General features: G+C 62.6%; 4 protein-coding genes and 1 long non-coding RNA gene across 5 annotated transcripts; 3 read left to right on the top strand and 2 right to left on the bottom strand.

Annotated features, from left to right (window-relative positions):
• The first annotated feature begins 14,950 nt into the window (after positions 1 to 14,950).
• ASCL5 (achaete-scute family bHLH transcription factor 5) lies at positions 14,951 to 15,493 on the top strand. The gene has a single exon (XM_055583689.1). It carries the CDS (start codon positions 14,951 to 14,953, stop codon positions 15,491 to 15,493), a length of 543 nt encoding a protein of 180 aa, XP_055439664.1.
• A 1,292-nt stretch (positions 15,494 to 16,785) lies between these two features.
• On the top strand, positions 16,786 to 75,098 carry CACNA1S (calcium voltage-gated channel subunit alpha1 S). Its single transcript, XM_055583180.1, has 44 exons — positions 16,786 to 17,055; positions 18,445 to 18,550; positions 32,841 to 32,980; positions 35,079 to 35,221; positions 35,355 to 35,507; positions 35,896 to 36,101; positions 37,281 to 37,384; positions 39,635 to 39,780; positions 40,209 to 40,290; positions 42,024 to 42,184; positions 43,877 to 44,102; positions 44,993 to 45,200; positions 45,376 to 45,496; positions 45,804 to 45,918; positions 46,286 to 46,379; positions 46,944 to 47,013; positions 47,543 to 47,675; positions 48,250 to 48,379; positions 49,103 to 49,162; positions 50,575 to 50,681; positions 51,052 to 51,139; positions 51,387 to 51,494; positions 53,317 to 53,369; positions 53,551 to 53,697; positions 54,092 to 54,293; positions 54,621 to 54,779; positions 56,193 to 56,303; positions 56,808 to 56,891; positions 61,912 to 61,968; positions 62,780 to 62,908; positions 63,340 to 63,405; positions 64,031 to 64,122; positions 64,673 to 64,832; positions 66,386 to 66,513; positions 67,477 to 67,573; positions 68,165 to 68,267; positions 69,026 to 69,127; positions 69,332 to 69,456; positions 71,112 to 71,240; positions 71,856 to 72,106; positions 73,286 to 73,371; positions 74,057 to 74,148; positions 74,322 to 74,462; positions 74,567 to 75,098. Exons 1-44 carry the CDS (start codon positions 16,904 to 16,906, stop codon positions 74,816 to 74,818), a joined length of 5,619 nt encoding a protein of 1,872 aa, XP_055439155.1. The 5' UTR covers positions 16,786 to 16,903; the 3' UTR covers positions 74,819 to 75,098.
• LOC129653464 (uncharacterized) lies at positions 59,374 to 62,868 on the bottom strand. Its single transcript, XR_008715145.1, has 3 exons — positions 62,760 to 62,868; positions 60,662 to 60,841; positions 59,374 to 59,507 (listed from the first exon to the last, which is right to left on the bottom strand). It is a non-coding gene; the product is annotated as an uncharacterized LOC129653464 (long non-coding RNA).
• Positions 75,099 to 85,650: 10,552 nt separating the features above from the next.
• On the top strand, positions 85,651 to 125,593 carry KIF21B (kinesin family member 21B). The gene is made up of 34 exons (XM_055583822.1): positions 85,651 to 85,923; positions 98,046 to 98,268; positions 98,498 to 98,680; positions 101,244 to 101,393; positions 101,487 to 101,621; positions 101,872 to 102,039; positions 102,275 to 102,390; positions 102,835 to 103,030; positions 104,253 to 104,442; positions 104,896 to 104,959; positions 105,032 to 105,232; positions 105,558 to 105,639; positions 105,931 to 106,048; positions 106,751 to 106,942; positions 108,367 to 108,566; positions 111,140 to 111,247; positions 111,681 to 111,749; positions 112,092 to 112,324; positions 112,453 to 112,600; positions 112,681 to 112,875; positions 112,955 to 113,056; positions 115,093 to 115,258; positions 115,437 to 115,488; positions 115,639 to 115,696; positions 116,359 to 116,564; positions 116,641 to 116,715; positions 118,247 to 118,360; positions 122,308 to 122,444; positions 123,021 to 123,201; positions 123,302 to 123,466; positions 123,640 to 123,757; positions 124,263 to 124,433; positions 124,837 to 125,036; positions 125,494 to 125,593. Exons 1-34 carry the CDS (start codon positions 85,883 to 85,885, stop codon positions 125,591 to 125,593), a joined length of 4,857 nt encoding a protein of 1,618 aa, XP_055439797.1. The 5' UTR covers positions 85,651 to 85,882.
• An 8,062-nt stretch (positions 125,594 to 133,655) lies between these two features.
• LOC129654332 (translation initiation factor IF-2-like) lies at positions 133,656 to 135,444 on the bottom strand. The gene is made up of 3 exons (XM_055583821.1): positions 135,012 to 135,444; positions 134,469 to 134,528; positions 133,656 to 133,920 (listed from the first exon to the last, which is right to left on the bottom strand). The coding sequence occupies exons 1-3, from the start codon at positions 135,442 to 135,444 to the stop codon at positions 133,772 to 133,774; spliced, it is 642 nt and encodes a 213-aa protein (XP_055439796.1). The 3' UTR covers positions 133,656 to 133,771.
• Positions 135,445 to 135,485: the final 41 nt, after the last annotated feature.

Raw genomic sequence — 135,485 nt, 5'->3', positions numbered from 1 at the left:
TGCTCGGGAGCGGGGCCTGCAGGGGAGGCTGCCAGCGCCCCCAGGGCTGAGGCACCACCGTGTGTCTGGGACGTGCCATGAGGGGCATGTCCAGCAGAAACAGGACCTGGAGGCCCATGGGATCTGTTTGAATTCCCCCCCGTGGGGTCTGCCTGGGTCAGCATGTTGAGCCTGGTGTAGAGCCCTGAGCCGGGGTCTCGGTGAGGTGTCTGCCTGGGTCAGCGTGTTGAGCCTGGTGTGGAGCCCTGAGCCGGGGTCTTGGTGAGGTGGGCATTCCCGTTGGCAGCGATTTGCCCAAGTTCAGAGCCAAGTGCAGGTACCGGGGGGTGGGGGTGGGGTGACCTGTCGATGAGGCTGGCACTGGAAGCCAGTGAGGGATGTTCAGAGGGGCGGGTTTGACCAGGATCCTGGGCCAGCAGGAGGCTCGTGGTGGGTGAGTGGGAGGCATGCGCCCACAGGTGGCCGGCAGAGGGCCTTGTCCTCAGTTGGCCTGGCACATGCTTGGCGTCGGCCAGGTCACGTGCTGCTTTGCGGGCCTCAGTGAGCCTGAGAATTCTTCCACGACGGGGACACTTTCCACAGGTTGGCAGACGGATGGGTCAGCTTATCAAGAATAACCTGTCCAGAAACTGGCGTCTCAGATTCCCAGATACCCTGTAACCCACCGTGGGGGCGCCTGGGTCCCGTGTGTCCCTGAGTCTCGGTGGAGTCCTGCAAGCGCTCTGACCTGCCTTTGATGGTCTTACAGGTTTGGTCTGTGGCAGGCAGCCACTGTTGACTGTCAGGAAGCCCGATACGTGAAAAAATACGTAAATGTTTAGGAGTGCCTCTTCACTTCCCCTGAGGATTCGGCCAGCAGCCCAGCCCCTCCACGCACTTAGACTAAACACGCAAACTGCTGTCAGACGCCCTCCCCGATGCGCCTCGGTGGCCTGTGCGTGACCCCAGAGCAGGGTCCCCGCAGCCAGCCTGCAGACGCCAGGTGGAACTCTTCAGTTCGTCTGAGATGAGTTCTGGGGTTGTGTGCAGAAATCCTGTTTGTGTCCCATCAGACCCGCAGCCACACTGACCTGCGAGCAGTTGTTGCCACTTGGGGTAGACAGACGGGTTGGGTTTGGCCCTGGGGACCGAGCCTCGTGTGTGTGTGTGTGTGTGTGTGTGCGTGCGCGAGCGCTCAGTCGTGTCCGACTCTTTGTGACCCCATGGACTGTAGTCAGCCAGGCCCCTCTGTCCATGAGATTCTCCAAGCCAGAATACTGGAGTGAGTTGCCATGCCCTTATCCAGGGGATCTTCCCGACCTAGGGACCAAACCCAGGTCTCCTGCATTGCAGGTGGATTCTTAACCTTCTGAGCCACCAGGGAAGCCCTTGAACACTGGAGAGGGTGGCCTGTCCCTTCTAAGGCAGATTCTTAGCCAGTACTACTGGTCAGTCATCCCATACGGGAGGGGGCGGGCCCAGCCCGCTCCGGGGCCCCTACCTCCGCTCCTCACCCAGGTCAGCCCCAGCACCTTGGTTCTCTTGCTTCCTTGCATCCATTCTTACCCTGAAGCCCCCACTGTGGGTGTTCAGCCTGGCCTGTGGCCCCGGGCAGCGCAGTGCTTCTCACAAGACTGAGCAGGGCCCTCAGGTTCACGGTCCGCACCGCGTCTCCCAGCCCTCCAGGGTGCTCTTAGCCCTTGGCATTAATCCTGGGCCACCTTCCTGCTTCTTGCCCCCTCTCCCCGCCCCGGCAAATCCTCCCCGACTGCTACCCCCACCTGCAAATTCTCCTTCCTGCTTCTTGACTCCTTTGCTTTGATCCTGGAGATGGCATGTCCCTCCTGTTCAAAGCCAGCCCAGCTGTCCCCTCTCCCTGGGACTTCCATCACCTCTACACTAGTCCTGCTTCCCGTCCCTTCCAGACTATCAACACGCACACGTCTCCTGCCTGAAAGACCCATCCGCGGGCTCCATGCTCACCTCTGACTCCAGGGGGTCCCCTCCCCATCCCCACTCACTCCCGACCCGAGCCCTCTGCAGGCCAGTGTGCTGGTGACCGTCCCTGCGGGACCCGGCACGTCCCCGGCTCAGTGCTCTGGCCCCCCACTACTCTGTGAGGGGTCTTTCTCGCCAATACTGCAGTTTTCCGGGTGGTCCTGCTCAGGCTGCTCAGCTCCATCTACAGTTTAACGTCTGAGTTCTCTCCCTGACACTGTTCTCGCCTGTGGTTTTGTGGTCTGAATTCTAGAATGCCCATCTCTAGCCCAGACTAGACCCCCAGGGCCAGACCATCTGCCTGGCTTTCAGCTGGACCCTCCCTTCGGGGACCACAGAGACTGTCAAAGTTGGCACATCCGAAAAGTAAATTCATCCTCTCCCAGAAACGGGATGCTCTTTAGTCCCTTCGTCTGGGCGGGTGGCGCTCCCACTGGCTGAGATGCTCAGGTCGGAAACCCGCTACACTTCGCAGCCCGTGGGATCCCAGTTCCCCGATAGGCCTTCAGGGAGCCTTCCTGGGGCCTGAATTCTTCACTGAGGCCCTTGTCTGCCTACCTCTCTGGCCTTTAACCCCAGGTGGATTGGTGGGAGTTGCTGGTGGGGCCCCTGAGACCCTGGGAGGGGTGTTGATGGCCCCCAGACATGGGCTCATGGTGGACCCATGGTGGGGGTGCTGCTGTAGGTGCCCAGATGGCCCTGTGCCCAAGCAGGCGGTGCTGGTAGGAGCTAGCTCCTTCCCCAGGCTCCTGAGGGCCACTGCCCTGTCTGGGGGGCTGAAGAGTGCGCAGAGAGGGATGCCGGGATCTGGCTTCTCTGCCCATCCCTGAGGGCCTTTTCTCCAGTGCCAGGCAACTCCCGCGGGCCAGGGAGCTGGCAGGGTGGGCGGGCGGAGCCGGCCTGGAAGCAGGATGGACCTGGCTTCCTGACCCCGCTCAGCCCTTCCAATCCCTCACGTCTGAGCCCGTCTCCTCCATAGTATCCAGCAGCCTGCAGCCTCATCAGATGAGGGGCAAGGATGAAAACCCCCAGAAGGCTAGGCCTCCATCTAGCAACGTGGGCAGGGCGTTAGAAGTGGGTGCAGACCCCAGCTCTGCCTCTCTCTACATGGCTGTGTAAGGAATACTGTGTGTGTAAGATGCCTGGAACCACCCTGCACTCACGGCGTCCCTAAGACAGCATGCCCCCCCACCCAGCCAGGCAGGGCCTGTGCCTGCCAGAGGGCCGTCCTCGCCAAGAGATCGGGGCCTAGGGCTCCAGAGACCCTGGCCCGTTGCTGGCCCACCTGTGGGCGCTCTGAACTTCCCGGGGGGCGGGGGCGCTGCAGCCCTCCCCCCGGGTGTGGAGTGAGTGTCTGCAGGCGGGCTGACCCGAGGGACTCCTGCATCCGGGCGGCACCTTGGGTGAGGCTCCCCCAGGCGTCAGGACCCCGGCCCGGCCCGCCGCCCCTTGCGTGTGACCGGCGCAGACGCACCCTCCAGACAGACGGGAGGACCCGGAGCCAGCCCCTGGTTCCCCGAGTGCCGCTGCTCGTGCAAGGCAACTCCAGGTCGTGCCCGGGAGTCTAACGGTTATATGGTCATGTTAATAAATTAAGTCAAAACGTCGTCAGCACAAACTGCATGACTTTGTGAATGTCAATGTGAAGGGTGTGTGAAAGGGGGCAGGTGGGCACGTGTAAGGGGAGTACCAGGTGCTCAGAAATTCCGGAAGGAGCAACGTGCAGCCCCGCCGGCTCGGGACCCCCGCACCAGTTGGCTTCCGGGCCGCCGTCGGCTCTGACACCTCTCGACTGCTGTCTCCCCGTTGGCCTAGTGGGTGACAGAGTACCGGGAGGACGTCTCGTCCAGCTCTGTTGGCTGGACGCGGCAGCGGGGCTCAGACCAGTCTCCGCACAGACCCTGACGCGGAAACCCCAGACTTCCTCCAGAGAGGATTTGTCGTGTAGCGGCCAGGTCTGGCGGCACTGGGCCAGACTGCCTGGATCCGGGCCCAGCGCTGACCCTCCCAGCTGCGTGGCCTGGTGAAGATCTGAGTCTGTTTCCCCAGCTGGAAGAACGGGAAGAGGAACTCGTGTCACGGGTGAGTGTGTAAGTGCCTGGTGGGTGTGATTTGTGTCTACATCAAATGTGAGATGTGTCTGCCCACTGTGGCTTCAGGGGTGCTGCAAGCCTGTCCACATGGAAGCAGCTTGGCGCTCAGCCTGGGGTGAGTGACAAGGAGGGGCCGGAACACGGGGCTCCCCCCAGGGCAGTGGGCTTCGTGTCAGGGCTGGGCTCTCAGGCCCAAAGCCACACCAGCCTGGCCTAGGCCACGTCTGTCCACTCTGGGTGCCAGCTTCCTCCACTGACCACCAAGGAGGGCGGCCTGGGCGGCCTCCAAGAACCCTGCCAGCTTGGTGCCCGGGAGTCCTGGCGGGGTTCTAGGCGGTCCCCAGCCCTGGAGCTGCATCCCTGGAGGGGCCACTGTCCTAGCTCTCGGTCAGCCCCGGGGATGCCCAGTGACCGCCCACCCAAACTGGTCTCGCTGCAGTCCCCCTGGAGACAGGGCTCTCCTCCCCTAAGCACGAGGACTTCCTCACAGGAGGCCCTGCGTCCTCCCGGGTCCCCGGCCAGGCGCTCCCTGAGCCCCGGTCCACGGCCTCCTGCTGCACAGGTGCCCGGTTGAGAGGCTCTCCAGCCACGGGCCGGCTGCGTTGTCCCTCCCTCGGCCCCGGGCGGGCAGCCCTGGAGGACAGCGTCTCCACAGCCCTGGGCTCGGGCTGGGGCTGTGTGTGTGTCCCTGGGACGCGGGAGCCAATCGTTGAAGGCGGGGCGGCCCTCTCTCCCCCAACCCGGGGCCCATCCCAGATCAGAGGCGCCCCCAGCCCGCCCCCCGCCCTCCCCTTCTGGGTGTGTCGCCGTTTGAAGCTTAGTCGAGTAGAGTGTACCTGGCTCCTGAGCCGGGCTGGGAGCCAGCCAGAGGCGGCCGAGGACGCAGCAGGGGCTGGCAGGCCCTTCCGGAGAACCAGTCCCCGTCCCGCAGCGGAGCCACTGAGCGGGGAGCAGCCCAGAAGGAACGGCCTCCTGGCACCCGGCCGGGCACGCTCAGCCACCTGCGGGGGGGGCAGGCGCCCACGCCGAGGGCAACAGACGGGCCAGCTGTGCAGCCGGGGGCATCACTGCCAGTGGGGTCCGTCTGTGGATTTACCCTGCGGGCCACTGCCTGCCGCCCGCCAGTCCCCCGAGACTGACGTGTGGGCCTTCTGGGTGGAGATCATCCCGGGAGGCGTCCTGGAAAGGAGCTGCAGGTGAGGGGTGAGGGCCGGGGGAGGCTGGGCCCAGGGCTGCAGACGGCGGTGCAGCAGGCTGGCGCCCTGTCTCTTAGGGGCTGAGGGACCACAGGCCACCGGCTGGGCTGGCCTCCCCCATCACCTGTTAAATGGTACCTGCCTGGTCGCACTGCGGTGAGGGTCAGACGAGCCAAGAGGCCACGCGTGTCCAGCACAGAACAAGGACGAGAGCAGTGCTCCTGTCGCGCTCCCCGTCCTGGCCTTCGTGCAAGCGCAGGCTTGCTTAACCTCACGCGAGCTCTCCAAGCCTCGGTTTCCCCATCTGCAAAATGGGGATGAAAAGTCACCTCCAGGGGGTTGAATAGTTCCAAGCACATGGCAGGTGCCCTGTGAGGGCCCCCCCGTCAAGTCAGCTGAGGTCTGTCCCCATTCAACCCCCACGTTCCCTGCATGCAGGGCCTAGGCTTTTCACCCCGCTGCCGAAGGAAGCCTTTGCACAGAAAAGTTTCACATTTTCGGCCCAGGGCCTCTGCAGAGCTGCTCTGCGCGGACATTAGACGGTAGATGTGGCCTGTGAGAGCACCTGCTTTGATCAGCCTGGGGCACTCGTGTGACCACACGCGCAGACACCCCTGGGGACCCGGAGAGGGGCCCGCCCTGTAGGAGGCGGCTGGGACGCGGCAGGCACGGGCCTTTTAGGGGAGCGAGGCACACAGGCGGTACAGGAACAGCAGGCCGGAGCTCCCCAGGGAGAGTGTCCCCAGAGGCACAGGCCTGAGGATTCAGGGAGAAGGAGAAAGCAGAGGGCAGGAGAGGGCGGGGGCATTGTGGACACGGAGAGACCCAGACTGTCTGCAGGGGGGATGGGTGACCGGAGGTCGGGGGTGCCCCAGGAGGGGAGCTGCCCAGCTGAGGGGAGATGGGGAGGAGAGGGGAGACGGGGAGGAGAGGGGGGCCGCGGGGCAGCAGACGCAAGGGCGGCCGGTCCGAGGGAGCAGTGGTTAAAGCGACCTCTGGAAGAGGGAGCTGAGTGCAGAGGAGTCTGTCCGGGTGGGTGTGCGGGCAGGCGGCAAGATGCTTCCTCACAGGGTCCCCCAGGGTGGTGCCACCCCACAGCAGAGGGCCGGGTGGGCTCCAGGTCCTAGCTGGAAGGGACCGTAGAGGCCGTGGTTGTAATCACGTTTCAACCAGACACAGAGAGCTCCGATACTCTCTAAACCGTGGAAACCTCCTGAGACAGACGGGAGGGTCCTGGGGCATCTTGAGCCCACAGGAGAGGGACCCGGGGGTGCTGCCAGCCCACGTCCTCCCAGGGACTCGGGGTGAGGACCCTTCCTCATAGGGACGTGTGGATGGCCCGGCAGGGGGTGCACGTGTGTGAGCAAGGGGAGTGTGCTTCTCCCTGCAGACCCAGGTCACCCGGGGGGCACGCGTGTGAGCAAGGGGAGTGAGCTCCCTGCAGACCCAGGCCACCCGGGGGCCGCGTGTGATCCAGGGGAGTGCACTTCTCCCTGCAGACCCAGGCCATGGCGTTGTGTTCCCAAAGGCCTGCAGCCTGGTGTCACCTCCCACTGACAAATACCCCGGATCCACGCGGCGTGGGGGGACTTGGGAAATCTTGAACTTCTGTGGCCCCCGAAGGTTTTTTCCCACGTGACCCCAGCCACCTAGAAGGGAGGCTCCCTTGTGCGGTGAAGGGAGCGGAACTTCCTTCTCCGAGTCTGCAACGGCCGGGGCCTTGGGCACCTGGGTTGGCGCAGGGCCGGGGCAGCAGCCCTGGAGGGAGATGGGCATGCTGCTGGCCTGGCAGGAAGCCCGCGGGGCTGGAGGCTTCCGTGCTGCCCCGCAGCTCGGGGCGACTGGTTGCTGGGTCAGACAGCAGCCCCCGCAGAATCTCCTGGTTTAGGCTTACAGAGCCTTTATGGCCCCTGGAGGGAGATTTCCCTTCCTCTTTCTTCTCGCTGGTATCAGCCCTGACTAATCCCACGTGCCCTGAGCCCCCTGGAGGGCAAGCCCTGTGCCAGCAGTGACCGGAGGGCCTCACGGGATGTGCAGTGGGCAGCAGTGTGCATCCCTCTGGCCGGCTGGACCCCGGGCGCCCACTGACCTTGTAGCCAGGGTCCCGCCTTTGCTTCCCTCTCCCAGCCCCCCGCCTGCACCCCCAGCCCCATCCACTCCCACGAGGCTTTGGGCGTCTCTGCGCTCTTGCTACACACACCCTCTCTGGCGTCTGCTGAGGGACTGCTTTATCCTGGTGAGGCTTGTCACATTAGCACTTAGGAGGCTCCAGGCTACGCGTCCAGACGTCCTGGCTCCTGAGCTGCAGCCCCTCCCCACCCCCGCTGTGTGTGCAACTTACAGCCGGGGGCAAGGCTGGGGGTGGGGTGGGGCTGCAGCACAGCCTCCTGAGCCCCTTCCTTCTGCCTCTCAGGCTTCTCCTCTCCTCGGGCTGTTAAGAAACACTCATTCCTGGCAGCCTGAGGACGCCGGGCCAGCCCCAAGGTGTACTCCAGTTTCTCTCGGATGCCACGTTCAACATCTGTCAGCTGTGTGACCCTGGGAGAGTTACGTTACCTCTCCATGCCTTAGCTTTCCTATCGGTAAAGCAAGGGTGATGATCGTCCCTGCTTGGAGGATTCAGTGACTGTGCATGCGTGTGCACGCGTGTGCATGCGTGTGCCAGCATGTTCACGCACAGGCGTCACTGAGGAGAGCGCCTCACACGGAGGACACCGCCTTGTGTCTTTACTTGCTCCTCACCTCCTTCGGCTCTTACCTCTCAGATGCCTGTAGTGAGCAGTGTCTACTCAGGAGCCCCAGGCCTGGGGGTGGATCTCCGCTCTGCCCTGAGCCAGCTGTGTGAGCTTGGGCAGCCGTGCAACCCTGGACAGCCGTGTGATCCTGGGCAGCCGTGTGACCTTCTTGGGCCTCCACGTCCTCATCGGTAATGAGGGCCACGGGCCCCCCAGGGCTGTAGGGAGCACGCTCAGAGCAGAAGTGAAATGCAAGGCACAGCCCTGCCCCGTCCACCCGCCCCCCCGGGCACAGCAGTCCAGGTGGTCACCTGTGAGTGTCCCAGAAGGGGGTCAGGGGAGTTTGGCGGGTGGACCCCCCTGGTGGGAGGTGCACACCGACTGTGTTCACCTTCTTCAGAGACGTAAGTGAACGCAGTTACCCTAGTCCTTCCGAGACCTGAGACAAGGGCCGGGCCCTCGTGTACAGTTTCCCCTCTGGACGATCCCCAGGACAGACGTGGCTCTGGGAGCCGCTGGACGCGGTGCTGGGCGGGGATGGCACCTGCTGCCTCAGGCCCATCAGAGCCACATCCCAGGATCTTAGTGCTCCGGGGGTCCTCCCAGGGCCGGGCCGGCCGTGCTAGCAGTACCAGCTGCCAGGGATCCCTGGCACGGGACTCACGCACGGCTGAGGCGTCAGTGCCCCCATTCTGCAGGCGTGCAAACTGAGGCCTGTGCGGTGGCTGCCTCACCAGTCAGGCAGAGCCAGGACCCAGTCTGGGAGGTCCAGCCTGCGGCCTCGCCTTCCCCTTGTGGGGCTGCCACTCACCTGGGGCTCCTGGGCCGTGAGCCATTCCCAAGAGCCCGATTCTCCTCCTGGGGGCTGGGGGCAGCTGCCTTCAAAATCAGCCCCTGTGACTCTCCAGCACCATAAATGCTGGGTACAGTCAGGCAATTGGGAAGGATGAGCCCCTCCGCCAATGCTGGCCCTCGCAAAATCCTGTAAAGATGAGGACTCTTCCCCCAAGAGTGGAGCGCCCCTGCGTGGCTAAGAAGGGCCTCAGGTCTCAGCCTCGACAGAGCCTGGTGAGCTGACCCGAGCGCTCCCGCAGCCTCTCTGAGCTGCCAGCTCCTCCTCTGTGACAGGCTGAGGGCTCTGGGCCACAGAGAGCAGGGCGCCCCCCAGGCCAGCCTCGGAAGGGCCCTGCCCACGGCCTTCCTTCTGCGCTCCCCTCCCCCTTCCAGAGTCCCGGCAAGGCGCCCACTCAGGGCTCTGCAAGGCTCCTCTCCAGAAGTGGCTGCAGGCGGCAGCCTGGGGCAAACCCGTGATGAGGAGGATGGTGTGGGGGGCTCTGGGCTGGGGGGCTCACAAAGAGCACTGCCTCGCTTGTTCATCACGCGCCAGCGGGGCACAGGGGCTCAAACCAGGCACCCGAGCTCTGCGGCTGCCCGGGGAACAGGGCGTCACTCTCTAGCAAGGGCACTCCTGGGCTCGTGTTCGCCAGGCCTGTTGCCCCTTCTCCTTGGTCAGATCCAGAGTATCTTGGAGATTCTGAAATGATCATTGTTGAGTTGAGCCTGTTGAATATTGGGCTGAGAAGTGAGGTGATCCTCCTATAAATAATTACCAGCTATCAGACAGACTCCCAAGGGAGACTGTGACTTTTCTTATTTAAGAAAAGAAAAAGCATTTGCTTGTGCTGGAGATTTTAAGGTGAAATTCCCTGAAATGTATTCTACCCAATGTTAGGAAGCTTTAGAGGCCCACTGGGGGTTTCTGAGCTAAATGCAGGCAGCTCTCTGCACTGCGGGTCTTTCTCTGGGACGCGTCTCCAGGACAGGATGAAGGGGCTTGGTTCTCAAAGTGTCTGACCGCGGAGCACGCTGGGGAAAGCTCTCAGCGGACACCTTCCCTGGAGGCAGGGGTGGGTGCAGCCCAGCTTGCTGTCACTCCAAGTCCTTGGCTTCCTTACATTTTCTCCCAGTTCAGGGCCCCAGGTGCAGGGGAGGCTCTGAAAGATGTCTTCTTGAAGGTGCCAACACTCCCCATCAAGCATGATCTGCTGTAGGAACTCCCGAGAAGAAGGAGAGGCAGAGGGGTCAGAGAGCTCGCCCCCCGCCAAAGCCTACTTCCAGGCCCGCTCTGGGTCTGAAGTGACACATTCAGCCCGTTTCTGGCCTCAGTCCCCCACCTCAGGCTCCAGTCCTGGCACAGACCGTGAGAGAGGCTGGAAAGGTGGAATTGTGTTATCTGCCCTGTAGATGGCCCAACCCGCTCAAAGCTCCCAGCCCCTTGGCTAGGTCATGATGGGTCACCCCTCCTCAGGGCTACCCATGACAACCAGCAAACATCTCTGCAGCAGGTACTGTGCGTGTCAAAGATGAAGCGAAGACACAGCCTGGGTCCGGGGGCCTTGTCAGGAGGGGCTCCAAGCAGAGGGCTCTCTAGCGGCCTCCAGGACACCAAGAAGGTCTTCACGTATCACCCTGAACAGAGCCTGGTGAAGGCCCCCTGGGGGTTTGAGAGGCCCACTCGGGGTCTCTGGGTTAAAGGCAAGCAGCTCTCCACTGCCGGCCTTTCTCTGGGACGCATCAACAGGAAAGGATGAAGGGGCTCGTTTCTCAAAGTGTCTGACCGCGGAGCACTCTGGGGAAAGCCCTCAGCAGACACCTTTGCTGGAGGTGAAGCCCACACATGCTGTCTCTCCAAGTCCTTGGCTTCCTTACAGGAAAGGAAGAGCATAGGGCTGGGGGAAGTGGGTGGGGGGCCAGGTGACCATGGACACCTCGGAGGGGAGGACCCGGATGGGCAGGCTGTGCTCTGGAAGCCATCAACAAGGAGCTGAGATGTGCCGTGGGCGGAGGTGGGGGGGTGGGTGGGCAGTGAGAGCCTCTGGCAGGATGCAGACAAGGAGCTAATGGGGGTGGGGGCAAATGCACCTGATGCAGAGTTGCGAGCAGCGAGGACGGGGGAAGGGAGTCCAGGAGACCCCGCTGGCAGCTGCCTGACCAGCGCCCAGGGCAAGGAGCCCTGCCTGCGAGGAGCCAGGTCCCTAGAAGGGTGGAGAGTGCCTCGTGAGTGGCTCCCACGAGGCAGCCACCGGTGCCTCGTGGGTGGGGACAGCCCCACACACACTATTTCAGAAGCACGCTTTTAGCTAGTAAGTTGATTCATACTGACACAATCTGCGGTTTTTTGGTTCAAAATCCAAAATATGTTTAATGATACATCTTTTCTGTATCTGTATGTAATGAACAGTTAACTGATGTGAGCTGACCCACCCCCTCTGGGAGGTTAATGGAAAACCTCATGGCTCTTCTTGGAGATCCTCCCTTACGCTGAATTTTCCAAAAGCCCTGGGGACTCCGGTGGGGGGCGTCCTAGTGGATTCCTGACCTTGAATTTCAGCAAACTGCCACTGCTATTGCTCCTCACCGCCACACGGTGTCGCTGTTGACACTGGTTCTGCCCAGTCAGGGAGCAGAGGCCAAGGATTGGTCCCCCAGCCGCGGGGTCAGATCCCGCTGGGGTTCTGCGGATGGAGGAGGAGCCTGGTTCTGCAGTTCTTAAGCTCAGGCAGGGGCCTCCTCGCCAGGTTCCCGGGGATACGGCTCCAGGTACTTGACTCTGCCTGGCTCTCCCCTCCTACGGCCATCCTCCTTAAAGCATCTTCAAGGGGCATTAACTTCCCAGGACCACCCGGGGACCTCTGGCACCACTCTGACCTGGCAGGAGATCAAACAACACCCTCATCTGAACCTGCAGTAGAACAGCCCCTCCAACAGGAAGCATAGGTTAGTAAGAGCCCCCTGTTAGGTCAGCACCGCCCTTCTGAACTTTTGATTCCAATGGGAAACTCTAAGAGAAATAGAGGGGGAGCCGGGGTGGGGGGAGACGGATAGGGGTGATAGTTCACGAGATCACTGACTGTGGAACCTTGGGTAAGTAACTTCACCTCTATGAGCCTCGGCTTTCTCACCTCTAAACTGGATGAAATGAGCATCCCCGGTGGCTCAGTCAGTAAAGAATCTGCCTGCAATGCAGGAGACCTGAGTTCCATCCCTGGGTGGGGAAGATCCCCTAGAGAAGAGAAAGGCAACCACTCCAGTATTCTTGCCTGGAGAATCCCATGGACAGAGGAGCCTGGAGGGCTACAGTCCACGAGGCCACAAGAGTGGGACGCACAACTTAGCGACTAAACCACCACCACCTCACAAGAATGATGTAGGAATAAATGTGATGTTTCACTTAAAGCACTTGGCGTGAAGCCATGCACATCGAGGGTAATAAATGACAGCTGTTATTGTTACTATTTCACTACGTGTTTTGTGCACGGCTCCATCCCAGTTCCCAGGGCAGTCCCATGAACAGATGCCCTCTTGAGGATAACCTACACCCTAGGTCCTTCTGCTCCTCGCCAGGGTAGAGCATTTCACAGAGGAAAACACAGATCACAGATCTCCTGCAGCCATGGCCTCACCTGAGCTCACTGCCACGTGATCAGTTAGTTGGTCAGTTCAGTCGCTCAGTCGTGTCCAGCTCTTTGCGACCCCATGGACTGCAGCACACCAGGCCTCCCTGTTCATCACCAACTCCCGGAGTTTACCCAAACTCATGTCCATTGAGTCAGTGATGCCATCCAGCCATCTCATCCTCTGTCATCCCCTTCTCCTCCTGCCCTCAATCCCTCCCAGCATCAGGGTCTTTTCCAGTGAGTCAGTTCTTTGCATCAGGTGGCCAAAGTATTGGAGTTTCAGCTTCAACATCAGTCCTTCCAATGAATATTCATGACTGATTTCCTTTACGATGGACTGGTTGGATCTCCTTGCAGTCCAAAGGACTCTCAAGAGTCTTCTCCAACACCACAGTTCAAGAGCATCAATTCTTCGGGGCTCAGCTTTCTTTATAGGTCTTTATAGCCACATTATCAGTCCTTGTCTAACAGGAAAGAGAGACCTGGTTCAAGAAACACATGGTCAAGCTGTGAGGTTTCTTGCTTCAGCGACTATCTTATAAACAATGTAAACAGCATGTAAAGAAAGTGACTAGGTGCTGAACACTGAATCGACACAGACACTCAGTTATATTTATTCAAACTCACTAGATGTAAATAGATTTCTGACCTCTACCAAATTATATTCAAATAAATTGAATAGGCAGGGATTACACGGGAGAGGACAGTCTGGATCAAAACAAGAGGACTGATTGCAAATAATTCTGAGCACCCTTTCCATGCCCAGCACTGGCAAGGGACTGAGGGGCACTGCCGAAGAATGAGAGAAAACCTGCCCTCTGGCAGCTTACTGTCTGGCTGAGATTCAGAGCGCACAGCCTCGAAAGCCCATGTCGGGGGCTGGAGAATTCAGACAGTCAGCACAGGCAGGACTGGGAAGCAGAGGGGCCACTACTGGCTGGGTCTGTGTCAGCTGAGGGGTGAGGTCAGGAGCAGGCAGAGTGTCAGGGGAGACTGGTCCTGATGGAGCGAAGGGGCCGTTTGAAAGAGATTATCTGGAACCATCCCTTGAAGGAAACTTCCCTCCCAAGGGGGTCCCTTGGAGGCCATGGAGCGGGGAAGGGGCGTGTGGTTTTGTCCCCAAGCCTCACACACTCTTTCAAGAGCAGGTGCTTAGGGGACTGTTGACTCCCCAGTGCCCCTCTGCAGAGGGCGGAGCTAGCAGGGCCCAGCCTGGGAGCTGGAGGAGGGAGTGATGAGAAGGTGCAGGGACCTCTCGGGGGTCTGAGCCGTGTCCCCGGCTGGGGACAGAGGCGGCCCTCTGTCACACGGAAGGCCTGGCCCGGCTTCTGGCCCCTGCTGCCCCATAACTGCCCCCGGGGGTGGCAGGACCCTGAGGTCTCCAGTGGGGAAGGCACGATAGCAGAGCATGTGACGGGGCAGAGGGTACCGGTGGGGCACGCAGACACACAGGGAGAGGGCGGGTGACAGAGTGGGATCTGATAACCGCGGGTGAGGGGGCTGGGGAGGGGTTGGTAGCCCCTGAACGCAGCCCAGGCCAATCATTTCTAAAGCAACAGCACCCGGAGTCTGGGAAAGGCTGTGTGTAACAGTCCTGCGACCAGCCCAGCTTCCTGTCTCATCCACCCGGTCAGTTATTTAACAAACACTTACCTGTGCAGACTGCGCCGCCAGGCTCTGCGCACTCAGAGGCAGGAGGGACAAACCCAGGGGGCCGGAGCCCGCACACGCCCCCTCCCCCCAGCTCCCCAACCCTCCCCCAGGCGGGGGCCCCGCAGGTGCGAGTGAGGAGACGTGCCCCTCACTCTCAACGGAGAGGACATCCCCGGGCACTTTTATAAGGCAGGCCCTGGAGGAGGTATCTTCGGGTGTATTTCTTTTCCTACTTGGTCGTCATACCGCGTTATTCTCCTGGGAAGGATGTTTTAAATCTCTCCCTACTGGAAACCGTGGCTCAGAGAGGTCACCCCAGCAAGAAGGGGTGAGCGGGGGTCCAAACCCTGCTCCGCGAGTGTCTTCAGCAGCCCACCGCCTCCGCTCCTGATGCTTACAATCGCCTTGGAGGGTCGCGGGGGTGAGGGGGGACACAAAGGAGCCCCCAAAGAAAGCCCTTTTCTAACTGACATGTTCACTCTCCTCTTTAGAGACGGTTCCCCGGGAGCCTCTGCGGCGCGGCGCACTCCAAGCAGCAGGCCAGGGTCCCCGAAGGCGGCGAGGACCAAGAGCCCAGCGCGGGGCCGCCGGAGCCACAGAGTTGCGCCCCTGGGAAGGCGCGCGCCCGGCCTGGGATCCCGCCTCTGCGCGGCCGCCCAGTCCGCCGCGATGGCGCGCCTTAGGGGGACCTCGGAGCCTCCCCCGAGAGCGGAAATAAGCGCTGAGCAGTCCGTGCGCCCCGAGCCGCTGCCGGCGATGTGACTCGCCCCGCGCGCAGGGCGCGCAGACCCCGAGCCGGGGCGACTCGGGGCTCGCTCGGTCCGGCTCCGCGCGGCACCATGAACGACGACTTCTGCCGGGCGCTGGCGGCCCGCCGGCCCGCGGCGGCCCCCGGGTGCCTGCCGCTGGGCATCGGGCCCCCTCCGCGGCCGGCGCCCCCGGCCGGCGCCGAGCCCCTGGGCGCCGTGCCCTTCCTGCTCTACCCGGGCGCCGCCGGGCCGCCCTACTGCGACGCCTACGCGGCCGCCTTCCCGGGAGCGCCCTTCCCCGGCGCCCTGGGCGCCTGCGACTACCCTTTCGAGCCCGCCTTCATCCAGAAGCGCAATGAACGCGAGCGCCAGCGCGTCCGCTGCGTCAACGAGGGCTACGCGCGCCTCCGCGGCCACCTGCCCGGCGCCCTGGCTGAGAAGCGGCTCAGCAAGGTGGAGACCCTGCGCGCCGCCATCCGCTACATCAAGCACCTGCAGGAGCTGCTGAGCGCCGCCCCCGACGGCGTCGCGCCCCGCGAGCCCCGGGCGGCGCCCTCCCTGGCGCCCGACTCGGCCGAGCCCTCCTGCGGCTCCTCCTCGCCCTTCTTCGAGTCGGAGGAGTGCAGCCACTGAGCAGGCTGGGGCTGCCCAGGCTCGGGGGGCGGGGGGGGGGCTCCGGGTCCCCGGGGTCCCCGCCGTCCAATGCTCCGGGGTCCGCCACATCCTCCCTACGCCAGCGCCACCCCGGCCCCGGCCCTTACAGCCGGCGGACACGGGGCACGAGAGAGGCCACCCCGGGGTCGGGCTCCGGCTTGGCCTCAGCCCCGCGCGGGAACAGGTCTAAGCCCAGGTTCCGGTGTGTACCCGGCCACTGAGGCCCTGATCTGTAACCCCGGGGCCACAGGCGCAGCCCAGAAGGCAAGCCTGCTTTGATGGGCTGGCCTCGCCTGGACTCTCCAGGAGATGGCCTCAGACACCAGCGTCTCTTTGGGAGCTTGCCAGCCCGCCTCCCAGGGACACCCAGAGGGTGAGCTGCAGGCCAGGCAGCTTGCACCCAGCCTGGGGTGAGGGTGGAGGGGGAGGACATGTGGTCCATTCTGCTCCCTGGCTTCCTTTCAGGAGGACCCAAGGCTCCCAGCCCCCAGCCCGCAGTGTGGCCTTTTCCTTTCCCAGTTCAGGAGGGGACCTCTTCCCCTCATCCTGTGCTCTGTGGCATGTGGGCTGCGTGGGTGTATGTGCTGTGTTTGCACCAAGGGGCTAAATAAAGACGCTGGGCTCTGTGGTTCCGGGTCATTGTCCACCTCTTTTCCCTGGCGACCCAGTCTCCTTCCACTCAGAGCACTTGCCTGTGGGGTGTGTGGGGTGTTCTGTTCGCTTATGCATTCAGCTGACATTCACGCAGAGCTCAGTACCTTCCAGGGGCAGAGTCCCAGGGGCAGACACCTGCCCCTTGCACAGTTAGGGGCAGTGGGGTGGGGTGGGGAACAAAGGTGTGCACACCCAGGAGCCCCGGGGTGTGGGGGTGAGATTGGAGGGTCTTGGGGGTGTGGGGGTGAGAGTGGGTCAAGATGGCAGGGAGGGCTGTGGACTCCTACTGAGCCGGGCCACCCAGCATCTTTTCCGGACCGTGTCTTGGGGCGGGGAGGGGGACTAATCTTGAAACCCAGGAGCTGGTGTCGGTGGCCCCTCAGTAGGCTCAGTGATGCTGGGGGCTCCAGATCACTTCCTGAGCTCTCTGTCCGCTACTCCAGCCTGGGCCCGCATGTGACCCTCCCCCTGCCTCCTTGGGGACATACCGGGATGCCGCCGGCTGGGCCGGGGAGAGGTGACAGCTGCCTGGCTGTGGAGCCCGGGGCTGGCCAGTGGGGAGCCAGGGGAGGCTAATTTTACCCCCGGAGCAGGGAGAGTGATCCCGCCCAGCCCAGCTGGCTCAGCAGGGCAGGCGCCCCAGCTCAGCCGCCCAGTCCGGGAGGCGGGGGCGCTGGGACGCGGGGAGGAGAGGACAGCGGTAGGGGAGCAGGACAGGCCGAGGCCGCAGGAGCCATGGAGCCGGCCCCGGCCCAGGACGAGGGCCTGCGGAGGAAGCAGGCCAAGAAGCCCGTCCCGGAGGTCCTGCCCAGGCCGCCCCGGGCCTTGTTCTGCTTGACCCTCCAGAACCCCGTGCGGAAAGCCTGCATCAGCATCGTCGAGTGGAAGTATCCTTCAGGGGCCGCGCGGAGAGGAGGAGGGGGCTCAGCGATCACAGGCTCTGGAGGCCGGGCACCGGGGCCTGGGGGTACAGCCGGCGGCCTTTGGGAAGGCAGCCCTGGTGCAGGCACAGGGGGCTGGGGGCGAGGCACAGGGCCCCGAGGCCGCCTCTGGAAGGTGCTGGAAGGCGTGGAGGCCCTGACATGGGACAGGGTGGCGGAGGCCGGCAGGCTGGCTGGGAGGCTGGTGGGGTGGGCACCGAGCTCTGTGTGGATATCAGGCCCAGCTGGGCCGCATGTCCTGGGCACAGGAATGTGACCCCCTCCACGCTGGCATCAGCTCCGGGAGGAAGAATGATGAAAACACCCAGCTTGCTGGGCCAGGGGGACAGATATGAGGGCAGAGGGAAGGCCGTTGTCATGGGGGTGCTGAGTGCGCTGGCTGGGAATATTTGGAATATTTCTGAGGGGCTTTGGAAGACCGGGCTCCCACCAGCTGTTGCCTAGAAGAAAGAGAGTGAAGGAGCTGCAGGGGCAGGAAACCCAGAGCCAGGGCGCCTGGTGGGACCTGGCCTGCCCCACACTGCTGTGCCCACCCTGGGCCCCCTGCCCACTCCATCTGGGGAGCCGGGGGCCTCTCTTGCCTGTCTCTCAGTGCCTCTCCAGGTCTCTGCCCTGAGGCCACCTCGCGTCAAACCCGAGGAAGGTGGCTGGGAAGGGCACGGGGCCTTCCCGTGAGCTGTGGACACAGGGCGCACCCCCGCCGTCCACTCACGCACAGCTCCGCTCCTCCACCTTCACCCCTCAGTCTCCGCCACCCCCACCTCCCCTGGTGGCCTCCCCCAGGGCCCCTACTGCTCGCCAGCAAGTCCAGGGAGCCTGTGGGTGCCCTCTGGAGACTGGCTGGCTCGCCCCGTGCAGGGACACTGGGACCTGGGTGTGCGGCTGCCTCAGGGCAGTCTCCCCTGCTCAGGCCGCAGAAGCAAGGTTTCAGGGCGCACAGCCGCTCCCCATCCCGCCCTGGGGGCCTCGCCCGGCTCGCGGCAGCCCAGCCTCCCTGGATGCTCCTCCGAGGCCCCGAGGACTGTCTGACTGTAGCACCTTCGAGGGGACAGAGGGGTGGGGGACAGGGCGAGGGGGGAGGTGTAGGGACTGAGATGGGACTCAAGACTCCCTGAGCGTTGGAACTGAGTAGTCCCAGACGGAAGCCAGCGCCTCGAGGTCCCTGAATGTCTCAGTCAAGCCCCTGTTGGAGGAGGGTCCCCGCCCGCACCCCAGCCAGGAGCAGAAGTGTGATGTGGGCCCGTCGCTGGGCCTTGGTGTCCACAGAGACCCCCAGCGCACTCTCTGCTCCACCCGCAAGTCCCGCGCCTCACTCTCTCCTTAACTCCGCCCCAGACCCTTCGAGACCATCATCTTACTCACCATCTTTGCCAACTGCGTGGCCCTGGCCGTGTACCTGCCCATGCCGGAGGACGACAACAACAGACTGAACCTCGGCCTGGTAAGAGGGTGGTCCTTCCCCTGCCGGCCCACTGCCCGGTGGGGGATGCTGGAGCTTCACCCCGCACCCCCCCAGGAGGATAGAGACCCGTCCCCGAGACCTGCAGGGTGGGCTGAGCGGCTCTGAGCTCCGCAGGGAAACCTGGCTGGGCTGGATTCCGTCATAGCAGCAGGCAGCACTGAGAAGTACCCGCCGTGCCAGCTCCGTGCTAAGTGCTGAGGCAGTCCAAGCGCGGGCCGGAAAGGAATGTCCAGACTCGAGAGCATTTCAGAAGGGAATGAGTTTGCTAAGAACAAAGATCAAAGAAAACGGGGGCGCTGCGAGCTCAGCCGGCCGACCTCCTAACAGACCTGAGAGAGGCAGCGCTTTCCTGGTTTAGGAGCCAATTTTTATAGCCTCAAGACAAAGAAAATTCCTGCTGGAAGGTTGCTGTTAGGTGATTGGTTACGGTGGACTTCCCAGGTGGCACTAGGGGTAAAAAAATCCACTGCCAAAGCAAGAGGCGTAAGGGACACGGGTTCATTCCTGGGTTGGGAAGCTCCCCTGGAGGAGGGCATGGCAGCCTGCTCTAGTATCTTGCCTGGAGAATCCCATGGACAGAGGAGCCTGGTGGGCTACAGTCCGTGGGGTCACAAAGAGTCGGATACGACTGAATCAACTTAGCTTGCACGCATGCACGATTGGTTAGGGTGCTACAGGCTGAGCATGGGGCTCAGCGTTTTGGCCTAATTTTGAGTCAGGAAGCTTGTTAGTGATGATCAGGGGGCTTTGGCAAAGGTTACAAAGGGCCTCAGTCAGCTTTGGAGGTGACCTTGGCTCTGGCTCCACTCCTGTGGCTGTTGGGCTTACCGCTGAGCGCCGTGGGAGAGTGGCCGTGTCCTCCACACCACAGCCCCTAAGCCAGGCCCGTTTGACAGATGCAGAAACTGAGGCTTAGTGAGGCCAGGGGCTGAATGCTCATCTCCCTTCCCTGGGTGTGACTCAGAAGAAACGCGCTTCTGCGGAGCTTGCTTTTCCGGGGGAGCTCGTGTCAGCACCACGCTCCCTTCGGCCCAGCACCCACAACACGTCCACGGGCCAGGGAGTGCCGCAGCTGGAGGGGGTTTTCCAGGGTCAGGCTGTCCTGCTCCTCCCGCCTCAGCCTGTTTGTGATGAGAAAACTGAGGCTTGGAGAGGATAAAAGACGGACTTACCTGAAAACCAGATCATAGTCAGATGCCCGACATCGCCCAAGCGCTTATTAGACGCCCAGTTCTGTGCTAAATGCAGAATTTTGCATTATTGTCTCTTTTACTCCCCCGTGAAGGCATTAGACCCATTATGAGGCAAGGAAGCTGAGACTCGGGGGTCTGGGTACTCTGCCCAGGGTCCCCCCACATGTCCGTCTTCCCAGAGTCTCAGACTCAGGCTCTGACTTTCAGACTTGACTGGATCGCTGTGCCGCCAATGCGGCAACAAGCCGGACACCCCGGGAAAGCCCCTGGAGGCCGTGGCCCTGGGCATCTACCACCCAGGCTCCCGGGGGACAGGGCGGTGCACCCCCTCATTTCAGCAGACTTTTTGGGCACTAACTCTGCAGGGAGGGCAGGAGGAAGCTGGCCGCATGCATCCAGGGCCTGGAAGGGCAGCGTTGTTTCTGCCTCTGCATGGCGCTGCTTTCCATGGGATCCATCTATCTTGGGTTGGGGAGAAGCTGGGAATCTAAGAGTGTGCTTGGCTATAACTGGAAAAATGCAGAGAGTGGGATCCGACGTGGTGAAGGCAGGTGTGAGGAGGCGCTTCTCGAAGCCCTGGGTCCTGGGATGGGTCCCTTCTGTATGCCCTGTGTCCACTCCGCCCTTCAGGGGTTCGTGTCTGGGGGTGTCAGTTCCATTTCAACTCCCTAAGAGGTTAACGGCTTTGAAAAGGCGCTCCATCCTCCAGAGAGCGTCAGAGATCTTAGCGGGCACATTGCTTTCCATCTTGAAACAAAGCAGCCCCCCAAGTCTAGAGGGTGCTGTGGGCTGAGTGACAGAGTCTGTAGAGACGAGGAGGACCCCCAGGCAGGACCACGCGGGAAGCCTTCCCAGACAGCCACCGCCACGGCGAGGGTCGGAGCTGGACGGGCTGTCGCTCGTCTGTGAGGGACCCCGGCTGTGATGGCCCGAGAGGGGGGGGACGCTGACGGTCACACGGCCGGCTCACCACTGAGGCCTCCCGCCTCCCCTTGTCTGTTACATGTTCATCATCCCAAAAACCAGCGAGAGGGAAGTGAGGGTGGGCAGAGCAACGGGGAGGCATCGGGGGCCTTTTTCTCTTCTTCCCACAATTGGCTGCCTTACAAGAACCTGAGGAAGGCCTGAGAACTCCCGTCCCGCACCCCCAGCCATCCAGCAGAGCCACGGTTGGGAGAAGGGAGGCGTCCGGACCACCGTTCACTCTGTTGTTCATTTAACAAACATTTGTCAAGTGTGTGTTACGTCCCCAGCACCACGGGGGTTGGCCTTGTGAACCAGAGTTCCCGTCTGCACAGAGATCAGTCCAGTCCATCAAACAAGCATTGAAAGGACAGGAGAGTGCAGGGTCAGGGGGCACGAGCATCTGTCCTTGAGGAAAACCTTTGTGAGCCATGGGGTCAGAGAGGCCCCAGAGGGTGGCAGGTCTGGCCTGGGCCGGGAGGGCAGAGCCGGAGTCCCGGAGTGTGGCCTGCTCGGCGGGACCCGTGCTCGGGACGCCGCTCTGCAGTCATGGTGGCAGTGAATCTTTCACCATCTCGTTTCTGTGTTTTGTAAGCAGGGCCCAGCAGGGGCAGGTGCACGGGCCGGGAACTGGGGGCAGTGGCTTGCTCATGGTCCCGCCTTCTGCCACCTCCCCGCCTTCCCTGCCTTGAAGGACAGACTCTCAGCTCAGGCCCTGCCCGCTGGGGCCCTGGGCCCCTGGCAGGACCTGCCCGAGGTCCTGGGAGGGTCAGGTCTGTGCCCATGCGCCGTGTGGCGTGTCCGGACAGCTGTCCCCAGTCGGGGCTGCCTGTGCCACAGCCCGGTCAGCGGTGCTCTGCACAGTCCCGCCCCCACCCCTCCGGCACTCAGCATACCCCTGGGGGAGGCCTGTCCCCCTCGGGCGGAGGCAGTGGGCCTGTGTGCAGGGCAACACCCAGTTCCACACCCAGCTCAGGCCGGGGCGCAGCTGGGTCATTGGGTAGGGGTGCCTGGGCAGGTCTGCACCCGCCAACATTAAACAGGCCATAGCCCCCGACCAGGAGAGGCTGCCAGGGGGAGCGCAGTGGCAGGAAGGCGTCCCAGCACCTTCAATGGCGCTGGTCCTGGGCCAGGCCTGCACACGCCCCGTCCCTGGGCGTGCCAGTCCCGGAGCGGTCCAGTGGGGCACCAGGGCTGCAAGGACCCCCAGGCCTGCAGGGAGGGGGGCCACGCAGACATAGTGCGGGGGGCACGAGGTGGAGACGTGAGCTGGGGTCAGAGTGGCTCTCAGGCACCTCGGAAAGTGGGGTGGGGGTGGGGCAGCAACGCTGTGTCTGGTGAACAGAGGCCTTGGAGACCGTGCGGGGGTTGGTTAGGAGGTGGGCTCCATGGACCTGGCGCCTGATGCGCGTGGGACGGAGTGTGTGGGGGGGAGGCGGGGGTTTCAGGGAGGGCGATGAGCAGGCGGTAGTTTTGCAGGTGTTCCTGGGGGAGGGGACAGCCAGGTCCACCCCCGGCCCTGCAGGTGCGGCCCGAGCCCTTAGGCCCTTGGACGTGCGGGTTGGAGCCCTGGACCACAGAGGCTCCCCGACTCTGGGTGACTGCAGGCTGGTGGGGGCGGTCCTTGTGCGGCCCCGGGCAGCTGGCCCCTTGCTCAGGAGGGGAGCCCTGACGCCTGCTCTGGGAACAAGCCCCCAACCCCAGGAGGCCGGGGCCCCTCCAGGAGCCACTCCGGCTCCACCCACCAGCTCTCATCCAGGCTGACGGGCTGAGCTGGAGACACCCGTGACAGTTCGTCAGGGGGAAGCCCTGGGTCAGAGCAGCTGGGGAAGCCGAGGCCCAGAGACAGCCAGGAGGCCTGGGGAGACACTATGGCAGAGATCCATGAAGGCGGGATCGGTGCCCATGTCCCGGCCACCATGACGGTGTCCCAGCCAGCAGGGGGGACGTGGGCCCTGCCTCAGCCAGGCTGGAGACGCAGATGGTGGCTCAGAGAGGGGGCCCTGGGGCTGCAGCTGTGTGATCTCAGGTGAGTTGCTTTGCTTCTCTGCACCCTCACCTGTAAAAGGGGTTAGCACCGTAAACTTCCGAGAAGGTTCTGCGTGAGTCAAGCCCTTGTAGGCTGTGCTACCTCGTCTATCGCACAGGAGCCTTTATCGTGCTGAGTCTCAGTACCCCTGTAGGGGCTTCCCAGCCACAAAGCCCTGGTCACAGGGACCCTGGGTTGCTCTGGACTCAAAGGATACAACTCGTAGCAATGACCAAAGGATTATCTCAGACAAAATCTTCCTCTTCACCCCACCCACCATCTGTGTCCAACCTCTTTAACCCTTTTCCTCTCCTTCCAACTGACTTACCTGGACGGCTTTTCTGGCCTCCACCCCCTCCTTCGGCCGAACGCCATGATCAGCATCTTCGTCTTGGTTGTCACCTGTTGGGCACCTGCCCTGTGCCGGGCACTGCTTTGACACACTCAGGGCCTCGTCCCCCTGAATGCCCGCCAGGGCCCCACGGGACAGCACAGTTCTATAGGCGAGTAAACTGAGGCACAGTGCCTGTCCAGGGGGCTCTGCAGGCAAACCTGGACCCTGGACTGGGCACTGCGTGCGGCTCCCTCCTCATCAGAAGGGGACGCAGGTCTCTGCTTCCCCGGGGAGTGGTCCTGGGCGGGGCTGGAGGAGGGGCGTCCAGGGCAGCAGTTCCGGGGCCTCAGGACCCTCTAGCCTGTGGAGTTACTGCCACGCAGGCCAGGGAGGATGCTCAGAGACCCAGCCCCGCATCCACGGCCCCCAGAGGGCGGCAGGCTGCTTCATGTCTTCAGGACTGACCCACACTGACTGTGTCAGGGTTCCCCCAGCCTCGTGCAGGCTGTGGACACCAGCCACACAGGGCCAGCGTGTGTCAGGGAAGCAGGAGGACGGAAAAGACCCTGAGCCACCCTGGGGCCGGTGCAGGGGCGTGGAAGCCCAACAAGGCCGCAGCCCAGGACCCCAGGAGGTCAGCTCTGCCGCTCTAAGGCTCACCTGCTCCGTGAAGCCTGAAGGGGCCCTGCCCCGGGGGGACTCCCGACTGAATTAATGAAAGGAAACCTTTGGGAGCGTCTCCATGCAGCCGGGGCCAGACCGAGGGGACCCACATGGAAAAACAATGGCGGCAGTGGCCAGAGTGACCAGTTCTGGGACAGGCTAGGAACATTGCTTTAGCTGCTTATCTGTCACTGTGCCCGCAAGCAGAGAGTAAAGACATGACTCTGATTAAAACAGAGAAGGAACACAGGTCATAGGTTGATTCAATGCATAGCAACCAACAAGCAGAGTACAGCTGGTTCAAAGTAAATTCGAGAAACAGAAATCTATGATCCTGGAGAAAAAATGACCGACTAGGGTTGCCGGATGAGACACGCAGCAGGCCGGAGTCCTACAGGGCGCGTCCATCAGGGACGGTCTCTATCAGGCAGGAATCTGTGCTCCTACTGGGCAGAATCCTGAGAGTCAGAGGGACAGCCCCAGGCCAGTGGTTTCCAGGGTAGGAAGGGGAGGGGCTCTCGGTAACAGTCTAGAGACTGGCAGGAACGTGTGTCCTGAGCATGTGCAAGCATGCGTCCTGGGCATGTGTCCTGAGTGTGTGTCCCGGGCGTGTGTCCCAGGTGTGTCCTGGGTGTGTGTCCTGGGCGTGTGTAAGCATGTGCCCTAGGCATGTGTCCTGAGCGTGTGTCCCGGGCGTGTATCCCAGGCGTGTGTCCCAGGCGTGTGTCCTCAGCATGTGTAAGCGTGCGTCCTGGGCATAGGTCCTGAGCGTGTGTAAGCGTGCATCCTGGGCATATGTCCTGAGTGTGTGTAAGTGTGCATCCTAGGCATGTGTCCTGAGTGTGTGTCCCGGGCGTGTGTCCCAGGTGTGTCCTGGGCGTGTGTAAGCATGTGTCCTAGGCATGTGTCCTGAGCGTGTGTCCCGGGTGCATATCCCAGGCATGTGTCCCAGGCTTGTGTCCTCAGCATGTGTAAGCGTGCGTCCTGGGCATGTGTCCTGAGCGTGTGTAAGTGTGCATCCTGGGCATGTGTCCTGAGCGTGTGTAAGTGTGCGTCCTGGGCATGTGTCCTGAGCATGTGTAAGCGTGCGTCCTGGGCATGTGTCCTGAGTGTGTGTCCCGGGCGTGTGTCCCGGGTGTGTCCTGGGTGTGTGTAAGCATGTGTCCTAGGCATGTGTCCTGACCGTGTGTCCCGGGCGCATATCCCAGGCGTGTGTCCCAGGCTTGTGTCCTCAGCATGTGTAAGCGTGCGTCCTGGGCATGTGTCCCGAGCGTGTGTAAGCGTGCGCCCTGGGCATGTGTCCCGAGCATGTGTAAGCGTGCGTCCTGGGTGTGTGTCCCGAGCGTGTGTAAGCGTGCGTCCTGGGCATGTGTCCTGAGCGTGTGTAAGCGTGCGTCCTGGGCATGTGTCCTGAGCGTGTGTAAGCGTGTGTCCTGAGTGTGCGTCCTAGGCATGTGTCCTGAGCGTGTGTAAGCGTGTGTCCTGGGCATGTGTCCTGAGCGTGTGTAAGCGTGCGTCCTGGGCATGTGTCCTGAGCGTGTGTAAGTGTGCGTCCTGGGCATGTGTCCTGAGTGTGTGTAAGCGTGTGTCCTGAGTGTGCGTCCTGGGCATGTGTCCTGAGCGTGTGTAAGCGTGTGTCCTGGGCATGTGTCCTGAGCGTGTGTAAGCGTGCGTCCTGGGCATGTGTCCTGAGCGTGTGTAAGTGTGCGTCCTGGGCATGTGTCCTGAGTGTGTGTAAGCGTGTGTCCTGAGTGTGCGTCCTGGGCATGTGTCCTGAGCGTGTGTAAGCGTGTGTCCTGAGCGTGTGTCCCGGGCGTGTGTCCCAAGTGTGTCACAGGCATGTGTCCCAGGCGTGTGTCCTCAGCATGTGTAAGCGTGCGTCCTGGGCATGTGTCCTCAGCATGTGTAAGCGTGCATCCTGGGCATATGTCCTGAGCGTGTGTGAGCGTGCGTCCTGGGCATATGTCCTGAGCGTGTGTAAGCGTGCATTCTGGGCATATGTCCTGAGTGTGTGTAAGTGTGCATCCTAGGCATGTGTCCTGAGTGCGTGTCCTGGGCGTGTGTCCCGGGCGTGTGTCCCAGGTGTGTCCTGGGTGTGTGTCCCGGGCATGTGTCCTGAGCGTGCCGCTCACGTCTACAGGGCAGAGGCCGGGGGTCTGCTCTGCCTCCCCCAGTGCACAGGACTGCCCCCTCCTGCCGACCCAGAGCCGCCCACCCGCAGGAGAGGTGGGGCGGAGGCCCCCGCAGACCCCTCGGCCAGGCCTGCTAGCAGAGGTCCCAGCAAGGGCCTGGTGCTGATTTCCGAGGTCTGGAGGGTTTGCTGACACTGGTCAGGCTGGCTTGGGGCGGCCAGGGGGCTAAGGGGCCGGCCCTCCCCACCCCCGCCACACGCCTGCCGGCCGGCCGGCCCCTAACATTCCTAGGCTCAGGTTGCCGTGTCTTTTTATAGGGTCTGGAATGCGCCCACTGCCGCTCGGCTCGCCCCACCTCCCCAGGAAGTGGCCCACACTGGCCTTGCCTGTCAGAGACCCTGAGCCAGCCAGGCACAGGGGTCCAAGCCCAGGCCACTGCTCAGGGGTCTGGCGAAATGCCTGCCCTCTCCTGCTGGGGGACTCAGAATTCCCCACGCTCCTTTGTGCCCCCGTCAGCCCAGGTGCTGCATGGGCACCGAGAGGGTGGGTGGACAGAGTTGGAGCTGCCCTGCACACCTGGCCCAAGCTGGTCGGCCCCGGGGGGCCCAGCGGAGCCCAGGCCTCAGGCAGCCGCAGAGCCTGCCACCCCTGCCCTGGTCTGGCTCGGACACAGCTCCCTGCAGTCTGTGAGCCCCAGCCGGGGGAGGGGGTCCCCATCCTCCAGAACTATCGGGGGAGCGTGTCTGTGCGGCCACACGGGGGTGGCTGAGGAGGTGGCTGTCGCCTCCCCTCTCTGTCCCTTCCCTGTGTTCCCAGCCCACCGCCAAGCCCTGAGGAACCCAGGCCTGGAGGGCAGAGGATGGGATCTGACGAGCCCCCCGGGGGTCCCCGTGTGAATTTTCTCCCCTCCCAGCATGACGTGGTGGTTGAGGTCACGGGGCCTGGGTTCTCATCACAGCCCTGCCAGTCGGCTGCTGTGTGACCTGGAGAAATTACTTAACCCCTCTGTGCTTTGGTTTCCTCATCTGTTCAGTGGGGGTGGGAGTGCTGCCCTTCCAGGCCCCTGTGAGGATGACGTGTGTGTGTGTGTGTGAGTCTGTGTGCATGTGCGTACATGTGTGTACACATGTGTACATGCGTGCATGCATGTGTTTGTGAGCGTGTCTGTGTGCACGTGTGAGTGTGCGCACGTGTGAGTGTGCGCGTGTGAGTGTGCGCGTGTGTGTGTGTGTGTGTGTGTGACCACACCAGGGCCTGGCGCATGAGCTCAGTGAACCAGTGCGCCTGTCAGCTCGCCAGCCCAGGCCCCGTCTCCTTCCCACAACATGGGTGCCTCGCTTTCTTGCCCCACCAGGTGAACGGGCTCCCCCTGTGGCCCTCAGCCCTGCCACCCTCCTCTGGACACACTCCTGACCCCGCACCCAGCGTGGGCCCCACAGGAGCTGGCTCTCCTCCTGGGAAGGGAAGTGGAGGCCAAGGGGGGGTGGGCTCAGGCCGCGTCCATGCCGGGAGGGCGCGTCAGGATGAATGCAGCCACTGCTCTCCCGCCAGTGGGCCCTCCTCCCAGCCTGGAGGCTGAGGGGTCTTGCAGACACACCCCAGGGCCTGCATTCCCAGGCAGTGGTGCCTCAGTCCGCAGGCCAGCTCCCCGGGAGGCCTGGGGCTGAGCCAGGGCAGGCGGGCCGGGGCCTCGCCCCCTCGCCCCCTCGCCCCCTCGCCCCCATCTCCCTCACGTCTGCGCAGGAAAAGCTGCAGAGTAGGGGTGCCCAAGAGGTGCCCCCTTTGCTCCCAGAAGCTGGCTCTGCCTGGGCCCTATCCCCACCCCTCCGGGATGGGCAGAACTGGACCACGCTTGGTCTCCGCTCACTCACTCCACGGCCTGGCCCCGGTCTTAGGTAGTGCCTGGGAGTGCTGGCCGGCGGCCCTGTCCGCCCTCGCGGCCACAGCGTTCTAGACACGTGGTTCCCCAGGCCGCTGTCTGCTGTCCCAGCGGGCAGTTCAGGAAGCAGGAGTCCTTGGCAGGGCTGCCCCTGCTGTCTTGAGGGTCCCCTGGTGCCCTCAGACCCTGCCGCAGCTCAGGGTGCTGTGAGGAAGCAGGCCCTCGAACCTCCAAACCCTGGGCTGAGGCTCTGTTTTGCTGGGGAGACGGCCCCCCACTTCAAGCCCTCCCATACACCGGGGTGGGGGGCTTTAGGAGACAAACCTCCCGACCTGCCCCCTACGTCTCCCGGGGCAGCGGGCCCAGGGTCTGCTTGGGGAGCAGACCGGGGAGGAGCCGGGGTGGGGAGCATCTTGGAGCGGCAGCACCCGTGGGTCTGCTCTGAGCGCTGCCGTGAGACCCCACTGGCGCCCCCTGCACACAGGCTCCTTCTCTCAGCCAAACCCGCTCCGGCCTGTTGACACAGACGCTCCTAACAGTGAACTGTGACTGGAAAAGTGGAATGCTCCACACCCACCCCAGCAAGATTTGTGTCTGAATGGGTCACAGAGCCTGGGCAGTAAGGCAGGAGCCTCAGGCCTGGGGGTTGGGGAGGACCCGCCGCCTTCGGAACTGTGACTGGAGCTTCCTGGCTCCATCACCCTGTCCCGGACCAGCCTGCAGGGCCTTTCTGTGGGCCCTGTAGGGCCCGGAGCCCTCAAGGGGCCTCTGGTGTCAGGGATGCTGGGGTCCAGGCCTGCTGTCCTGAAGGCCCCAATGTGGTCAGACAGGGGGACTGAGGCCCACAGACCTCCGGAGGGAGGCCTGTCCTGCCCCCATCTCCCCACGGAGCCCAGGGCCTCGGGGCATGGAGAGTCGGGCCAGGATGGCTGACTCTTGGAGACAGAGGCAGGAGCAGGATGGGGTGTGGTCTGAGCCCCGCTGTTCTCAGCCCAGGGCTTCGGAGGGTCTAGCTCCAATGCCACCAGGAGCAGGTGAGTCAGGGTCACAGAGCAGGCCCACCTCCAGCCTACACTGGCCCTGGGACCTCAGTGAGCGGCCTGTCTGTGGAGGGACGTTTGCTAGTTAAGGCCTTCCTTGCAGGGGTTTCTCTGGGGGCTCAGTGGTAAAGAATCTGCCTGTGATACCGGAAAGCCAGGTTAGACCCCTGGGTCAGAAAGATGCCCTGGAGGAGGGCACGGCAGCCTGCTCCAGTGCTCCTGCCTGGAGAATCCCATGAACAGAGGAGCCTTGCGGGCTGCAGTCCACGGGGTCGCACAGAGTCGGACGTGACTGGAGTGACTCAGCACGTGTTGCAGGTAGCTGGTCTCAGCTCCCGGTCAGACAGGCTCGTGGTGCTCACTCGGGCAGTGCCAGGGCTCTGGGGTGGGCACTGTCTCCCTGCGTGGGTGTCAGAGCCTGGGGTCCAGCGTCCCCTGTCAGAAACGGAGATGGCGAGGCCGCTGAGGCGTGTGGCATCAGAGATGGGGTTTTCTGCTCTGTATTCATTCAGCAAATGTTCCTTGAGGCCCTACTGTGTGCCAGGCGGTCCCACGTGCTCCGGCATGGAGCTTTGCGGACGACCTGTGAGGCCAGAGCTGTCTGTGGCTGGCGCGTCCTGTCCTCCGTGATCTGATGGGCGCTTCTCCCCTGCGGACCTCGCCGGCACCGAGCTGCGCGGGCTGGCCCCGGGGCTCACCGCGTGGCTTCCGCGAGCCCGCCGTGGCCTGTGACCCGCCCGCGTGCCTGGGGGTTGCGCATGTTGCTCTGACGGTTCCCAAAGGCCGCTTCTGGGGCTTGCACGGTGCCCACCGCAGGCGGGGACCGATGCCCACAGACACCCACGCGGCCGCCGGTGCCGGACGCAGGGGACGAGGCAGCGGCTCCGGGCTATACAGTGAGGCGGGCGGACAGTCAGGAAGGACGAGACAGGGCGTGGCAAGCGGGGTCGGCTGCTGACAAACACCCCAAGTTTGGGATGAAGACAGCAGGGGGAGGGAAGGAGGGGTCCTGGGCCCTAGTGATAACGCTGGACCTGGGGTCCGAGAGAGAGAAGGGTGCCTTCGTGGGGCTCTCTCGGAAGGACAATCCCGGCAGGGCAACAGCAAGGGCAGAAGCCCTGAGGCCCGGCGCCTTCAGCAGGGTTTCGGGGGAGCCTGAACCTGGTGTGGGGGTGGGGGTGGAGCCCCGCCATGAAACCTCCCCTTACCCCCCACCAGCAGAGACTCAGAGACACCGCCTAAGGTGACCTTTGCCCGTTCCCCAATCCTATTGCTGATGGGGACCACTGCCTCTTCTGTCTGGCGGCAGAGAAACCACAGGCAGCCCCAAGCTTCGGGACCTCTCGTGTGGTCTTGGGGCTGCAGCTGGGGGAGGGGTGCTGAAGAGTGGCCCCGTGTTTGCGGGGATGGCGGGACACACGGGAAGAGCTCGCCCTGGGAGCTCAGAGGGCTGTTGGTGGGTGCGAGGTCTGCTGGGCTGAGGGGCCCGGGGATGCAGGTATAGCGGCGGGGGCGGCGGGAGATCCAGGGGCCTGGATGTCACATGGGGGGTGTCCGGTTGTCATATGGGCCTGGGAGGCATGGGGGCACAGGTTGTGTGAGTTTGGGGGCAGGTGGATCAGAAAACGTTAGGGTGCAGAAAGGTTTGGACGTGGTGGGTACTGGGGCCCAGGGCAGAGCAGTGGGAGGCATCCACAGAGAGCCAGGTGGGAGTCCCACTCAGCACGTTGGTGCCATCGGCTGAGCTGGACCGTGTGGAGGAGCGGGATCTGGGGAGGGGCATTCAGGTCAGAGGCAGAACACATGGAGCCCAGCCCTGGCCACCCCTGGACACGACCATGGGCCACGACTCTGTGAGAACCAGCGGGGCTATGCAGGAGGACACAGGCACGGCCTAAGGGAAGGGGGCGCGGGGGGAGCAGGCAGCCAGGGAGCTCCGGGAAGGCTGGGGAAGCCTTCCCCAGGAAGCCACCGGGGCCTTCAGACGGCCTCCAGGGTGGTGCTTAGTGAGCAGCGGGGAGGGAGCCAGGGCCGGGGGGCTGCGGTGACTCCACGTGACCCCGTTCCTGTGGCAAAGGAAGGGGCCCGGCCCCCTGCATCGGCGGATGCACGTGTACCTGGGGCGCCCACGCAGAGTTCCGTAACTCCACGCGCTTCAGAGTAGCGCCGGAGCTAACAGCCGCGGACCCTGAGTGACCCGTGGCCTCGACAAGCTCCCTGGTGGCCAAGCGGAAGCAGGATGGGCAGGGGCAGGTGCAGGCGCCCCCTCCCCCCCTGCCGCCCCAGTGTGCGGCCGGCTGCCTGGCCTGTGAGCTCTGCAGCTATTCTGGGCCCTGTTTTCCCTCCGCTAAGCCCACTTCTGCCCCTGGGGCAGCAGCCGCTGGAGCGTTTAAATGCTGACTTGACTTCACTCACTGCTTCTCTGCCCCCTCGGGCTGCCAGACTCCCAGCGGCCTGCCCTGCAGGGGACGGGAACCCCATCCCCCTCAGCTCTGCTGTGCCGCCCCCATCCTCGCAGGGAGCCGTGGGATGGCCCCTGGACAGTGACCGCCCCCCAGGGCGATGGCCCCAGTTCCCGGCTGCCTTACTTAGCTCAAGCACAGGCCCTACACAAGCCCTTCAGTAGGATGGTGCAGCCTTGCATTCCAGTCCTACAGTGCCGTTTTCTGGAAGGAGAAAGCTTTGGGCTTACAAGCTGGTGAAAGAAATAAGGGGCCCGTTAAGGAAAGCAGGCTTAGCCCATATGTGCCTCAGTTTCTCCCTCTGGATAGAAGGGGAAACCGTGCTTTTAGGAAAATTCTCTAAATACTAAATGGGGAGGTCTCTGAGACCAGATCCGTGTGAATGAGCTGTTGGGGACCTTGCCTCCCAAGCCTACCCTCTTGGAAGTAAAGTGAATCCCTGTCTGGGTCGCCAGCTGTGTGGCCCTAATGTGGCAATGGTGCTGGCCTGGCGGGGGCGGGTGACCCGTGGGGACACAGCTGTAGGTGCTGGGGCTCAGGCCTCCTTGGGCGTCGGCTCCGGAGGATGAGCTCTGTGCTCCTGCGGCTGGTCGTGCAGGGCCGTCCAGGGGTAGAGCCTGTCTGGGGCGCGGGGCGGGGGCGGGCACAGAGCTCTGAAGCCTGGCTCAGAAGACAGTGGCGTCAGCCTGGAGCCCTGACAGGGTGAGCTGCTACTTTGGAAATAGCTGCCTCCTGGACCGGGGACAGGGAGGGGTGACTGGGGCAGGGTGGGGGTGGGGCGGGGTCTGGAGAGGCCTGGAGGAGCCCCCCTTCAGTCGGGGGCTGGGCGGTGGGGGCTGAGCCAGGAGCCTTAGCCCCTGGACTGCGGGGCCCCCTCCACAGCAGTGAGCCCGCAATGCCCCCACCCTGCATGACGGCGCTTGGGCCCCCAAGTGGTGCCTGTCGGCTTTGGATGTGGGCACGTGGGATGGGCGGAGGGGATCACAGAAAGTGGATGAAAGGGAAGACTCTGACCAGCCCGGAAGGCCCCTGCGGAACCCTAGTGAGTGCTCTCCAACCCTGCTCCCTTGAGTCCTCGGGATGAGGGAGAAGATGCCCACACAGGAGCCACCTGGGGCCTTCATCCGGGGGCTGTCCAGACTGTTCATCCATTCGTCCCGTTCTAGCCTGGAGATGTAGAGTCGTTTTTTGAAAAAAGAGGAACTTCCTGGTGGTCTGGTGGTTGACTCTGCGCTTGCATGCAAAGGTCGTCATTTTGGTCTCTGGTCCTTGAACCAAGATTCCACAAGGCAGCGTGGCCAAAAATAAAAGAGCAAAAAATCAACGCCTCCCCCGCCTCCCCCGGTAGTTTATATTTTAGTGAGTAAGGCAGGAAAGGAACCAGATGGAAACATGTGTGGCTTTTTCAGCTGGGGATACACTCAGAAGACAGAGTGGGAGGAGGAACAGAGGATGTCAGAGGCCGCCCCAGTGCCTGGGGAGGGGCCCTGCAGGAGGGAGGGACCCAGGTGGTAGGGTAGCAGGGGCGGGAGTCCCGAGGCGGCTGAGCCTGGTGTGACCCCCTCACCCCGCAGGAGAAGCTGGAATACTTCTTCCTCATCGTCTTCTCCATCGAGGCCGCCATGAAGATCATCGCCTACGGCTTCCTGTTCCACCAGGATGCCTACCTGCGCAGCGGCTGGAACGTGCTGGACTTCATCATCGTCTTCCTGGGGTGAGTGAGGCTGGGGTGCGGGGCTGAGCCGGGCGGGGACCCCAGGGCCCAGAGGCGGGTGCAGCGGTGAGTGGGGTGGGGCAGTGGGGGTGCCAGCAAGTCACACCCTCCCCAGCCAGGCACCGCCAGCCTGCTTGCTCTCTGCGCACACGGCTGGAAACGTGTGCCTGCTTCCAGGGCCCAGCAGTTTCTGGACGTTCATAAATTTCTCAGCCTTTGGTACCATCTCTCCACGGACCTGTGTGGAGCACATGTCACTGGAGTTCACGAGAACGGACATTTGGTAACCTGTAGGAGTCTGCTTGGGCATCCCAGGTGGCGCTGGTGGTCAAGAACCCGCCTGCCAATGCAGGAGACACGAGACGCGCGTTCGGTCCCTGGGTTGGGAAGATCCCCTGGGGCAGGAGGACGTGACAAGCCGCTCCAGTACTCTTGCTGGAGAGTCTCATGGACAGAGGAGCCTCGTGCACGCCTGGTGGACAGTCCGTGGGGTCACAAAGGGGCAGACATGACTTAAGTGACCGAGCAGGAGGCACGCGAGTCTGCTTGGGCCGCCACGACACGATGCCACAGACCGGGGGCCGATACCCCAAAATTTATGTTCTGATTGTTCTGGAGGCTGGAAGTCCAAGGTCAAGGTGATGCCAGGTTTCTCCTGAGGCCTCCCTTCCTGGCTTGCCGATGGCCACCTTCTTGCTATATCCCCATGTGGTCCTTCCTCTATCCACACACACCCCTGTGGTGCGTGCCCAGGTGGCATGTGCCCACGTTTCCTCTTGTATTAAGGGCACCAGTCAGACAATTAGAGCCCACGCTAACAGCCTCCTTTTCACTTGAGTTGCTTCTTTAGAGTCCTGTCTTCAAATACAGTCATATTCTGAGATCCCAGGAGTTAGGGTTTCAGCATATGAACTGGGAGTGGGGTGGGGGGGAGCATGGCTAAGCCCATGACATAAGATGTAGCAGCCACCGCCTAACTATAACAGGGCTTCCCAGTGGGCACGTACTGTTGTGAGACCTGGACCGTAAAGAAGGCAGAACGCCAAAGAATTGATGCCTTTCAACTGTGGTGTTGGAGAAGACTCCTGAAGGTCTTGCTTGGGCAGCAAGGAGATCAAACCAGTCAATCTTAAAGGAGATCAACCCTGAATATTCACTGGAAGGACTGATGCTGAAGCTGAAGCTCCAGCATTTTGGTCATCTGATGCCAACAAACAACTCACTGGAAAAGTCCCTGATGCTGGGAAAGACCAAGGGTAGAAGGAAAAGAGTTCGTCAGAGGATGAGATGGTGGGACGGCATCACTGACTCGATGGACATGAGTCTGAGTAGGCTCCAGGGGATAGTGAAGGACAGGGAGCCTGGAGTGCTGCCGTCCGTGGGGTCACACAGAGTCAGACACGACTGAGCGACTGAACCAAACACAACTTACTCCAGAGGCTGCTGTCTTAACCACTAAGCTGCCCTTCAAGTCAATAAAAACCATGGTGCTTACTTACCAATTGTACAATACTGCTCTGGGCAGAACACGGAGAGGAGGGGGATTCTATGAGTCAGCCTCTGCCCTGGACGGACTCCTAGCTGGAGGCCGCGCTCCCGTGTGGTGTGGTCCAGGGGCAGCTGTCAACAGGATACAGAAGGGCTTGAGACGGACCTCAGAGTGACCTGAGGGCAGGAAGGAGGGTCCGGACCTTTGTCAGACGGGCAGCAGGAGGAATGCCCGCAGGAGAGCCAGCCCTGGGCTTTCTCCTCCGCATCCCCTAGGTGTGGGCAGCTGGAACTGCCCATCCGCCCCAGGGTGAGCTCAGCCCCCAGGCCTGACACAGATGCTGCAACACCAGCAGTTCCCCCCACAGCTTCAGGGCCAGAGCGGACACCACCGATGGGCCCAGTGCTCGTCTCACTGAGCCTGAACATGGCTGCGGGGGCTTTTCTAAAATTCCCCGGACAGACAGACATCACCAGAGCAGCCCCCGGTGTGGGGCCCCATATCTGCCCCGCCCTGCCTCCCTACAGGTCCCCAGACGGGACAAGGGCCCCGCCCCCAGGCAGAGGCCTAGCTGACCGCGGGCCCCGTCTCCCTCTTTTGTCGCCGCAGGGTCTTCACCGTGATCCTGGAGCAGGTCAACCTCATTCAGAGCAACACGGCCCCGATGAGCAGCAAAGGCGCGGGCCTGGACGTCAAGGCGCTGCGGGCCTTCCGCGTGCTCCGCCCGCTCCGGCTGGTGTCCGGGGTGCCCAGTGGGTGGCGCAGCCCTACCCCTCCCTTGGCCTGCTCCCTGCCCCGGTTCTGGGCCCCTGCAGGCTTGGTGTCCTGGGGAGGGCCTGGAGAGCCAGAGGGAAGCTGAGTCCTGCCCCCCGCCCCGCCCCGCAGGCCTGCAGGTGGTCCTCAACTCCATCTTCAAGGCCATGCTGCCGCTCTTCCACATCGCCCTGCTGGTGCTCTTCATGGTGGTCATCTACGCCATCATCGGCCTCGAGCTCTTCAAGGGCAAGATGCACAAGACCTGCTACTTCATCGGCACTGGTGCGCTGGGGGGCTGGGCCGCAGGGCGGGGGCGGGGGCGGGCTCTGTCTCAGTGTCCCAGAGGGAGCTCTCGAGTCCCGGTGGGAGGCCCTGCCCACACCTCCGCCCCTGCCGCCTCCTTCTGCAAAGTGATCCACGGCGTGCCTCGCAGTCTGGGGTCTCTAGAAGCCTCGCCTCCAGGGAGGTCTGCCTGGAGCTGCTGCCCGAAGGCGCCGCCGTGCCTACCCATATCCGTGGATCCGTGTCTGGATCCTTACCCACGCCCCGGAGCCTCCCTGCGGTCTGCACCGCACGCTCCCGCTGGGCTGTCCCCCCGACTTCACAGTCTTGTTGAGACGCCCCCTCCCGTTCCCGCCTGGGGCTCACTGCTCTCGCCGCCCACCCTCAGACATCGTGGCCACGGTGGAGAACGAGAAGCCGTCCCCCTGCGCCCGGACGGGCTCCGGCCGCCCCTGCACCATCAGCGGCAGCGAGTGCCGTGGCGGGTGGCCCGGCCCCAACCACGGCATCACCCACTTCGACAACTTCGGCTTCTCCATGCTCACCGTGTACCAGTGCATCACCATGGAGGGCTGGACCGACGTCCTCTACTGGGTGGGTCTGGGCCCGAGCCCGCCGGCTATCCCCTGACCCGTGGGCTCGGGCCGTTGGTGGGCCTGCCAGTCCTGGCCCCTGGAGTGCCCGCTGCTCCCCTCCCCTCCAGCATCCTGGGGGGAGGGGTTGGGGTACCACCTGTGTCCGCAGCCCCAGGAGCAGTGAGGGTGGAAACCAGGAGCTTGGTGGCTTCTGTCTCAGCTCCTGCCTTGTCCCCAAGCCTGGCTGTGAGTGATTCACCCCTCATGGCCAGGAATCTCAGATTTCCCGAGGGAGGAAGGGCCCTGCGAGTCTCTCTCCTCACTGCTGGGCAAGGCTGCTCTCCCATAAAAAGGCGATTGGATATCAGGTCCCTCGGCTGTAGAATAAAAATACCGGCTCCACAATCAGGTAGTTAGATGGTTACTGAGTCTGTTAACTGGGTCCCCACAGTGCCAATGCAAACCCAGTGTGTGGTCCTCCTGTTGAGAAGGTTCATTATTTGGTGTTACTCAGAGCTATCTGATCCTCCAGCAATGGAAGGCATGATCCCATTTTCTGGATAAGGAAACTGAGGCTCAGAGAGGTTTGGTGATTTGGCCTCTGGTGGCTAGTGAGCGACACGGACAAGACTGAACTCTAATCCCCCCGGCTCCAACCCCGGAGCCTGGCCACGGGGTGACGCTGCCCATGGGGGACAGTCGTAGAGCTGTCAAATGCTTTGCAAACATGAAGCATTCGTGTGACTGGCTCTCGTGAGCTCAGATCATGGGAACCGGTTATTAAACGTTTCAGAGGACTGTCACACGTGTTGTTTCGCCTGTGACCAGCCTATGAGGGGTGAGCTCACATTGTCAGTCCAGGAGGCGCTGGGACAGGGCTCAGAGATGCCGGGGGACTCATCGCAGCCACAGGCGGTTCCTGAAGGAGCTGGCTGAGTGCAGGCCGAGGCTCAGAGTGTTTCTACTCGGAGAAATCTTGGCTGGAAAGGAGACTGGAGGCGGCCTGCAGGACGGGGTCCAGGCAGGGAGCCAGGCGGTTGGAGGGAGGCAGGGCTCTGTCCCGCCGGCCAGGTAGCCGTCAGCCAGGCCCCAGTGCTGAATCTTCAGGCTGGACCTGGATGGCCAGGTGCCGCGAGTGGGCCAGCTTGCGGAGGGCCTGGACCCACACACCGGGGACTCACACCCGTGTCTGGACCAGGTGAACGATGCCATCGGGAACGAGTGGCCCTGGATCTACTTTGTCACCCTCATCCTGCTGGGCTCCTTCTTCATCCTCAACCTGGTGCTGGGCGTCCTGAGCGGGTGAGGGGCCAGAGGCAGCTGGGGGGGGGGCGGTTGGTGGAGGGGGAGAAGGGGGCAGGGAAGGAGAGAGGGAAGAGGGCAGGGGGTGTGACTTAGAATGCCCACTCCTCCCCGGGTCCCCTTTAGCCGGGAGCAGGCTCCCCGCTAGCAAGGAAGAGCGAAGATGCAGGGAGAGCCCCCCTTTCTCCACCCCCTCCCTCCTCCTTGAGCCTTCTTCCATCCTCGCTTCCTTTGGCCCCTCTCGTGAAGCCCCCAAGATCCCGGCCTGCAGCCCCTGGAGGTGCAAGGTCTGAGGCTCAGCTCCAAGAATGGCCTCCGGGCTGAGCGCGCAGATTGGGGCAGGAGGCCCCAGTTTAAACCCTTGTGCTGCTGCTCGCTGGCTGTGTGACCTTTGCTAATTCCTTAACCCCTCTGTGCTTCAGGGTCCACCTCTGTCACAGAGGAATAACGTCAGGGCCTGCTTCACAGGCTGGTTGGGAGAACGCACGAGTCCATTCCTATAACGGACTTAGAGCAGAGGCCCGCACACCACGGGCGCTGCACGCCCATGGTCATTCCTCTGTGAGGCTCCACCGCAGCCGCAGCGGGCAGCCTGGAAGCGGCCACCACCAGCCCCAGGAGCTGCCCTCCTGGCACTGGGGGGTCTGTGGACTCGGAGAAGAAGGACCTGCTTTCATTTTTATTGACTCTAACTGAAACGACACTTCCTTTCATGAAGTGGTCACAGCGCCGCCCGTGACTCATCCCAGTAGGAAGCCCTTGTCAGATCCCAGTGTTTCAAGTATCACTACCTTGAAATTATGACGGTTTTTAGAACTGAGGCTAGATATTGCCAGTTAATGAATTACTAAAGAAGCATTTGTTCAGCTGCTAAGTCATGTCCGACTCTTTGTGACCCCACGGACTGCAGCAGGCCAGGCTTCCCTGACTTTCACCAACTCCTGGAGTCTTATATGTAATTTCAACACCATTTCTTTATGTCTCAACAACTGCATTTTCATACCACTGGTTCCGTTGTCAGGCTCTGGTTTCCAAATGAAACACTTTACAACACTGCCCGAAATGCTCCTAAATAGAGCATTTTCCCCATGGTTCTGAGGAGGGACCCACAGCTTTCATAGGAGCCCAGAACGGACCGGGACACAAGGTGGCCAAGAACCCCTCTTGGACCCTGCCCGGCAATGTGAGGGCGCAGGTGGTGTGAGCAGACCCTCAGGCTGGCTGCCCCCCGCCCTGCCCGGAGCCTTCCCCGACCCTCGGGTCCCCCATCTGGCTGCTGCCCCCTGGTACCCTCAGGCTGGCTGCCCCCCGCCCCTCAGGCTGGCTGCCCCCCGCCCTGCCCGGAGCCTTCCCCGACCCTCGGGTCCCCCGTCCCACTGCTGCACCCTGGTTTCTTCGAGGCCCAGGAGCCCCCACCCCGCCCCCGAAGCCCTAGGTCTGTAAGCAGAACTAAATCCAGGCGGCCTACAGGGTCAGGGCTGCAGGGAAAACCAGTGATGCGAGGCAGTTCTCGGCCCCCAGGCAGTATAGACTAACTAGGGCCAGACCAGGAAGTCAGGCCAGACTTCACTGGGGCTCCTGCACCAGCTGCAGGAGGCAGCAACAAGCCAGAGCCTCCCTTGCTGGTTCCTGGGGTGGGATGAACGTCCTGGTGTGTCCAGGGGCTGGGCCACAGGCGGTGCCAAGGTGGTGTGCCCAGCCCTTGTGGTGTTGAGTATATGGGGCGTGTGCAGTAACCTGCTGCTCCGGCTCTCCAGAAATGGCAGTAGGGGCGGTTTTTTTTTTATGTCTTTGTATCTTTTGGTCCAGAGTTTGCCCCAGCTACACATGCATGCAGGTATTTTTAGTCCCATGTAGTTTCTTTGTATCTTGTTGCTGGAGGAGAGGTGTGTCCAGGTGCAAGCAGTGTGCAAAGGGTCGCAGGTCCCAGCCTGTCTCGGGAGGGTCCAGGCAGTTCTGTTAGGCAGTGGATGGTCATGCCACTAACCCCTGCCCAAGGTCACCCAAGACGAAGCAGGAGAAATGAGATGGGATGAGAAGGAACAATAGAGGGGGGCCAAGTGTGCCAAATATCCTGGAGGGCGGGGCTGGGGGGAGTGCTGCCCTCGGCCCCAGGAAGGTCCCCAGACACCCGTGATACCCAGACCAGGAGGATGGGCATGTCCAGCCTCAGAAGGGGCTCAGTGACCCAAGAAACTCCATCCCTGCAACTGGTTCCTCCTCCTCCTCCTCCTCCCCGGCCCCCTGCAGGGAATTCACCAAGGAGCGGGAGAAGGCCAAGTCCAGGGGAACCTTCCAGAAGCTGCGGGAGAAGCAGCAGCTGGAGGAGGACCTCCGGGGCTACCTGAGCTGGATCACACAGGGCGAGGTCATGGATGTGGATGACTTGAGAGAAGGTGGGAGCCATGGGCAACAGTCAGCACCCCGTCCCAAGCTGCCCTCGCGCCCTCGCCCCAAGATGGCCCAATAAGGGCATCACCACACCCTGCTCCCCCACAGCCCCAGGGCTTGACGAGCAGGACTGAGGGCCCCACTTTGCAGATGAGGAAGCATGGCCCCTAGAGGGCAAGCCTGGTGCCTGGAGGTGGAGGTGGCCAGGTGGGCCCAGGGCCCGCCCAGAGCACTGACTACCAAAGTACCTCGCTGCCCCCAGGAACCACCCTCCCGACGGTGCAGGCTCTCTGGCTCCTGGGAATCAGGACAGCGCAGAGGGAGGGGTCCAGGCCCACACAGGGCCGCTATCCCAGGTGTCCCTGGTCTGTGCCCTTTCCTGGTGCGTCCAGCCCAGAGGGGAGCCTGGCCACCCGTGCCTCTCTGTCCCCAGGGAAGCTGGCTCTGGATGAAGGCGGCTCCGACACGGAGAGCCTGTACGAAATCGCGGGCTTGAGCAAAGTTATCCAGTTCATGTGAGTGTCTGCCCGGCTCTGGGTCCCCCCAGCCCCAGTCACCCCCCGTGGGTGGCTTCTGGGTCACGTTCCCTGAGTGCGGGAGGAGGGCATTGAGCAGATGACCTATTTCCACATCACGTGAGGGAGACACTGGGAGCCGGTGGGGTAATTAGTCCCGGGAACCTCTGCTCCAGCAGGGGAGGCGGCAGCGTCGCAGGCCTATGGGGCAGGGGGCTGGAGCCCTGGCGACTTTGTCTCAAGAGGACCGTGTGTTTGTTTGATTGGCTGCTTCCAAATTCACACACAATTGTGACTTTGAGAGATCCAACAATAGAGAAAGGCACCAAAGAAAAGATGGAGTCCTTGCTGCCCTTCAAAGAGGTAACCATGGAAACGGATTTGCATCCCTCCAAGGCTGCTTCTACGCATTCATCTCTCTTACACACACATGCACGCGTGTGCGCACACACACATACACACACGAGTTTTTTACATGACAGGGTTTCTCATATTAACCACTGTCACTTCAGAACCAACAAAAGGACCCAACACACAGGAGGGCTTGCTGGATAAATGAATATGATCCACACATAAACTGGAAACTGACATCCTAAATTTAGAATGATCTATTTAGGGCAAATTTATACACATGAAAACTTGTTTTAAAAAAAGACTTTCTTTTCTCGGAGCAGTTTCAGATTCACAGCAAAATTGAGCAGAAGGTGCAGAGACTGCCCACCTGCCCTCCCCTTGACCATGCCCGGGGCCCCTGCCATCCGCACCCCCACCAGATGGGCCGTCTGTCACAGCTCAGGAACCTGCGTGGACGGCATCACCACCCCGAGTCCAGTTGATGCTGGGGCTCAGCCTGTGTGTGATGATGCACACCCACCATTATAACATCATGCGGAGTGTAGCTGCCCTAAAAAGCCTCTGCTTCTGCCTGTTCACACCTCCACCTCCCATCTCTGGCAACCTACCACTGAGCTTACTATCTCCAAAGTCTTGCCTTTCCCAGAATGTCACAGTGTGTGATCTCAGGCGGGCTCTTTTTTCTTAGTAACACGCAGTTAAGGTCCCTCTGCAGCTTTGCAAGGTGTGACAGGTCACACACACACCTTCTGGCGGAAGATCTTGGAACATAAACTATTCCACAGCATGAATATGTCATAGTCTAGTTAATCTGTCCAGTTTGGGGCAGTACAAACTGTGCCGAAGGGAACAGTTGTGTGTAAGAGTGAACGTCTCTGCCCAGTGGATTCCTAGAAAGACTTCCTGGGTCAGAGGGCATGGAGATGCTGAATCCCGGTAAACGCTGCACGAAGGCTGTGCCAGAGATGGAGGTGCCATTTCTGTGAACCCTCCCCAACACCAATATGACCAATTTGCTAAAGAATTGACTTTATGACCAGCGAAACGGGGCATCCCAGTGTGGCTTTACTTAAGATGGAAACGTATGGAGCCCTACTCTGGGCCTGGCACTGCGCTAAACTTGGCACCTGCGTTGTCTCTAGTGACCCCCAAGGTCAGCATCACTGCTGTTCTCCTCTGAAATGTGAAGATATTTGCTCTAGGAGGCAAGATTTGCCACCTGTCTCTGCAGCTCACATTCTTGTCTCCTCTGGTGTAGCTGGAGGAGGGAGTGGGTGGTCAGACTAAGTGTGGCCAGAGCGGCCTGAAGGCAGCCCCGGGGTGGGGGTGGGGGCTCTGGTAACACAACCTTTTCCCCTCCCTCCATGCCTGCTTCTCAGCCGACACTGGAGGCAGTGGAACCGCGTTTTCCGCTGGAAGTGCCACGATGTGGTAAAGTCCAGGGTCTTCTACTGGCTGGTCATCCTGATCGTCGCTCTCAACACACTGTCGATCGCCTCAGAGCACCACCACCAGCCTCTCTGGTTGACCCACCTGCAAGGTGAGACACGTGACTGGCGGCCAAAGCCAATGGTGCCTCAGGTTCTGTGAAGTCAGTTAGATGTTGACATAATTTTCTAGGAACTCTAGTGGTGGTCTTCTCTTCCTCGTGGCATTACCAGGGGAAATATTAATAACAGCAATACACTGGGGACCCGCCAGGTGCTTGCCAGGTGCCTGGGCAAATGATCACAAACACAGCTATTGGATGGACCGGTGAACAGTAACTGAGCGCTTCACACATCCAAGTTCATTCGAGTTCTACTCCAGACACAGCAGCCTCTCACCAAGTGTTTAGAGCATACACGCTCTATGTAAGGCCAAGTAAAGAATACAGGGAACACAGAGAAGGAAGGTACCTCTCCCACCTTCAAGGAGCTTCCTGAGCCAAAGAAGAAGACAGATATTGATGAGTGATGTCAGGTCAAATAGGGAGGGCAACAATGGAGGGAAATGTAAGAGGAGGATTACAGAGGAGGGGAGGCTGGATGGGAGAAAGACACTCTGGTTAAAATGATGAAAAAGATAAAAGAAGGAAAACTGCTAGAACACTATCTTTTTCTGTGGGGAGGAGACAGGAAATAATGTTACAGATCAGATGCATGTATGCATTCATCCATCTATTTGTCTATCCACTCATCCATCAATCAATCCATCTGTTCATCTGTTCATCCATCCATCCATCCATCTAACCATCCACCCATCCACACATCCATCCATCCATCTAACCATCCATCCATCCACTCATTGCAGCCAACATTCTTGAGAACCCCTTAAGTGTGTTAAGCATCGTTAATGCGTTGTCAATAACCAATGTAGACAAAATGTGAACACTATCCACCAAGAGGGGTCAGAGATGAATTTGAGGTCCCTGGTCTATGCAGATAAGTGAATGGCAGTGCCACTTGCTGAGATGGGGAAGACAGTCAGTGACCAGGTATTTTTTTTGGGGTGGGAGAGGACAGGCAGTCCCCATCAGCTTAATCTCGGGCATGTTGAGTTTGAGGTTCCTTTGAGACATCCCAGTGAGACGTTGAGGAGACAGACGCAAAGTAGGTCTGGGAGCCAGTGGAAGGTCTGGGTTGAAAAGTCAGAGTCCGGAGTCACCAGCAGGCATGATAATCGAAGCTTGGCCTTAGAAGACATCACCAGGCCCCCAGAGGACGGTGTGTACTCACGTGCTCAGCTGAAGTGCAGCACTCGGGGGGAGGTGGGGGTGCCTCTGTAGAGGGGTACAGGAGAAGCTGGAGGAATCCTAGGGGGATGTGGTGTCCAGGAGGCAAGGGAAGCGAACATTTTAAAAAGCAAGAGGGGACTTCCCTGGCAGCCCAGTGGTTAGGACTCTGCCCTTCCCCTGCAGGGGACATGGGTTCGACCCCTGGTTGCTGTGTTTCTGGGAGGTCAAGGAAATGGGGTTAAAATGCCTGAGGCTTGATTGCTGGAGTGAGGAGGGCGGGCCTGCCAAACGCGGTACAGTTTACCCTGTTAGAATCCAGGCTGTGTCCCTTCAGTGGGGAGGATTCACCAGGTTTTACTGGATCTGGGGGGCAGGGAGAGGAGGATGTCCTGGAAAGGCCGCGGGTAGGGTGCCGGGTGTGGGGACCTTGTGTCGCTGGAAGTGGGGGGTCGCTGGGGGCCTGGCCCAGGCGGGATGCGCAGGGCAGTGGCGCTGAGCTGCGCGGCCGCCCTGCAGACGTGGCCAACCGGGTGCTGCTGGCCCTGTTCACCGTGGAGATGCTGATGAAGATGTACGGGCTGGGCCTGCGCCAGTACTTCATGTCCATCTTCAACCGCTTCGACTGCTTCGTGGTGTGCAGCGGCCTCTTGGAGATCCTGCTGGTGGAGTCGGGTGCCATGACGCCCCTGGGCATCTCGGTGCTGCGCTGCATCCGTCTGCTGCGGATCTTCAAGATCACCAAGTGAGCGGGGGCGTGGTCCCGGCGCCCCGCCCCTCCCACCGCTCCTCCCTCCTGCCTCCCTGCCCCGCCCCTCTACCCTTCCAGCAGGGGCGTGGTCCCGTCCGCCCCGCGCCTGCCCCGCCCCAACCCTCCCACCGCCCCGCCCCTTCACCCTCCAAGCAGGGGCGTAGCCCCGCCCTCCTTGCCCCGCCCCTCCCACCTTGCCGCGCGTCCCGCCCCTCCACCTTTCCATCAGGGGGCGTGGTCCCACCGCCCCTCCCTCCTGCCTCCCTGCCCCGCCCCTCTACCCTTCCATCAGGGGCGTGGTCCCGCCCACCCCGCGCCTGCCCCGCCTCGCCCCTCCCACCACCCCCACACCTCCTGCCTGCCCCGCCCCTCCCGCCTTGCCCCGTCCCGCCCCTCTACCCTCCCAACTGGGGCGTGGTCCCGCCCATCCGCCTGCCCCGCCCCTCCCTTCCACCTTTCCACCAGGGGGCGTGGTCCCGCCGCCCCTCCCTCCTGCCTCCCTGCCCCGCCCCTCAATCCTTCCCTCTTCTACCTCCATCTCTCCTGTATTCTTACCTCTCATCAGGCCGATTGAGGGGCATGGAAAAGAGAGAGGAAAGGGAAGAGACTGGGAGAGGGAGGAAGGAAAGGAAGGCGGAACGGGAGGAGGAGAAGGGGGTGGTGAGAAAGGATAGCCGAGAAGAGGGCGTGGAGTGGTCGCGGGCCCTGGGTGCAGGGGAGGGGTGGGCCTCACCCCCGTGGGGTTCAGAGTCTAGTGGTGGCCCCGGAAGTCAAACGGCCACCCTACTAAGGAGAATGAAATGACAAACCGGGATGGGAGCTCTGGACCCAGGCAGCCCGAGCCTGCCCGGCCGCCCCACCTCAGCGCCCGTCCCGTCCTCCAGGTACTGGACGTCGCTGAGCAACCTGGTGGCGTCGCTGCTCAACTCCATCCGCTCCATCGCCTCGCTGCTGCTGCTGCTCTTCCTGTTCATCGTCATCTTCGCCCTGCTGGGCATGCAGCTCTTCGGGGGCAGGTACGACTTCGAGGACACCGAGGTGCGGCGTAGCAACTTCGACAGCTTCCCACAGGCCCTCATCAGCGTCTTCCAGGTAGGCCAGAGCCGCTTGCTGCCTGCCCTGCCAGGCGGGGCCTCGCCTCCTCTGACCCGCCCCCCGGCCCCTCCAGCCGTGGACGGTTTGGGGGCGACGTTGGAAGGGGGCTCTTGGACAACGTAGTCCCCAGGGAAGACCCTCACATCCCTCTGTTCCCCCCCCCCAACCCCAGGTGCTGACAGGAGAGGACTGGAACTCCGTGATGTACAACGGGATCATGGCCTATGGCGGCCCATCCTACCCCGGGGTGCTCGTCTGCATTTACTTCATCATCCTGTTTGTCTGCGGCAACTGTATCCCCTGGGGCACAGGGCTCAGAAAAGAGCCCGGAGTGGGGAAGGGCCGGGAGAGGGGCTGGGACTGGGGGTCCAGGTGCCCAGGCCCTCTGCAGGAAGGGGGGAGTGCCCAGGATCCAGGGCGGGGGAGGGGACACAGCAGGTGCCATGTGGGGGCAGCGGTAGGGCAGTTCCTTCCAGCAGGAGGTTAAGGGACCTCAGGGTGACTGGTGACAGCGGGGAGGAGTCAGTCCCAGAAAGCCCGAGCACCAGGGCAGGCAGGTCCTGCCGAGCCCAGCACCCCGGCTCCTTAGCGGCACCTCAGACATCCTGCTCAACGTCTTCCTGGCCATCGCTGTGGACAACCTGGCAGAGGCCGAGAGCCTGACTTCTGCCCAGAAGGCCAAGGCTGAGGAGCGGAGACGCAGGAAGATGTCCAAGTGAGTGGTGACCCAGCAGGAGGGACCTGCGAGAGGGGCGGAGGGAGGGCGCCCCACACAGGAGAGCTGAGCCGTCCTGGACCAAACCGAACCCAGACAGTGCCACCCTGGATGGCGCCATGGCCGCCCCCCACCAGCTGGCAGGCCCTGGGGTGGCTGACACCGAGGCTGCCGGCGCTGCTCGCTCATCGTGGGGGGAGGACGCGCTTGGCCTGTGCTGCTCCTGCCCTCATGTAGCGCCCCCGCCTCGAACCCTGGGTGGGGTCGGGGAGGGTGCCCTCAGGCTGAGCAGACCCCAGAAGGTGGAGGTGCTCTTCCATGGAGGAGCGGGGCCTCCACTTTGGGTTTGCTTGATTTTCCAACTTAGGGGTCTCCCGGACAAGTCGGAGGAGGAGAAGACGATGGTGGCCAAGAAGCTGGAGCAGAAACCCAAGGGGGAAGGCATCCCCACCACCGCCAAGGTGAGCCCGTCAGCCCATTGGGTGCTCTCAGGGGCTGCGGGGAGGGGCCTCTGAAAGTCCCCCTTTCACCCATGCCTTAGAATGGGTGCTGTGGGAAGGGGGCTGTCTGCCTGGGCACCAGCCAGGTGAGGGCAGCTCCATCGCAGGGAAGCCTGTGCCCTGAAGGCGCACTCACCCCAACCGAGAAAGCAGACTTCCTCTGTATCGTGCCCGTTCCCCATCTGATACTCTGCTCCACGGAGCAGTGCAGACCAGCTTCTAGCCCTGCCGTTCTGTCCCGGCCTGGGGGCTGAGCAAGTAGAGTTCAGAGGGGCAGGGGGTGGGGGGGTCCTGGCCTGGGGCTCCTGTGTCTTCTGAGAACTAAGCGGGGGGTATGGTGCTCAGGCTCAGACAGGCGGGGGTCCCGGTGGCTTTCTGGCCTGGCTTCCCCTTCGTGAGACGGGAGTGACTGACTGACAGCAGCAGCCCGGCCGCAGGGAGGCCCAGGCGAGCTCACACCTGCGCGCCCTCCGGCCGGTGGGGACCACAACTCTGCTTTCATCTTGTTCATGTTCCTCCCTCCAGCTGAAGATCGATGAGTTTGAATCCAACGTCAACGAGGTGAAGGACCCCTACCCCTCGGCCGACTTCCCAGGTGAGGGTCCCGAGACCGAGGGCAGGGTGTGCAGGGGTGGCTCCTCATGCTGGCTGTTCCCCACCCCCACACCCGAATGAGGGTTTGTGGAACCCGACTCCGGGAGAGAGAAGGTCAGAGTCCATTTATCTCAACGGGACTCCTGCCCTCAGTGGCACGAGGTGGGAGCCTGCCTGGCAGGCAAGTCAGGGGCAGAGCCGGGCCCAGCACTGTGGTCGCTTGCAGAGCAGGGCCCCTTGCGCCCCCAGCTTGTGAGCCACCCCAGGGTGGTACATCCAGCCCCGAAACAAGAGCTGCAGCAGCCAGGCTCTGGGACCTTGCTCCTGGCCCCACTTCTGGAAGGTCCTGAGGCCGACAGCTCTCAGGCCAGCGTGCTGTGGGGAACGGAGGTGCCCGGATGGACCCTGCCGGCCCCCCACGCCGCGTGTCACTCCCTGGCTGCTGGGGGTTCACGGTTGGGTTCAGAGCACAGGAGCCAAGGGAGTAGTGAGGCATGGAAAGACACCCAGCCTCTCTCCCCTCCCCACAGGGGATGATGAGGAGGACGAGCCCGAGGTCCCAATCAGCCCCCGGCCCCGACCGCTGGCTGAGCTGCAGCTGAAGGAGAAGGCGGTGCCCATTCCAGAAGCCAGTGCTTTCTTCATCTTCAGCCCCACCAACAAGTGGGTGGCCCCTCGGCGGTGGGGCAGGGTGAGGGCGGGGTCTCAGAGAAGGCTGCTTCCTGCTCCGAGAAGACCGCCTTCTCCCAACTCTCTGGCCTACAGTTACACTGTGAGAAAGGCATTCCTTTAACTTCAAATCTCTTGCTCCATTTAAAGTGCCAGCATCCCCAGGAGACATATATTTTAAGCCTCACGCATTACTTATACCCAAGTGTGACCAGATATGTTGGTTCCTTTCTAAGAGCAGAGTGGGGCTATAGTTCTCACGGGCTTCAGTCTGACACCTTTAGATAACAGACCATAGTTCTCCTGGAGTTTCAGCGGTCAGCCTCAGGGCCTGAGGCTGGAGAGCAGCCTGCCCCATGTTTTGATGGGAGCCATGGGATGGGCGGAGTGTTGGGGGAGGGCTTGTTAAGGGAGGGGATGGGGCTGCGTAGCAGCAGAAGCGGGGCGGGCCCGGCAAGTCCAGCAGAGGCCACCTGGATGCAGGCGGACCTTCTGCACTGACCAGGGCGGAGGCTGCTGAGGCCTGAAGGCCGCGTTCAGAGCCTCCTGACCCCCCGCTCGCCCGCAGGATCCGCGTCCTGTTCCACCGCATTGTCAATGCCACCTGGTTCACCAACTTCATCCTGCTCTTCATCCTGCTCAGCAGCGCCGCCCTGGCCGCCGAGGACCCCCTCCGGGCTGAGTCCGTGAGGAACCAGGTGACGGCAGCCAACTCAGCGCCCCCCACTCCAGGCCTCAGGCACCCACACCTCACCCTGAGGCCCCTCGTTCAGCTGTATCCGCTATGTGGCCCCCGGCATCACAGTTGCTTAGAGTTTAAGTCCCCAGAGGGCCAAAGCTGCCCGACTCACTCCCTCTGGACAGTGTGGTCACAGCGTGCACCCTAGACAGGCTCTGGGTGCTGGGTTTTAGCAGTGATGATGGTAGGGATGGTGGTGGTCTTGACGGTGATGGTGGTGTGGTGATGGTGGTGGTGTTGGGGGGATGGTGGTGATGGGGTGGGGGTGGTCTTGACGGTGACGGCGGTGTGATGGTGGTGGTCGGAGGGGGTGGTGGTGGTGGGGGATGGGGGTGGTCAGACGATGGGGGGTGGGGGAGAGGGGTGGGGGTGGGGAGGATGGGGGGATGGGGGTGGGGGTTGGGGGATGGGGTGGTGGGGGGATGGGGTGGTGGGGGGATGGGGGATGGTGGGGGGATGGGGGTGGGGGGGATGGGGGTGGTTGGGGGTGGGGAGGATGGGGGTGGTTGGGGTGGGGGGGGATGGTGTGGGGGATGGGGGTGGTGGGGGATGGTGTGGGGGATGGGGGTGGGGGGGTGGTTTTGATGGTGACGGCGGTGTGGTGACGATGCTGATGCTGATGAAGGTAACGATGCCATCCCTGCTCTGCTCCTTCTCTCACTGACTCCTGCTCTGCCACCAGATCCTCGGGTATTTTGACATCGGGTTCACCTCTGTCTTCACTGTGGAGATTGTCCTCAAGGTGAGTGAAGGCCATGAGATGACACCCCGGGCCGGCTGGGGCCCCCGCTTACACAGGCTGTGCTCCCTCGGGGGCTGGGTCGCAGGGAGGAGGGACAAGCCAGAAGGCGGCGGAGAGCAACAGGGACAGACTCTCAGGACCCAGGGGACCGGGTGGTCTCAGCTCAGAGCTGGCATGAGCGGGCGAGCAGGCAAGTGGGTGCAGGCCTGGGGTACGGTCAGTGCGCAGCCCATGCGCCTCTCAGCAGAGCGCCCTGTGTGTCTGTGAAGCTTTGGGCACCTTCTTCCACCATCCAGGCTCGGCTCGCCTAAGTGCAGACGGGGAGCAGTGATCTGTTCCCAGGCCTTTGTTGTCAGTGACTGAAAGGGCTCCCCCAGCGTCCCAGAGAAGTGGCTGTTGCCCTGGGCGGGGTTTCTGGCAGCTCCGCCCTCTCACGGCCCCCACCCCATGCCCCCCATCCATAGTACACCGCTGCTGTTCTGTTCTCACAGCGGACACACTGGGTCACACCATCATGGTGGGGGGTCTGGGGGCGGAGGTCTCCCATCTGTGATTGGGGCCCGGAGGGAAGAGGTGAGCCGTGCAAGGGGAGCAGGCCCAGAGCCGGCTGCAGTATGAAGGGAGGACAGTCCCTTCATTCAGGGGCCTGTTTATTGAAGGAATTGATCAGAGGGAAATGGTAGCTCCTTGGGGTCCAGGAGGACTTCTTGGAGGTGGTGACGTTAGAGTTAGGCCTTGAGATTGGACAGGACTTCATCAGAGAGAGAGTAGGGCACTCCAGGATGAAACAGTGACTGATGCATTGTACAGAGATGTTTGAGATGTGCTCAGAGAGGAGAAAGTGGACCCTCTGGGCTGGGATACAGCACGTTTGGGGTGGGGGGGTGGCGCCGGGCAAGGTCTTCAGTCTTGACGGGCTGTTGAGCCTGACCCAACCACTCCTAGAACACTTTCCAGGGAGGAAGAGGAGGAGAAAGGAGGACGAAGAGAAGGAGGGAGGAGGAGGAAGAGGAGGAGGGAGGAGGAGGAAGAGGAGGAGGGAGAAGGAGGAAGAGGAGGAGGGAGAGGAAGGGGAATTGTATCTGTAGGGCAGAGGGCAGGGCTTCTATAACAAGGAGACCCGGGGTTCCCATGGCCTCGCTGCCCAAGAGAGGTCCCTGCGGTCCCAGAACCGGGCGCTGAGGATGGGGCAGTGCCCTGCGTGTCTGAGTGCCTGGAGTGTCCCCAGGTGCCCCACTAGGGGCGTGTCCCCAGGCTCCACCCACTAGGGGGCGTGTGTCATCAGGCTCCACTCCCACCAGGGGGGAGTGTCCCAAGGCTCCACCCACCAGGGGCGTGTCCCGGGCTCCGCCCCCAATCAGGGGGAGTGTCCCCAGCCCCGCCCCGCCCCAGCATGCCGCCTCTCCCCCTAGATGACCACCTACGGGGCCTTCCTGCACAAGGGCTCCTTCTGCCGCAACTACTTCAACATCCTGGACCTGGTGGTGGTGGCCGTGTCCCTCATCTCCATGGGACTCGAGTGAGTGGGGCAGCGGCCCGTGTTGGTTGGTGGGCCCCGAGCTGCCTGGGGATGGCATTCAGGGTCCCTTGGTCTGGCACCACCTGGCCTGAGTGACAAGGTTCCTCAGGCAGAGTGTGTGGGGGAGACCAGGAGGGCATGTGGAGAGAGGGCAGTTGCCCCCAACCCCGTGGGGAACATGGCCCTGGTGCCTGGGGAGCTCCTGTCTGACGGAGGAAGAGGTCTGTGGCCCGCCCCGGAGGGAGGCAGCCCAGGGTGGGAGGCCCCTTTGTCCCGGGGCGGGACACACGCAGCCTCAGGGGGCGGCCAGGCAGACAGGCGGGGGTGCAGAGAGCTGGGGGCGGGGGAAGGCTGAGCTGGCCGCCCCCAGGTCCAGCGCCATCTCCGTGGTGAAGATCCTGAGGGTCCTGAGGGTGCTCCGACCGCTCCGGGCCATCAACAGAGCCAAAGGCCTGAAGGTGAGAGGGGCCCAGAGGGACCCTCGGGGGAGGGGACCCCAAGCCTGACTCCAGACTTGGCCCAGACAGCACTGGCTTGGCCCGCCCCCTTTGCGCAGTGGGGATGGGCATGCGCCCGGGCAGCTCTGTCCCCGTGAGCCCTTTCTGTCCTCAACAAGCTGGGAGGGAGCTAGGCTTGCACTCGAGGCCCCTGGGCTGGGCTGGCGGTGAGAAGGGGCAGGTGCCGACCGGGCTCCCACCCCTGCAGCACGTGGTACAGTGTGTGTTCGTGGCCATCCGCACCATCGGGAACATCGTCCTGGTCACCACCCTCCTGCAGTTCATGTTCGCCTGCATCGGCGTCCAGCTCTTCAAGGTGAGCCCCGCCGGCCCCCCGCCCAGTGCTGGCTGGCCCATGTCCCCTTCAAGCAAAGGGAGGCCAGCTGTGAGGGTGGGTGTTCTGAATGCACGGGTGTAAGGCATGCTGTCAGGAGCTTGAGTGCGGACCCTCAGGGGTGGCCCCCCGCTGTCTCGCTGGCTCTCTGGATCGAGGCCCGGGTCTGCCGGCCTAAGCAGCATCCTTCCTGCTGACGGCCCTCCACCCTTGGGGACAGGCCCGGGCCTAACCCTCGCCCACCGCGCCTCTGCAACCCGAGTGCCCGCCGGTGTGTTCACCGGGAGCTTCTGCAGGGCGGGGGTGGGATCTGCTGTGTCCCGTCTGGGAGCTGCCCCCTCGGGTTCTCAGTTTTCTGGGAGAATTCAGCCAGTCACTCCCGTCTGGGACTCAGCCAGCCCTGCAGTCCCGCTTCTCTTCCAGAGCTGATTGCTGGATGCCTCTGGCTTTTAGATCACATGCAGGACACAGACATGACCCCGAGGACAAATCCACATTCATGACCTTCCGGGTCCTTCCAGAACCCTCTGCTCCCGCCCCCAAAGCACCATCTTTTCAATCGCGATTATATAACCTCAGTCATTCTTAGACATGCAATAGCTTCATCTCACAATCCTTCATTCATTTAACTAACATTTCGAGGGCAATTTCTTTGGGTCCAGGCCTCTGCTAGGGCTTGAGAGGGCCACGCAGCAAACCCCACCAGGTCGTCCCTGCGGGCAGGGGCAGGCTTTGGGGAGAGCTGTCAGGGTGGGGCTCCCAGAGGACGTTTAGGGGCCAGGTCCTGTGGGTTTCTGTCCTGGCACGGTGGGAGAGGTGTCTGGACTGACAGCTTAGTCTCAAAACAGTGCTCACAGCGGGCTGCATGCAGCCCATCCCCCCGCTCCAGCCAGGCTGCCCCGCCCTCCTGCCCAGCGTTGCCCTCTGCAGCCTGGGGACCCTGGCACCCCTGAGGGCAGGGTCTCGATGTGACTGACTCATTCTCACCTTGGCACCATCTGGGCCGCCGCATAGAAGCCCCCCAGACTCGCTCCCCAGGGAACAAGGAGCAGCTGCCCTTCCGCCCTCCACCCTCTCTGTGCCTTAGTCTCTTATCAACAGACCCCCAGTTTCCACCCGCCCACATACGTTCACCTTCTGCTCCAAGACATCAGGGGAGGTGGTGACGGGGTGTGTGGCCTTCAGCTTGTCCTGTGTCCCTGGCGGAGGCAGTTCCCTCTCCTGGCCCTCGAGGGACCCGGACCAGTATCTGTGGGTTCAAATTTAATTTAGCCACAGGCAGACTGGCAATCACCTTCTTTTGCCCAAATGAAACGTTCCGTGGGCACCCAGTGTGTGAGGCAGATCAGAGGAGAGGCTGCTCAGGCTGAAATCCGCCGAGGGGCTCACAGAGCCCACCCACTGAGCCCTGGGGATGGGCGTGCTGGGACCCCCGCGCCATGTGGAGATAAGAGGTCTCATCCGTCCCAGCTGGGCTCTGTCCCAGGGCCTGAGCCAGGGGTGTGGGGGGTGGGGCAGCCTGGTCCTTGCTCTGTGACAGGGAGACCCAGCAGAGGGGGCAGGGGCTGTGCCCGTGCTTCCCTTCCCCGGGCTGGCCTGGGCACCAGCAGCGCCATCACGCAGGAGCCAGTGCCCAGCCTCGCCGCTATCTGCCCGGCGGGGAGCAGGGTGGGACGGACAGTCCTGGGCCCTGCCCCACGGCCAGGCCGCCCTGCAGAGGAAGACCCATCCTTCCTCCCTGCCACCCCATCTTTCCACCCTGTTTCCATGACAACCTGTCTCCCTCCTTCCCTCTGGGATACAGGGCAAGTTCTTCAGCTGCAATGACTTGTCCAAGATGACGGAGGAGGAGTGCAGGTGTGCAGGGGGGCCCTCCGCTGGAGAACTGGGGAACCTGAGCTCCTCAGGCTCACAGAGGCCCCTTCCTCGGGTGACCCTGGGGAGGGTCCCGGGTCCGGAGCACACTCACTGCCCAGGGCTGGGAGGACGTGGGGAGGGGGCCCACGTGCAGTGTGGTGACCTGGCCCCCTGACCCCAGGGGCTACTACTACGTGTACAAAGATGGAGACCCCACGCAGATAGAGGTGCGTCCCCGCCAGTGGGTGCACAACGCCTTCCACTTCGACAACGTGCTTTCGGCCATGATGTCCCTCTTCACTGTGTCCACCTTCGAGGGATGGCCTGAGTGAGTGAGCGGGGACCCTGGAGACACAGCCATGCCCGGGGGAGGCCCAGGAACCACCTGCTGGGCATGGCGGGGGCTCTCACGGCATGTGTGCGGGACGGGGTGCTTGCAGCTCACTCCAGGGACAGCCTGACCCGGGTTGCGTGGGACTGGGCCTCCCTGGCCACAGGGGCACCCCCCCGAGCGACTGGGGGGACACGGCACCCCGTGCGGGACGGGAGGCAGGCGCCTTCCCTGACCTGCCACAGCCTTTCCGGGCAGGGTCCTAACTTCTCCCCCACGGGTAACTGTCCAGGCGGCCCCCTGCGGCGGGTGGGACGGAGCCCACCCTTCCTAGCCGGGCTCAGCCTCAGCCTCGCCCGCCCAGCCCACCACTGTCCTCTGCCCACCCCAGGCTGCTGTACAAGGCCATTGACTCTCACGAGGAGGACAAGGGCCCCGTGTACAACCACCGCGTGGAGATGGCCATCTTCTTCATCATCTACATCATCCTCATCGCCTTCTTCATGATGAACATCTTCGTGGGCTTTGTCATCGTCACCTTCCAGGAGCAGGGGGAGACCGAGTACAAGAACTGTGAGCTGGATAAGAACCAGGTGCTGGGCCCCCTGCAGCCGGCATGAGGCTCGGGCCAGGGAAAAGGGCCCTGGGGTTGGGGGTGACCCACGACCCTCCTCCAGCCCATCTCCCACCCGAAGCAGCGCTCGGTGGTTGGGTGGGGTCCCTTGTGGACCTGTCGTGATGCCCAGAGCCCCTAGAAATGGGCAGTGTCGGTTCCAGAGGAACCACAGCCCTGGGGGGGGACCCTTCCCTGAACAGCCCGGCAGAGGCCACAGCCGCCCTTGGTCTGCCGAGGGCGGGACCCTCTGGCCCGGGGCGGGGGCGGGGCCCCGGCGCTGACCTGCCCGACGCTGCCCTCTCAGCGCCAGTGCGTGCAGTACGCCCTGAAGGCCCGGCCCCTGAGGTGCTACATCCCCAAGAACCCCTACCAGTACCGGGTGTGGTACATCGTCACCTCCTCCTACTTCGAGTACCTGATGTTCGCCCTCATCATGCTCAACACCATCTGCCTGGGCATGCAGGTGAGGCCGCCGGGACCAGGGCCCTGGGACCAGGGCCTGGGCAGCCCAGCGGAGGGGCCCCAGGCTGGACGGCCCGCTCCGTGCCAGCCATTGTGCTGAGGTGCCCCGCGGGGCAGAGAGGGGAGCGGGCCGCAGGCCCGGGTGCCAGGCATGCGGCGGTGTATGAAGGCGGTGATTCAGGCGCACACATGGCTGCAGCCACTCAGGGACAGGGGCCGGCCGCAAAGAGGGTGGGCCGTGTGGGAAGCCCAAAGTGCCCTCTCTGTGTTCCTTCTGCTGTCGCACATCTGGCTGGTGGAGGTGGTTGGAATGTTGGCTCCAGTCCCAAGAAAAGTGGGTTTAATGTTCACAGAACAGGCGTCTCTGAGGGGACGAGCACACTTGGTAGACAAGTCACAGTCAGCAGCATCACTGCGTGCTCAGTCCCTCAGTTGTGTCCGACTCTTTGAGGACCCCGTGGACTGTAGCCCACCAGGCTCCTCTGTCCATGGGATTTCCCAGGCAAGAGTACTGGAGTGGGTTGCCATTTCCTTCTCCAGGGGATATTCGCCTCCCAGGGGTCGAACCTGTGTCTCCTGCATTGGCAGGCGGGTTCTTTACTGCTGAGCCATCAGGGAAGCCCCTCAAGCAGCATGGTTATGAAGCCTTAATTATCTGATCCCTTATTCCTGTGAATCAATAGAATCGCACAGCAAGGCCCCTGGCCTAGGAGTCACACACACTCCCAAGGACCAGAGGCTGCTGGGCGGGGCAGGTCTGGAAAGGGAGTCCTGAGCTGGGGGTCCAGAGCAGAGGAGCCGGGCTCAACGTGGGGGCCCGAGGCAGCAACAGGGGTCTGGCAGCCCAGCCAGGACAGGTAGGGCTGGGGCGGGGGCAGCTCCAGAGCCTCTGCTGCCTGGGAAGGTCTCGGGGAAGAAGTGGGCTTCTGTCAACTTTATTTTTAAAAGGGTGAGAGACTCCTGGGAAATGCTGGAGGACACAGATCTCAGGAGGCTCGTAGGGGAGACTCGAGGGGGCTGCGGGCGCTGCTCCAGGCTGCCTCTGTGTCCTAGGGGGGCAGCCGGCAGGCACAGGTGACCGCGGGTGGTGGTCGTCGCCCCAGCCTAGAGCCAGGGGGCTTTCCTCCTGGTCCTGCACCCAGGCAGCTCCGGGGAGCTGGCCACAGAGCCTCCCCACCCCAGCTTCCCAGAACAGATATGTGTGGGTAACCTGCTCACGGGACCTGGGCTGCGCCCCCCTCTCCTCCCTTCACAGTCCTTCCGGGGAGAGGGCGTGGCCGTGAGGCCCAGTAGGATTCTGGACGTGGCCGGAGCAGGCTCCCAGTTCTCTGAGACTAAGGAAAGCGAGGCAGGGGCTGGGGAAGGAGGCAGGGCTCTGGGGGAGCCACCCAGCCCCTCTCTGTGCCCCCCGCAGCACTACAACCAGTCGGAGCAAATGAACCACATCTCTGACATCCTCAACGTAGCCTTCACCATCATCTTCACACTGGAGATGGTCCTCAAGCTCATGGCGTTCAAGGCCAGGGTGAGTCCTGGGCTCTGGGGAGAGGCAAGCACGTGTGGCCAGGGGGCGACCTTCCCATGGAGCCCCCCGTGGCTTCGTCCTCCCTTGGGCACTCAGAACCGGCCGGCCACTCAGTTCTGGCCGTGGGAGTGGACAGTATGTGCCAGTGCCCCTTTGGTCCCTGAGCGTCTGAGCGGCAGCCCCAGGGCTGGGGAGTGTCCTGGTCCCCAAGTCCACGCTCCCCACCCCCACCCCGTCAGGTCTGCCCGCAAGCCCCGGACTGGGTTTCAGGGGGTTGGGTGGGGGAAGACTTCCCTGTGTGGACAGGATCCCAATCCTGAGTCTCCCAGGCATGCTGCCTTCCCGTTGGACCACTTTATGCTCTGGAGGGAAGGGAGCAGAGGAGGGGCCCTGGAGCACCCCTGGGAAGTAGCATCATGCCCCCCGCCAGCAATTCTGCATCCCTCAGACAGGGACCGCAGAGCCCCTTCCTTCCGCCCCTCACCCTGGGACCCCCTCCTGCAGGGCTATTTTGGGGACCCCTGGAACGTGTTTGACTTTCTGATTGTCATCGGCAGCATCATCGACGTCATCCTCAGTGAGATTGACGTGAGTACCGGGCGGGCGGAGCCATCGCTGGGGTGGGGCTGAGGCCACAGACCCTGGTGGGGGACCCACTGGTGTGCAGCCCAGCACCCCAGACCACAGATCCCGCAGAGCACACACCTCAGAGTCCAGGCACAATGAGGGTGCCAGGCGGCCCACGGCAAGCACCACAGTGGACAGGAGACGTCCTTTCTGGGCGGGGTGGTCAGGGAAGGCTGCATGGAGGTGGCACCATGTGAAGGGACCTTCAGGAAAGGGAGGTGGGGAGGGGACAAGCTGCACCGGCAGGGTGGCTGCAGGAGGCAGATGAAGAAACAGAAGGTCCAGGGCGTGGAGAGCTCAGCCCAGTAGAAGCAGGCCAGCGTGCAGGGGTGGGGGAACCGCTGGAGAGGCAAGTGGGGGGCTCGAACCTTGTGTCACCGGCAGTGGGGGGCTACTGGGGGTCTCTGAACAGGGCAGTGGAAGGATCAAAGCTGCACTTCTAAAAAGTGAATCTGGAGTGAGGGCAGGAGACGACTGAGAGCAGGTGCACGGTTAGGGAGGCAGTCATCTCCCCTCAGATACTTTCCTCGTGCCCCAGCGTGGGCTACAGATACAGCAACGAGCAGGGGCGCCGGGGGAGACAGGCAGCGAAAACCAACCCACCACGTGGCAGGTGTGGCCAGTGAAGGGGCGGGAGGTGGCTTCGGGTGGCCCCAGTCCAGCCCTGCAGGAGGCATCGTGTGGGGTTGGGGGCAGAGCACGGCCCCTCAGTAGGGGGAGCTAGGAGGGGGTGGACTGAGGGCCAGCGGGAGGCCTGGTGGCAGGGCTGGGGACTGGGGAGCTGAGCTCAGAAACAGGGCAGGGGCTGGACCATGTCCTTTCTTCAGTTCAGTTGCTCAGTTGTGTCGGATGCTTTGTGACCCCATGGACTGCAGCACACCAGGCCTCCCTGTCCTTCACTGTCTCCCAGAGCTTGCCCAAGTTCATGTCCATTGAGTCAGTGATACCATCCAACCATCTCATCCTCTGTTGTCCCCTTCTTTTCCTGCCCCCAATCCCTCCTAGCATCAGGGTCTTTTCAAATGAGTCAGCTCTTCGAATCAGGTGGCCAAAGTATTGGAGTTTCAGCTTCAACATCAGTCTTTACAGTGAACACCCAAGACTGATCTCCTTAAGGATGGACTGGTTGGATCTCCTTGAAGTCCAAGGGACTCTCAAGAGTCTTCTCCAACACCACAGTTCAAAAGCATCAATTCTTCGGCAGTCAGCCTTCCTCACAGTCCAACTCTCACATCCATACATGACCACAGGAAAAACCATAGCCTTGACTAAACGAACCTTTGTTGGTAAAGTAATGTCCCTGCTTTTGAATATGCTATCTAGGTTGGTCATAACTTTCCTTCCAAGGAGCAAGCGTCTTTCAATTTCATGGCCACAGTTACCATCTGCAGTGATTTTGGAGCCCAGAAAAATAAAGTCTGACACTGTTTCCACTGTTTCCCCATCTATTTCCCATGAAGTGGTGGGACCGGATGCCATGACCTTCATTTTTTGAATGTTGAGTTTTAAGCCAACTTTTTCACTCTCTTCTTTCACTTTCATCAAGAGGCTCTTTAGTTCCTCTTCACTTTCTGCCATAAGGGTGGTGTCATCTGCATATCTGAGATTATTGACATTTCTCCCGGCAATCTTGATTCCAGCTTGTGCTTCATCCAGCCCGGCGTTTCTCATGATGTACTCTGCATGTAAGTTAAATAAGCAGGGTGACAATATACAGCCTTGAGGGACTCCTTTCCTGATTTGGAACCAGTCTGTTGTTTTGTGTCCGGTTCTAACTGTGGTTTCTTGACCTGCACACAGATTTCTCAGGTCAGGTGGTTTGGTATTCCCATCTCTTGAAGAATTTTCCACAGTTTGTTAATTAGTCCTTTGTTAGAGTCCGAGATTTTGTTCTGGGGGGATGAGAGCCCCTGGAGGCACTTACACCTGGTCTGACTTTGGTTCTCAGAGGCCCTCTCTGGATGCTGCACTGCCAACAAGCTGCAGGGGACACTTGCGGTCACTCAGGGCAAGTGGTCAGGATGTACTCCGATCACCCGATGAGGGGTGGCGCGTGAGCTGTGGAGGGGACAGGTGACCAGCAGCTGGATCTGCTTGGGGCGTTGAGCTGACAGCATTTGTTGATGAACTTGATTTAGGGGGAGAGGAAAAGTAATCAACCGTGACTGCAAGGATCTTGCCCAAGAAACTGAGCTTCCGTTTTCTGAGACGTGGAAACTCCGGGAGGAGTTGGGGTAGCGCAGGAACCAAGAGTCCTATTTGGGGCACGACAGCTCAGGATGCTTGCGGTGGCGACACGGAACGGGCTTGGAGTCACAGGCCTGGAGCACGCAGGCTGGTCAGGCTGGAGCCCTAAGTTGGAGACTCCAGGAAGCAGCTGGCATTTAGAGTCGTGGGAGTGGGTGAGACAAGCGGCAGAGAGCAGGGCGTCTGGAGGGCGAAGGTCTGGGGGCTGGCCGGTGATGCTCCTCCAGGAGGGACCCCTGCACTAAAGCCTCCCGGGGAAGGACGCCCATCAGGAGTCGGGACTGGCGAGAGGCAGAGCGGGCTGCGGGCCTGGACTGTTCTCTCTGTTTCCTACAAAGAGAAAGAGCCTCAAAGTTGGAGAGAGTGTCAGCCAAGTAGAGTTTCTTTTGAAAATGGGAGAAATTAGAGCACATCCTGGGCTCAGGGGATAATCAGGCTGTGGGGGGTGGGGGTGGGCGACTGCAGGAGCCACGTCTTTGGGCGGAAGCCCTGGGGTACCCGGGGACTGCTGGCTCTGGGAACCTGGTTCATCCCCGAGCAGGAAGGGGACGTGAGTCCCGTGGCTGTGTGGACAGCGGGATGAGTTAAGTGCCGCCCGGGGCCACAGGAAGGAAAGCGTCAAGGACGTGGGCGGGGGTGGGCGGGGGCATCTCCATGCTTCTGCACTGGGGCTTGGGGTTCGGGAGCTGCCTTGCATGTGGGGTGGGTCGTGCGTTGTTGGAAACACAGGCCAGGAAACACGGGTCACTGCCCCCAGCACGTGGCAGCCGCCCCATAAACACAGGGAGGGGACGGCTGGAGCGCAGGGGAGTGGAGGTTCCCACGGCATCCAGCCAGCAGGGCCTCCGGGCTGTGGCCGGGGAGCACCCAGGCCGTGGGCTGTGGGGGTGACAGACAGCAGGGCGGCCTCGCCAAGGACCTGAAGCTGGGGAGACTGTGGGTGAACGTGGGTAGCAGGGGACAGGAAGGGCATCCCGGAGCCCGAGGCTGGGATCACAAGGACGCGTCCCCCAGACCGCGCGCCTGCTGGCTGCATCTCAGAGAGGCCTGGCCAGCCCCTGACGGGGACATGGGTGGCCGTGGGGAGCTTACTCCAGGAGTCCAGGAGAGGACCAGCCCCCACGCCGGCGCACGCCCATGGCCCACCAGTGAGCACTGCAGCCCTGCCAGCCCAGGGCTGGCCCTTGTGGGTGGGTGGGGGCAGGATGGGGGCCACGGGAGGGGGCCAAGGACAAGTCTGGAGTCTGTAAGGGGAGGCCTGGCAGAGAGCGGCGCCTTCTGTGGTGGGAGCAGGCCTGGCCTGGGGTCCGGTTCACCCCACACGCAGGACAGACGGAACTCTGTCCATACGCACACGGCTGGAGGGAGCGGGGCTGAGGCGGCAGACCAGGGTGCCCCGGGGCCTGTGTGCGCGTCTCCTTCACGCCCAGGCCCTGCTGGGAAGTAGCCCCCACGGGCCCAGGGTTTGGGGCAGCACCTCTCACCGGCTCAGTCTCAGCCTGAATGACAATCAGTCATCCAACAATGACTTCTTGGAGCTTGAGGTCCATGTGGGGGGTGGGGGACGTTGGGGTCAGGCAGAGCCCTTTCTTCCGTGCAGGAGGGACGAGAGTGTCGTTGGTCACCGTGGGATTTTTAGGGACAGCACACGTCCGCCTGTTTGCCTAAAGTCATGATAAGACTTTGAATTAAAACGCTGACTCATATCCCTGCCGTATAATCCAGAGAGCAGAGAGGGCGGCGCCGTCGGTTAGCACTTTCTGCCAGGAGGGCTCTGCTCTGTCCACGGTGGCAGCCATGAGCCATGGGTACCTGCTGGTCGTGTGAAATGTGGCCAGTGCAGCCAGGGACGTGAACATCTACGTCTGTGTTGTTTTCACCGTAATCCAGACGGCCACGTGTGGCTGCAGGCACCCCGTTGGCGGCACAGGTCTGGCACATGGCTAGTCATCCCTGGCTGCATGTTAAATCACCTGGGTGCATTTACACCTTGGAAGCCAGACCCAGTCCCCAGGAGCTGACTTAATCGGCCGGATGGGGACCCAGCAAAGGTGCATATTTTTTTAAGTTCTCTGTGTGATTCTGATGTGCCGCCTGGGCTGAGAACCCATGGTCCAGGAGAAAGCTGCCCGGGGAACCAGTCTCCCAAATAATTAAAGATAAAACCATGATTCCCCACCCCAGGGCTCCAGAAACAGGGCTTCTCCGGAAATGTGGCCGCAGGGAGGAGCTCAGAGTAAACAGGAGGAAAGGCTGCCCCTACACAGCCGGGCCCATCTAGGAGGCTGGCCCCTGAGACAGAAGCCTTGGTCCGGCTCCCAGGCAGGGGGTCTCAGACTCTCCCAGAGGGCCTTTGACCCTGGAGCGTGGGACCCCCGTGGGGGCCAGCACCCCTGGACTCTCCTGCGACCGTGAGCAGGGCTGTCCTCCGTGGCCTCACTCACAGCCCCAGCTCCACAGACCCCAGACACACAAGCTGCATCTGGGAGGCGAGGGGGATCTGCCCATGTTCAGTCTTCCCTCCTCTTCTTGCTCCCTGGCCCCTGGCCTGTCGCCTCACCACCTCACCATCCCCACAGCTTCCTCCCCACACCCCCGCCCACCACAGCCGGGGGTCCTCACCCCCACCTCCCTGCTTTGTTCTCTCTGTAACCCTCTGTGGTCTGTCCTCTCTGAGGTCTCACCTCCCTCCCACCATGTCCCTCCTCTCTCCCCTCCCCCTCTCTCTCCACAGACTTTCCTGGCCTCCAGCGGGGGACTGTATTGCCTGGGTGGCGGCTGCGGGAACGTTGTAATTCCAGGCTGCATGAGCCTGCCCCGCTCGCCCGCCAGCTCTGCCCTGCAGCTTGCATGCCTGGGCCTGGCCGCTGGACTGCATGGGGCAGACGCGCTCAGGGCCCCCTGCCCCGAGCAGGCCCCCGAGGGTCCGGTTGGGGGCGGGCGGAAACTCTGTGTCACCAGAGTGTGCATGGGTGCGGTGGGAAGTGGGGCTCTGCGCTGACAGGAGCATCCAGAGAGGACTGGATGGCAGAGAACCTCAGTGACAGGTCACCAGCACCAAGCTTGTGGGGACACCAAAAGCCGGGCAGGGGGCTCTCCCTGGCCATTCATCCGGTGTGTCAGGGGGGCACATGGGCAGAGGCCTTCCGGCTTGGGACAGCCACGTGCGGGCAGGGTGGGCGTGGAGTGGCCATTGAATTGATGGCCACAGAGCAGCTGAGCTTCTGGGAGACTCTGCGCTGGGGGGGCACTGGGGAGGGGCGGGAGCGCTGCCGGGGTCCTCAGCTGAGTGGCAGCTTGGGGAGGAGATGACACGAGGCAGGACAGAGGGCAGGCGCCGGGCCTGGCCGCTGCCTCCCCCAGGGCGGACGGAATCCCTGTCCGCCCAGCGCACTGCTTGGCGCCCAGCCCACCCCGCCTCCGGCTGAGCAAGCCCAGGGCCCTGGGCCCCGCGAGGGTCCGCGCGAGGTCCTAGCAGGCGCCACGGGGTGGGCTGGAAGACCCCCACCGCGACACATCCCGCACACACTGCCCTCCCCGCCTGCCTGCCCTCACCCCGCCCGCCCCCGGCCCCAGACTGACCCTGGGGCTGCGCCCCGCAGGACCCCGACGAGAGCGCCCGCATCTCCAGCGCCTTCTTCCGCCTGTTCCGTGTCATGAGGCTGATCAAGCTGCTGAGCCGCGCGGAGGGCGTGCGCACGCTGCTCTGGACTTTCATCAAGTCCTTCCAGGTGCGCAGTCCCTCCCACCCAGGACCCCGCCTACCCCGGGATCCCCGCTCATCCTGGGACCGCTCCCATGCACCCACCCGGGACCCCGCCCACCCACGGGACCCCTCCCATCGCGGGACCACGCCCACCCTGTGACCACTCCCACAGGACCCCGCCCATCGGGGACCACACCCACCCACGGGACCCCCACCCCCGGGACCCCGCCTACCCATGTGACCCCCCCCCCACCCATGGGACTCTGTCCACCCCGGAAGCCCACCCACTCAGGGAACCCTCGGCCACCCACGAGACTGTATCCGCATGGGTTACGGGGACGTCAGGGCCACACTGGGTGCGGCCCATGGGCCTCGGGTCCCCGGTGAGCTAAGGAAGGGCCCTGTACCGGGCGCGCGGTGGAGCCCTGCACCCTGAGCCGCCATCCTCGCCCGCAGGCCCTGCCCTACGTGGCTCTGCTCATCGTCATGCTCTTCTTCATCTACGCGGTCATCGGCATGCAGGTGAGGGGCCTCTGGCCCCCCGGGAGGCCGGCCAGCCTGCAGGCTGGCCTCTCACCAGCCTGCCTCCGGCATCCTGGCAGCCCGGGGCTTGGCCACAGCCCCGGAGGAGGAGGAGGTGGTTCCCAGCTGGCCCAGCATCAGTCAGGAGGAGGCTGCCCAGGGGAACCTTGTGGCCAGATGGACAAGGGCGGAACTGGTCTCCAAGGCCCCTGTTGGAGGCTCTGGTGGTCTCAGCTACCCTCTCCTGGAGCACTCTGCTCTCTACATTGAGACCCTAAGTCAGCTCTTGGTTAGGAACACTGTCCCCCTCCCAGATTTATTTGGCTTGAGGGAAAAATTTTCACCCAACCTTGGAAACACAAGTGAGCCTTGAACAGGCAGGTTTGAACTTTGGGTGTCCATGTATCCGTGAATTTTTCAGGGAAATGTACTAGGGCTCCACGGGATTCATGGTTGGTTGAATCCGTGGATACAGGGCGGGGAGCTAACTGTAGACTTATACCCTGGCGTTGCTCAGGGGTCAGCTGTAGCCCGGTTTGTGTGACCTGAGGTGGAGGGTGTCGGGGGAGCTGGGGCCGGTGGGAGACCTGTCCAGGTCCACAGTCCAGCCTTTCGTGGCCTGCAGATGTTCGGAAAGATCGCCTTGGTGGACGGGACCCAAATCAACCGGAACAACAACTTCCAGACCTTCCCCCAGGCGGTGCTGCTGCTCTTCAGGCAGGAGGCCCCTGCCACCCCTCCCCCAGTCTGTGGGAGGCCAGCTGGCTTCCTACACGTGGGCCCTGCGCGCACTCAGAAGGGCCAAGGCTTTGCTGTCCTTCTCGGATGCTCACCCTGGACAGCCCGCGCCCCCATTTCAATCACTCTTGGACGAGTGGCTGCCATCTCCATGGTGCTGTGGGGTCCTGCATGTTCCCCACCCTCGCTGCACCGAGGCGGGAGGCAGAGGTCCACTGTCCCTCGGAGGGAGGGTGAGGCCTTGACGACCTCTGACCCACACTCCGGGGTCAGCTCTCTGGCTGCCCCACTGGTGACATGAGTCCTGGAGTGATTTTGCACCTCTGTCTAGGAAGCCCCCTTTCTGTTTAGCCCCTGCCCAGGGCACCCCACGATGGGTAGAGCAGGGGAGCCTCGATACAGAGGGGCAGCCCGTGGACCCCAGGTCCTGAGGGGTGCCAATCTGCTCCCGAATGTCCTGCTCGCAGGGGGCTGGCGGCTCCCTCACCCGGGGCCCAGAGTGAGAGGCGCCCCGACCTGTGCCTTCCAGGTGCGCCACGGGGGAGGCGTGGCAGGAGATCCTGCTGGCCTGCAGCTACGGCCAGCTGTGTGACCCCGAGTCGGACTACGGCCCCGGGGAGGAGCGCACCTGCGGCACGGACTTCGCCTACTACTACTTCCTCAGCTTCTACATGCTGTGCGCCTTCCTGGTGAGGGCGGGCGGGCGGGCCGCCCCGAGCCGGGAGCCCCGCGCCCCGCCCCGGCCGCCTCTGCCCCTCCAGGGACGCAGCTCAGGGACACAGGAGACAAGACGGGGCTCCGGCTAGTGTCCCTGCTGTGGTCAGTCTGGCTGCAGCTTCTTTTCCTGGGTGCGAGTCTCAGGCTCCAGAGCTGCTGTTAAAAGGTTTTACCTTTTTGTTGTTGACATTAGCAATTAGTAATCAAAAAATCAAAAGAATTTACTGAGACTCTGCACTAAAACAGAGGCTTCTATTTTACTTCCTAAAATAGGCAGCAAAGCCGCCTGCCCCTCCCTCTTCCCTTGGAAGAGAAGCTTGCCCTCTTTGCCAGGGGCTGAGAGTCTGGACGCAGAGCCATCGCAGGGGCCTGCAGCAGAGCACAGATGGCTTTGCAGCTTCAGGGCGCCGTCCCCGCACGCAGGAGGCAGAGAGCCCCACAGTCCCGACCCTCATTCTTTCTCTTTCCCATGTTTACTAAAACCCTTTGGGCATCTCATGTTCCCTGAGCTCAGGGCAAGGGACAGAAACGTGAATAGGACACTGTCCTGGCCCTGAAGACACCCGCTGGGTGCCAGGGGTCCGTGTGCAGCAAAGCTTGCATTTCAGAGGCACACCAGGTGATACAGAACCGGCAAGAAGAGCATAGGGGCAGCGTGCAGGGGACCAGCGTCCCTCGGGGGTCAGGCGAGAGGCTGAGGTTGGGACTTAAAGCATCAGTCCCTGGAGCCCGGGCAGAGGACACCTCCTGGACCCGAGCAGTGGCACAGGCTGCTCGCGTGCGGGACGCAGTTGCCAGAGGGCTGGGAGGCAGGCCCCCTGGAGAAGCTGTGGACCCAGGCCCTGTGCACACCCAGGCCCCCTGGAGAAGCTGTGGACCCAGGCCCCATGGACACCCAGGCCCCATGGATACCCAGGCCCCCTGGAAAAGCTATGGACCCAGGCCCTGTGGACACCCAGGCCCCGTGGACACCCCCAGGCCCCGTGAACACCCCCAGGCCCCCCAGATACCCCAAGGCCCCGTGCACACCCAGGCCCCGTGGACACCCAGGCCCCCTGGAGAAGCTGTGGACCCAGGCCCCGTGCACACCCAGGCCCCGTGCACACCCAGGCCCCCTGGAGAAGCTGTGGACCCAGGCCCCGTGTACACCCAGGCCCCCTGGAGAAGCTGTGGACCCAGGCCCCGTGCACACCCAGGCCCCCTGGAGAAGCTATGGACCCAGGCCCCATGGACACCCAGGCCCCATGGATACCCAGGCCCCCTGGAAAAGCTATGGACCCAGGCCCTGTGGACACCCAGGCCCCGTGGACACACAGGCCCCGTGGACACCCCCAGGCCCCGTGAACACCCCCAGGCCCCGTGAACACCCCCAGGCCCCCCAGATACCCCAAGGCCCCGTGGACACCCCCAGGTCCCGTGGACACCCCCAGGCCCCCTGGATACCCCCAGGCCCCCTTGACACCCCCAGCCCATCACCGTGCCACCTGCCTTTCCGTGCAGGGACCCCTCTGCTCTCCTCCCACAGATCATCAACCTGTTTGTGGCCGTCATCATGGACAACTTTGACTACCTGACACGGGACTGGTCCATCCTGGGCCCTCATCACCTGGATGAGTTCAAGGCCATCTGGGCGGAGTACGACCCGGAGGCTACGTGAGTCCAGGCTGCCGGCCCTGTGCTGGACCGTCCCTCCCCGGCCCCCTCCCATTCTAGGCCCCGCCTGGCGTCCGACAGCGAGCCACCCTCCAGTCCAGCAGGAAGGAGCAGGCTTTCCCTCCCTTTGTTACCCAAGGGCCCAGAGCAGAGAAGAGGAGTCTCTCAGGGTTGGGAGGGAACCCACAGCCCCCAGGGCAGAAGCCCCCTGGTTGTCCCTGGGAGATGGCCATCCAGCTTCCCTTGGACACTTCGAGGAACAGAGCGCTTACTACCTCCCCAGGCATTCTAGGCCCCACTGCTCAGGATGTGGTCACTGACCAAGCAGCTGAGCTGGATGAAAGTGCAGGCCCCAGCCTCACCCTACACTGACCGAGGCAGAATCTGTACTGGGGTAACCTGGCCTCCGGGGCCTTCGAGTGCACTTGAACTCTGGGGAGCCGGGCTGCCTTACGTTCTTTGTAAAAAGGTCGCCTGCTCACGGTTGACGACTTTCCCAGGTGTCAGGCACTGTGCCAACCAGGACACACGTTCGCTAACCCCGTGGCAGCAGCTGCAGGCTCTACCCGCCTCTGCGAGTGGGCTCTCACCCGCCTTGATGCACACCCTCTACTTCTATTAATACAGCCCAGAGCCCCCAGACAGTCTGACTAAAGCCCAAGGAAGGCTCCCCCTGGGAAAAATGAGGTCTGGGTCCCAGCCCTGGAGATCCCACATCTGAGGGGACACTGGCTTCTTCTTACCTGCCCCCCGCCCCCGCCAACAGAGAGCCCATTCTGTGCGCTGGGCAGCAGTGAGTTCGAACACTGTTCCTTCTTCAGAAAGGAAACCCAGCTTCCACTCCCCACACACGGCTGGAAGTCAGGAGGCGTCCCTGTCTCCTGGCTCCCTCCCCTGGGCCCTTCTCCTAGCAGGGAGGGAGGTGGGGGGTGCCTGCTGCACAGGTCTGGTGACCCCCTGCAGGGGCAGGATCAAGCACCTGGACGTGGTGACCCTGCTGAGGAGGATCCAGCCCCCGCTGGGCTTCGGGAAGTTCTGCCCCCACCGGGTAGCATGTAAGGTAACCAGCGCTGCCAGCGAGGGGTGGGCACCGCCCTCCCACCTTCACTGACCCCCACCCCCGGAGGAGCAGGCAGGGGCCCTGGGGCGGGGTGAGTGCGTGAGCTACTTTGGAGTTGTCCCCTGGGTGCGCACATCCCTGCCTGGGAACTAAATCTCAGCAGGGTCCCCAGCTCACGTTTCACCCCCTCAGGGAGGGCACCGTAGGCACCCCAGCCCCAGCCCCATCCCCCACCCCTCATGATCAGTCTTCCCCAGCCCCTCCCCCATGTCAGTCTCCCCCAGCCCCTCCCCCATGGCCAGTCTCCCCCAGCCCCTACCCTCATGGTCAGTCTCCCCCAGCCCCTGCCCCATGGTCAGTCTCCCCCAGCCCCTGCCCCATGGTCAGTCTCCCCCAGCCCCTCCCCCATGTCAGTCTCCCCCAGCCCCTCCCCCATGGTCAGCCTCCCCCAGCCCCTCCCCCATGGTCAGTCTCCCCAGCCCCTCCCCCATGGTCAGTCTCCCCCAGCCCCTCCCCCTGCTGCTGCCCCCACCCGGTGAGGACGAGCACTGCCCGGGGGCCCCGCCCGCAATGAGCACCCTCTCCGCACAGCGGCTGGTGGGCATGAACATGCCCCTCAACAGTGACGGCACGGTCACCTTCAACGCCACGCTCTTCGCCCTGGTGCGCACGGCTCTGAAGATCAAGACGGAAGGTGTGGGCGGCCCCTCCCCGGGGGCCGGGCTTTCCCGCAGGTCCTGCCAGGCCCTCTGAGCTGAAGGTCGGGCTCAGGAGTCTCGGGGAGAAGCAGAGGGGGGACCCAGGCCAAGGCCACGTTAGGGCTCAGCAGGCGCCCCCGGGATCTGTAGGGCAGAGTCACCCAGCCTCTGTCCTCACACAGCCAGCTCTGATGGAGGTGGGGCGGGAGGCAGCAGAGTTAGTGTGAGAGGCGTGGGCCTGGGGGCCTTTAGGCAGGAACTTCGGGGCAGGGCTTCCTGTCCGGAAGACAGACCGGGTGGGGGGTGGTGAGGGGGCCTCACTCTCATGGGGACCCAGCTGGGTCGGAGCCACCCCAAAGGGGACCATGGCAGGCAGCAGGCAGCGGCAGGGAAGGCTTCCTCGGAGGGCAAGGAGAGGGAAGCGGGGGGTGGGGGGGGGGCCAAGGCGGAGCGCCTGGAGGGCTGCCTGGAGGAGGCGGAACAGACCAAGTGTGCGGGAGACTGATGACTGTCCTGGGACGGTAGGGAGTACAGGAGGGGACAGCCTCTGCAGTCAGCCACTCTGGGTCCTGGAAGCCAAGGCCTGGGGCAAACGTGACCTGAGGCTGGGCTGCCCCAGGGGCACAGCAATCGTTCCCCCCCAGCAAAGTCTGTGCCCAGGGCAGCAGCCGCCACAGGGAAAAGCCAGCCACCATCTGCTGAGCGAGAGGTGGCCCTGTCAAGTGCTGCTGACCCGGCCTGTCGGTTGCCCCAGGTAACTTCGAGCAGGCCAACGAGGAGCTGCGAGCCATCATCAAGAAGGTCTGGAAGAGGACCAGCATGAAGCTCCTGGACCAGGTCATCCCTCCCATAGGAGGTGGGTGCGCCCTGGGGGCCCAGAGGCAGCCCTGCCTCCGCGGGGAGCCCAGGGGCATTGGAGCATGGCCCGGCCCTCTATAGCCTTGGGCAGACCCCATGGGGTCAGGCCAGCTGGAGGAGGGGAGCCGGGGGCCAGTCCCGGCTTGGCCACACGCTGACCCCAGCCTCAGACGCCCGCTGGCCATGGTCGGCCCCTCTGCAGATGACGAGGTGACGGTGGGGAAGTTCTACGCCACGTTCCTCATCCAGGAGCACTTCCGGAAGTTCATGAGGCGCCAGGAGGAGTATTATGGGTACCGGCCCAAGAAGGACATCGTGCAGATCCAGGTAAGCCCGCCCCGAGCCCCAGGGGCTCCGCTGCTGAGCTGGTCTCTGGACTCTAGCTCCCTCTCTGTCTTTGGGGGCCGGCAGGGAAGGCAGACGGGGCGGGAGGAGCCAGGACGCATTGGGGTGAGATGACGGCCCTGGATGGGAGATGCTTCAAGCTCAAGGGAAGAACCCGGAGCCTTTCCGTCCCTGGGATGATACGACCCAGAGCCATGGGTCCTACCCCCTGAACACAAGGGAGAGATTGGGCTAGGGGACAGCGGTGGTCTCCAAAGAGGGCAGATTTCCTAAGAGAATGAAGGGGCTTGAAATGACCCATTGGGTATCCAAATATATGTAGAATTTTGTGTTATCTTGCCCGTTTTTCTTCTTACAATTTTTATTTTATTTATTCTTTGGTTGTGCTGGGTCTTCACTGCTTCGCGGGCTCTCCTCTAGTCGTGGCGAGCGGGGGCTACGCTTAGCTGCACGGGCTTCTCACTGCAGATGCTTCCCCTGGTTGGCGCGCGGGCTCCAGGGCACTCAGGCTTAGGAGTTCCAGCGCGTGGGTCAGCAGCTGTGGCTCCAAGGCTCCAGAGCACAGACTCAGTGGCGGCGGTGCCACTGAGTTGCTCCACGGCACGTGAGATCTTCCCAGACCAGGGGTCAAACCCGTGCCTCCTGCACCGGCAGGTGGACTCTCAACAACAAGCCACCAGGAAGCCTTGTCTGTTTTTAATTTCAGTGTTTTAAGTATAGTGCACATAATGGATAAATTTTAAAAACATTCACATAATGGGGCTGTGTGTTCAAAATTTTATTTCAATTTTTACTGTGAAACAATCTCAGAGTTTTAAAAATAGCATGCGCAATATAAAAGTCTTTTTTCTCCTGAACCATTTGAGAGTCATGCCCAGTGTTCAGCCCTGAGCCGGTCGGTGTGTATTGCCTGGAAACAAGGGCATGTTCCTCCGTGAGCCTTCTGCATAACCGTGACGCAGCCGCCAAGATCAGGAAATGGATGCACTAGTCCCGTGGAATCCTTAGACCCCATGCATGTTTCACCAGTGGTCCCAATAATGTCCTTCATGGCAAAAGGATTGGACCCAGAATCACATGTTGTGTTTAGCTGTGCGATCTCTTCAGTCTTTGGCTCCTCAAGTCTTTCCTTGATGCGACCTTGACACTGTGAAGCTTCTAGCCAGCACAGCCCTCAGTCTGGGTTTGTAGGACGTTCCCTCACGACAGATCGAGGGCTTGCCTCCTGGACAGGAATGTCCCAGCAGTGATGCTGGGTTCTCTTTGCAAACTGTCGGGTGACACCAACCTTGATTTGTTCTATTGCTGATGGTATGAACTCCGATCAGCTCACAATGTGGCATTAATGGCACGTGCAATCGAAAGAGGTCATGTGTGTGAAGACCGTGGGGAGTGAGAGGGTTTTCCAACCTGGAGGCCTGGGCGGGGATGAAGCCCCTGTGAGGGCGAAAGAAGACACCTTGAGAGCCGTTAGGGCTTGGATGATCCCAGAGGCTGGAGGAGGAGCCCTGGGGCAAGAATGAACAGGCCTGGGCCTTCAGGGAAGCCCTGGTTGCCGGGATTAGAAGAGAGTGAGGGAAGCGGTCTATCCTCACCTCCTGGCCTGGAGGGCCCCTGAGTCCCTTCTCCGTCCCCAGGCCGGACTGAGGACCATCGAGGAAGAGGCAGCCCCCGAGATCCGCCGCACCATCTCGGGAGACCTGACGGCCGAGGAGGAGCTGGAGAGAGCCATGGTGGAGGCCGCAATGGAGGAAGGGATCTTCCGGGTGAGCAAGGCCGTGGCCCCCCAGTGTGTGTGCTCCAGGAAGGAGGCTGGGAGCCCCGCCACGTACGCGGGGCTGGGGACACCCGCTGCCCCACTGCCTGCGGCTCCCGGGACGCCCCCCACCAGTGACCCTCCTGCCTGAGGTGCCCCGTCCTTCCCTCTAGCCTCTCCCAACCTCCCCCTCCTCCCCTGCCCGAGTCCGAGGCAGCTCCACCCATCAGACGCCCACCCGCTTCGCCGGAGGGTCTCTCGGGACCACCTCGCTGAAGTTTCTTGGGTTATTCATAGGAACGGGGGCCCAGAGAGGCCCTCCGAGATGTGCAGAGCCACTCTCAAAGTGACTTGAGGAGGCGGGATTAGAGCCCTTCCTCCAGGCGCCTGGCTCCAGGCTTCCCACTCCCCACATTCCTGTCCGAATATCTGGTACCCTACAGTTCTTAGGGGTGTCTTGTCCACCCCCCAAACTGAGGCCACCCTGAGGATGCTAGTCCCTTGTCTGACCTCAGCCTGGACCGCTCCCCTCTGGCCTTGTTCCCGCCACCGGCCGGCGTCCGGGGTGGTGGGCCCTTGGCTCCCAGCCCCTGTTCTCAGTCCCTCCCTCTCCTCCTCACCCCAGAGGACCGGCGGCCTGTTTGGCCAGGTGGACAGCTTCCTGGAAAGGACCAACTCGTTGGCCCCGCACATGGCCAACCAGAGACCCCTCCAGTTTACTGAAATTGAGATGGAGGAGATGGAATCGCCCGTCTTCCTGGAGGACTTCCCTCAACGTCCGAGTACCCACCCCCTTGCTCGGGCCAACACCAACAATGCGAACGCCAACGTTGCCAGCGGCAACAGCAACCGTGGCGACAGCCCAGCATTTCCCAGGTAGTGGCAGCAGCTAGCAGCCCGGGATGCTGGGGCTGGGGTGGGACCGGGCAGACGTGGCTGGTGGGCTCCGGGCCTTTGTGGGGCACTCTCTGGGGTCCAGCCTTTGCCCTGCTGTGAGACTGGCCTGGACGGCAGAGACTGATGTGGCCAGCAGGGGGCAGCCTCGGGTCGGCCTCAGTCGGCACCCTGTGGCTTTTCTCCCACTGTCTTGGCTGGTCCGGAGAAGGACCTGTTAGGTGAGGAGAGGCACACCTGAACAGTTAAGGTTCGGTCGTTGGATCTGGGCTCCGGTGGCTCCCCTCTCGCCAGCCCTGGGCTGCTGCTAAGTCACTTCAGTCGTGTCCGACTCTGTGCAACCCCATAGATAGCAGACCACCAGGCTCCCCATCCCTGGGATTCTCCAGGCAAGAACACTGGAGTGGGTTGCCATTTTCTTCTTCAGTACGTGAAATTGAAGTCACTCAGTCATGTCCGACTCTAAGCAACCCATGGACTACAGCCCACCAGGCTCCTCCATCCATGGGATTTTCCAGGCAAGAGTACCGGAGTAGGGTGCCATTGCCTTCTCCGAGCTGCGGACTGGATATAATCTGTGATCGAGTGCCAGGGATCGAGGGATGAACAGAGAGGGCCTTGGCCATCGTAATGTGGGCTGGGCTCCACGCAGACCTTCTGTTCTAGACCCGAGGCCCGGGGCTGGGGTGTCCTTGGCCTGGAGAGTCTGGGTTCCTCACCCTCGGGAACGGGTACGACAGGGCAGAGGTCAGGGGAGCGGCTACTTCCCAGGCCAGGCTGCTTGCACCCCGTTCCAGCCAGAGAGCCCCTGAATTAAGTCCACACGCCTAGGAGGGCGCCTGCACTGCGGGGTCAGTCTAATGCTGGGTGCTGTGGACGTGCAGATCCGGGCCTGCGCCCAGACCTTTGCAGTCTTGTCGGGGGTATGTGCCATGGAGTCCAGCTATGGCCAAATGACCTCAGAGAGTAGGTCCTGAGAAGACAAAGGGTCTGGGACCCAACTAGCTAGGGACACTGAGGGAGCTTCCAGAAACGAGGACTTGGGGGTCAAGGCCACTCTACAGCAACGGGCCCAGGACCGAGGGAAAGGCTGTGGGGCCCAGGAAGCCCGGGATGGGGCAGCCAGCAGCCCGCGGCTCACTGGCCACACTCCCGTTTCAGTGTCCACTACGAAGGGGAGCTCGCAGGGGAGACAGAGACGCCTGCCACCAGAGGAGGACCCTTCGGCCAGCCCCAGGGGGCCCTGGGTCAGTTTCTCCTGTGCCCCTGAGGGGCTGACCTTCTCCCAGAGAGGCCTGGGGAGCCTGCTGTCGGGTTGGGGAACCCCGCCAGGAGGTGGGAGCCTGTGGTGACGGGGACCAGCTCGTCACCCAGGCAGAGGAAGGGGCCACACAGGGGCCAGAGTGAAGGAGGGGGTGAGGGTCTGCACTGTGAAAGGGCTCTCCCCGGGCACGCCCCTCCCCAGCCAAAGGACAGCCCCTGAACATACCGGCAGCTCAGCTCTGCCCTTCAGCAGCTGACCTGGCGGCTGCCCAGTGGGTCCTAGACTGCCGCGCAGGACAGGAGGGAACCAAGGAAGCTGCAGTTCACAGGGGATGAGGGTGCTCGGCGTGTTTTCTGACCCTGACACACTCACACACTCATGTACACCTATACACACATATCTCGCACGTTCACCCACGCACACTCACACAAAGATCAGCTTGGCCAAAGCTGGTCAGGGTCTGGCCCTGATCCCCTCCCAAGCCCACAAGGACACAGACCAGGGCAAATGGGGGTGGAGCGGAGGGGGCGGGGGGTAGTCCTGCCCGGCCTGGGGTAGGTGGACCTCTAGGACCCTGAGGGCGTCAGGGTGGGGCTGGCTGGCCAAGGGGAGCTCTGTAGACCCAAGGCCCCCAGGAGGACTGAGCCCTGGGCCCACTCTGCCCACAGGGCCCCACAGCAAGTCCCAAGTAGAGTGGCCACAGGAACAGCTGCCCCGGAGAAGGACGCCCAGGGCCCAGGCCCCCGCCGCCTCCTGCCAGGTAACAGGCCAGAGAGGACAGGAAGCAGGCTCCAGGCAGAGAGGGGGTGGCAGTGACTCAGCAGAAGGGACGGGACCCCTGTCCTCCCCGACCTGGGATCTCGGCTGGGCCTTCCCCGTCCCCATGGGCTCTGGCCTCCCTGAGGGGTCTATGCCTTGGTGCTCTCCAAACAGCACGCGGGAGCAGAGTCCCAGGTGCCTGAGGAGAGGAGCCCCATCCCAGGGTCCCTGCCCGGGGAGGCGCCGCCCGGCAGTAGGACAGAGGACGGGACCCCTGGGGGTCCAGCTCCAGCCATGGCCCTGCTGATCCGCGAGGTGAGGGTGCTGCATCCGGGGTGGCCCTGCCACGGCCTGCGGTGGAGAGGGTGGGGGGTGGGCCACCACCTCGGGACCACCCACCCGGCCTGCTGTCCCTGCAGGCTCTGGTTCGAGGGGGCCTGGACAGCTTGGCGGCGGATGCTAACTTCATCATGGCCACGGGCCAGGCGCTGGCGGAGGCCTGCCAGATGGAACCGCGGGAAGTGGAGGTGGCAGCCGCAGAGCTTCTGCAGGGACGCGAGGCCCTGGAGGGCGTGCCTGGTGCCCGAGGGTGCCCAGGCCTCGGGTCCTCCCTGGACAGCTTCGACCTGCGTGAGGGCTCCCAGGAGACCCTGGTTCCCCGCAGGCCATGAAGGCCTCGGCGTCTGTGTGGGCCCGGGCTGGCGAGAACGAGGGTGGGGGAGCTGGAGCGGGAGAGTTAGCCCGGCTCGGCAGCCTCGATGGACAGAGGGATGGGCTGGGGCGGGCAAGGGGGTCAGGAAACGCGTCCAAGGTCAGCGGGCAGAAGGTGAAGTCACTCTCCTCACCAGCAAGCCACGAGAGTGGACAGAGCTTCTGTGTCGTTCAGAGGCCTGGTCAGTGCTGGCAGGACATTAAAGTCTCCAGGCCTGCGACAGGGCGCTGCTTGTCTCCTTCTGGGGCCCTTCTATACCTCCCCCAGCCCTGCTCCCACGGAGGGGCCTCTGGATGGTCCTCCTGCAGGGGCGGAGGGGCCTCTGAGGATGGTGTGGACCTTCCGTGCGTCCAGGCCCCTCACAGCTGCCCTTCCCCGCAGCTCGACCAGAATCCACTGCCTGCCCACCCCTCAGAGCCTCAAGGGGGCCCGTTCGCAGCCTAAGGGAGCAAGGTCCTGGCATCCACCTCCTCGCTCTCCCTCGTTTCCTCCCCTGTCACGTGCTCCCTCTCGCGGCTTCCCGGTGACCTCCCCCAGGCCGCCCATCTCTCAGGGGAGGGCGTCCTCAGGGTGCTGGGTCCTCTCTCCTTCCTGCAGGGTCAGCCCACTCTCTAGACATCATCTTCCTCATTTAGTGCCGAGCACCCGCGTCCCCAGTGGTCGTCCCAGCCCCAGGTCCCGGCCCCGCCCCCGCCCCCAGGTCCAGGCCTCGCCCCCATGGCCTGGTCCCATCTCTCCTAAACCCCGCTCCGTGTCCTGTTGCTCGGCTCTGAGGATGTCCTGCTTGAGCCGAAAGCCCATGTCCAGAGCCGACCTCCTCACCCCTCCCTGCAGCCTGTGACCTGGGGCCCCACTTCAGAATCAGAGCTGGACCCTCCCCCGCCCTGCCCCATGGGCCCCGTCCCTCTGTTTCTCGGCCCGTCCCCTCCTACCGTGGCTCCCCCGACACTTGGTCCTCGTTCCAGACCTCACCTGCTGCCACAGCCTCCCAATGGCCTCGCAACTTCTTGCCGGCCCCCCAGCCTGACCCTGATCCTTCTAAATGGAGAAAGCTGCCAACTCAGCCCTTCGCTTAAACCGCCTGAAGCCTCCAAAGCCTCAGCATAGGGTGCACAACCCTGGCCCTGGACCCAGCCCCGGCCCTCGGGCCTGTCTACCCGCCCTCCAGCCCCTGCAGCCCAGCCGGGGACAGCTGCCTGCCTTTTAGCGAACCCTGAGCCCAGCAGACCCCTAGCCTATTACTTCCTGCAGAAAGCACCTCCCAAATACCCCCAAAGGCTTGGTGGCCCCACGACACGTGTTCCCATCGCAGCAGGTCACCACTGTGACATTATTTCACACCAGCCCGAGGCCTTCCCTGGTGGCTCAGCTGGTAAAGACTCTGCCCGCAATATAGGAGACCTGGGTTCAGTCCCTGAGTTGGGAAGATGCTCTGGAGAAGTGAATGGCTACCCACTCCAGTATTCTGGCCTGAAGAATTCCATGGACAGAGGAGCCTGGCGGGTACAGTCCATGGGGTCCCAAAGAGTCGGACATGACTGAAGCAACTAAAGCTTTCACTTTCAGCTGAAGCCAGGTTGGACCAAGGCAGGAGCAGGTCCCCCAGGCTTATCCCGAACCCCAGAGCTGAGTGCTCTTCTACAGTGTCCAAGAGCTGTCAAATAAGCGCAGGGAAATGCTGACCAGTGTGGCCTCTGCCCTGGCCGGTGCCCCACCGCCCATAACCTGGGGTCACCCACCCAGGGCTGCAGCCTTGCACCCTTGTGCAGGACCCGGGGAGGGGGCGGGGGCACGGGCCTCCCGAGGCGAGGGCTGCCTCCTTGGCTCCACCGTCACGGAGAGGACTCACACTTCTCCCCTGCCTCCTCCGGGGGAGAGAGAAGATAGTCCACCTGCAGCCTGGCTGAAAACTGACACAGAAAACTCTATAAAAGGATGTCTCCATTCACAAGCGGAATTATTAATGAGCGTAATGCCCAATGTACAGAATGCCAGCTCTGTGGCAGGCTCTGCTTCAGGGGCCCCGCATCCATTTCTTCTTGTTCTCAACACGAAGCATCATCCTCATTTTGCAAGCAGGACCAGGACAGGACAGGACAGGTAATGCGCCAGAGGCCCCGCACTGGCAGGAGGGCCCCGGCGGGACTCAATCCCGCGCCGTGGCTCCATGCCCTCACAGGAGGTCTAGCCGGCCTCCCAGCCCGAGGGACGGGTGCCTGCTGGCTCCGAGGAAGCCCAGCTCTCACCCTCTGGGACAGTCCAGGCCATTTCCTCCGCCACACGCAGGACCTTCCGATGGTCAGCGTGTACAGTCTTGCCTCTCCCCAGCTCCCCTTTAAATGATTGGTGGGTGTCTCCATGGAGGGCTGCCAGGCCCCAAATAAAGGACGAAGGGAACACAGGGTGGAAGGCTGCAGGCAGGGGCCACGGGAGTGGGCAAGCGGGCCCCTCCGGTCAGCAGAGCCTTCCAACTGGGTTCCTGGCCAGAGTGCTGTCTGCTGCACCCCAGCTTCTCCCAGCCCATCCCCTGCAGACCTGTGGCCCAGCTGTGCTGGGGGATCTGCAGAAGGGGTGGGATGAAACTGGGGGCTGGGGCAGGCCCTGAGCCTCGTAGGGGGCGTGGGGTGGGGGGAAGCCCCTTCCCTCATCTGGAAGCTGTGGAGCTCAGATGGAGCGTCTCTGAACCAAGGAGGTGGCCCGGCTCCCAAGTGCGGAGGCGGCCCAGGTCCAGTCCCGGTGCATCTCCAGGCCCAGCTCTGGCCAGGCCGAGTGGTCCTTGAAGCCGAGCTGCCCTGTGCAACGTGACGGAGCACAGCCCTGGAGCCGGGCCAGTGGAACCCCAAGGCCCTCCACCCGCCCCCTGCCCCGACATCAGGCACTCACGCGCCCTTTCAAGCTTCTTCCTCCTGTAAATGAGGGAATGATTTCTGTTCCCAGGCTGTTGGGAGGCGTAAGTGTGACCATGGAGGGGCCTGGCCCTCCAAGAAGCAGCTGTTTGGACTGGGTCAGAGCTGGTCACTGAGAGAGCCCGACCTCACGGGGCGGAGGCTGACCTGATGGGGCTCTGAGTCTCTCGTGGGGGAGCTGGGCGGCTCGGCTCCCAGCGCACATCTCAGCATCGGGCTGGTCCTCTCACAGGCTCTCCAGCTCTGACCCTCAGCCAGCAGGTGCGGAGGCCAGTCACAGGTCACTGGAAAAGCCACAGCCAACCCAGACCTAACCCTGGCCCCATTCCCTGGCATCTGACCCCAGTTACACATCACTCCTGCCTTGGGCCCAACAGCTATGGTGGCAGTGGACGCTCGCTCCCCTTCCCCTGCGAGGGTCCCGCTGCCAGTTACTGATGAGCCAGCCGAGGGCAGGGTCTGCCCGGCAGGGCTGGATTCGTCCTCCAGCTCCCTACCCCATCGTGTCCTCCTATGCCACACAGCTGTCCTCCAGTGGAGCCTAAATCCGGTTTAGAAGCATTCTAAAAGAAGCTGGCCTAGATACATAGGGCAAAATAATAATCCTGGTGTCAGACAAGACTTGAAAACGCTAGGACATCAGAGAAGCACGCGGAGGATCAGCTGCCGGGGTCTGGAGGGTTCAGAGGAGGGAGAGCCAAGTGCTGTTTGTTAAAAGGAGATCTCACTGTGGTCAGAAAGGAAGCCAAGACCCAGAGGAGGAGCCTGGCTCCAGGAGGAGGCCCGAGAGACAGGCAGGCCCAGCGGAGGGGCCGCCCAGCCCACTTCCAGTCATGGGCCCTTTAAGACGCCTCCGCCAGTTTATCGTTCTGTCATCATAGAAGGATAGTAGCGACCTTATCAAACCCAGTTCATTAAGTGCCTGACGCAATGTCTCATTCAGCCTTGCGACACCATCCAGGATGTGGGTTATTAATAAACTCATTCCAGGAAAGGCCGAGTTAGCTTTCAGGCCAGGGGTCCAGCAGGGGCCCGGACACCACTCTGGAGCTGCTGATTTCCCGTTATCAGGAGGATGGCAGGGCAGTCTCTAACCCAGCCCCACTGCACCCCCTATTGATCTGGGCTACACCCTGCCCAGCGCCCGCTCAAGCACGCGTACCCCAATGCCCTTGGCACCTCTGTGCACCCAGCAACCTTCCTCCTCCGTCCCAGCCCGTCTCCTCTGGCGGGCCTTCTCCAATGACCCCAGGAAACTCTGTCCATTTGAAAGGGCCACTCTCCACCTGGTTCCATAAGAACGACGTCACCGGCCACTGCAGTCGCCAGCCTTCAATGCCCCCTGCAAGAGCTCAGGGCAGAGATCAGAAATGAGGCCCTCCGTGCTCCAGGAAAAGCCTGCAGAGCAGACCTTCAGCGTTAGATTGTTTCAGGTTTTATGAGCCTCATTTCTTGAATCTTCTCATACCTAGAAAAGCACTAAAATCGTCTTCGGAGACATCCGTCCCCCGTGACTAGCAAACCCTTAGTGAGATGTTTTGTCGGGGGCACATACCCCTTCTCCAAATCACATGAGGCTGACCTGCTCTCACCTCTTCTGAGCAGCTCCATGTTGCTGCCAAGAGCCCGTCTCCTGGGCTGTAGTCTCCAATAAGTCCCCAAGCAGAACTGACCTCACAGCTCTCAGTTGATAACTCTTTCTTGTTGTTCAGTTGCTCAGTCGTGTCTGACTCTTTGTGACCCCATGGACTGCAGCATTCCAGGCTTCCCCATCCATCACCAACTCCCAGAGCTTGCTCAACCTCATGTCCATCAAGTCAGTGATGCCATCCAACCATCTCATCCTCTGTCGTCTGCTTCTCCTCCCGTCTTCAAGCTTGCCCAGCATTAGGGTCTTTTCCAATGAGTTGTGTCTCTGCGTCAGGTGGCCAAAATATTGGAGCTTCAACTTCAGCGTCAGTGCTTCCTACGAATATTCAGTTTTGATTTCCTTTAGGATGGACTGGTTTGATCTCTTTGCAGTCTTCTCCAACACCACAGTTCAAAAGCATCAATTCTTCAATGCCCAGCACCATGGTCAGAAACGGCAGCAGCTGGTACTTTGTCTCTGAGAAGACAGATCTGTCTGGGGCCTCTGGGCAGCTAACCAGCCCTTCGCAGAAGCCGTTTCACAGAGGACTGATGGGGTGCCGTGGGGAAGGCGGAATGAGCAGGGCCAGGGCCAGTGTTAGGGGCGCCACTGTCCAAGACCACCACCCTGGCCAGGCACCATGGTAACCACCCGCATGAGTGATCTGACAACAGGAGGAACTTGGAACCAACAAGTGCTCCCCAACCAGAAGAATTTGAAAAGGTCACCAGTCCATACATCCTACCACCTCCTAGAATCCTCCTGGCTGGAGTCCCTCTTGGCCGAGTGATGCCGGCCCCCAGAATGGACTCTGAGTCAGAATGATTGGCCAGAGACAACTCAGAAACTAACCCCATCACCATAAAACCTGAGACTGCAAGGCACAGGGCAGAGCAGTTCTCCTGGGTTCCCTTACCCTCCTGCTCTCTGCCCTGGCACCCCTTCCCAATAGTCTCTTGCTTTGTCAGCACATGTGTCTCCTCGGACAGTTCATTTCCGAGTGTTGGACAAGAGTCCACTCTCGGGCCCTGGCCCTCACAACATTAGCACAGGTGTGTCCGTGACCGCTCCTCAGCAGGTGACGGCCAGTGGTGCAGAAAGGCCCTGGTTCCTGAGGATGCCTGCCCCCTTCTACCTGCCAGCAGAGCTCCACGTAGCCTGGAGGCCAGAACCCCAAAGGTGTGTCTGTGGTTCTGTGTGAAGAACTAGAGTCCCGAGAGACGCTGGGCCTTGGGCATCTTTCCAGACCAGAATCCTGGCTCTGCGCCTTCTAGGGACATCCTTATAGGTGTGGGGGGGGGGGGCGGGGGCGCTGCCCAAGTAACACACCAGCTCGTAGGCTCAGTGGCTCAGCACAATGAACGTTTATTTCTAGTGGAGACCCTAAACCACGTGCGCCTGTGTGCAGTGCCAGGGTGTGCGAAGCGTCCACCTACGAGCGATTCTTGTGCGTTCTGCTCGCATTTCATTGGTCAAAGGAAGTCACAGGGCCAGGGCTCACACTGGAGTGAGGACACGCCGGCCTGCCCTGTGCCAGAGGCAGCGAGCCGGAAATACTTGCCGGAGACACTAATGACCAGACACTAGCCAAGTGACCTCTGAGCCCATTTCCTCTTCTGCAAAATGAGGACAATGAGTGTTTGCCTCACAGACCCTGAGGAGTGAAAGAGAAAGCACATTAACACCTTCAGCCGGGGGTAGCCCTTGGGCAGGTAAAGTAAAGCGTAGACGTCTTCCAGGTGGTGCCTGGGGAAGCTGACCCGGGGCATCCGTGCTCCGCAGGGATCCGGCATGCCTGGGGCCCTCCCGCCCTGCAGACACCTACCTGACTCCCGGCCCTCCATTGACGGAGGCCGGACCTCCTCCCCGCCCCCAGCGACGAGGACCCCTTGGGCAGGCAGCTGCAGGTGCACACCCCCTGCACCCAGCCTCACACACACTCGTCCCCCACTTCCTGTCCATCTTACGACAGGTTGGCCCTCTGTCCAGTCAGACGACAGAGGCTCGCAGAAGAAGGGATGGGAGTGAAGGAAATTCACTTCCATCCTGGGCGGAGCCTTGTGCTGCACGCTCCGCCCAGGCCACCCCATTTCCAGTCCGTGACAGCCCGTGGCAAGGGAGCAGACTGTCCCCATTCTGGGGTGCGGGGCGGACGATGGGCACAGCTCCCTAACTTGCCCTGGTCGCACGGCCCGAGGGGTCTCGCCGTGTCTCTGTGACTCCGGCTTCCAGCTGTCTACTGTCCCTTTGTGCAGACTCGGCTCTTCTGCAAACCACGAGCTCACATTAGAAGTCTGGTGTTCAGCCTGTGGGTCCCACCGCACTGTGGGGGGGCACTGCCCCCTCTGGGGTTTCAGGTGCCAGTTCAGCAGCGCGCTGCGTGACCCTGGACACGTCTCTTCACCTCCCTGGGCCTCAGTCTCCTCACCTGAAAAGGGCTCTTGTTGAACTAGATGACCTTAGGGCTGAAGGTTGAGGTTGCCCACACCTGCTCTAACACTGTCTTAGAAAGCACTGCAGAGAAGAAGGGATGAAGCTCCTGTGTTTGAGGTTATGTGGTGCATTAAACCCTCATCTACATCTGAAACCAAAAATAGTGTGTGATTTCTTTTTTAAAGACTGACGGGTATTTGTAATCCACAGCACTTCTATCTCTTCCTTGCTATTTATAACAAATTCTGGTTTCCTTTATGGCCGAGTCTGTCTTTCTCTGTAACAGGGGAAGTCAGGCTGGGCCCTTGCTGAGCGGAGGTCCCCACGTCTGCACCCTAGTAGGCCATGTCTGAGGTTCACGGCTACTGCTGGCAGGCAGGACTGGGCTCTGTCTCCAGGTGGGCTCAGGAGGTGCGGTGGGCCCACCGCCAGCAGGGTGGGCTAGGGCCTGTTCTCCCAGGAACCCAGCTGGGCAGGATGGGGGCTGTGGCCGGCCCTCCCCCACCTCCAGAACTCCAGGGCAAGGCTCAGACACTTCCTCCCACAGCCAGGGCCTGGTGCTCGACTAAAGAACCACCACAGAGCAGACCCAATGTCGGGCCACCCCAGGGGAGCCTTCTAGGGCCTGTTACAGTCGGGTTTCTGTGGAGAGCGGGATCAGGCAGGAGAGATCTGGGCCAGATGGCTGCCCCAGTCGCTGCCGGAGTCTAGGACTATCACCGTGGTAGCGTGGGAGACTCCTGCCATGGAGAGCCCCCCCAGCCCCACCAGGTTCCATCTGCCCAGACGCCCACCACTCCTGTCAGAAGAGATAATGGAGCCCAAGATGCCCAGTGGGCGGGGGGTCTTGGCTTGGGCCACGAGCTGAGGCTCACACTGCAGTCCAGTCTGTGTGTGTGTGCACACATTGTGTGCATGCATGTGCACGTGAGTGCCTTGTGTGCACGTGTGTGAGTGTGCATGTGCACTGTGTGCATGCATATGAGCACGTGTGCATGTGAGGTGTGCACACGTGTGTGTGCACACACGCGTGTGAGTGTGTGCATGTGTGTGTGTGGTGGGGTGGGGTGGGGAGATGTGCACAGGCAGCTGAGGCAGAGCAGCCTCGGGGGTGGGAAGGATGGAAGGGAGAAAAGCAGTGGGAGGAGGGGGTGGGGACACAAGCAGGGAAGGCGCAGGGCTGAGGTGAGGCTCGGGGGCACTGAGGAGCGCGGGCGCCATCCCAGGCTTCCCCTGACTCTAACCAGATCTGCCCAGGCTGTGGTTTAAGCTTCCTGACCACCCCTTGGACCCCCATCCGACCTCCTTGCCTTAGGCCGGCAGCTCCAGGAGAGAGGATCCGGTCAGCAGGCTGCCCTGCGGCTCCCTGGTGACCCAGGAGGGAGTCACCCTGAGGCCCTGACTTCTAGGAGGCCCAAGCGGCAGCCTGGGCGCCTCCTGGCTCCTCCGGGCTCAGTACCATGTGCCCTGGAGGGATGGGGGAGGGGACAGCACAGGGCTCTGGCCCCATTTCCCAGCAGTGAAGCAGTGAAGCTGAGTCAGAAGGTCACCTACTCTCAGAAGTCAGAGGGGACCTCCAGGAGGCAGGAAACGAGAGCCAGCCCCTGGAGAAGCCCAGACTCTGCTGGGCAGGAGAGCAGCCTTGCAAAATGCAACGTTGCTGTCTGGGGAGTACAAGTCTGGAGCCCGGCTGCCCAGCTCCTTTTCCCAGGCGGCTGCTTGGAGGTGGCCTGGGGAGTCTGGATGCACTTCACAGGAGGCACAAGTTCAGTCCTACATCTGTTGCTTATATGCTGGGTGAGACTCACTGCCCCTTTAGCAAAATTGAAACGAATAAAGCTCTTCCTGGTGGCTCAGATGGTAAAGAAACTGCCTGCAACGCAGGAGACTCGGGTTTGATTCCTGGGTCAGGAAGATCTCTTGAAGGAAGAATGGCACCCCTCCAGTATTCTTGACTGGGAAATCCCGTGGACAAAGGAGCCTGGCAGGCTACAGTATATGTGGTCACAGAGTTGGACTTGACTGAGCAACTAACACTGCCCTGCTACTAAAGCCTAGCTGACGGGTGATGAATATGACATGCACACATGCGTGTAAAGTGCCTGTTCATGTAGATGGTCCATAAATGTCAGTCTCCTCCCCCGTTCTCATCTTGGTTGGAAGAGCATGTCCAGGGTCTGACTCCTCAGCACTCTGCTGGTCTCCTGCTCCAGGGTGGGGGAACACTGGCCCCAGAGAGCTCTTCCTCTTGGTTCAAATGCTACTGAGAGTGCTGGGTCCTGCCAGGCCCTCCCCCACCCCTGCCCCTCCTACCCAAGGACACCCGAGGTGGTGCTGCTGTTTGCCATCAGATTGGGGTAGAGGGTGTTGATATGCCCTTGAAATCTGCCCTTGAAATTATCTTTTGCTTTTTGGTCTGACCAAACCAAACTGGGATGTGGGCTACGGATGGAGCAGTTATTTTGGTTGGGTGGGGGAGGGGAAGGGAGGAGGATTGGCACCAAAGATGTGCCCTTCACCCCTAGCCTGTGCCCTTTTCTAAGTCTCTGACGTGGTTTCATCATCTGAGGGTGATGCAAGAGGCTGGGAGTCAGACTCCCCTTCTTCCCCTCCCCCAGCATGTGCCTTCCACATCTGGAGGTGCAGCTGGGTCCTCCTCTTGGGCTCGGTCCAACGGAGGGAGCTGGTTGAAGTGAGGGGAGGGCAGGCAGCTGGTGAGGGGCCCCGTCAATGGCCCCAATGTTGGGAGCTGGCAGGCAGGGAGAAGGGGCTGGTCTCAGAGGCAGGAGAGGGACTGGAAAGGCAAACATGATTTCTTCTCCACCACCACCCAGCGCTTCAAGGCCTCGGGGCTCCCCTTGTCCTTTGTACCCAAATGAAGGCAGCTGTCCACTCCGCCTCCTCCCCCTCCCACCTCCCCCCATCTCCCCCCAGCCTCTACTCAGGTGCCTGGAGTTCAGGGTTCCCTTTGTTCCCTGTCTCCCTGGGGCAGCTCAGGCCTCCCACGCGGACCCTCTGCCCCCACAGCCGCAACTGGCAAGTGTGAGCAGGGATAAAGGGGTGGGGGGGCTGAAGGTGGGAGTCATCTGTAGGTCATAAAGGTCACTGGAGCCTCCGGAGGGGCCGTCTAGGATAGGAGCCTGGCCAGGAACCAACCCAAAGATGAACTTTAAAACGCTGCAGGGTTGTAGGGACAGGGGATTTTAGTTAGACACTAGCGAGAATCCCCCCTCAGTAAAGGTTGGCAAGTTCACCGGAATAAATGAAGAGAGGCTTTTCCCGGAGCTTTCAGAACACAAACCGTCAGGCGCTGTGGGACGCTCTGCAGGGAAGCGCCGGGCCGGGACACCCGGGTGCTTACCCTCGCTTAGCCACTAACTTCTGCGTGACCTTGGTAGTTCCCCTCCCTGTGCCCGGCTTCCGCATTTATGGGCGGGGGGTGAGGGGGGGGGGTGTTCCACCGAGGCCGAGAGTCTGCGGCTCCGGGATCGAGGCACCGGTGTGATCAGGTCTTGGGGCCGTGTCGCTCCGAAGATCCCAGGAAACCTCTCCAGGCCCCCAGCGAGCTTGTGGACCGACTCATCCAGGGGTCTCTTTAAAGGCTTTTGCCCCGCCCCTGCTGCCGGGTCGGGCCTCGATTGGCGCAGCGGGCTCGGGGGCGGAGATAGGGGCGGGGCCTGAGCATCAGGGGCGGGGCCTCCGCCGGGCCGGCCCCCGCCCCCTTTGTTCGCGCGGCTGCAGGAGGCGCGGCGCGGCCCGAGGTGCGCGCGCGGGAGCCGCGCGGTGGGGGGACCGTCGCACCCAGGCTGTCCACTGGCCCCGCGCCGCCGCCCGATGGCGCGAGGGGGCGCGCGGGCCCAGCCCCGGGGGCCCTCAGCCGGCCGCGGGTGAGCCCTCCGCGGGCCGCCCGCGAGCATGTCACCTCCAGGAGCCGCAGCCCCCGCCCGCAGCGCCCGCGCCCCCGCCCTCTGCAGCCGCGGCCGCCGCCGTCGCCCCGGGCATCGGCCCCCAGGCCCCCTCCCCTGATCGACGCGGGCCCCGGCACTGCAGCGCCATGGCCGGCCAGGGGGACTGCTGCGTCAAGGTGGCCGTCAGGTAGGACGGGTGACCGGGGCGCGTGCGCGGAGAGCTCGGCTTTGTCTCGCGTGGGCACGGGGCGGAGGCCCAGGGGTCCAGGGGGCGCCGCTCCACCGGCAGCCCGCGCCCGCGGAAGCCCAGCCGGCCGCGCTGGAGGACGCCGGGCGCTGGCCGGGCCCCCGGGGGAGCGGCGTCCCCGCGGGCGGCAGGAGGGGCTTTGTTTGGGTGGTGATTTCGGGCCCCTCTCGGGAGCCCTTAATGATCAGAAAATCGAATAAACAAGGAAATCCGGTATTTCACACCCAGCCCGGGCCCGGGAGGGAGCGTCTGTGTGTTTCCTCTTTGCCCCCCTCCCCCCCACGGGCTGCAGTCTCACGCGGGGACACTGGGTGGGGGACATTTCCCCGCATCCACCCAGCCCGCTGATCCTGCACTCTCCGCACTGCCGGGCAGGCAGCACGCCGCCCTGGCCGGCTCCGCAAACAAAGATCGTCGAAGGACGAGTGGAAGGGCTGGAATGGGGCCTTGGCCCGTAGGGAGGCAGCGGCTCTGGAGAGATCCCTGCTGGCCCTGCCCCTAGAGTGGCTGGGCTGGGGACAGAGGAGGGGTGCCGGGTTCTCCTCTCAGAGGGCAGGCTGCGGTGACCCTGATGCCCCATCCTCAGGCCCTCAGACAGAACTGAGCCGGGGGAGGGCCACGTGGACCTGCCTGGGACTTTGAGGGACATCCTGGCAGAAGCGAGGTGGGCAGAGGACAGGGCACAACGGAGCTGTGTTCTTTGCGTTGGGGGGGAGGCGCTCCGCGCCATGTCACCCTCCCTGTTCTTGATTTGGGTTTAGCTCTTTGAGACAATCCGTTGGTGGGAGAGTGCCAGCCTGGGACCCATCACCAACACAGGGAGGGTGGAGAGCATCACCCAGCCCTGCTTGATAAGGTTGCGAGTTTGAGTCTGGGTCTAGGGTGGGTCTGAGAAAGGTCTCTGACTTCCCTGGGTTGTAGGTGACCCAGATTCCAGAATTCCAGGGCAGTCACTCCGAGAAGACTGTGGAAAACACCCCAGGGCAGGTGCAGCTACCCACCCCCCATCCCCAGCCACCTGGCTAGCCCTCTGCAGTGGAGAGGGTCAGGGGACCGCTGATCACAGTCTGGAGTGGAGGGAGGGAGACCAGCGTGCCCTCCCCCTGGACCGCTGGCTGCTCTCGGAGCATCACTGGCACAGACTCGCTGGCCCTGGACAGCCCGAGACAAAGAGGAGCCCCAAAGATGCCTGGTGGGCTGGCAGGGCGGGGCTCTTTGGAGCAGGATCCTATGGGGCTGAGGGTGAGGGCTAGGGGCATGGTGGGGGGGAGTGGCAAAGTCAGTAAGACAGCTGCAGCGGAGTGGGAGTCTGGGCGCGTCATGAAAGGAAACTGGACCAGGGCTGGGAAGGAGGCAGCTTTCCTTTGGACTTCATCTCACCCTAGAGAGCCAAACCGAGCCCCCTGCCCCACCTCGTCAGGGCCCCCAGGCTAGACCAGGGGTGCGGAGGTGTGGCCAAGCCCGTGGCCTTGGCATCCGTTCAGCTGGGGAAGAGCTGGTGTTCTCTCCCCACCGCCGCCAGTGGCAGGAGCTCCCCGGGACCCTTTCCACCTGGAGCATCTTGCCCGCCCATGCTCCCCTCCCGTGACCGGTGACAGTCTCTGCCTCCACTGAGACTGCCTGGTGGGATCTGGGTGTCCCCACTCCTTGCCTCTGCCACTGGCCTGGAGGGAGGGTGGGGGGCTGGAACACCTCTGGAGCCAGACCTTCAGGGCTCCCTGGATGGGGAGGGCCCCGCCCCCGCCCACACCTCTCCTCCCACTCCGGCCCCAGTGCACACGCCAGACCGGGATGGGCAGCTGGCTGTGGAGGGCAGACAATGCCTGGACAGAGCCCAGCTTATAATCAGAGCTGAGGACGGTACTGGCCTAGGACCGAGGCTGGGAGCGGGAGCAGATGGCACCACTGGGGGCTGCGGGGAGACTTCTCCGTTCTTTGGGGGTCCCCTTCAACCCACCCCCACTTCAAGCCCACCCTTGGAAATCTGTGGTCCCACTTGAAGGACTGGGTGGCGGGCTAGAGCAGTGTTGACCACTGCTGGGAAGAGCCAAGGATCTGGAATTGCCAGGGGCCTAGCCTGGTTGCCCTTTGTCATATCTAACTGTGTCCCCGTGAGAATAACTTATGGCAAGTCCAGGGTCCGACTCTTGAGACAGGGAGGCCAGGAATGGGGCAGACATGGTCTGACATGTGTGTGTGTTTGTGTGTGTAAGGGTCCAGGGGCCACTAGATCAGGTAAGAAGTGCCAGGCTTGGGGCCCTTGGCACTGTAATCTCTGGATAAGGATCAAAGCTGGCTTGTCTGTAGAGCTGCGGGGAAGGCCATGGAAGGGTCAGACCAGAGGGGGCAGCTTTCAGGACCTGGAGCTGTGGGTAAAGGAAGAAGGTCTAGATGTGAGCAGAACCCCAGCCCCCGCCCCCAGCCCAGGCCACCCTGGAAGCTGGCCCTCTGCCCCTTAACTCTGCACTGAGACTCCCAGGCCAGCCCCTCCAGCCTGCCCTGTGATCCATTTATCCTTTAATCCCCTTGTCGGATAAGGACTCTCTCAGCTCTGAGGCTGGCTAAGGCCAGTCTCTACCTGGGAGGAGGGTGTTGGGGAGAGCAGACCTGCTCCAGGTTGCAGAAATGCAGGCCTAACTAGTCGGGGGAGAAGGGGAAGGGGCGGCTATTAAGAAATGCTGGTTGACAAAGTTGAGATTGGGGAAGGAAGCCGAGTCACAGGGTGCGTTTATTTAAGACCCTTTTAAACCTCCAGCTCTGAGCCCCCAGCACGAGGGGAGGCCTGGCCACCCCACTGCCTTATCCTTGCCTGGTTTCTTTAAGCTTCTGTCCTTAGTCTGCTGGGGCAGGGCTGGGGGCTCCCTGGGTTCCCTGGGCATCCATCCCTGGACACTGCAGGGTCAGACCTGGGCTGGAACAGGGCTGGGGATGCCAGCCAGACACCCAGGGACTGCCAGCCCTGCTCTGTCCTTGGGTTCTCTAGCTGCAGTTATTCCCCTGGCTCCAGGCTCCTCTGAAGTCTTAGTCAGTGTCTGTCTAAAATTTTGAATCAAGAGAATTGGTGGCTTGGGACAAAGATAAGACAGAAAAAACTGAGTGGGGTGGGGAGGCGGTGTCTTCAGCGTCTCCTCCCTGCCCTTCCTCCAACAGAGTCCAAGGCCGGCCAGGACCAACTAGAGTCCCTGCTGTCCGGTTCCCAGACCCGGGAAAAGGGCCCAGGCAGGGCCTCCCGGGGGTGGTGGAGACCCGAGAGTCTTGGTGGCGGTCTCCTGCTGCAGAAATAGGGCTTATGTCATCACCAGGAAGTGCGGTGTAGTAACCGCAGGCCCCGGAAGCGTGCCCCCCACCCTCTGCCCGAGCCAGCCCGCCTGATTGGCTGTCAGCTTTTGAAGACTGTGCCGAGGAGGGGGGCAGGGGCTGAGGAAGTGACAGAAGTGACATGTGCCCGGCTCCGGGGACAGAGGGCCGGGCTGGGGCCCCGTTTCTGTTTCTCCTTCTGGGCCTCAGTTTTTCTTCCCTGTACAATGGGATCAGCGGGCTGTTCTGGCATGTCCTTCTGTGAGGAGCAGTGTTCTGGGTGCAGTGGAAAGTGGACAGTCCTTAAAGGCTGACTCTGGAGGAGCTGAGCGTGAAGAAAATGTGAACAGGAATAAGCACTTGCTGAACACGTGCCTCGGAGGTGTCTCACTGGTTAAGCCTCAGTGACTGCGGTGAAAAGAATTCACCTGGAGCCCTGGGACTGGTTGGTGATGGACAGCAGGCAGCGGGCAGGGGAGGAAGCGCTGGGCTGGGGGGCCTGGGCGCGGTCACTTCCTGCCCACTTGCTGAGCCCCAGGCGTCACATCTTCTCGTCCCACGCAGGCCCGCAGGAGCCAGGTGCCAGGTGCCACCCCACCATGGAGACGGGCACAGGCCCACCACGGTGAACACAGGCCTCTGACCGTGAGCCCAGGGCAGCCTCGCTCCCCAGGCCCTGCTCCACGCAGCCTGCTCTGGCTGCTAACTGGCGCTTCGCCGGCGTCCCCGCGCCTGCATTTGCTCTGGCGCTTCGGGCAGGTCGTGGCTGTGACTGTGCACGTGGGGAGGCGCGGGCAGGCGCTCAGGGCGGGCACAAGCCGCCTGTGTCCACGCGCTCCTGGATGTGGGGCGCTCTGCCCACCCCCACTGGTGGGAGCCGCCCCCTGCCTTTCCTGAGCTCCACACAGCTGCCCCTGGACGCCGCTTTCCTGCCCGAGGGCCACCTCACCGCCCTGCAGGGCAGCTCCCCGACAGCCACGTCTCCGCCTGTGTCCTCCCAGGCCCTCTCCACCTTGGGCTCCTCTATCGCTTGCTTCACCCTCTAGACAAGCAGCCCCCTAGGAGGAATGGGGGCCCTGAGAGGCTGCAGGCTGGGGCTGGGACTGGCTGGGTCGGCAGCCTGGGCCCAGGGGCTGCTCCTCCATCCCGGGGGGTGGGTGGTGGAGCTTGGTGGGCGTTTGTGGGGCCTGCAGCAGGTGTCCTGTCCCCAGGGGCACCCCTGCCCTGCCCTCGCTGCTCTGGATGTGGAAGGGATGCAGGGCCATGGTTCACCATCCCTGGACCCCCAGACGCTCGAGCCCCTGTCCCTCTGCCGTGCGGGGTGGAAGCCCACTGTGCCTGGGTTGAGCCGGGAAGGGCCCCTGGGGACCGGGGTCGGGGTCTGGCGGGAGCACAGGCCGACACCTGTTGCTGTGCATTCCCCAGCAGGCGAGCGTCCCCAGGGTTCAGTCCCCGCCGAGCGGCCCTCCCAGACGACCCGGATGCCAGCACAGCTTGGGGCTCTGCAGCGTTTCCCAGGAGGTCATGGGAAACCCCTGCCAGATGCCCCAGGACGGGGTGGGGGTGGGGCAGGCCAGCCGGCAAGGCTAGGGCGCAGCTGCGTGGGCTTTCCTGGGCTGGGGACACCCCCTCCTAGGCTCCAAAGCTGGGCCTGCGGGGTGGACCGCGGAGGGGGTAGTGGGCAGTTCAGGACAGGGACCGCACCACCCCCCCGCCCCTCCTCGCACCCACGCTCCAGCTTCTCCCCGCCCACCTCCTCCCCCAGGCCTCCTTCAGCCTTTCTGGGGGAGCGGGCCCAGCTGAGACGCCGATGCCTTGGGGTTGTGGATGAGACACCCCACACCCTCCCCCACTGGACGGACCACCGGGGCATTCCGCAGAAGTCAGTGGCCAGGACCCTGGGACGAACTGAGAGAGTGAGAGGTGGAAGACATCCCCGGGAGGGAAGGAGTCCTGAACCCCAGGCTTCCTGTGGGTCCCCTTGAGTGTCTGCAGCCCTCCCTGGGCTCCTGGGAACGCGTGCAGGGGCAGAAGTCAGGCAGAGGGGGCTGCGGACCCCTTTCCCCAGGCCTGGCCTCGTAAACCCATGTCCTTTGACCCTGCTGTACAAAGCCTTCTTGTTTGGGGGTTCAGACCAGTGTTTTCCCTGAGGCAGCCTCAGGAGGACTGGGCTGGGGGAGGGCCTGGGAGCTCACAGGGCTCCCCACGCCGCAGCTCTGCAGCTGAGAGAGCTCCTGTACATGCAGGGACACATGTCACGTGTAAGGACTGCCTCCTTCCTGAGGCTCAGAAGGGAGAATCTGAACAAGCCCGGAGTCACACTCTCCTAATGGTGGAGCTGAAATCCAAACCCAGCCTGACTGTGGCCCAGCCTGCCGCATCCTCTAAGCAGCCCCGGCCTGGAGAGAGGTGGGCCGGGGAAAGATGATCCTGCCAACAGCTGCCAGAGGGCCAGAGCCGTCTGCTGGAGAGCGTTTTCACATTCACAGTGAAGACAGCCGAGGCCGGGGCAGGGGAAGCGGGGGCCAGGGACCCAGGAGGCTGCTGCCTTGCAAGAGCACGGCGCCGCCTCCGAGGCAGAGGGAGGAGGTCACCCACGTTCGTGGGCATCCTCTCCTCCCCACCCACTCCCGGGCAGCCTGCCAGCTCCAGGAAGTCGGCTGGAATCGACATCCCTGCTGTCTCACGGGAGTCTGGCTCCAAGACACCCTGGGGCTTCAGCTGACTTAGCCCATCCTGCAGGGGGTGCGGGGGCAGTCCGCCCTAAAGTAGGGTGGCAGGAGCTCCACGCATCAGCTCTCAAAAGATACCGCATCCAGTCCTAACAGAGGCGGCTTGGGTGGCGTCAGTGACCATGACTCCACGGGAGGAGGACTGCAGACCCCCCTTCCCTTCTCGCTGCTAGCCGGTCTGAATCCCTCGCTCTGTGGCTGAGTTCCCCTCTGGTCTGGCTCCATCAGTGATGGGACCAAGCTGGCCCCTGGCAGGTCACTGCATGACTGATTGCCTCACTGTGCCAGGCAGACAGGGGGTCCTGTGGCTCCTCTCTGTGTCCCCTGCCACACACACACTCCTCCACATCAGACGTTGTGAGAGCCCAGCACCAGACGGAGCCAGGCGTGGTGTGAGGAGGGGGTCATGGGATCCGGGCAGCCATCGGGGGCAGCCCACCCCAGGACGGGGTGCTGGGCATTCTCACTTCTCCAGGCACCCAGGCCCCCGGACTCCTATTCAGGGTTCCAGAAAGACATTAGGGTGTCCAGGAGGGGCTCACACCCCTGGGCTGTTTCTGAAGGGACTGGTTACGAGGTGATCTTGGCCGTTGGAGGGGGCTGCGGTTCTTCTCAAGGCCCTGGACGTGGGGCCCGCAAGCCCGAGTGACAACTCGCCTTCAGGCTGGTTCTCCCGCGTTGTCCTCCTGCTCTGACCCTTCAGTCCCATGGCCAGGAAAGATGGGCTTCCTAGAAGACCTAGCTAGCTACTGATTAGCTCTGTGACCTTAAGCTGAGTTAATATCTCTTTGAGCCCTCTTTGTAAATTGTGGGGGGACCTCCTCCTTAGAATGTGTGCAAAGTGTGGTAGGAACCCCCCTGAGAATGTGTGAAAAGTGTGGTAGGAATCCACCTTAGAATGTGCGCAAAGTGTGGCAAGAATCTCCCCCTTAGAAAATGAGGAAAGTGTGGTAGGAACCCCCCCACCTTAGAACGTGTGCAAGGTGTGGTAGGAACCCCCTGCTTAGAATGTGTACAAAGTGTGGCAGGTACCCCCCCTTAGAACGTGTGCAAAGTGTGGTTGGTACTCCCTTAGAACATGTGCCAAGTGTGGTGGGAATCCCCCACTTAGAATGTGTGCAAAGTGTGGCAGGTACCCCCCTTGGAACATGTGCAGAGTGTGGCAGGAACCCTCTTAGACTGTGTGCAAAGTGTGGTAGGAACCCCCCTTAGATCGTGTGCAAAGTGTGGTAGGTACCCTCCTTAGATCGTGTGCAAAGTGTGGTAGGTACCGTGACCAGTGACCAGCAAAGAGGCATGTTGCTCCTTATGTGCGGGGCTACTACTCCTGAGGAATTGAGTCCAGGAGGTTCCAGGTAACAGCAAAAGGGATGTCAGGCATCACAGAGCACACACCACAGCCGTAAGAATTTCCTAGGATTCTGGAGCAGTTCTTAGTTATTTTAATATCACAGCCTGAGGCTGGCAGGCGACAGTCCATGGGGTCGCAAGAGTGGGACATGACTTAGCAACGAAACCACGACCTCTTGGAGAAAAGGAAGACTTCTTCAAGGATGTGGGAGCCTGGGATAAAGACCCGGGGGCGGGTCGGTTAGGGACCTACGGAGGGGCTGGAGCCGGCTAACCGGGTGGGACGGGGTTCACCTGGAGCCGGCCACACCCGCGCACCCTGTCCCAGCCCCCGGCGGCGGGGCGGAGCCCTGCGGGGTGGTTGGCGGCTCTGTGCGGCGTCACCGAGGCCGGTCGGGAGCGGCGCGCCGCTGGCCAGGCTTTGGGGGAGGGACCCTCCCGCCTTGGCAGGCGCAGCGTCCCCGGGCCTGCCTCCTCGCTGGCTCCGCCGTCCTCCGCTTCCGCCCTGTCCTGGCTCCCGAAGAGCCGGGGAAGTGCTGAGCTCAGCGCTTCTTGCAGCCCCGGGCTCGGGCTCGCCGCCTTTGTGCCCCGCCTGGGGGGACACGAGCCGGTGTGGGGTGCGGCCCGGGCGCCCGCAGCCCTCCGCCCTGAGTGTACAGACGGCTCTTAGAATCCCCAGCCCCGGCGCCGGCGCCGTAGCGCCGCTAGGCAGTGCGCGGAGGCGGCCCCGCGGGCCCAGGCTGGACCCCTCTGCCGGAGAGCCCGGGCCTTCTCTGCGCCCCTCCCGGCCCTCTGCGTCTTGCCAAGTGGCGGATAGACCGGGCTCTGTTCTGGGAGGTTCCGGGCCTTTCTCACTGGGGCCCTGCGCCGCCCTCCACCTGCAGGGCCGGGAGAAGGGATGGGGAGGTTGGGGGAGGGCGGGGAGGGGGAAGGTTTCCGGGGCTGAGGCGGGTGGGGTGGGGGGGGGTGTCTCTGCTCAGAAATGACCCCCCGCCGTGGGGTCCACAAAATCCCTTTTGGGTTTGACAAAAACAGGCAGCACACTTTGCCAGTTTGAGTTTTCCGAATAGTGCAGTAAATCATAATTTATCGTGATCACGGAGTCTTTTCATTCCCCCTTAAATTTTGCATCGGAGGCGCGAACACCTCACTCGCCTCACCCTGGCTCCGGTTGGGGCCCACAGCACCCTGCGCCCCTGGTTCCCTTGGAAGATCCTGGAACCTGGTTCCCACCCCTGCCTGCCCTCCCGTGCCCCTACGGAGGAACAGCGCTGGCAGGGGTGCCATCCTGCCACCCTGCGTAGCCGGAAGCTGTCTCCTTCCCTCATCTGGGGCTCCAGGGCTGCCACAGAAGTGACTTCGCCTGGGGCGGGGCCAGGCTGGTCAGGAGCTGCCGCAGGCAAGGGCCGTGGAGTTCCTAGAAAGCTGAAACTGGGAAGAGATGTCCTGATGATGCAGGGAAGCAGGGGTGGCTGACCCGCTGGAGGATGGGGCAGGCGCTTGCCAAGGGCCCGTCTTTTATCTCCTGGACGCGCCCTGGGTTCACAGTCTCCCCCGGGCAGGGTGTGGTGGGAAGGAGCCCAAGGCGACTGCCCACTGGCCTGGGGGCCCCCGAAAGCCCAGCGCTCGGGTCCAGCCTGCCGGACCTGTGTCGGCTGTGGCAGGCCGCCCCCGCCCAGCTGCCCCCTGCTCCCTCAGTGGTGCCGGGCAGGGAGTTTATACGTCCATCTGGGCGCCGAGTGTCCCAGGCAGCTGGAGACGTGGAGAAGCCGCGGGCTTCAGGCTCCCGGCTTGCCTGTGCTGACTGGGCCTCAGCCTCAGCCCCTCTCTGGACAGTGGGTTGAAGTCGCTGGTGCACCACCTCCCTCAAGTGAGATGGTCTGAGGCGCCCGGCTCAGCGCTGGCGCATGAAAGCACCCATGCCCGGTTACTTGCTCATGGCCCATCCCTGGGACGAACCCTCCCCCGCACCCCGTCCGGGTCGGTGGCCTTGGGAGTGAGTGACTCATCCTGGGCTCGTGTCCTCTGGCTCCCAGCTGGTACCCCATTCTCTGGATGGTACTCACCCATCCACACCTGCCAAGGACACTGTGCCTAGAATGGGCCAGCGTGGGGCTGGCTGGCTCTGACCCCAGAGGACCCCACACCAAAATGTGCTGGACCGGGAAAGGTCCCAGGGTGAATGCCTGCTGACCTTGCAATGCCTGGACCCTCAAACCCTGGAGCCCCCTCTAGGCCCTGCCTCCTGATGTCCTTCCGGCCACCCTCTTGGGCTGGGGGCCTGGTGGGCGGAGCAGAAGCCGGCTTCTTGCTGATGGGCTCCGCCAGGCAGGGCAACGGCTCCCCCTCTGCGGCTCCTCCTGTCTCCAGGGACCCTGATTCGATTTCCTCCAATCACCAACATTGCCGTCTGCCTGTGGTAATTAAATGGTATTTGAACCAGATCCAGAAATCCCATCACAAGCAACCCACATGGCAGGGAGCTGGTGCTGGCCAGCGAAGCTGGACAGGCCTCAGAGGCGTCCGGGTCCCCCTGGGAGCCCCGGACACCCTGGGCCCCCAGGCCTGAGGTCCTGGCCCCTACCCGGTGCCCTTTGAGGTTGCTGCCCGCCTTCCCCTGGGCACGCTGGGCCCTGCCCCTCAGCTGCACAAAGCACAGGAACAAGGGAGGAGTGGAGCCCGCCCTGCCCAGGCTCCGACCCCGCTCCCCCTGGCGCCCGCCCCTGGCCGGCACCGTCTGTTTCCTTGTCCGCCTCAGGGACCAAAGTGTCCCGCTCGGGCGTGGTTGTGTGTCGGCTGCCACCACCAGCGGTCCAGGTGGGAGCACCACGGCCCGGGCATCTTACTGACGGGTCCAGGGTCTGGTCTGTAGGTCCAGAAAGGATGGGGAGGATTCCCAGCGCCCCTCCCAGCCAGAAGCTGGTCTGGGGGAGACGGGAGCTGTGCTCTCACTTCAGCCTGGCCCTCAGCAGCTGGATGGGACAGGGAGGGGGGTGGTAACCTCCCTGGGTGTCCAGCCCCTGCAGCCTAGGTGGTGTGAGGACCAGTCCTGGAGAAAGGCCAGGCCACCACCCCGCCCCCAGCCTCTTATCCCCCTCACAGCTGAACGCAGGCCGCAGGCTCGGGGGGCTTCTCACTGGGCTCTGAGGAGCCTCAGGGCTGGGCAGCCTGAGGCTGAGACAGGATGGCCCTTGGGGGCTGGCTCTGCAGGGGGAGTGCCCCGGGCCAGCCCTCACATGCTCTCTTCTCTCCGTAAATGTTGGCTTAGGGCGGGGGTGCTGACAAGCAGCTCATTGTGAGAGCCTGGCTGAGGGGCTGGCTGGCTGTGTGAGCCCACAAGCACCCCTCCACCCGGAGATTCAGGCATCGGGAGGTGCTCTCTGCCAATCCATGCACATGCTCACTGACTCACTCTCAGTTGCCATGGGGACCTCCTCCAGCAGCGGCTGCTTGCAAGAGGGGCAGGGGCAGGGGCAGGGGAAGGAGATGGCCCTGCCCACTGTCCACGCTGCGCCCCGCTTTGCCTTGGGGCCCCTCCTCTTCCTCTGTGCTGGGGAGCCCCCAGGGCCTGGGATGGGGCCCCTCCTGTGGTGGGCGCCCCTGCTGGAGGTCCCTGCCCTTTTCTGACTTTTGCCTCGACCCACTCTCAGGGTCCTGCCTGGTCCAGCCCTCTTGGCTTCCAGAAAGGAACTGGAGCTCGTGCCTGAGACTTCCCCTCGCATCTGGGGCGGGCCTTCCTGAGCGGGGGGGACCCCCTGCAGCCCCCGCAGGCCTGGGCAGAGGCACTGGTCTCCTCCGGAATGTAGCCCCCCCTGGGGGGGCAGCCGGGCCTGGCCCTCCCTTCCCTCGCTGGTCCTGGGCTTTGCCTCTCAGGAGGGGCCACCTGCCTTCTCCCCACCCCTTCTCTACGGGACGCGGACCCTGGGGCTCCGTGACCCGTCAGGAGCGTGTGCTTTGAGGTCAGTCGGACCTGGCATGTTCTGTTGCTGCCCGATCTTGGGAAAGTCAGACTCTCCCAGCCTCTGTTTCCTCAGTAAAAATCCAGCAAATAACACATACCTTGCAGGTTTATGGTAAATAATACGTAAATTCGTGTTAGGTAAAATACCTTTAACGTAGATTCAATTCCTAGGGTGCTCATGAAATGTTAGCAGCTTCTGGACTTCCTTATGGTCCGGTGTTAGGAATCCACCTGCCAATGCGGGGGACACGGTTCGATCCACGCTCTGGCGAGATTGCACATGCCATGGGGCAACTGAGCCCATGCGTCACAGCTATGGAGCCCTCGAGCCCCAACTTCTGAGCCCATGGGCTGCAATCCTGAAGCCCTCGCCCCAGAGCCTGTGCTCCACTGCAAGAGAAGCCCGTGCAGTGAGAAGCCCGCGCTCTGCATCTAGGGAAAGCCCATGTGCAGCCACGAAGACCCAGTGCAGCCAACATGCGTGCATACATAAATAAAAACGCCTGCAGCTGCTGCTTTGAGCGGTGTTGATATTATCATCACTGTTATTGTTAGGGAGGTCTCACACAGCTGCCCCCATGCTATGCTTCCTTCCTTCTCCCACTCGTGGGAGAGGAGGGACCTGGGGACAGATGCTGGCCAGCCAGATGGGCAGGAGGGTGGCTGCGGGTCACCCCCAGCCAGTCTGACCCAGGACTCCCTCCCACCCCCGCCCTGGGCAGGATCCGGCCCCAGCTGTCAAAGGAGAAGATTGAGGGCTGCCACATCTGCACGTCGGTCACCCCCGGGGAGCCCCAGGTCCTCCTGGGGAAGGACAAGGCCTTCACCTATGACTTTGTCTTCGACCTGGACACCTGGCAGGAGCAGATCTACTCCACCTGCGTCAGCAAGCTCGTGGAGGGCTGCTTCGAGGGCTACAATGCCACAGTGCTGGCCTACGGGCAGGTGAGCGCCTTCGCCTGTGGTCACCCGGGCCGCGGCCCCCGTCTGAGGGCACAGCGCTGGCCGCGGGGTAGCTGGGGTGCAGCTGGGGTCTTGTCCGTGGTCCGGGGGTGCTGGGGCACTGCTGGCTGAGACTTGGGAGAGGCCGGCGGGGACAGGCTGGAGGGCCCCGGGCTTGCTGCCCTGCCCCCAGGGTGCTGGGTAACACCTTCTCCCAACTTTGCCGACACAGACGGGGGCGGGGAAGACGTACACCATGGGCACCGGCTTCGACGTGGCCACAGCGGAGGAGGAGCAGGGCATCATCCCGCGGGCTATCGCGCACCTCTTCGGGGGCATCGCGGAGCGCAAACAGCGGGCGCAGGAGCAGGGCGTGGCCGGGCCCGAGTTCAAAGTCAGCGCCCAGTTCCTGGAGGTCTGTGGCCTTGCGGGTGGCGGGGTGGGGGTGGCAAGACTCGGGAGCCGGGCTCCCAGCAGGGTGGCAGAGGAGGCACCGCAGGGATGAGGTCCCCGCTGTGGAGGGCGTCCCCCAGCTACGCGGTGCTGGAGGCCCGCCCGGCGGGACCCTGAAGGGCCTCCCTGCCCCCGAGGGGCTCGAGGCAGGGAGAACCTGAAGGTTCCCTGCAAACTCGGATGGATTATAGCTCTGCCACCTGGTAGGCGCGATGGCACCCAGTCCTGGGGCCCTAGGGTGACCAGGACGCCCAGGCCCAGCTCATAGTGAGAACTCTGGCTCTCACCCTTCCTGGCCTCTGCTGGGCCCTCCTTCCCCTTTCTGGCTGAGGTCCTTCCTGACCCTCGTAGTCTTCTCTGACCCCAGGGCAGGAGGGTTCTCCAGAGGGGGTCTTTCTGGCCTCTGGTCCTGCCTGTCTCTGGGAGGAGGTCGGGGTGCTGAGCCCCAGGGAGGCAGCTAGCGGCTCTGGGGCAGGGGAGGGGATCCCTGGCCTCCCAAGAGACCTCTCAGAAGCGTCTCCAGAAGGTCCGTGGGCTCGGTACCTCTTACGAGGCCCAGCGTGACCAGGCTCCTGCTCTCGGCCGCCTGGCCCAGGCAGCGTCAGTCCCAGGGATCCCGGCCCCGCGGCGCTTGCTGGGTGTGGGGCCGCCCTGGCCTCTGACCGTGTCCAGGGTGTCCTCAGAGGGAAGGACGTGGCCCCCGCCTCTCCAGCCCTGCTCCCTCCTGGGCATCTGTGCACTGCTTTCCCCGTAGGGGCCCTGACTTTAGGCTGGAAGCTGCTCTTTGTCCTTCTGGACGCTTGCTTTTGATAAAGAGTCTGCCTGTGTGTGTGTGTGTACATGTTATGTGCGTAAGTATGTGTCTATACCTGTATAAGTATCTATATGTATATGTGTGCAGGCATGTGTACGTGTGTGTCTCTGTATACATATATATGGATGGATGGATGTGTTCCATCCCCGGGTCAAGAAGATCCCCTGGAGGAGGAAATGGCAACCCACTCCAGTATTCTTACCTGAAGAATCCCATGGACAGAGGAGCCTGGCGACTATGGTCCATGGGGCTACAGAGTCATGCACAGCTGAGCGACTGAGCACACCCTCACTGTATATGTCTCTACGTGTGTCTGTGTATATCTGTGTATTTGTGTATATGCATATGTGTTTGTGTGTGTATGTGTATATCTGTGTGTTTGTGTATATGCATATGTGTGTTTGTGTGTGTGCATGTGTATATCTGTGTGTATATGCATATGAGTGTTTGTGTGTGTATGTGTATATCTGTGTGTATATACGCATATGAGTGTTTGTGTGTGTATGTGTATATCTGTGTGTTTGTGTATATGCATATGTGTGTTTGTGTGTGTGCATGTGTATATCTGTGTGTTTGTGTATATGCATATATGTGTTTGTGTGTATGTGTGTGTCTGTGTGTTTGTGTATATGCATATGTGTATTTGTGTGTGTGCATGTGTATATCTGTGTTTGTGTATACGCATATGTGTATTTGTGTGTGCGCATGTGTATATCTGTGTGTTTGTGTATACACATATGTGTATTTGTGTGTGTGCATGTGTATATCTCTGTGTATGTGCATATGTGTATTTGTGTGTGCGCATGTGTATATCTGTGTGTTTGTGTGTCCCACACTGTGTATTTCTATAAACTTCTCTTTGTTTTTCCCTTTCTGCATCCTTTTGTCATAGAGAGACCCAAAGAGCAGTTCAGCACCTAGAAAGCCCACGCCAAAGGGTGACCCACAGGGATTAAATGTTGCCGTGTGTCTGTCCTGACAGACAGACACCAAGGTCCCACATCTGCACCAGGGCCTTCCGTTTCCTCTTCCCCTTCCTGTGGGGTATTTCTGTCCCTTGAAGGCCATCAAAGCCTCGGATGTCCGCGGGCTGGGACCTGCCCCCCCACACACAGGCCACTGTTGGCCGCTGACCGCTTGCTCGTCCCTCCTGCTGCCCGCCCCAGCTCCCTGCCTGGTGACAATTCCAACAGATGAAACTTGCCCTGCCAGCGATTTCAAGCACAGGACTCTCCAAAGCTGAGACCATCTGAAATGGGGGTACACTCCCAGCCAGGCTGCCTCCCACAGTGGTGTCCCCAGGCTCACTGGGGGCCAGGTCACAGGTGGCTCTCCATCCCTCACCCCCCAGAGCTCAGCTCTCCACTGAGCCCCACCTCCCCGCTTGGAGCCCCGCCCCCGCCCCCTCTCCCCGGTGCATCACATCCTCTGTCTGCAGGAGGACTCAGTCCTCTTGTTCCCACCGGTTCCTCAGCCCCCAGGGTGGAGCGCTGATTGCTGCCTCCGTGGGCTCTGCCCAGGATCCAGCTGCTCCCGCCCCGTCCAGGGGAAAGAGCCCAGAACCTGGAACCCCAGGAAGACCGGGGTGGCTAGGGAGCCACCCAGGGCCGGTTTCTGTGCCTGCAGAGCAGAGCTGGCGTGTGGCTGGAGAGAGCCCCGGGGGCCCCGGGCCATGCCCGCATACACCCAGCCCCATCTCCCGCCCGCACAGCTCTACAATGAGGAGATCCTCGACCTCTTCGATAGTGCCCGCGACCCTGATGCCCGCCACCGCAAGTCCCACATCAAGATCCACGAGGACGCCAGCGGCAGCATCTACACCACCGGCGTCACCTCCCGCCTCATCAGCTCCCAGGAGGAGGTGAGCGCCTGCGGAGCCATGGTGGGCTGGGGCGGGTAGGATGGGGGGAGCCGGGCCATGCAGCTGCTGGCCCTGACGTCCGCCCCTCCGCAGCTGATCCAGTGCCTGAAGCAGGGCGCCCTGTCCCGCACCACGGCCAGCACCCAGATGAACGTGCAGAGCTCGCGCTCTCACGCTATCTTCACCATCCACCTGTGTCAGATGCGCGTGTGCACCCGGCCCGACCTGGTGAGAAGCCCAGGGCAGACACCCGCTGGCGGGAGGGTTGTGCGGCGGGAGCCCAGGCTCTGGGCCAGCAGACCTGGGCTCGGGCTCACCCTGCCGCTTGCAAACTCGCCTTCCTCTCAATGCGGGAGAAGCAGGCAGTGCACTCAGTCTGATGCTCGGTGTGCACGAGGCACCCCCAGCCACGCTGCCCCTGGGGCCCGAGGGCAGGGGCTGGGAGCAGAGGGGCCCATGCCGGCTGGCTTCCCCACAGGTGAACGAGGCCGTGAGCGGGCTTCCTGATGGCGCCCCTCCTGCGAGTGAGTACGAGACACTCACTGCCAAGTTTCACTTCGTGGACCTGGCCGGCTCCGAGCGGCTGAAGCGGACAGGGGCCACGGGCGAGCGGGCCAAGGAGGGCATCTCCATCAACTGTGGGCTGGTAGGCACGCAGCGGCAAGCACAGCTCAGCCTCAGACCCTCCCCAGGCCCGCCTCAGGCCGGCTGCTGGCCGGGGCGGGCCGCTGCCCTGACCCTGACTGCCCACTGTCACCAACTCTCACATCTGCCTCTAAACCCTCGGGGAGCCTGAGGGCTGCTGGGGTCAGCGGGCCAGGTCTACCCTCCGGGCTCTGTCCTCCCCCCCGTGCCTCTCGAGCAGCGGTCTGTCTCCGCAGCTGGCCTTGGGCAACGTGATCAGCGCCCTGGGGGACCAGAGCAAGAAGGTGGTGCACGTGCCCTACCGAGACTCCAAGCTCACCCGGCTCCTCCAGGACTCGCTGGGCGGCAACAGGTACCCGCCGACACCCGGGGAGGGGCGGGGGTGGGGGAGCGCAGGGGCCTGCCGGTGTCCGGGTTGGAGCGGTAAGGCCCAGTGGACAAGGGGCCCGCCCGGCCCTGTGGGCCGCAGGCCTGGAGGTGCCTGCCGGCCACTGTGGTCGGACCCGGCTTCGTCGTCTGCACGGCAGGAAGGGGTATCCTAAGGAGGTGGTAGAGGCCGAAGGGGACGCAGAGGCCGCATCACAACCCTCCTCCCCCCTCCCCCGCCGCCTGCTGGCCGCCTCGCCTTGGTCACCACTGTTGGAGTGGAGACCCAGGCCAGGTGGTGCGGAGCCCCAGCTCCAGGCTCTGCCCAGGTCCTTAGGGCCCCCAGCCGGGAGCAGGATCTGCTCTGAAGTGATGCCCCCCGGGCCGGCTGTGCGCTCGACCTTCATTCCACAACCCCCGCACTCCCCAGCCAGACCATCATGATCGCCTGCGTGAGCCCCTCGGACCGCGATTTCATGGAGACGCTCAACACGCTCAAATATGCCAACCGGGCCCGCAACATCAAGAACAAGGTGGTGGTGAACCAGGACAAGACCAGCCAGCAGATCAGCGCCCTGCGGGCCGAGATCGCGCGCCTACAGATGGAGCTGATGGAGTACAAGACGGTGAGTAGGCCCCGCCCCCTCCCAGGGCCCGCACCCTGCACCCCTCCAAGGCCCCACCCCAACCACAGGCCCCGCCCCTCCAGGGCCTCGCCCCTCCAAAGGCCCCCTCCCCTCCCACCCAGGCCCCCCCCTTCACAGTTCCAAACCCCGCCCTTCCGGCCCCGCCCCACCCGGGCCCCGCCCCCTCCCCACTGGGCCTCACGCTCCACATGCCAGTCTTGGTGGCCAGGGCCCGGCTCACCGAGTGACGGGAGCATCGTCGGAGCTCTCAGGCTTACAGTGTCAGACAGAGAGGTGCACATCCTGATTGCACAGGTCTCACGTGTAAGACAGGTGCTCTGCGGGGTTTTATTCTGCCGCATGCGCCGTGTTGGACCAGAGGAGACTCAGGCTGCGGCACAGTACCATGAGGACAATTGACGGGACCACACGAGTGGTCCAGCGTACCTGGGGGTGCTGCAGGGGAGAGGGCTGGCCCCCTCATTCAGGTGGCCAGGGAGGGCCTCAGGGAAGAGAGGCCTTCATTATGGGAACAAGTGAGATACCAGCAAAAGGAAATGGGGCAGGCATCCTCAGGTGCCAACAGGCCACAAGCAAAAGAACAGAGAAGGGAAATGAAGTGCTTTGGGGAAGCATCCCATTCTAAGGCAGAAGTCACCAAGCAGCGGCCCCTGGCCCGAGCCTAGCACACAAGTGGGTTTTGGTTTGACTGGCCCTTTGCTTTAAAAGAATGCAGGGGTAGTTGTCACTTTTCTGAAAATTAGGGAGTTTCTGTTTTCTTTAAAACTTTGAAGCTCTAACAGTGTGGCACCAGGCTGGCTGGAGTGGCCCAGGGGCGGCCCCTTCTGGGCTGCGTGCAGCTCCGTGTGCTGCAGTGCCCCTCGCCCTGCCGCCTTACACCTGCCCCCCTCATTCGTGCCCACCCCAGCTCTGGGTTTTGGCCCTTGGGTTAGTGTTTGTGGAGACAGGAAGCTGAGCAGTGGAGAGGGAGGTGGGTTGAGATTGTGAAGGTCTGGAATGGCTGGTCACGAAATGTGGACTTTCTGTTGTCACGGGGGCCCTGAAAGGTTTCTGAGCCCTGGGAGACGAGAGCTAGCAGGGGGAGCTGACAGGGCTACTGTGAGGGGGGAGAGGCGGGGGTGGTGGGGATGAGCACTGTGACCCCCCCCACCCTGCACCCCGTCCCTGACTGCCCCCTCTCCCGCCCCCCTGCTGCTCCCAGGGCAAGAGAGTGATTGGGGAGGATGGCGCCGAGGGCTACAGCGACCTGTTCCGGGAGAACGCCCTGCTGCAGAAGGAGAACGGGGCGCTGCGCCTGCGGGTGAAGGCCATGCAGGAGGCCATCGACGCCATCAACAACCGCGTCACCCAGCTCATGAGCCAGGAGGCCAACCTGCTCCTGGCCAAGGCCGGTGAGTCAGATGCACCAGGCGGGCGGGCCCCTGCCCCCACACCCTGCCCCCACACCAGCCCGGGACGTTGGGCTAACAGGGCAGCCGGCTTTTCCTTCCTCTGTAAATGCAATCGCACGTACTGTCCATGATGCTTTACTTTGCATGATGCTGTGTTAAACACACAAGCCCACTTAATTCTCTTAAGCCGCGTAGTGTTCCATATGTGGTGGTGATGAGTGATTTACCGTAACAGCCTCTGTTGATGGACATTTGCTTGTCTCCAGTCTTGCTGTTACCAGCACACCGGGGTCTCTGCACCCACAGACAAGCCCCTCTCTGATAGAAACTCCTCCTTGGACAAGGGCATGTGCACTGCCCTGTTCAGGGCACTGATAGGAGACCACAGCCTGGAGCTAAAGGGCCTCCCTGTACTTACCTTCTTAACTGTCCCTGCCCCCTGCATCCCCACAGGAGACGGCAATGAGGCCATCGGTGCTCTGATCCAGAACTACATCCGGGAGATCGAGGAGCTGCGGTGAGTGGACACCCGCACACTTGGGAGCCCAGGATGAAGGCAGGGCCGCTCACCTCCGCCCCCACCCCGCAGGACCAAGCTCCTGGAGAGCGAGGCCATGAATGAGTCCCTGCGCCGCAGCCTCTCACGGGCCTCAGCCCGGAGCCCCTACTCCCTGAGTGCGTCCCCAGCCGCCCCGGCCAGCTCCATGGAGGACGCCTCTGAGGTCATCCGCCGAGCCAAGCAGGACCTGGAGCGGCTCAAGAAGAAGGAGATCAGGCAGCGGAGAAAGAGGTGAGGGGAAGCTCTCCCCAGGCGGCCCGAGGACCCCGTGCTCAGGGGCCGTGTGCACCCAGGTGGCCTAGGAACTCACTGAGCGAGGCTGCTGTGGACAGAAGCCCCCACCTCCAAATGCTGGATGTCCCCTGAGGAGGAGGGGGAGGGAGGATCCCACCCGGGCTTAATTCTGGGCTGGGGGCTAGGGAAGAGCATTGGACCCCTGCAGAGCTGGACCCAATCCCACCCAGTGCCTGAAACTCTTCCCCCGCCAGCTCTCACCCTGCGCACTCACTCAAGGCAGGTTAGCCCCCTAACCTGTCCCTCCTTCACTCCTGGGCAGCCCAGAGAAAGAGGCCTTCAAAAAGAGGGCAAAACTCCAACAAGAGAACAGCGAGGAGACCGATGACAACGAGGCCGAAGAGGTGAGGGACCCGCCCCCTCAAGCTGCCCCCATGTCCCTGCCCAAGTGGGTCTCCACAGACATCCTTGTGCAGGGTGGGGGAGGGCTTGGGTCAGCCTTCGGTGGGTCCTGTGCCTCCCAGTATCTGACTGGTTGCCACGGTGACGTCCATCCCTCAGCCCCTCATCGCAGTTAGGTGATGCAAGCGGGAGGCTTCTCCGGGTGGGACTCTCCCAGGAGAGAGGGTGGGGAGAGAGCCCCCCTGCCATGGCCCACCCCACTCCCCACCCTCCTGATGGTGCCTGGTGCCCAGGAGGACGAGGAACGAGAGGAGAGCGGCTGTGAGGAGGAAGATGGCCGGGAAGACGAGGACGAGGACTCGGGCAGCGAGGAAAGCCTGGTGGACTCCGACTCTGATCCAGAGGAGAAGGGTGCGTGGTCCTGGGCGGGGGACCCGAGGCAGGGCTGCCTTCCACGGGGGCCCAGAGAGACTGCTCGGGGCAGTGGCTGTCCGACATCCAGGCGGGAGCTCAGATGTGCAACCCATCATAGCAGAAACTTACTGAGCACATGTTGGTGCCCGGCTCTGAGCTGGACTTAAGCCCGTGAACGTGCCCAGCCTCCCTGTCCGCATGACCACCCTGAATGGACATGTTAGGACCCCTCCCTTGGTCACCACCGAAGAGCAGTCCCACAAAAGTTGGTGGTCCACCCCTGGGTGTGGGGGATGCAGAGCTGGGCCTTGGACCGAGGCCTGGCTGTTCCGAAGCCCTCTCCTCTAAGCGGGCCGTGGGTCCCTCAGCTCTGACCCAGAGTCCTGCCAGCTGCTCTGCGTCCTCTCCCCCCTGCAGCCCTGCCGGCTCCCAGGTCGTCCGCAGCGGGTGGGCATCAGCTTCTGGGGCTCAGCAGGGGCGGGTGAGACGCCTGGCGCCCCCTGGTCCTGGGCCCAGCCCTGCACTTCTGGGCTGCTCTTTCAGGGTGTCCCCACCAGGCAGCCCCTGCCCACCGTGGGGTGAGTCATTTCCCCTCGCCGCTGGTCACTGAGTGGTCACGGCTGGCCAGAGGAAGGCCCTGTCCCCATCCCCTCGACCCGGGCCCCCAGCACCTCAGCCAGCCTGTCTCTGCGCCCACAGAGGTGAACTATCAGGTGGACCTGGCCGACCTGACGTGCGAGATCGAAATCAAGCAGAAGTTGATTGATGAGCTGGAGAACAGCCAGCGGCGGCTGCAGACTCTGAAGCACCAGTACGAGGAGAAGCTGATCCTGCTGCAGAACAAGATCCGGGACACGCAGCTGGAGCGCGACCGCGTGCTGCAGAACCTCAGTGAGGCCCCGCCCTGCCCTGCGAGGCCCCACCCATCACGAGCCCCGCCCAACCCACCGCGAGGCCCTGCGGCACTTACCATGAGGCCCCGCCCCACCGTACATATTAGAAGCCTTTCTATCTCCAGGCACAGGAAGGTGACACCTCCGTCTTTTCTTGAATTCTCTCCTAGGATGTTTCCTTTTGTTCCGTTTACACATCTACTTCTCACAAGGTGTCTTCTGTACATCACTCTCAGCCCGTTCATCCTGTCACTATTCAGTCATTCACTCACTCACACATTCACTTACTCAGCACACATCCATGGAAGAGTCTTGCAGAGCGGCCCTTGTTCTAGGCGCCAGAGTTGTCGGAGCGAGCGCTGTAGTGGGGAGAGGCAGACGGCAGGAAGTGGTGGATTCTATAGCATGTCGGGGTGCCAAGTGCCATTGGAGAAAGCAGCAGGGAAGGAGGCAGGGCGTGCTGGGGAGGGGGTGGACGTGTTGGAAAGGGTGGTCGTGGAAGACTCGCTGAGAAGCGGGGGTCTGAGAATGACGGAGGGGAAGAGCATTGCAGGCAGAAGGAGCAGAAGATGAAGAGGCTCTGGGGCGCCCCGATGACTGGGCATGGTGGGAGGGCACTGTAACAGCAGAGGAGGCCAGAGAGAAATGGCCAGACGTGCCGGTCATTTTAAGGACTTCTGCCTTCTTCTCTGAGGGACGTGGGAAGCTGGGGCTTTGAGACTCGTGATGTAAATTTTGAAAGCACTCTGACGAGATCGCTCCAGCTGCTGTGCAGGGAAACGCAAGTGGAAGTTTGAGACCTGCTAGGCAACTGTTATAAAGGTCCTGGTGCGCGATGGTGCGGGCAGGAGGTGGTGAGAAGCCGTCAGATTCTGGATACATTTTGAGGATGCAGACAAAGGGCTTTGTTGGTTGATTGGTGGGAGATTAAGAGAGGGGAGCCAAGGATGTCTCCAGTACGATGTTAGATACTGAGATGAGGAAGACTGCTGGGTGAAGGGGTGGGTTTGCACTTGTTAATCTGCCATGTCTGTTGGCAGATCAGGTCAAGAGTGGAGAGGCTTTTTTCTTCTGCCAGAGCCCCTGTCACTCTGTCTTCTCTTACTAACACTTCCCCTCCCCACTGGTCCAGCCCTCTCCTCCAATCATGGGTCAGAAGCGAGCCAGCGGACCTGGTCCTCAGGCCCCTCATAGGAAGCTGGCGAGCATGGGCTCAGAGATCTCAGGATGAATCACTTCTTTAAGGTCCCTAGAATGTCCTTGGGTGTCTCCTAATCCAAGCCCCTCCTTGTTCACTAGAGGGAACAGGCTGAGGAGGGTGTGGCTCACTAGCATCACGCAGTGAGACCTCCCCCTGGCCCTGTCCGAGCCCAGGGCACTGGGGCCCGGGGACCTGCGCCAACGCTGCCCCACTGCACGCAGGTACCATGGAGTGCTACACAGAGGAGAAGGCTAACAAGATCAAGGCGGACTACGAGAAGAGGCTGCGGGAGATGAACCGGGACCTGCAGAAGCTACAGGCCGCGCAGAAGGAGCATGCGCGGCTGCTCAAGAACCAGTCTCGCTACGAGAGGGAGCTCAAGAAGCTGCAGGCCGAGGTGGCTGAGATGAAGAAGGCCAAGGTGGGGGCCGGGGCCGGGGATGGGGCCAATGCGGGGCCAGGGTGGGATCAAGATGAAGACAGCCTAGGTGGGAACTGAGGGCTAAGATGGGGCTGGGGGCGGGGCCAAGATGCAGAGGACCAAGGTGGGGCGGGGCCGAGATGAAGAGGGCCAAATTGGGCGGGGCCAAGGTGGGGTTGTGGGCGGGGCCGAGATGTAGAAGGCCAAGGTAGGGGATGGGGATGGGGTCAATGCGCTGCCAGGGTGGGGCTGGGGGCGGGACTTGTGGGCCGGGCCGAAAGGAAGAAGGCCAAAAGGGGCGGGCTGAGGGTATAGGAGGCGGAGTGTAGTCTCAAAATCCATTTGAAAGTGAAGAAAAGTGTTAGCTGCTCAGTCGTGTCCGACTCTTTGCCACTCCTGCCAGGCTCCTCTAGTCCATAGAATTCTCCAGGCAAGGATACTAGAGTGGGTAGCCTTTCCCTTCTCCAGGGTATCTTCCCGACCCCGGGATCGAACCCAGGTCTCCTGCATCGAAAGCAGATTCTTTACCATCTGAGCCCCAAAAATCCACTTACTGTGTTAAAAATAACCACTGTCAGCGTGGATGCTCATCTTGACACTTGGCATTGTCTGGTTCGACTGTCCTGCTCCTGGACCTTGTCCTCTTAGCTAGAGGTTGTGCAGGATGAAAGCACAGGACCTCCGAGGACCCCCAGGGACCCCGACCAGTGCGGTGATCTCCAGTCCACGCGCAGTGCTCGAGTCCTTGGGTCTGGGCCGCCTCCACCTGCGGACGCCGACCGGGGTTGCGGAGGATGCGGCGGACTTGGTCAGCGGGCGCCCTCTGGCGGCAGGAGGGAGGCCTTAGGCCTTGGTTGTCCCTCTACGGGACTCTCTGGAGCTCCTGGATCGGTTCCCAGGGGAAGTCTGCCTGCTTCCTCTCTGTACGCTTGCAGGTTCCCTGGCTAAGCCTCTCCAGGTGCCCCGACCAGTGCGGGCCGCCGTCATCTCAGGGGAGGTGATGCCACTGTAGACCTTTAGGAGGGAGGATCCTCCTGTGGCTCTGAAAACTGGAAAAATTATATTAATGTAATAATGCCCACGACGTGTGGGAAGGACAGAGGGTCCCTGCGTGTTCCTGGGCTTCACTCTCAGCTTGTTCAGCTCTTCAGCAGGGACCCCCCCCTGCTCTGCTCAGCTCACTTAGTTCTTGTGAGCCTGGGGGAGAGGCTGAGAAGAGCACCCTTGGGCTGTTCCAGCAGTGGGCGTGCCCAGGAAGAGTGCAGGGTTTCGTCAGAAGGACCCGGGGCCGCAGGCATGGACTCTGGTCAGATGCCACAGTGCCAAGGCCAGGACCCTCCCACTGCAGTTGAGGGGCGCCCGTGCTCACGGAGGTGCCCTTGGGAGTGGGGATGCCCAGAGCAGGGCCACCACGGGTCCTGATGTCACATGCCTGGAGTGTTCCTGCCGCTCTGAGACCGCCACCCTGTGATGACCCCCGTGGGGCTCAGCCACACAGGCAGAGTTGGGCAGATGGGCCTTCGTCCCGAAAGACACATTCCTCCCCAGGAAGCCTTGGGCTCTGGCTCTGGCCCCAGAAGAGGGCTGTCACGTTGGGGTGCATGCTGGACCCCCCATGTGTGGGGCTCAGGTCCGCTTCCAGCCAAGGCTTGGCTCACTGTAGCCAACCCCAGCCCTTTGGGGCAGCATTCACTCTGGACCCACAGGCCCAGCAGCAGGGAGGCCCCCCTCCTCTCTGTAGCTCCTCCCAACACAGCCACCAGCTCCCGGCCAGCCTCCCTCCCTGCCGGGCCGTGTCCTCTCCTGACTGTCCTCGGGGCAGGCTGGTGACGATCCTGGGGTGCCTGAGGCTTCAGTGGTAGCAGAGGGACCGCCCTGCCCGATTCTCATGTCCCCATCTCATGGAAGGGGGCTGACCCTGTGCCCTAGAGGGAGAGGTGCCACCAGGCCCCAGGGGCTTGCTCCCTGTCATGCCGGGTCACCTCTGGCTGCCCTGACGATGCCCTCTGTGCCAGGAACTCAGCTCCAGACTCTGTGCTTGGGGGCCTGCCCTGCCCTGACCCACTGTAGTACCACCCCCACGGCTGTGGTAAGAGCTGGATTTTGAAGCAAAATGACCCGGACCACAAGCCTGGCCACCCATTGCTGATTTTATGACTTTAAGTCATTTAGTCTCTCTGAGACTCATTTGCTGTTTATAAAATAGGAGTGATACCACTTCTCTCTTATGACTATTACGAGGGTCTGGGCATATAGTGTGGGCTCCATCCATGCTCCTGGTTTTTACGGTCACCGTGAGCCTCAGCTCCATCCAGGCAGGATCACCTGGCTCCGGCCATGTGGGCCCACACCGGCCGGGCCCTGGCGGTGGCTGCAGGTGGGGCCACCAGGGCCATGACCAGAGCCATGGGGGCCGCTGGGCCTGCTGCGTGGTGACACCCAGCCAGGCCGGCAGGAAGGCCATTCCTTTCGGGAGATTGGCCAGGAGGTGGGTCAGTTTAAAGTTCTGTGGAGAGTAGGGGACAGGCCCGAGGCACGGCCCCTGGCCTCACAGCCATAACCCCCATACACAGGTGGCCCTGATGAAGCAGATGCGGGAGGAGCAGCAGCGGCGGCGGCTGGTGGAGACCAAGCGAACCCGGGAGATCGCGCAGCTCAGGAAGGAGCAGCGGCGGCAGGAGGTGAGGGCGCCTCCAGGCCCCGGCCTGCCTCCCCACGCACTGGTGCCCCTCCTGACCACCCAGGCCCCGGCAGGCCGTCCTCGGCGGTGAGGAGGTGCCTGGAGGCAAGCGCGGCCAAACGCGGGAGGGCAGGTTGGCTGCGGGCGCCCAGCCTGCTCCCGTGTGGTTCCGAGGTGTGCCTGGAGCCCCGCGCCGGCCAGAACCCAGCACGCCAGCCCTAGCGTCCAGCCTGCAGAGAGGCCCACGGGGCCCAGCCCTCTGCCCCAGGCTCCTCGCCCTGCCCTGGTGGGAAGAAGAGGCCGAGAGACGTCCCCTCCAAAGACCGGGTCCCCTTTCCCTGCGACTTCTGGCTGCACAAGGCTGCCCTCCAGAGCCGGTGCGGCGGACCCGGCTCAGGGCTTGAGCGAGGGCTCCACCCCCTTCTCACCCCCAGTTTCAGATCCGAGCTCTAGAGTCCCAAAAGAGGCAGCAGGAAATAGTCTTGAGGAGGAAGACTCAGGAGGTGAGTGCGGGCCCCTGCCCAGCCCCCAGAGCAGCCCCCCTCCCGCCCCCGCCAAGTGCTGACCCTGGGTTACCCCGTGGGGGTGCTGAAGCCAGGGCGGGGGTGCGGGGGGGAAAAGGCTGCTGCTGGTTCCGGTCCGGATGCCCAAGATGTCAGTTTTTAAAAAGAGAAGTCTCTTTTTTGTTCATTTCACATCAAAGACCCCTTGGCCCTTTCTCCATCCCAAACCCAGGCCAGGACAGAGCGGCCCCCATATTCTCCCCACCTAGCACCCCCAGGCTGGGCCTTTCTGTGAGCCTGGGAGCATCCCGCCCAGTGGGCCCCTGTCCTCTGGACCCCTAGGTTTCTGCACTAAGGCGTCTGGCCAAGCCCATGTCTGAGCGGGTGGCAGGGCGAGTGGGACCGAAGTCACCCATGCTGGACTCGGGGGCCGAGGTGTCGGCCAGCACCACCTCGTCCGAGGCCGAATCGGGGGCCCGCTCCGTCTCCAGCATTGTGCGCCAGTGGGACCGCAAGATCAACCACTTCCTGGGGAGTCACCCTGCGCCCACAGTGCCTGGTGCCCGCCCTGCCAGGTGAGGAGGCCAGGCACCTGAGCTTTGAGGGCCAGGGGTGGGGCCTCAGAGGCTCCAGGTGAGGGACTCCGCACAGCGCAGAGGCTAAGAGTGGTCTGCTCTGGCCCCTCTGCCTGTGCCTCCCCCAGAAAGAAGTTCCAGAAGAAGGGGGCCAGCCAGAGCTTCAGCAAGGCTGCCAGGCTCAAGTGGCAGTCACTGGAGCGGAGGATCCTGGACATCGTCATGCAGAGGATGACCATTGTCAACCTGGAGGCCGACATGGAGCGGCTCATCAAGGTGGGCCCACCCCTCCGTCCCCCGCCCACCACTCCCTGGGCGTGGGGGGCGGCAGCCTGAGGCCTCGCCCGCCTCCCCAGAAAAGGGAGGAGCTCTCCCTCATGCAGGAGGCACTGCGCAGGAAGCGAGAGCGGCTGCAGGCCGAGAGCCCTGAGGAGGAGAAGGGGCTGCAGGAGCTGGCTGAGGAGATCGAGGTGCTGGCGGCGAACATCGACTACATCAACGACAGCATCGGCGACTGCCAGGCCGCCATCGTGCAGCTAGAGGAGACCAAGGTGCCGGGGCCGGGCGGGCCGCGGGGCATGGGCGGGGCAGCGGGACAGCCACGTGACGCGCCCTCTGCCTCCCACCCAGGAGGAGCTGGACTCCACGGACACGTCGGTGGTCATCAGCTCCTGCTCCCTGGCTGAAGCCCGCCTCCTGCTAGACAACTTCCTCAAGGCGTCCATTGACAAGGTGGGCGGGCCGCTGGCCTCCCGGCGGACGGGCGCCTGCGGAGCCTGCCCTGGGGTGGAACGCTCACGGCTGGCTGCCCAGCTGCGTCACTCACGAGGGGATGCTGAAAAGTGGGGGTGACGGCTGGCCGTGCAGCTTTAATGAGGCAATGTGGCCAGGGGCTTGGTGTGGTCACCGCACACAGCAGGGCCTGAGACCATAGAGGGGGAGACAGCAGCTTGTGTGTGTGTGTCTGTGTGTTTGTGTGTATGTGTGTGTGTGTATCTGTGTGTGTGTCTGCCTGTGTGTGTCTCTGTGTGTCTGTGTCTGTGTGTGTGTGTCTGTGTCCGTGTCTGTGTGTATCTGTGTGTTTGTGTGTGTCTGTGTGTGTCTGCCTGTGTGTGTCTCTCTGTGTGTCCAAGTCTGTGTCTGTGTGTGTGTGTCCGTGTCTGTGTGTCTGTGTGTGCCTCTGTGTGTGTGTCTCTGTGTGTCTGTGTCCGTGTCTGTGTGTTTGTATCTGTGTGTGTATGTCTCTGTGTGTCTGTCTGTGTTCATGTCTGTGTGTGTGTGTCTCTGTGTGTGTGTCTCTGTGTGTCTGTGTGTGTGCATGTCTGTGTATGTATGTCTCTGTGTGTGTCTGTGTGTGCGTCTCTGTGTGTCTGTGTGTGTCCATGTCTGTCTATGTGTGTGTGTGTCCGTGTCTGTGTGCGTGTGTCTGTGTGTATGTGTGTGTATGTCTGTGTGCCTGTGTGTGTCTCTGTGTCAGTGTCCGTGTGTGTGTGTCTGTATCTGTGTGTGTTTGTCTCTGTGTGTCTGTCTGTGTTCATGTCTGTGTCCGTGTCTGTGTGTGTGTGTCTGTGTGTGTCTCTGTTTGTCTGTGTGTGTCCGTGTCTCTGTGTGTGTCTGTCTGCCTGTGTGTGTCTCTGTGTGTCTGTGTCTGTGTCCGTGTGTGTGTCTGTGTGTGTCTGTGTCCATGTCTGTGTATGTGTCATTTTGTGTGTGTCTCTGTGTGTATGTGTCTGTGTCTGTGTGTCTGTCTCTGTTTGTCCGTGTGTGTCCGTGTCTGTGTGTGTGTGGCGGGGCAGCAGGAGCAGACAGATGGACATGCTCCTCCCAGGGGTGGGATTGGTGCTGAACAGCAGGTGTGTCTCAGCGCCCATGCCCGCTCTGACGGGGCCCAGGCTGTGGGGTGGCTTCCTTCCCCTGGGGCTGTGCCTGCAGGGCACCTCCGGACAGGGCAGGAGGCTGCCCTCCTCCACCCTCCCTCCCCCCAGGGAGCTCTCTCAGCTCTGCTCATGGGAGGGTGTTCCTCTGCTGGGCTCTTGTGACCAGCATCATGGTCGGGGGCCTGAATGCACACCTTCATCCCTCCCAGTCCTGGCGGCTGGAGGCCAGAGATGAGGTGCAGGAGGGGCTGGCTTCCTCGGGGCCTGTCTCCATGGCTTGCAGGCATTGCCTTCCCTCTCCTGTGGTCGCCCCTCTGTGTGTCTGTGTCCTGATCTCCTATGAGGACACCAGTCGTGGGGATTAGGGCCCTGCAGGGACTTCATTTTAACGTAACCGTCTCTTTTGTGCACGTGTGCTAAGTCGCTTCAGTCGTGTCTGCCAGGCTCCTCTGCTGTGGGATTCTCCCAGCAAGAATACTGGAGTGGGTAGCCATGCCCTCCTCCTGGGGATCTTCCCGGTCCAGGGATCGAACCCATGTCTTTTATACCTCCTGCACTGGCAGGCGGGTTCTTTGCCACTAGCACCACCTGGGAAGCCCTGATCATCTCTTAAAGCCCCTCATTTCCAAATGCAGTCCCCTTCTGAGGTCCTGGAGTTACGTCTGCATTTGCGTCTGGGGACCCTCTACAGCCACACAGGGACCGTGCCCCCAGCGTGGATGTGGGGGAAGCCAAGGGTCCGGGGTGCGTCTTGGGCCTGTGACGGGTGCAGGGTGAGAGCTGGGAGCCCTCGGGGCTCTTGTGAGGTGCAGATGCTGGGAGGGCAGTGATGGGGGTCCCCATGGCCCCAGGCTGGGAAGGGTGACCCCAGGCCTCGCTGCCCATCCTCAGGGGCTGCAGGTGGCACAGAAGGAGGCACAGATCCGGCTGCTGGAGGGGCGGCTGCGGCAGACAGACATAGCAGGCTCCTCCCAGAACCACGTGCTCCTGGACGCCCTGCGGGAGAAGGCCGAGGCCCACCCTGAGCTGCAGGCCCTCATCCACAACGTGCAGCAGGGTACAAGCCCCCCAGGACCGCCAGACACCCGGGGCTCCCTCCCTCTCACCCCTGAGACCCTCACTTCCCCAGCCCCCCAGAAGCCCCAATCTGACCCCCGAGTAACAGTGGGAGGGAGGCCACCCTCCCCGCACTCCTTTGGTTGGAGTCTCACCCCCGGCTCCCTCCTCCCCCACAGAGAATGGCTATGCCAGCACAGACGAGGAGGTGTCCGAGTTCTCTGAGGGGAGGTGAGTTTCCGAGTCAGGAGGGAGCACGTGCCCCGGGCTGGGCCGAGGGCTGACCCGGGGCCTGGGGGCTCCTGGGACCCACACGTCTAAGTCCCCAGGAGCTAGAACCCCAGCTGTCAGCACCCTGACCCTCATCGGCTTCTCCCTTAGCTTCTCCCAGTCGTTCACCATGAAAGGCTCCACCAGCCACGATGACTTCAAGTTCAAGGTGAGCCCCACTGGCAAGCGGACAGGCTGCTCCCCACAGCTTGGTCCCCGCCTTCCTGTGGCATGGCCCCCGCCCCCAGCCCCCACCCAATACTGTCTCCAGTTGGGGTATGGGGGCCAAGAAGAGTCTCAGCTGGAACAGGGGGCGGGGGGGGTGCCCGGATTTGTGACAGCCCCTTCTTTCTAAAGCGGGTGGAGTGACGTCACCACAGCCCAAGGCCCCACCTTCAGAAATCCCCCTCTTCCTCACCAGACTGCCTCCAGCTCGCCCCCAATGTCCACTCACTGTGCACGCAGGTCTGAAGTCAGGGAATAGTTCCTAGGCTAGACTGAACCCCCAGCGAGATGCGTTAGAGAGGGAAGGCAGAGCGTTGGGACCCGGGAGCAGAGATGTGAGCGCAGCCTCTGGGTGCACCGAGGAGCCGGGGACACTGGTCCACCTGGGCAGTTCTGCTTGCAAAGTCTAGGGCGGGAAGGATGTTCCTGTTGGTTCGGCTTCTCCAGACACCCCGGGAGACGTGCCTGGGTGAAGTCTGCCGGGCCCTTCCGTCCACTCCTCTGCCTCTGGCTGGCAGCACCTTCTGCCCTGTGGAATTTCCCCTCCTCCCACTCCTGCACCATCATGTCCGGGCAGGTGGGTCCACCCAACCCTTCCTGTCACAGGGCGAGCCCAAGCTGTCCGCCCAGATGAAGGCTGTGTCAGCTGAGTGCCTGGGCCCCCCGCTGGACGTCTCCACCAAGAACATCACCAAGTCCCTGGCCTCCCTTGTGGAAATCAAAGAGGACGGCGTGGGCTTCTCGGTTCGAGACCCCTACTACCGAGACAAGGTCTCGCGGACCATCAGCCTGCCCACCAGAGGGAGCACTTTGTAAGGAGGAAGCGAGCGGTGGGGGGCAGGGGGTGCTGGGAGGTGGGTTCGGACCTCACTGGGCCCTGTGTTCCAGCCCCCGACAGTCTCGCGGTGCGGAGACATCCCCTCTGACCCGGAGGAAGTCCTACGACCGTGGGCAGCCCATGAGGTGAGGGCATGCTCCCACCCTGCAGCAGGGTCCAGTCCCGTTGTATACACTTTCTTCAGCACCCCCCCGACACCGTGGCCCCTTCCCCACTTTATCGGCTGCAGCTCAGGAAACAATCTCCGTGAGCGCCTGAGGTGGTGGCCAAGGCCAAGGCTAAAAACTGCCGACTGCCGTGAGCTCGGTGTGGACGGCTTTGCAGGAGCCTGGACTGGTCACGGGACCAGTATGCCTTAGCCCCTCTCAGGGCCATGGGTCCTTGGGGGGCCTCAGAGGTCTTGTCCTGTGGGGGGAGTGTGAGAGAATAAGGAGAGTCCAGGAAGAGGAAGGGGCACAGGACAGTGTAGGATCCCCAACTGCTCAGCCACTCCTGGGACCCCCAGGGCTTCTGCAGGTTGCTTGGAGGCCTCTCTGGGTCGTCCTAATTCTCTGAGATGGTTGGCGGCCTCCGCGGTCACTTGTGAAGCAGTGGAGGGCAGGGTGACCTCGTGCACCTGCCTTGAGGGGAGGAAGACATGCTCCGGTCCCTCCGTCTGGTCCAGCCCCGACTCCACGCCCCCTACCCCGTGGTCTTTGGTGGGAGGAGTTGCGGGACATCCGTGCACCTGGGGGACCCCAGAAACCATCCCGCCCCCGTGACAGAGTCAACACACTGGAGCCGCCGTGGGGTGGGGTGGTGGGGTGCAGGCTGGACTCTCCAGAGGGAGGGAGGATGGGCCGCACTCGACCACCTTCCTAAGAGAGAGGTCTTGGGTGTTGTATTGTCACCTCACTGTGACCCCGACTTGGTGATTCCCGAGCTGTTGTTCCCGCAAAGTACAGGGCGGAGTACTTGAGGGCATCAGGTCACAGCGTTTCCATCACCCCAGCATATGAGTTTCTGCTGAGAGACACTTTATCTAATATATACCACTGTCTCTTTTTCCCTGGGTCAGGAAGATCCTCTGGAGAAGGCAATGGCAATCCACTCCAGTACTCTAGCCTGCAAAATCCCTATGGACAGAGGCGCCTGGTAGGCTACAGTCCATGGGGTCACAAAGAATCGGACATGACTGAGCAACTAAACTTTCATTAGCCCTGAACTCGGGGCCAGCAGCCCTCCATAGAGCTCAGGCCTGAAGGAAAGCTCCTCTAATGGGCTTTCTCCATCAATCACGCCCCAGCTTCCTTGAACTCCGCACACCAGACTGCCCTGCAGCAGCTCTGGGGCCATTTTAATCAGTGACATCACCAGCAAGAGCACAGAAATATGAAAAGCAGGACACGACATAGACTGGAAAGGACACTTGTGTGCAGGAGAGGAGGGCAGGGCCGCCTCTTCTGACCGCAGCTGGGGACGTGTGCGCTTGGGGCCTTGTGTCTGCAAATGATGGGGGAGGCCCGCAGATCTTGTTCGGGGCTGACACACGCGCCGTGATAAGCAAGGGATTCCCAGACTCGGAACCAGGTGGCCACCAGGTGGAAGGTGGGGCAGGTGGCCCACGGGCGACTGTGCGGGTCCTGACGGCGGTACTCTGTCCTACTCGCCTGCCAGGTCCACAGACGTGGGGTTCACGCCCCCCTCGTCCCCTCCCACCCGGCCCCGCAACGACCGAAATGTCTTCTCTCGTCTCACCAGTAACCAGAGCCAAGGGTCCGCGTTGGACAAGTAAGGGCGGGGGAGGGGAGAGGAGTCGGAGGGGCGGGGTGGGGGTGAGGAGTCTGCGGTGGGGTGGGGGCGGAGCCGGGGGCAGAGCGAGGAGTCTGGTGGCGGGGCGGGGCGAAGATTCTGAGGGCGAGGCGGGGCCGGGGCGGGGCGAGGAGTCTGGGGGCGGGGCGGGGGGGGCGGGGCGAGGAGCCTGGGGGGGCGGAGCGAGGAGTCTGTGGGCGGGGTGGGGCAATGGGGCGGGGGCGGGGCGGGGCGAGGAGTCTGTGGGCGGGGGGGCGGGGCGAGGAGTCTGTGGGCGGGGGGGTGGGGCGAGGAGTCTGGGGGCGGAGCGAGGAGTCTGGGGGCGGGGTGGGGCGGGGCGAGGAGCCTGGGGGGGCGGAGCGAGGAGTCTGTGGGCGGGGTGGGGCAATGGGGCGGGGGCGGGGCGGGGCGAGGAGTCTGGGGGAGCGGAGCGAGGAGTCTGTGGGCGGGGTGGGGCGATGGGGCGGGGGCGGGGCGGGGCGAGGAGTCTGTGGGCGGGGGGGCGGGGCGAGGAGTCTGTGGGCGGGGCGATGAGTCGGGGCGGGGCGGGGGCCCGGCCAGGGCTCTGCAGGTGGGCCCACCCATGGTCTTTCGGGGAGCAGGAAACCCTGCACACACCGTGCTGGCCTCACTTCGTGCTGAGCGTGGGCCCCTCCCGTCCCCGAGTGTTCGGGGGCCGCGGGACAAGGCAGGAAGGAGGCCATGGGGCTGTGGCCGTGCACCCCGGGGGCCTCCTCAGAACTGCTCGCCTGTCCCTTGTGCCTCCAATTCTTCTGAGGCTCCTTCCCCCAGCTTCAGTCGTGCCCCCTCCCCACCGCTCATGCTCGGGCCCCTTGGGGACTGTCCCCACAGAAGGAGACCCTGTTACGGTCACACGGACATACGGGTCATATGGTCGCCCGCCGCTGACCGCCCCTGCTGGACGCTCACCTCCCAGTGTGATGGCCCCTAAGCTGCACCCTGCTTGCACACACGCGACTCCACTGAGCTGTGAACCAGCCGTGAGGACCGTCTTCCCTGTATTATAAAGAGGAGATGAGGCTCACAGAGGTCAAGCTGGGCCCAGATCTGGGGCCTCTTGACACGTGGGGATCTGCCTTGGGGAAGGGGGAGGCCTGGACCTCCCATGCTCTCCTCTATGCCCTCAACACTCCAAGGAACCCTGAAACTCTGCAGCCCCAGTGGTCTCCTCTTGGCTTCTCTATCCTCTTAGATGGTGGAGGGGGGGCTGCTGTCCTCTAGGGGAGCCCAGGCTACCAAGTGCTAGTCCTTGCCTGCATCCACGCCTCCCCACAGAAATGCCCCTTCCTGGGTCAAAATACTGCTCCTCTCCTGACCCACTTTGTCTCTCCTTGTGGAAGGAAGGCACCAGCGCGCCAGCCAGGGTGCCCCCCACATACCAGACAGGCTGTCTCCCTGCCATCACAGCCAGGGCACCCTCCCCCACAAAAACCAGGGAGCTGCACACACCAACCAGGATGCCCCCGTGCCAGCCAGGGCACCCTCACACCCAGCAGAGTGCCACCCACACCAACCAGGGTGCCACCCACACCAGTCAGTTTGACCTCACATAACAGCCAAGGCACCCCCACATGAGTCAGGGAGCTGCACATACCAGCCAGGGTGCCCCTGCCAGTGAGGTGCCCCCCACATTCCATCCAGGGTAACCCCACATACCAGCTTGGGTGCCCCCACACCAGCCAAGGTGCCCCCACATCAGCCAGTGCGCCCCCCACATAATAGCCAGGGCACCCCACATGAGTCAGGGAGCTGTACATACCATCCAGGGTGCCTCCCCATCAGCCGGGGTGCCCCCCCCACCAGCCAGACACCTCCACATCATCCAGGGCAGGAAGCCCCCACACCTTGACAGTCACAGGTCCTTTTCAGCAGCTCTGGGTAGACCTGGCATCCCAGCCCTGTCCTGTCCTGTCTGGTGGCCCTGGTGTTGGGCCCACATGTGTACAGAGCCAGCTCCCGAGCACTGTCCAGGCTCCCGGGGACAGCGGGTTTGGGGGTCAGCAGGTCCCTGCTGGGAGAGGGCAGCTCCTGGGCAGGGTGAGAGCAGTCACCACGTTGCTCCGGGAGGCAAGGGGCCCCCAGCTTGTGAGGCAGCCAAGAGCCTGGGACCAGCAAGGCCTGTCTCCCCAAGGCCCCTCCCCACCCCAACCCTGTTAGCTGGGGGCACCCCCAGCCCCCAGGCCGGCCCCCTCCCTGCTGCCCTCAGCAACCCCCTCCTCTCCTCCCGTCCCCTGGAGAATAACCACTCTCTGACCGCCCCACGCTGCTGCCGCTCGCTCCCTCGTGTGTGTCCCCTCCCCCCTAATCCAGCTAATTTTCTGCCCCCAGGTCTGATGACAGCGACTCCTCTTTGTCGGAGGTCCTGAGGTACACAGAACGGCTCACTGCTCCCTCTTATCCCCCCAACACCCTGGCCTCGGCATGCGGCCCCTCCCCTCCGTGACTCCCCCAGACCCCCTCCTGCCTTCTCACCCCGGCTCCTCCCTCGTGGGTGCTTAGTGGCCTCTGACTGTGCCAGGCTGGAGCTGGGGGCTCGGGGAGGGCGTGGCTGCTGGCGCCTTGTCACTGGGTGGCAGGGGCGGGCATGGGAGCCTGGGGCGCCGGACCCCCCGAGAAAGGCCTGGTGGTGCTAGAGGGGTCGGACCTTATCCGCTGGGTCAGGGACTCGCTCGTGACCTTGGCCCTGAGCCAGGAGTGCCCCTGCCCACGTCTCCTGGCCCGAGGACCAGGCATACCAGGAGACTGTCCCCCAGCCAGCCCCGTGCAGCCCCCCACAGCAGAGCAGGTCCCCGGACCCGGTGGGCCTGAGCCCCTGCTGGGAAAGGGTCCCCCTCCCCGGGGCTAAGGCTCCCCTACACCTCCCACCTGGGGGACGCTTCTGTAACCTGCCCCCCAGAATTCGCTCCTGGAAGGAGGGTTATGCTTTTACTGTGCGGTCTTCCTGTAAGCTGGCTGCCTGGGCTTCCTTCCCTGGCCAGGCAGCTGGGCCGAAGCAGAAGCAGCGAGCTGGGGTAGGGTGAGGCGGGGGGCTCTTCACGTGTGTGTGGCACCTAGGGCGGCCAGGCCTGGCTGACCGCTGTCCTCAGGGCGGGCCGGGGCTTTGTCACAGCTGCAGGCCGGGCAGGACGTGGGTCCCGCCGGATGCTCTCGGCCACAGCGTCCCCGTCGCGGGAGTGCTCTCTTTGGAGAGGACAGACAGGCTTTCAGACATGCACGCACCTGGGCCGGGGGCCTGTTCTTAGAGACCCCAGCTGAGAACAAGCTCTTCCTCCTCAGGGCCTCCGGAGGCTGGGGTGTAGCCAGCTCCCCGGTCCCGCTCAGGACAGGCCTCCTCCGTCGGCTCGCGGGCAGGCAGGGTCGCTTCAGCCCAGCGTAGCTACTCACAGAGGGGCCAGGGCGTTCTTCCCATGGTGTTGAGCAGGCTGTGCGAATGGCAGTCACCGACCTGATCACGCTGGTCCCACCAGGCACGTGTGCACACCTGCACACACACCCCTCTCTGCAAGGGCCGGGCAGCCTGTGTGCCCCCGTCTGCACACCCCCCACCCTCCCTGTGGTCACTGAGGTGGCAGAGGAGCCCTCCAGCTCTGGGGCCTCTCCCGCCCGGCTCTGGCTGGGGGTGTCTGTACCTCGGGTTCTGGATCAGGCAGGGTCGGAGGGGTCTTCCTGCGGGCAGGGCCCCGCTGTTGTGACCCCTGGCCAAGCCCGGCTGGTCTGGCTCCCCGGAAGTGTTCAGCACGGCGACTGAGAAGCCACACCACAGGCCCTTGCCTTCGTGACTCTCGGACTCCGGGGGCGGTGCCCGGGGCCCCAGAGCCCCTGCGCGTGCCCCGTACCCGGGAGCCTCGCTCAGCCTGGCCGCGGCCCCGTGCTGACGGACACCTCTCTCCCTCTCTCCCGGGAAGGGGCATCATCACCCCGGTCGGAGGAGCCAAGGGCGCCAGGACGGCCCCGCTGCAGTGCGTCTCCATGGCTGAGGGCCATACCAAGCCTGTGCTCTGCGTGGATGCCACGGATGAGCTGCTCTTCACGGGCTCCAAAGGTGGGTGGGACCCAGGCCGGCCCTGTGGGCTCAGGGTCTCCCAGCTGCCTGCTCCCTCTGCCTGAGACCGCGGCCAAGGAGATGGGAACCTGCTCCTGTCAGGGCTCAGGGCTCCCCACCCCGGGCCTCCCCTCCTAGCTGGCCCTGGGGGCTCCACCCATGCCTGCCTCCGGAATGCCCGGAAGCATGTCAGCATCATTCACGTCAGCACCCTCCTCTACACCCGCCCCGGCACTTGAAAAGGCTGCCTGCCAGCAGAAAGCAGCTGTGTTATACCCACAGACCTGCATGGCAGGAGGGAGAGCTGCGAGTCTAGGCGAGGTGGCTGAGCCCAGGGTTTTTCCGAGGTTTGCTTGCCCTTGGTGGCTCACTGGTCAGTGGGTGGCACGTGTCGAGCTTTGCTGTAGGCCCGGCTCCTCTGCAGTGCCCGCTGGGCCCCTGTCAGGAGCAGGCGTGAGCCCACGTTGGCCCCCCAGATCTGGAGCGCCTCCTCTGGGAGTCCCTGGACACCTCCGCCAGCCTTGGCGGCCCTGTGGGGTGTGGGGACGTGACGCGGCAGTCCCCACTTCCCCTTAGATCGCAGCTGTAAGATGTGGAACCTGGTAACGGGGCAGGAGATTGCAGCTCTGAAGGGCCACCCCAACAACGTGGTCTCCATCAAGTACTGCAGACACTCGGGGCTCGTGTTCTCCGTGTCCGCCTCCTACATCAAGGTGTGGGACATCCGAGACTCGGCCAAGTGCGTCCGGACGCTCACGTGAGTTCCCCGCACCAGGCTGTCAGGGCTGGGGTGGGAGCCAGGGCCCGGCCCGCCCGGCGGGCGCACCCCCGACCCCACCTCTCTCCCTCGCATGCAGGTCCTCGGGCCAGGTGGTCTCGGGGGACGCCTGCGCAGCCGCGTCCACCCGCACAGTGACCAGCGGGCAGGGGGAGCACCAGATCAACCAGATCGCCCTCAGCCCTGCAGGCAGCACGCTCTATGCCGCCTCTGGGAACGCCGTCCGCGTCTGGGAGCTCAGCAGGTGGGGGGCCCGGGGAGGGCGGGGGGCGGGCAGGTGACCCCTGGGTGGCAGGACCTCACTGCTCCCCCCAGCCCCCAGGACCCTGGCCAGCGTGTTCACCCGGAGCCAACCCCTGTCCCACCCCAGGGTCCCCCCGGTTCATCCCCCCAAGCTGGGCATCTCCGCCCCCACAGGTTCCAGCCTATTGCCAAGCTGACTGGCCACATTGGCCCTGTGATGTGCCTGACGGTCACCCAGACCGCCAGCCAGCATGACCTGGTGGTGACTGGCTCCAAGGACCACTACGTTAAGGTACCAAGACGGCCTTGACCTTGAAGCTGGGTTCGGGGGATGGGCCCTCTCCTGCGTTCCCCACCTTGGCCTCCCCCTTCGCTGCCTTGGGACTCAACGAAAAATAATGTGACTCCTGGGGCTTTATACTGAACAGTCCCTCCCAGGGAGCAAGGTCTGTGCAAGAGGGAGATTGCAGCGTGATTTTGTAAATGGTGGGAAAACCCGCAGGGCTGGGAGCAGGGTGACTGCCGGCCTGAGGAGCACAAGAGCGCAGTTGGCACTGGCGATCTTTGCTCCTTGGTTCAGAGTCAGAGACTGAGAAGCAGAAGATAAGTAAAAAACCTTAATAGGAGACTCACCCCCCAGACCCATGTTGAGTCAGTCTCCCTGCCCCCAGTCCCCATCCCCCGGGAGCGCCTCTTCACCCTGAGTGCCGGCCTGGGGGGCCTCGAGCTGGTCCCGCGGAAGTGGCGGCGAGTGTGGGGGGGGTGGCCCGGGACTCCCTCCAGCCCTTCTTCTGCAGATGTTTGAGCTGGGTGAGGGCGTGACGGGCACCATCGGGCCCACCCACAACTTCGAGCCCCCGCACTACGACGGCATCGAGTGTCTGTCCATCCAGGGGGACGTCCTGTTCAGTGGCTCCCGGGACAACGGCGTCAAGAAGTGGGACCTGGAGCACCAGGAGCTCGTGCAGGTGCTGAGGGTGGGAGAGGCTGGTCCCGGGGAGGGCTTGTGGCCCTTGCACCCAGAGCCAGAGCCCCCCACGCCTGCTGAGTCTGCACCCTCTTCCCCCGGTGCCCCCAGCACCCTCTCCAGAGCCCCTCACCCTCCTCAGGCAGGCCCTCTAAGGAAGGATCTGCTCTCAGCCCCGTCTGACCAGTTACCCCCTTTTCCTCCGACCCTTCTGAGGTCGTGCGGGGCCTCTTCAGTGATGCGGGGCCTCAGGTTCGAGCCCGGGAAGGGGGCTGAAGGGCCCATCTCGGGGCCCTGCAGAGCCTGGCTCCTGGGCCCTGCGATGCTGCCTGCCCCCTGCCCACCAGGGGACTCCCTGGGACGGGGTCCCCACTCCCCGCCCTTATGGCTCGCTCCTTCCCTAGCAAATCCCCACGGCACACAAGGACTGGGTATGCGCCCTGGCCTTCGTTCCGGGCCGCCCCATGCTGCTGAGCGCCTGCCGTGCGGGCGTTGTCAAGGTCTGGAACGTGGACAACCTCACACCCATCGGCGAGATCAAAGGCCACGACAGCCCCATCAATGCCATCTGCACCAACAGCAGGCATATTTTCACTGCCTCCAGGTGGGTGCCAGGCAGGGGGGCACTCCACTCTTGCTCCCAGCCTCTCCTGGGCAGGCGGGCGGGCGTGGGCCCAGCCCCCAGTGCAGACCCCACAGCACCCCTGCCCCCTGCCTTCCTTCCCAGGGCACAGCCCAGGGGTGGGGCTGGGTGTGCTGGGCCCCAGCCAGGACCACCCACTTGCCTCCTGTTCCTCAGCCCCTGGAGCACCAAGCCCCCGCCCCAGCACTGGTCCCATCCAGGACTGCCCAGGCCCCTGCCCCAGCGCTGGTCCCATCCAGGGATGCCCAGCCCCGCCCCAGCGCTGACCCCATCCAGGGATGCCCAGCCCCGCCCCAGCGCTGACCCCATCCAGGGATGCCCAGCCCTGTCCCACTGGCAGCCGCTCAGACGGCCTCTTCTTTCTCCTTCCTGTTCCGACCTCGTCTCTTCTCTCCACCTCCCCCTTCCTGCCCGACAGTGACTGCCGGGTAAAGTTGTGGAATTACGTCCCTGGACTCACCCCCTGCCTCCCGCGCCGAGTCCTGGCCATAAAGGGCCGCGCCACCACCATGCCCTGACCCCGCTCCCCTCCCCCTGTCTCCCCCTCCCTCATCTCCTCTCTTACCCTCCCCTCTCTCCTCTCTCCTCTTTCTCCACTTCGATCTGAGCTGCTTCTTAACGGTATGAGATTGGTTTTCTCTAGCCCCATACCCTGCCTGCCCGAGATTGCCACACCCGCCCCCCTTCCTTCCTTCCGAGCGTGGACGGGGCACAGACCCCCAGGAGAGGGGTGCCAGGTGTCAGAGAGCAGAGAGGGGCCTTCAGGCCCAGACAGGACAGATCACAATAGCAACAAGAGAGCCTCCCGTTGGGTTGCGATGGCCACAGGCCCCTCTCCCTGCCCAGCGCCCGCCTCCTACCCCCCCGCAGCCACCTTCGCCCTGGGTGACACCTGGCCCTGGGTCCTGGCCACACCTGGAGATGTGGGGACTCCAGCCCATCCTTCATGCGGGGGTGGCCGGCCAGGCCCACGGCAAGAATTGACTGCCCTCTCTCACTCTACCCAGTGACCTGACCGTGAAGTTCTGGAGTGCCCGGCGCCTGCCCAGCGGCCCCCACTAGCAGTGAGGTCAGAGGACGCCTACCCCTCGGCCCAGCTGCCTGGACACAGGAGGGGACAGAGGGTGTGGCCGATGGGCGTGGCCCTTCCTGCCCCCACCCCCGGCCTTCCCAAGAGTTACAGTCCCCTGAATCCACCACCTCTTGGGCATGGGCGGTCGGGGAGGAAATCAAGCTGTGAAGCCAAAGGGCGATTCCCCCTATTTCTCCCTCCTCCTGGCCCCGAATTCTGTTGCCCAGCTGGCCACCCTCTTCTTCCAGCCTTTGGCCCAGGGGACTCCTGTCGGAGCGGTGAGGCGGCCCCCGCCGACCAGGCCTCCCCTCCGCCCCCCGGCCCAGCCACTGCACCTGCCTCTGAGCCCAGAAAGACAGCCCTCAGGTAACGATGCAAACCAGGTGCGGGCAGCTAGCCCCGCAGCTGACCTCTGCCCTCGGCCACCAGTGGCCGCTCCCCGTGGACCCCAGCGATTCCTTGGGTCCCTTTCTGACAGTCTCAGCGGAGCTGCTGAAAAGATTCCTTTGGGGAGACTGTCAGAATGCTTCAGTTATTTATGTTGTTTTTTTTATTTTTACTTTTGCTGTTGCCTCCTGGAAAACTGACTTGAAGTTCCTCCCCACATGTTCATTCCCGCAGCTGTCGGGCGGAATCTCTGCGTGCTCTGCAGAGCAAGGCGGTGCCCCAGGGGCTCTACAGCCCGGGGCCTGGCCTCACCTCAGGGGGGGGCTGCTCTCGGGACCCCGCCCCCAGCCACTGGGCGCCTCCGTGCCTTCCTCCGCCGGGCTGGGCGCCCACCCGCGCAGCCTTACACCAGCCGCGCCCGTGGGGCCTCCCGCCCGCGGCCCCCACTCCCCGAGCCCCACGTGGGCCACACAGAAGCAGCTCAGAAAACCGTCCACGAGGAAGGGGATCGGACGTGTGCCCCTCCCCCGCCCCCGCGCGTCCCCCCGAGCCTGGTAGCGCCCAGGGCCTCCTGGCCCCGAGGGGCCAGCAGTGAGGCCGAGTCTGCCGAGCTGCTCTTTCCTGGGGGCTGGGCACCCCCCCACCCCACCCCCACCCCCACTACTGAGATGTTCCTCTTTTCCTTTTCCACGCATTTTTCTGACTCTAACCTGGCCTTGTGCTTCCTGGCCTCAGTCTGGGGGGCCGGGAGCCCCAGCTCTGTCCAGAGAACACGGTGACCTTTGGAGCTTCGGGAGGCAGCCCTCTGCACCCCTCCCCACGCGACACTTGGGGAGGAGGGAAGGAGGACAGGGCCTCGCCCTACTGCTCAGAGCTGCTCCCCAGCTAAGAAAGCCATCCCGCCATGAGCGGCCCCGGCTGGACTCGGGGCAGACGTCGGGAAGCAGTCATGCAGAGGGACCTGTGCAGAGCTGGGACAGCACCTTCAGGACCGGAAGCCCCTCCTGCTGGGCCCCCCCAGGGGCACTGGGAGCCCCGTCCGCCGCTGAGAAGTGGGCGCTGAGAAGCCACCCCTCCGTCTACCCCCGGCCCCGCCCCTCCGTCTACCCGCTCAACAGAAAGCTCAACCTTGCGACCTGTACGTGAGAATACTCATGACTGTTTACAGACTGTAGAAATACAAAAGACTGGCTGCCCTCGCCTGGGGCCTGGACCATGGCTGCAAGCCTGTCCTTGCTCGAGGGGGGCCGTTTGCCCACTAGAGGTGCTCGGCGTCCCGCTGTTGCCGACGAGTCCGCTACCTCATGGCGGGCTAGCTCTGCTGTCCTGGCGGGAAGCCCTGACTCTGGGGTCTCGGAAGCAATTCCCAGCCGTGCCCCGGAGCTCTGAAGTCAGCACACCCTGTCGGGCTTGTCAGGGTGCCCAGTGGGGGCCCCGCGCCCCTCCCTGCACAAGCTTTCTAGATGTGGAAGCACAAAGTGGTTGAGATGAGAGCACAAGGCAGGGCTGGCAGCCAGCGACCTGGGCAAGCCCGCCGGGAGGTCCCGCCCCAGGGGGCGCAGAGGAGGCCTGTCCCCCTCCCAGGGCTCATCCTGCAGTGCTGCCCCTCTGAGCCACCCCAAGGCTTGAGGCTGGCCCTGCAGGCAGGCCGTGTCGGAGGGCTGGCCCCGGAGTGGCACCCTCTTCCCCGCCATGTCCTGAATCTTTGAATGCCTGACCCCAACCCTCCTGACTTGGATCCTCACCCCCCCACCCCCCCACCCCCGGGCCGAGCCCTGGAACAGCTTTAGCAGCTGGTTGGTGAGCTCCCTGAACTGGGCCGTCTTCTGGCCTTCTCAGCCTGGTCCTGGGCCCAGACCTCGGCTCTCAGCATCCTCAGGCCAGCGTCTCTTCCGTCAATGGGGCTGGCTCCTACGAGGTGGCCAGAAGACCCCAGGCACACCTGACGTCATGTCCGGAGCTTGCCGGGGGGAGGGAGGCTGAGAGCCGAGGCCGGCTTGACCGAGCCCATGAGGCTGTCAGGGAGCCGCCATTTGGGAAGGGCCGCCTGTGGGTCCAGGGGTCTGACCCTGCTGCCTGCCCGGGAATTGAAAGCACAAAGCGCTGGAGGGGCCTCCTTGTGCCGCCCAGCCAGCGAGGCGCCCCAGGCGGCCGCTGTGAAGTCAGGAATTCCTGGCCTCTCCTGCCCTTCGCGGTGGGGGGTGGGGGGGGTTGCCCAGGCTGCCGGAGTCCTCTGAATTGGTCTGGGCCGCGTGCGGGCACACCCCCTGGTCTTTGAGCCTCGCCTCACCCACAGTGCCAGAGCCTAGAGCTCCTTCCCACCAAAGTGGCCCAAAGCCAGCTCCTCCATCCCTTTGCCCCCTCCTCCAGCACAGGAAACAGTGCCGAGCTCAGCTGGGCATGGCCTCCCGGCCGGGCTCAAGAACCAAGCCTTGGCCGGTTCTCCCCAGGAGCCCTCCTCTCCTGCTCTCAGGCCCTCCCCTGCCTTCTGATGCACAGGCACAGAGCCCGCGGGAAAGTTCTCACTTCTGAAGCATCTTTGCTCTCCTCCCCCACCACCCCCGGAGCTCAGAGGGTGCTCCGGCCCCCACAGCTCCCTGGTCCAGCCCTCTGAACACCTGTCCCGAGGGCCCTGCGGGGTAGCCAAGGGTCAGAGAAGACCCCTGCCCCGCCCACCAGCTCTTTTCTAGCCATCCCCTGCCGGGGCGCGGGGCTGTGTTTGGCTCAGCTCCTCTGCTGGGTGGTCGCACAGGTGTATGTATGTTTTGTACGCTGGCCAATGACTGTACATAGTGTATGAAAGTTATTTAAGCTCATGCTGTACATTTCTGTTCCCAGACAGGATGTGAGTGTTCGAAGAAGCTGTCGTGAATAAAACTCGAATGGCCATTGTCCGTGGTGTGACGCTGAGGGCCACGGACATTGAGCGGGTGGTCATTCCCCAGGTTGGGGCAGGGGCCTGGCCTCTGGGCTGGGCCCAGCATGAGGGTTGCCGCACAGGTGGTGGGCTGGGGGCCCACCGAGGGAGCTGCCACCCCCCCCCCCCAAGCCTCCCTGGACCCCCTCCTGGGACGGGCGTGGAGCTGGAGCTGGGCTGTGCGCTTCTGAACGGCGCCTGCTCCATTCCTGACACTGTTCCCGGCATCGTCCATCAGATGGTCACGACCTGTGTGACGGGCGCTGTTGGTGCTTTCTGAAGTGAGAAGAGTCTCAGAGAGGAGGTGGCTTGCCGGCGTCCGGCTCTGAGGAGCAGGCAGGGCTGGCCCTCATCCTGTCCCTGGGGTGGAAGGTGACCCCACACCCAGACGGAACGAGGATGAGACAGAGACAAATGATCAGGTTCGAGAACGGCTCCCTGGGGCTTGATGTTGGCCTCCAGATCAGGGCTTCTCAGTCTCATCTTCCCTTTTCTTCCCCCGACTACCTTAAAGCTCCTCTGTGCTCTGCCTCTGTGTAGGTGCACTTACGCTCAGCCGTGTCTGACTCTGCAACCCCATGGACTGCAGCCCGCCAGGCTCCTCTGTCCATGGGGATTCTCCAGGCAAGAACACTGGAATGGGTTGCCATTTCCTTCTCCAGGGAATCTTCTGACCCATTGATCGAATCCAAGTATCTTGCATCTCCTGCATTGGCAAGCAGATTCTTAGCCACCAAGCCACCAGGTTCTGCCTCTAAGTCCCATTCAGTTAGTTCAGTCGCTCAGTCATGTCTGACTCTGCGACCCCATGGACTGCAGCATGCCAGGCCTCCCTGTCCATCACCAACTCCCAGAGTTTACTCAGACTCATGCCCATTGAGTCGGTGATGCCATCCAACCATCTCATCCTCTGTCCCCTTCTCCTGCCTTCAGTCTTTCCCAGCATCAGGGTCTTTTCAAATGAGTCAGTTCTTTGCATCAGGTGGCCAAAGTACTGGAGTTTCAGCTTCAGCATCAGTCCTTCCAATGAATATTCAGGACTGATTTCCTTTAGGATGGACTAGTTGGATCTCCATGCGGTCCAAGGGACTCTCAAGAGTCTTCTCTAACACCACAGTTCAAAAGCATCAATTCTTCAGCACTCAGCTTTCTAAGAGTCCAACTCTCACATCCATACATGAACACTGGAAAAACCATAGCTTTGACTAGACAACCTTTGTTGGCAAAGTAATGTCTCTGCTTTTTAATATGCTGTCTAGGTTGGTCATAGCTTTTCTTCCAAGGAGCAAACATCTTTTAAAAATAGGAAGTCAAGAGTTACCAAGCCCCATTATTTTGAACTGAAAGCCCTATTTTTAATGTAAAAACGTCTATGAGATGCCCAACAACCCTATAACATGCTCATCACCCTGGAAGGCATAGTTGTTCCTATAAAACGGAGGTGCCCCCAAGTCTGGAGCTCACCAGGTCCTGTCTGTCGCCAGGGTTCCCCAGGACTCTGTGATGCCCGCCCCCCACCCCCCGGCTGCCCTGCCCCCGCTCTGGGTACGGTTCTCTACTTTGTCAGGCTCAGCTCTAATGAAAACATTTCAATAATAGTTTTATTGAGATGTAATTCCCGGACCACAAAATTTACCCTCTTTGGGGGGAAGGGTACTGACTTCAGTTGGTTTCTGTCTGTATTCCCTCTCGGTGCCTTGCAGCCACAGATGCTGAGCAAACATTTAAAGAGTGAGCGTGGGAACAAATGAAGAAAGAAAGAAATAATAGCCATCTTGGAGGGTGGCATGATGAGATGGAACAAACCATCTAAACCTACCTTTCCCTTTTGAAAACCACACATCACCACACCAACCCCCACCACCCCAGGCACGCGGGCAGGGAGGCTGGGGCCCGTCTGCAGCTTCTGCACTCCCGGGCTATCTCAAAGCTTTCCTTTTTGATGTTTGTATTAAGACAAGGGTGTCTCTTTGCTTTGTTTTGCAAATACAAATCCAAGCTGCGCTGTCAGCCTGCACAGGCCCTGCCGCTGATCCAGACCCACAGCTGGTGATGGGCTGGTGGCGGGGCCGTGTGTCTGCAGAAGGCAAAGATGCTGTGGTCAGAAAGAGGTCACCCCTGGGAGGCTTCTGGTCCTCAGGCGGAAGGAGCCTGGCAAGCGGGGGGGAACCCTGAGCCACTGATAGAGACCTATGCCCCCAGCCCTGGGGTAAGGGGCGGGTGGGGAGCCTCCCCGCCCTGGCGGGTAGCGCTGGCTCCTGGCTGGTTGATGGAGTCCCACGCAGGCCACCTCCCACCCGGTCTCACCCCATCCTTGCTCCCCACAGACCGTCTTTCACAGAGGATCTGTCCTTGGGGACAGAGCCACTGACACGCGGGAGGCGGTGACTAGGCGTCGCCAGCTTCGGGCCAGCCAAGCGGGGTGTGGGTAAAGCCAGAAGAGGTGGCCCCGGCGCTGCTGAACTTGTCAGAGGCCTGGAGCCGACTGCAGCCAGGCACTGGCCACAAAAGATGGTTTTTCCAAACTCAAGTCTTCAAGATGCCAAGGCACTTAGGGGTGGGAGGCAGGAACAGCCAATTAAGTGACGGCCCTTTTTATTCCTTTCATGTGGGATTCTTCTCTCCAGATTGTAAGAGTAATAACTGCTTGTTATAGAAAACTTGGGAAATAAGCAAGTCTCAAGAAGAGAAATTCTGTGTGGGATGTAAGTTACCAGGTGGCTTTCCCAGACAAGCATCACCTCTCAAAATCTGATACAAGCCCAGGTAAAAAGAACCTGTCTGTCAATGCAGGAGACGCGAGTTCAATCCCTGGGTCAGGAGGATCCCCTGGAGGAGGAAATGGCAACCCACTCCATAGTATTCTTACCTGGAGAATCCCAAAGGCAGAATCTGCAGCCTATGGCTCACGGGGTCACAAAGAGTCAGACATGACTTAGCAACTAAGCACGAACACATTAATTGCCAGGGCTAAGTGGCATCTTAAAAATCGTTTTTTCCAACCCTCTCAATTTACACATGAAGGGAAGTGAGGCCCAGAAGCCAACAGACTTGGTCTAGACTGTCCCGGGACAAGAGGGCCTTAGAGTCTGTTTCCTGCCCCGCTGGTCTCTGCCCACAGGGCACCTTCACTTGGCGTGCCCAAGGCTAGGGGGCTGGTGGCCCCTGAAGCAGGTCCTGTACCAGTGCGCGACCTGCTGATGGGTTTGAATAAGATCCGCCCTCCGACTCTGCTTGTCGCAAAGCAGTGACCTCAGAGGCGCTTTGGGACGGTGCATGCTCCCCGAGTCTTGTGGGGTTCCCCTCACACCTCCACCTGCAAGGGGTGCGGCCAGTAAGGCCCCCAGTGCCAGCTGGTGACAAAGGCCGTGGGCGGAAGAGGCTTCTGGCCGGTGCCAGTTAGTGCGGGCTTTAGCTCTGCCTCTGAGGTCATCATGTCAGAGACTCCAGCCGCTGCCCAGGCTCAGACGAGGTGGGGGAACATTGCCACCACTGAGAGGGAAGTGTGGGTACTCCGCGTGTCCCTGGGGGTTCAGGTACAGGTCACAGAGGCCATGGTGCGCTCAGAGCTCTGTCCAGGGCCAGCTGATTGAGCTTGGGGGTAACAGGAGCACCTCTGCTTCCTTGGCAGGAGCGGGCAGAGATGGTGGGAACAGCCAGGGACCCCGTGTGGACACAGAGCTGCTCTGGGGACAGTGGGATGGTCCCAGTCAGGGCCGGTTCCAGCAGGAGCAGCGGGAGACAGCGGGTGCTCACCCGGCTGACCTCTCGGGCAGCAGGAGGAACAGGCTTTCGGGATCCAGGCCTGAGTGCTGTCACCAGGCTGGTCTGGCTGGGTCAAGGACAGCAGGGTGGCATTCTGTGGAATCGCCCTGGGTCCGGAGCACAGTGTCCAGCTCTCTGGCCTCCCGGGATGTTTCAGGAGCTGACTCACACCCTCCCATAAGCTGTCCTCCCACTTAAATCAACCAGGGAGGCTGCCGTCACCTACAGCCAGGAGCCCTGCCCACACCCCCTGAATCCCATCATCACTTTCCTCCAGCTTTCCCATCAGTAGTTCAAGCTGATGCTCACAGAGCCCTCTCGCCCTGGAGGCCAGGCCCCGGGCAGTGCGGGCAGGGCGGAGAGAGCTGCCTAGGCCCGCAGGATGGGGAGTGGGTGGGAGTGGGCTCCAGAGAAGACAAAGCAACGCCCCAGCTGGAAGTCTCCGCTTTCTCCTTTTATTACAGAAGCTCTGCAGGGACACCCGTCGTCTAGAGCAGGGCTCAGAAGCCAGGCCGTGGTCTCCGCTGCCGCAGTCTCGTCTGACGAGCCGCGGGCTCAGAAGTAGGCCTTCCGCAGCCTCCTGGGGCAGAAGCAGGAGGTGGAGCTGGCGACCCACGTCTTTTCCTTGGCCTCCAGGATGTAGGAGGTCTGCGTGGCGAGGCAGCTGACCGTGGGGTCCGGGTCTGCCCGCATGTGCCTCAGGGCTGTGACAGACACGCGGGCTGAGCAAGAGGGCCTGGGGGTGTGGGGCTCATGGGGGCGGGTGGGCGCTGTGCAGGAAGCGGAGGGCGGTGGGCCGGGGCCAGCAGCTTGTGGAAGGGGAGCCAGCGTATTTCCGGGCCTGGGACCGCGCACTGCGGGGCTCCGAGAGGCGTGGCTGGGGCTCGTCCAGTCCAGGACCAACCCAGCGGGGTCCTGCCCACTTCCCCCGGCTTGGCTCCGCCCTCCTCTCCCCAGGGCGCCGGGGGAGCCTAGGCCTCCGGCTGGGGCTGCAGCCGGGACTCGCTGGCACCATGAAAGCCCGCCAGGCAGGGTTGCAGGCTTGGGAGAGGGAAGGGGAGGTGGAGGGGTGGGGGATACGGGACAGCCGCCCAGGCAGAAAGAAGGTGCCAGGAGTCCCCGTGTGCCCTTAAATGACAAGCCTCCCCGTCACCGCCTCCCGATGGTGACTGCTGTGAGCCCACTTGCCCTAATTTCTGAGGCCCCGCAACCACGTCTGAGGGACAGGCAGCAGGCGCGGGCTTGCACTGACCTGCGTGGACCTCGTCCATTTCCCTGGCCTCCTCAGCGCACAGGGTCTGGATGATCTGGCCTGCAGGGGGCACGGAGTGCCTCACCAACCCACAGAGGACCAGGGGACCCCGCTGCACCTGCTCTGATCCTCTTCCCGGAACAGTCCCCATGCCCGCTCTCTGTCTGTCTCTGTCCCTCCCACACCCGGCCTGGGGTCCTGACTTTCTCCTTGAAACCAGGATGACTTCCCCGCTTCTCTGAAGGGTCTCGAACAAACGGGGCGTCGCCTGTGCTGGGCGGTGCTTCTCTTGGGGATGTTGATGGAGCCGGCCACTCCAGTCTCTGAGCTGCCCTCCCAGGACGCGGCTTGTTTCGCGGGGTAAGGCCGCCCAGCTCAGGCAGGGGCTCCCAGCGGGGTGGGGTGGGGGGCAGGTGCGGACAGTGCTCCGCCCTGCTCGGTCACTACCCCAGGCTGTCTGCCCGCTGTCCCGGCTCCCTGGGCTGTGTGAAGGGCCCCAGCACGGGGACACGGCGCCCCGGGCAGAGGGGAGGCCCGCCGTACCTGCGAACCACACGGCGGCCCGACGGATGGGGACCTGCGGGCTCCTGAAGAGCTGTACGCTTTGCTTCAGGAACCAGAGGGCTCGGCCCACCTCCTGCTGCAGCTGCGGGAGAGGCGCCGCTGCTCCTGCCGCTCCAAACCGGCCCGCCCCGCCCCACCCCGCCCCGCCCCGCCCACGCCACGCCACGCCCCGCCCCCACGCCCCGCCCCGCCCCGCCCCGCCCACGCCACGCCCACGCCACGCCCCGCCCCGCCCCCACGCCCCCCCACGCCCCGCCCCGCCACGCCCCGCCCACGCCACGCCCCGCCCCGCCCCCACGCCCCGCCACGCCACGCCCCGCCCACGCCACGCCACGCCCCGCCCCCACGCCCCGCCCCGCCCCGCCGACGCCCCCGCTGACTCCCCTGCCCGGCTCCGCCTACGCCACGCCATGCCCCCAGCCCGGCCCCGCCCCTGCATGCCCCTGTCCCGCT

This window comes from Bubalus kerabau, chromosome 5, assembly GCF_029407905.1.
Source record: "Bubalus kerabau isolate K-KA32 ecotype Philippines breed swamp buffalo chromosome 5, PCC_UOA_SB_1v2, whole genome shotgun sequence".
In the NCBI taxonomy this organism is placed as follows: domain Eukaryota; kingdom Metazoa; phylum Chordata; class Mammalia; order Artiodactyla; family Bovidae; genus Bubalus; species Bubalus kerabau.
Note: the sequence above shows the minus strand (reverse complement) of the source record. Positions and strands in the feature narration are given on the sequence as shown.

Coding starts and splice junctions, on each gene's coding strand:
- ASCL5 (XM_055583689.1), top strand. CDS start 14,951: ATGAACGACGACTTCTGCCGGGCGCTGGCGGCCCGCCGGCCCGCGGCG.
- CACNA1S (XM_055583180.1), top strand. CDS start 16,904: ATGGAGCCGGCCCCGGCCCAGGACGAGGGCCTGCGGAGGAAGCAGGCC. Junction 35,508..35,895: donor CTGCTACTTCATCGGCACTG/GTGCGCTGGGGG, acceptor GCCCACCCTCAG/ACATCGTGGCCACGGTGGAG. Junction 56,304..56,807: donor TCATGGCGTTCAAGGCCAGG/GTGAGTCCTGGG, acceptor CCCCTCCTGCAG/GGCTATTTTGGGGACCCCTG.
- KIF21B (XM_055583822.1), top strand. CDS start 85,883: ATGGCCGGCCAGGGGGACTGCTGCGTCAAGGTGGCCGTCAG. Junction 101,394..101,486: donor TCATCAGCTCCCAGGAGGAG/GTGAGCGCCTGC, acceptor GCCCCTCCGCAG/CTGATCCAGTGCCTGAAGCA. Junction 123,202..123,301: donor AAGTGCGTCCGGACGCTCAC/GTGAGTTCCCCG, acceptor CCTCGCATGCAG/GTCCTCGGGCCAGGTGGTCT.
- LOC129654332 (XM_055583821.1), bottom strand. CDS start 135,444: ATGGCGTGGCGTAGGCGGAGCCGGGCAGGGGAGTCAGCGGGGGCGTCG. Junction 134,529..135,011: donor GGCCGCCGTGTGGTTCGCAG/GTACGGCGGGCC, acceptor TGCCCCCTGCAG/GCCAGATCATCCAGACCCTG. Junction 133,921..134,468: donor AATGGACGAGGTCCACGCAG/GTCAGTGCAAGC, acceptor TGTCTGTCACAG/CCCTGAGGCACATGCGGGCA.